Raw genomic sequence first — 144,179 nt, forward strand, 5'->3', positions numbered from 1 at the left:
TGTTTTCACTTATTTGAATTTATTATACTGTATGCCATGCTAACACCCCATTATATGCTATGTGATGAATAGATATAGATATAGATAGATGATAGATAAATAGATAGAGATATAGATAGATAGATAGATAGATAGATAGATAGATAGATAGATAGATAGATAGATAGATAGATATTCCAGTATCCTGTTTCCTATGGTGGCCAGCTGGATGTCTCTTAAGAAGCCCAGAACAAAGGGCCTTTTTCTGTACTTCTTTGCATCAGCTGTGGATCCCAGTGTATTATATATCCATTGTGTTTTTAAACTAGGCTTTTAATTTGAATCTGCCTTTAATCTTGATTTTGCTATCTGCTTTAATTTTATTTTTCTTCTGTTTCATGTCACTATGAATTGCCTTGAGTTCTATCTTTGGGAGAAATGTGAGAAAGGAATAAATACAAATAAGTATCTCCTATAATTAGTAGCCACTGGTAGTCTTATCCCTATTTTGTCTTGTTAAACCATCTAAATTGGTGACCACCATCACAATGCATGCCAATGGCAACAACAACAACAACAATACTTTATTTGTAGCCCATGCAGTCATGCTGGCCACATGACCTTGGAGGCATCTACAGACAACGGCAGTTCTTTGGCTTAGAAATGGAGATGAGTACTACTCCACAGAGTCAGACATGATTAAACTTAATGTCAAGGGGAAACCTTAGCCTGCCCTATCTCTCCAAGAGGACTCAAAGTGGCTTCCAACATAAGAAAGGCAATCATTCCATGCCTGTATAAAATAGAAGTAAAATATAAACAACAAACAATAAAATACATTACACAAGTTAATACAAGTAATTCAAATAATAACAATTAAATAATCAACATTTAAACCATTAAAAGCCAGGTAAAACAGCATTAAAAGCCAGGTAAAATAGCATTCCACCGTTATGGCATGCAGTTATTCTATATTCTCACTAGCCAGAAGAAAAACAATATTTTTGCCATTTAGAATGTCTCTTCAGCAGGTGGATGAGCATGAGTTTGTGCTAGTCGTATAGACTCACATAAACGAGCCATTTCTCTATGTCTGTTGAAAAACACCAAGAGTAGGAGAGCTCTCTCTCTCTCTCCCTGAATGCCATGCACACACACTGTGTACGGCAAGTATTAATGGCATTAGGTAGACCTCACTTAGCCTGCTGAGGGTTGTCCTCTGATGTCATTACAAGAGGGAATGAATTTTCCCCAGTGCTGACTGTCAGCAAGGCAGCTGTGGATTTCCTTAAAGTAATAGAAGACTGAAAATAGAAAGAGTATTGATCGAGGGTCTCTTGCCTATAACTGAAAAGCAAAAAAACATCAGCAGGTAGAATACGAGAGTAGTTTGCAAAAGAAAGGAGGAGGACGAGTACTGAAGAAACCCCTATTTAGGGTTTCAGATAAAAGTCAGTGATAGTAGACTCCATTGGAGCATAGCTTTCACATAGAAGTGCATACTTGGGGAAAAATGATGATTACATTTTTTAAAGCACACAGCCAAATCCATAATGCTCTTTTTTTACCCTCCGGTCTTTCCTCTGGGAATTTTTCACTTCAAAAAACTCCTTGTTTGAAATTTTCTCTAGGTAGAAATCTCTCCGCAGGTGGAAAGCTACCTGGAGGAGAAGTCTATAACAGAAATCTTCGCCATGAAAAATACGTTTTTCGCATGGAGAGCAAGGGGGAGATGGTAATGTGGGGGTTCCCTTCTCCAACAACATTTGTCCCTATTAGCATTCTGAAATCACCTGTAGTTGGTTCATATTTGTTCTTTGTCTCTGTCTCTCCCCCCCCCCCCCAATCAAGCTTGTCCATGCTAATGGTGTGTGCGTGAGACGTGTGCACGGGGGGGGGGGTGCATAGAACCTCATAATAACTATGATCCAAACACATAACATTCTTGATGATTCACTTGAAATGCAGGTTTTTTTTATGACTGAGGGCTTCAATTCAATGCAAAACAAAAACCCCAAACCAACCTTTACTTTTTTACTGCACAGATTCCTGGAAAATTTGGGAGGTTGGGCCTCCACAGTGACACTACTGTGGAGCTGAGCAGGGGGAAGTTAGTAGTGGGTAAAACAGGCTGGTAGCCAGTGTACAAACCATTCTGTCCTATGGGAAATCAGGTGCATGAAGGTGATTGGTTCCTTACACTTAAAGCAAAAATATTCATATGCATGATGGTATTTATTTACCAGTATTTATCGTGTCAGAAGCAAAACCGAGGGTAGAGTTGTAATGTATTTAGCAACACAAACAAAGTTAAAAACTTGCCATTATACTAAATGTCCTTTTACTGGAATCTGGCCACTTGGAGTGCCTCTGGTGTCACTGCAAGAAGGTCCTCCATTGTGCATGTGGCAAGGTTCAGATCGCATTGTAGTTAGTGTTCTGTGGTTTGGTCTTCCCCACACTTGCATGTCGTGAACTCCACTTTGCAACTCCATTTCTGAAGACTGGCTCTGCATCTTGTGTCAGAATGCAGTCTGTTCAGCGCCTTCCATGTCACCTAGTCTTCTGTGTGCCTAGGGAGGAGACTCTCATCCGGTTTCAGCCATGGATTGAGGTTCTGGGTTTTAGTCTGCCACTTTTGGACTCTCGCTTGTTGAGGTGTTCCTGTGAGTATCTCTGCAGATCTCAGAAAGCTATTTCTAAATTTAAGGTGTTGGCATACTGGCTGGTATTCAAACAGGGGATCAACTGGAGACATCACTGCCTTGGTCCTTTTATTGTTGGCTGCTACTTCCCAGCCGATGTCAGGTGGTGCAATACCAGCTAAACAGTATAATTTCTCCAGTGGAGTAGGGTGTAGACATCCTGTGATAATGCAGCATGTCTCATTAAGAGCCACATCAACTGTTTGAATGTAGTGAGATGTGTTCCACACTGGGCATACGTATTCAGTAGCAGAATATCAAAACACAAGGGCAGATGTCTTCACTGTATCTGGTTGTGATCCCCAGGTTGTGCCAGTCAGCTTTCGTATGATATTGATAGTGAAAAATAATGTGAAGTGGCCATGGTTATGTAACTGAAAATAACGCAAAGAATTGGTTATGGGAACACTCCCATAAACTGAACTATGAGTGCCAGTGAAAATATATGGCCGGTTATGCCAATGTCACAACGATGTGTGTGGCATCACTGTGAAGTCACTGCAGATTGGAAAAATGGGGTGTAAATCAGAATGTTTTTCATCATTGTAGACAAGTCCCTGTTCTTTACCCCCTCTCTGCATGTGTATGTAGTAACTCATCATGGGGATGATTGCTTTTAGTAACTCTAAGTATATCAACTTGGGCTAGAAGAGGGAGGATGCTTCTCTTTATCAAACTTTGACTTTTTGTCATATAATCATTATGTTCTGTTGTACCAGGTATTTTCAGTATCTCTTCTCAGAAGTACTAGGCTGCCACTGCCAAATATGAAACAAGTTAATATCATCTGTGTACTTACTGGTCTTATCATTGGGAGTGTCAGCCTGATGCTGTGTACAAATCATCTACCTGTGTTTTGTATGAATTGGAAGTATGCCTGTGAGTAACATTACAAACAGTAGTATGGGTGCCAGAAGGGGAAAGGGGGTTACTCGGGAGAAGGAATCCGATGATGAGCAGCAGAGAAAGAGGATCCGGGACATATTTACAGCATGAAGAGTCGTTTGAGGGATTCTCTGGGGATGATAATGTTGCAGACAGTAGTATGGGTGTCAGAAGGGGGAAAAGGGTTACTCGGGAGCAGGGATCTGATGATGAGCAGCAGAGAAAGAGGATTCGGGACATACTTACAGCACCTACAGATGAAGAGTCGTTTGAGGGATTCTCTGGGGATGATGGGTCAATGAGTGAAGGAGAAGAAGGAGACACCATGGATTGGACTAAGATAAGAGAAGTGCAAGCTATTTGTGAGGCACCAACAACTAGTGATACCTTTATGGGGTTCTCTGGGAGTGAAGACTGGCAATCAGGGGATCCAATTGAGTCTTGGGGGATCTAAGTCTTGACAGGAGATGGAGGAATTGGAGGGAGAGTCAAGGGAATTCATGTGAAGAGCTGGGAGCAGCTGTGGGGGATGGTGATGGGGCGGTAGTCAGTTCATCTTCTGATGATGGTTTGTAGATAAAAGTGGGTTCAGGGGTGAGGAGTCTTTGCAGAAGGCAAGGTGTTGATGTGCGTTCATGTGCTGTGTATTGGGAAAGTTTCTTGTAGTCTTGCTGCTGCCTGTTTCATGTTCAGCGTGGGACTCAGATCTGCAGTTTGGACCTGAACCGGTTTGGCTGGAGACGCTGCTTCTGCAGACACTGGAGCAACGCTGCTTTGGATTCCTCCTGTTTTGACCTTGGACTTCAGCTGACAATGCTTCTCTTCTTGCACTGTTAACCATTTGTGTACTATGCCTTTTTTGTTTTGCCTTAGAGCACTTTGTTTGACTTGTTGCTTTTTGCATCCAGTTAATCTGGATTACATTTCTGTTTACCTTTTGGACCAGGTCAGGTTTGGGTTTTTGGGTTTTTGACCAGTGGAACTGCATTTAAGTATCCCTGCATCCTTTTCCTTTTGTTTCAATAAGCTCTGTTTTGAAGACACTTAAGTCTGGACCTTTAAAGCGTCTGTGATTCCAACACTGATTATCTAATTGTTTCCAAAATACACAAGGGAAACAAATGAAGCTTGGAATGTTAATTTTAGGCAAAATGAATATAATGACAAGCTGATGCCATCCATAGCTGAGTAGTTAGAGGATGAAGCTCTGAGACCTGGAGAAAGATCCTGTGGGGAGTAGTCCAGAAGTGGGTACAACAGATGGGAAATCTGGGTTGTTGCTGAATGCTCTTAGATACTTAAAAAAAAGGATGAGACATGAAAAAGGGGTAGGGGAAATATTTAATCACAGAAGTAGATAAAACATATTTTTTCAAGAAACATTTTAAAATATTTTAAAAGAAGTATTTCTTAATATAGAATAAAAAATAAAAGATTGCAGATGAAAATAAAGGGTTTTATGTCTTTGCTGTAGATGTCGAGTGGAATTTTTAAAAAAACTAAATAAAAGATAGGATGCAAAAGGGGTCATGTGTATCATTTGAATATAGCTTTCTTAACCTTAATGTATTGATGTATTCAATGTATTGCTGTTGTGGTGGACTTCATGTTATTACCCCTATGATGCCTTTCTTCTTTAGGGCTCTAAACAACTACTTAATAGGTAAACCACACCTTTTAGCTGCATTAGGACCTGAGTAGGACATGGGAAGGGCAGGATGTACACAAAACACTCATAGTTACTAGAGATGTGGGCTATTTTTTTTTCTGTCATTTCCTTTGTGCTATCATGTTGTTTCAACCATTCATCTACGCAAAACAAATGATGACAATTTCGTAGGAAAAGAGAGGTGAGACGAAAATGAAAGCTGCACAGTCATTGTGCTTGCTTTCATTTTTCTTTAGTTTTGGCCCCGTAACAATAAGCAGGTACTGACAGAGGGCTGCTTTCCCATTACAACTGATGTGTACCAATGGGTGTAATAATACTATTAACATAAATAATGATAGTTATTCTGGGACTCTAAGCTGAGTCTGGGAGAGGAGTGCCTCCCCATGACACCTGATGTGAGCCAATGGGTCTTACTAATTATTATTATTATTATTATTATTATTATTATTATTATATATACACACACACACACACACATACACACACATATATACATACATACACACACTAGCTGTGCCCGGCCACGTGTTGCTGTGGCAAAGTGGTGGTGGTATTGGTTAAAAATTGTTGTGGAATTTTTATTTGACGTTATTTGTATTTTTTAATTAATTTTATTGTAACTTATCTTTTTTATTATATTTTATTATTTTCTTGTATTATTTTAAATTAATTTCTTTTATTATAGTATTTTATTGTATTAATTTGTTAGTGTTTTAATTATTTTTAGTGTTTTTTATTATTTTTATTGCATTATTTGTATTTATTTTATTTTTTATTCTTTTATTATTATTTGTGTTTTTATTATTTTATTTTATTTTATTTGTATGTATTATATTTTATTATTTTATTATATTATTTTTATTAGTTTTTTTAATTGTATTATTTTATTTTGTTTTTTATTTGTTTTTTGTATTTATTTTATTATTTTTGTTTCTCTTTGTATTGGGTTGCTCTGAGTTCTGTGGTCTGCCTGGTCATGTTCCAAATGTATTCTTTCCTGATGTTTTGCCTGCGTGTATGGCAGGCATTCTCAGAGGTTGTGAAATGTGTTGTAACGAAAGGAAGTGGGGTTTATATATCTGTGGAATGACCAGGGTGGAAGAAAGAACTGTTGTCTGCTTTAGGCAAGTGTGAATGTTGGAATTGGCACTGAATAGACTTATAGCTTCAAAGCCTGGATGGTTCCTGCCTGCCTGGAATGAAGAAAATGTGGCTCCCAGTATTAAAAAAAAATCTGTGAAATCAGGACAGTTAACTAAAGAACAGCACTGAGCAATCAAGGAATTCCAGACATGATGTACTGAGGGCCAGCTAACATCTCCCAACAAAGGATTCCTCTCCGAAGCAGGAAGTAGGCAGGCCTTGAAGGTGCAAGGACATTCAATGGCAATCAAGGTGGGGAAGTGGAACATTCACAGTCGCCTCAGACAGATAAGAGTTGTCCCATCCTGGATATAATTGGTGAGATAGAAATAAACATCCCACTTATCTGTTTTCAAACAGATCTCATAATCTCTGAGGATGCCTGGCATAGACATGGATGGCAGTTCGGCAGGAGATAGGGTTGTGAGGGAATGGGATGTTTAATAGGCTTTTCCTGAATCCCTTCTTATTATCCAACATATTCAGTTATCCAATGTTCTACCGGGGTGTTTATGTTGGATAAGTGAGACTCTACTGTATAGTTATAATCTTATATTATCTGCTTAGAAGTGGATTATATGAGGCCCCTTCTACACAGCTGAATAAAATGCACACTGAAGTGGATTATATGGCAGTGTGGACTCAAGATAATCCAGTTCAAAGCAGATAATATAAGATTATAAATGGGTTATATAGCTGTGTGGAAGGTCCTTGAGTCTACACTGCCATCTAATCCAGTTAAAATTAGATAATCTCTATTTTATAGGCAGTGTGGAAGAGACCTAAGTGAGGCCTAACTCTGCCTGTCCCCTGGGCTGAGTGGGTTGCTAGGAGACCAAGTGGGCGGAGCTTAAACTTCTAACTGGCAGCAACTGACTAAAAACAATTATTCCTTTCCCTCTAATTAGGACTTTATTTTTCTTTTGTTGTTGGAACCTAGGGGCAAGGATGGTGGATTGTGCTGCCAAATTTCTAGGTTCTGGGGCTTGTACTTTTGTTGTTTAGTGGGAGAGGAGGACACAATTACTAATTTATATATATAGATATATATATATAATGATAGCTGCTCTGGGATTCTAAGATGACTGCCTCCCCATGACAACTGATGTGTACAAATGGGTGTTAACAACAACAACAACAGTACTCTGGGAAAGACCAAAATATTTTAAAAGATGGTGGGCTAAAAGGGGTCGAAATGTCCTCCATGTTGGCAATTTTTACCCCTCTAGCCCAAAAACCAGGGAGGGGTGAGCCTTGGAAGCTCTCCCATTGCCGCCAAAGGCATGAAAATTTTGTGTTTTTCGTTAACCAGACAAAAATTCATGTTGTATAGGCGGTCAGTTTTTGTTAGCGGGAACCAAATTCCAAAATGAAACAACACAAATGAAACTACACAAAACGAACAGCAATTTCATACAAAAGCACAACACTAATAGTTATTAATGGGAGTGAGACAACAGGAAGTGAGAGGTATCTACCCCTCAGAAGGGCAATTCATTCCTGAAAACAGTTATCATGAGGAAGTTTTCATTGAAACTTTCTCACCAATCCTTGTTTAAACAAGCCATTTTTTCAAAATCCAATTATCACAGGGACAGAAAATGAGGTGAAATCTTCTGAACAGGGGCAAAGGCAGCAAAACAAATACTACAGGGGCATTACCCCTTCCCTATGTGATCCAAAGCTGAAATGTATATATATTTGACTAGAGTTACACTTTTAAAATGTAGCTGTTCTGACTTACATGCAAATTCAGCTTAAGAACAAAGCTACAGAACCTATCTTGTCCATAACTTAGGAAAGACAGCTACGGGGGTTGGAAGGGTGGACAAGACTTTATCTCTCTCCATTGTCCTGAAGCAAAATATCTTTTCATATTCCTACACTCTAGTTACCTTAACTTTCTGAGTGCTTACTGCACGAGTGACCTTTGCAAGATTATTGTTTATTCTTTCTTGGTGTGTGGCAGAGTAAGAGAAAAGAATATTCCAATTTATTTCAAAGGTTACCTATCAAAACTGAATATTCAATACCAGTGCATTATCATATTGCATAGATTTTACATAAAAGATTAGACCCTCTGCACTGGATGTCCTTGATTTTCTATTCTCAGATCAGATGTAGCTGAATTATTTCTTTATTTTTATGTTCCTTCATATAAATTCTGACTTATGGTGACCCCATCCCTGGGTTTTCTTGACAAGTTTTATTCAGAAGAGGTTTGCCATTGTCTTCCTCTATGGCTCAGAGAGTATGACTTGTCCATGTTCAGAAAAAAAAACATGTAACATGAAATTTTCAGTCATTGCACATTAAGCTTGTCTCTAAGACCACATGCAGTCTTATTAAACTGGAGTGAAATGCTCATGTATCAAAGCCCTACCACTTCTTGTAAAAATAAAAAAGATTGATCAAATAATTTAGATTACTACACTGCATTATAGGTAGAGTCTGATGTCCAAAACACATGGAAAACGAGTTTGAGAAACACTGGACTAAACAATACATGGTATAGTACTTGATAATTCCCAAAATATCACCTCAAATATTAATTTGCAAAGTGATCTTGAAACACTTTTAGAACTAACTGAAATAAGCCAGTAACAAAAGTCTATGAAAGCCTATGCTACTATATTTTTTCCTCAGTTAATCTCACGGGTGCTATAAAAGCTCTTTACATAATGATCCAGACTAATAGAACTATGCATTTGAATTCTAGTTTAATATTAATAATCACTGATAGATTATTATTATTATTATTTTAATGTTTATTTATATCCCCCTTTTCTTTCCACAAGGAGATTCAAAGCGGCTTACACTAAAAACATTTGAATTTATGGTAGTGCACCTGTGTTTATAGTTATGTAATGTTTTGCATGATTTTTTTTGGTGTATATGATACTGGATGGAAAGTCTGATTCCTAAGTAGATGGATAGCTAGCTATGCTTTTCCCCATGGCACTCAATGGCATTTATCTATGCTCAGAGTTGGTTTGCCTTCTTCCAACTAAATTTTGATGACATCAAGTTGTGCCCTTCTGAAATTGTAGCTCTCTAGATGGACTACAATAGTTCCTTCAAGCCCTGAAAGATATATGATATACTATTATCCTGTTGCTAAGCTACATATATCTTACAGTAGTGTTTTTTTCCCATGGCTGGGTGTCTTCTGAGTCAAATCAAGGGATTCTTACTGCAAAGTGTTCTAGGCGAGGAAAGCTGTGTGTGTGTGTGTGTGAGAGAGAGAGAGAACACATAGTAGAATGCATCCAGAGTAAAATGGTAGCTTCACTCAGAAGTGCATTGTTCTGAAATGTGCAAGAAGAATGAAAATAAAACCACAGTTCTACAACCAGACAGACCCACTCCCTGTTTCAGAGAAACACAAATATTTTGTCAGTGGATGTAGAGAAAATCATTGGTGGGAAACCCAAAAGTTGGACACCTTTATCTCCACTGGTAAGGAGCCCCCGGTGGCACAGCGGGTTAAACTTCTGAGCTGCTGAACTTGCTGACTAAAAGGTCGGTGGTTCAAATCTGGGGAGCGGGATAAGCTCCCGCTGTTAGCCCCAGCTTCTGTCAACCTAGCAGTTCAAAAACATGCAAATGTGAGTAGAACAGGAGGTACCGTTCTGGTGGGAAGGTAACGGCACTCTATGCAGTCATGCCGGCCACATGACCTTGGAGTTGTCTACGGACAACGCTGACTCTTTGGCTTAGAAATGGAGATGAGCACCAACCCATAGAGTTGGACACAACTAGACTAAACATCAGGAGAAAACCTTTACCTTTATTCTATAATATATTTTTGGTATGAGCTATTTATACCTAGAGTGACTTCTGGAGAACCTTAGAGATTAATACAAATAAAGACCAGCCTTGCCCTGAGGTTAAAGTTGTGATAGAAACTGCTTGGAGAGAGAGAGGGGGGGAGGGATGGAGAGAGAAAGCGGGAGAGAGAGCAAAAGCACCAAAAATAGCTGATTTCTCAAGTGAGCTGAAGTGAGCTGCTCTTTATCTCTTCTGCTTGTAGAGTTTGATGGAATAGCTGCTGGACCACAGTTGGAAGGCAAACAATGAATGTGCTTCTCTGGGGACTGGAATGTGCCTGTTTTCTTTCTTTAGCTCTATTGCAACTTTATCAGGAGCACTGCAGGAATGGCCAATAGTAGAACTCCTCTGAGATATTTTGTCCTACAACTCCCATTAGATCTAGCCTGCATAGTCATGAGGGATTGTGGGAGTTGAAGTCCAAAAGAATCTGGAGGGACAATGTGTTCAAGCCCTGCTTTAACTCTTAAGGAGGGATTTAAGAAGCAGGAGATTATTTCCCATTCAAAGGATCCTCAACTTCACTGTAGCATAGTGTTGATAATCACAAGCTGTAATCTTTTGTACATTTATCTGGGTGTGAAATAAATGGATCATAATGGGTTTAACTTCACAGGAATGCTGTGTAAACTCTGCATCTCAACTATCATAGTTGCTACCTCTTTACCAGATGCTTGTAGGGGCTTGACAGCTGACCCTGTATATATGATGTTGTCTTCTTTCATTTCTTTCTGAAAACTTTACACACATCTCATCTTCCCCCACTTTCATTTACAACTTTTTCTATCTATTTCAGTGTATAGCTACTCCTGTTGTTTTGTACACGCTTTGTCCCCTTCTTCCTCTGTCGCTTTGTTTAAAACCTATTGTTTCTTCTTTCTAGATTATAGTGGATAAACAGAGTGCATTTGTCTCTTTCCCCAATACTCTGAATTTGCACAATGGAATGTATGGTTGTCAGATGCCAGTCACACAACTATACATTTAAGCAGGGAGGACTATATTGCTAAACTTAACTGTAAGGTTATACAGGTTTTATTGCAGTTGCCTTCGTGCATTTCCGAATTTGTGGCAATGTTTAGAAATGGAAGAATAGAACAGAAAGGGAAGTGAGCCCCTATTTAGGCTGCACAGTCCATACTTCACCTCTTGCTCAAAAAGGCAGATGTTCCTCCGTGATTCTCATTCCAAATTTTGCTCAAGAAAGAGAAAGAAGAAACATCCAGCTCCATTGTGTCCTGTTGCCTTGTTCTCCACCTTTCAGATCTTTAGCTTTCAGCCTCTTTCCTCTTTCTTCTTGCTGCTGTCCTAGAGGAGAGAGGATCTTTTTTGTTTCTCTGCCTCATGGTGGACAATAATCTTGCCACAAGCAGAGAGATTCATGTTGCTTTTAAGGGACCATCATCAATTCACTGTCAGCGGCATTTCACATCAGCTTCATGAGGCAGGCAACAGAGGGATTATCTATTTAGTTAGCCCTTTCTATGATGCATTTGTGAAATAAACCACTTTTGCAATCTACACACACACACACACACAACACAAACACAGAAATGCTTTTTTGTAATTATTAAATATATTGCTTTATTGGAGCTTGCCTGAGACATTTGTTTTTGAAATTTCTACATAGAGGAAAAGACAGGGCAAATCTTCTGTGAAGGCATCTTGGGGAGAAGCATGCAATATGTTTGTTTTGCTTTGGATTCAGACAACTTAGAACCCCTCAACTGGATTTTCTATTCGGAATATTTTTAAACAAAAATTGATGATGTTAAACACTACTTGGAGGGCTGTGCTGTCTGTATAGGGCAATGGAAAGAAAGCTGATGTTTGTCTCTCAAACAGATTGCTTCCGCTATTGATGCTGAGAGTGTATGCAGATCTAATTTCAGAATGAGTGGCATAATGAGAGAAGAAGGGGAGACGGGTTGTTGATATTAGATTTAGTCCAGCTGGGAAGGTTTTCTGTCCAAACCACACTGAAATAAACAAGATTTGCAAAGGAGAAAATCAGAGCAGGCTCCTTTCTCCAAAAACAGACCCCTGCTCATTTCTATGGGGCTGATGTTGGATTTCTCCCTCCTCTGTGTTCCATTCCAAGACTCTGCACAACAGAGAAGCTCTCCATAACACAATCATTTAGGCTATTCCCACTGGAAAGAATGTCAGTTCTAAGCTTGTAATATAGTCTAGTCTACCATTTTAATGCTTTGGGGTTTTTTTAGAAGAACTTTTAATAAAACAAACAGAAAAAAAAGATAAAAATGTGTGAGAGTAAGTACATATCACTATATCCCCCCCCTCCCCCAATAACTGGTAGCATAACTTTACCCAATTAAAGTGATTTTCAGCTTATCAGATATAGCCAATTAGGAATGTTAAACTTATTTTAAAAGAAAGACACTGACAGTGTCTAATTATACACATATATGTTTGGGAGCAAATTAGTTGCTGTGAGAGCCAGTCGGTGCAATGGGTTTACCGTCCTTATACAACACTTCCATCTAGTGGATATGACTGGAATGATGGGCTGTTCCTGGAAGGCAAAGCAGAAGACTGGAATTACACTAGGTAGTATAAATGATAAATATGGGGTTTTTAAGGGATAGCAGGGGAGCCCATTCCACAAAACAAAATATTTTTAAGATAATGATTTGGAATGCTGTGCACCATTATACCTTTTAGCAAGACTTTGAAATCGGTTCCTTCTGAAACTGATGGGATGTTTCAGGAACAAGGCGGCTTGGGGAGGAACATCCAGGCATTGTGCCAAGCAGCTTGTAAGCCCTTGATTCCAAATAAATGAGGGCTCAGCTTCAATCATTCCCTCCCACCCCTTCCCTGTGGATTTTTTTCCTTGTGGAAATTGCATTATTTAGAGACTGACAATGGCATCCATTTTCTGCACTCCTGCTGTTAGTTTGGGCTGTTGGCTCTGCCACTAATTTGAAATGGATGATGGCTGGGAAAGCTTGGCAGGAAAGGAGAACTGGGTTCCTGGAGAATGTCAGCCAGCTTCTTTGTGTTGTTTAAACACATCCCATAGCTAGTCTTCTCTCTCTCATTCTTTCCCATCCCACCATTGTGTTTAAGAATGATTCTGTTACACAGCACATGTGTGCATGGTCAATCTTTGGGTGACAACTCAAGAGGAACTGACATGGCTCTTTGACCTGTGGCTAACATATATCCCACAAGGCAGTATATGTCATGGTTTGCATGGTGTTAACTGGAAAATGAAGTGCATGAAGCCGATTGGCTGAGCCTGCAAAGACATGGGGATTGATTTGATACTGTTTATGTTCTGTTGCTGCAGAACCAGTTTGGACAAGTTTCAGTGCTGACTGAGAACTGCTGGTGATGAGAGCAGTGTACTCAGAGAGACCTTGCTATCTTGAGGTCTGTTTGCTGCTCAGAAAAGAGGGAGAAGAACCAGGACTGTATTCTTATCTGAGACAGATTTGTGAACTGAGAAAGGACTATTTATGACTGTGGAATTCTGTAAGTGATCAGAGGGATTATTGTAAATAATACTGTTTTTTGATTTCTTGGAATCAGTAAAGTTCCTGTATTTTTTGTTCCGCAAACCTGAGTGGCATGCTATTGTTCTGCGGATGACTCTGGATCATGGGTACACGTAAGAGCTTCCATTTATCATCATCAATCCGCTACAGTATATACCCTGATTGGGATACTACTTTTAACATTAACTGACAATGGCGTAGTGGGTTAAAGCCTTGTGACTTGAAGGTTGGTTTGCTGACCTGAAGGCTGCCAGGTTCAAATCAAACCCGGGGAGAGCGCGGATGAGCTCCCTCTATCAGCTCCAGCTTCATGCGGGGACATGAGAAAAGCCTCCCACAAGGATGGTAAAAACATCAAAACATTTGGGCATCCCCTGGGCAACATCCTTGCAGACAGCCAATTGTCCCACTCCAGAAGTGACTTGCAGTTTCTCAAGTCGCTCCTGACATGAAAAAAAGTGATTCTAATCTGTTACTTTGCCTTTGAGTGATCATGTCTCAAGAATAGGAATGGCCCAAGACTTTTTTTAAAAAAAGAAGAGAATGGCACACATGCACTTGCTCTCACATATACACTTCGTGTATAAATATAAACTAATAAGTGGAATTCGACAATACAATCAGTAAAGTCTTCAACAATACAACCAGTGGAATCTCACTGCACTAGCAGTGGGTTAGCATCCTTCACAACCTCAAGGAGCACAGGCCAGTTTAAGGGGCATAGGAAATACCATGTAGCATATACAAACTCTCTCTTTCAGGAGAGAGAAATTGTCACAGGACATTATAAGTATTTTTGTTGCACCGCTACTACTGCCATCTATAATCTGTTCCCTTAGATCAATGTTTCTCAAACTGTGCTCCTCCAGATGTTTTGGGCCCCTTCTACACTGCCATATAATCCAGATAATCCACATTATCCGCTTTGAACTGGATTATATGAGTCAATGCTGCTATGTAATCCAGTTGAAAGCAGATAATCTGGATTTTATATAGCAGTGTAGTAGGAGCCTTGGATTTCAGCTCCCAGAAATCCCAGCCATTTTAACAGCTGTTAGGAATTGTGGAAGTCTGAAACATCTGGAGGAGCAGTTTGAGAAACTCTGTTTTCAGCCCCTTCTACACTGCAAGATAAAATCCAGATTATCTGCTTTGTACTGGATTATATGGCAGTGTAGACTCAAATAATCCCATTGAAAGCAGATAATATGGATTATCTGGTTTGATAATATGGATTATATGGCAATGTAGAAGGAACCTCAGATGGTTGACTGACCAATGGCGGGGCTGACCCTTGTTAGAAAGCCTGGTTCCTTGTAAACTTAAGGTGCTGGGAACTGAAGCTGAAGCCAAATGCATGTGAAGATTGTCCTCATCCCACAAGCTTTCAACTCTCCCTGCTTTCCTAGCCAAATGTGGTCATATCTGAAGTCTGTGGAGGCAGCTGCAGTCAAGAATCTCTGCCTTTGGAGAGTCTGATATTACCGTATTGCTATGACTCCACACTCCATATACACGGAGTGGTTAATGAGGAGTTCTGTTACTGATTCATTTCAGACATGCAAAGAAAAATGAATAAGGCACTACTGGTAATTTTGAGTTTTAGAACTGTCAGAGCTATTATTCAGGAAAAGAGACAGAAGAACCTTTTATTGCATAGCCACTTCATTTTCATGAGATATACATTAATCCTTACGCTTCTACTGCACCAGCACCATTTATATTATGCCAAACCTGCATGGAAAATGATCATTTCTTCTACAAACATCACTAATCTTTTCTGTCTTCAAATGGCTTCCAGTTGTAGATCGAATTTTCCTGTCTGTTTTTTGCTATTCACATACAGTTCCCCCACTATATAGCAGTGTTAAGTTTTTTTCAGTATAATCTACTAAAAGGTTTTTCCAGCTTAAACTATAATGTTTGAAGCATTTCCATGAGGACATAAGAATTTAGATTATAGGATATGACTATCTGCCTTTCAGAGTGTGTACAGGAAGAAAACTGTGACAACTTGAATGTAGTGGCTGTCCTTACAGGATGTAGCCCAGTGTTTCTCAACCTGTGGGTCCCCAGATATTTTGGCCTTCAACTCTCAGAAATCTTAACAGCTGGTAAACTGGCTGGGGTTTCTGCGAGTTGTAGGCCAAAACATCTGGGGACCCACAGGTTGAGAACTACTGATGTAGCCCAACTTTGTTATTCCAAAAAAAAATAGCTTTTTTATTTTAAAAAATTCTAACCAGAGATGTTCCCTCTTTGAGAGGAAACATCCCTGAGCCCTTTCTCAGCAATATAGTAGATTGAGAAGGTCTCAAGGATTGAGAAGGTCTTGAAGCTTTCATTGCATGTGGATGCTTTTTATACCTTAATGAGTGCAGCATTTATGATCCACTATCCCAGATCAAGCTTCACATGAAGTTGCTAACATGTTTGTATTTCACCAGTAGACCCATATCGAGACATACATTGTCACATATTGGCAACCATAACCCAGGTCTGATCCAGTACCTAATTAATTCAGTACAAAGCAGGGTTTTCCTGCTTTGTCCTGAATTAATTTATTTTTTACCTGAGGCATCATTTGGATGTCTCTGGTAAAAGTCCAAGAGGGCCCACATTTTTGCGAGCTATTTGGATGCACCCTCAGTTAATCTCTCCTCCATTCCCAGTGAAGATCAATCATATTCAGTGCAGACAATAGCAAGAAAGCTATTAGAAGCACCAGGTACCAAGCAACATGTAACAACAGATAAAAAAGCAGATTTCATAATAGTGGAAAGATAGTCCCCATTCCACTGCATTCTTCAAATGTAAGAAACACTTTCCTCTTTTGGTTTATGTGCCTCTCATAATCTTCACTTTACAACAGAATGTCAGGGCAAAGCACAAGGGGAAAAAACCCCGAAAAACCCAAAATAAAATTGTAACAATTGCACTTGCTATGGCAACTCTTCAGCTTTGTCATAAAAGTTTGATCCTGTACAAATAGTACAATTTGTACTTGTTTTCCAAGTAGATGCAATGCTCACTCTGAAGAACACTTTAGCCTATCCCGCTAAGAATTTAGGAAAGATGTAATTTGTCACACAGATACTCAACAACTATATAAATAGAAATTGATAGTTTCACAGAGAGTTCTTTTTCAGAAAATTAGGTTCCCGGTGGTTGTAACAATAGTTTAGAATAGAAAGAGGCATCAAAAAGGTTCTGAGTTATATCCTCTCTCTACAAACTACACCCCAGATGTAGTTAGATCTAACATCAACTGGTTCTACCAGATCTTAATCAAAATGTCACATGCTTCTTTAAGTTGCTGGATTTGTCTTAAGTGAGAATTCACTCTTTATCCAAATACTTATTTTACATATACGTAGCATTTGGATTGACCAAAATGCTATAAGGGACATGTGACTATGATATTGTAGTTAGATTTTGGGAGCATCTATGTGGATAATTAATGCAATTTGATGCCACTGTAACTACCACATCACAATGCTATGGAATCATGGGAGCTGTAGTTACAAGGTATTTAGTTTCTTGGACAAGTAATACTGGTACATCACCAAACTACAAATTGTATGTTCCCAGACTGGAGCAAACCAATGGCATCATCCACTGAGTTCTTTGGAGGATACCAATGAATCTCAGCAAAATATGCTTTAGGTCTGGTTATGGGGGTATAGCCAGACTATTCTCTGATCTTTAACGGGGAATATCACACTGCCATGATGAACCTTGGAGGTTGTGATGGGAAGCCATAGTAGAGCCCTTTATGTGGAACTCTTACACTACACTTGACCATGAAGGATCTTGGTTATGGCTTGCACTTAGATCAGTGGTTCTCAACCTGGGGTCCCCAGATGTTTTTGGCCTACAACTCACAGAAATCCTAGCCAGTGAGAACCACTGACTTAGATCTTGCTGGACTCAAACTCCTACTCTCTTGGGCATTGGCTGGAGAGAGACGTTGTAATGCATCTTTATAAAATTACACATTCACACCCCTACAGCCTTATCACAGGAGCCAGGCCTTTGCCCACTTCACCTGGGTTTGTCACCAAACAGAGGGAAAGCAGGGTGAATCTGTCACCCTGCACACCACTTCCTTGCAGCAATGCTTCCCTTATCATATGTTAGAAGTGTCTCCCGAGTGGCGAGGATGCATTTTGGCTCCAACACAGGCAGGCTCCCATGTTGATAGAGAAGCATTGTACAATGCTTCCACTCCAGATGTGGGCAAGGGCTCTACTGGAGGTCCAGGGATGTTGTGGGATGGGCAGCATGCCCTCCTGTCACTGGACTGGCAGTGTCTTTGAATGTTCCCAAGCCCCATCTGATGAGGTCCTTTATCATTTTCCCAGTGTCTATGGTGCTACGCAATCCATGTGCATAATAACATTGAGATGGTTATATTTTGTCCACCTGAAATTGAAATGACTAATTTGATCCCAAGTATGCATGTTTATAGTCCTAAAGCTTGAAAAAATGAAAGGGAAATACAGAATGGGGAAGTAAACAACTGGCTGGGTAACAGCCTTTTCTTTCCCTCAGTTGGCACCTTTAGGGCAATTGTTTGGTTTCTTGTAAGCAGAATTCCTCTCAGCATTAGACAACCTTGGCTGCACTTCCCTGCAGGTACCCAGGCATAACTCTGTGCTGGATTGAATTCTATTTTCTTTAGAATCCATGGCTTCCTCGAGTGGCACAGCTGTGATTTTATTATTGCTTTCTGGTGTTTTAATATTCATTTGAATATTATTGCACATTAGAATCTCTATTATAACTGTTACTAAGGACATGGGCTCCTAGAAGTATCATTTATTTTATCAGATCACAGCTGCAACATAGCAAAAAAGCCTTGGGCGGCATCAGTGGGAAAGCTGAGGGAATCGGCATCTTATGTTTTTCTGAAGAGAGAAAAAAATTGAAGAGAAAACTAATCTTTAAAAAGAATGAAAAAAATGTATTTGCAAGCATTTCAACACAGCTATAAACACCCTTGGGTTTGTTTCGCTGCATCTGGCTTGCTCTCTCTTGTTTATTTTTAATTGCTGAAGGGTTTTCCACATTTGTTAGTGGAAACAAAGAATGCGGGTACAATTTTCAACAATGCTTCAAGACTGTCTTCAGTTTTATAGATTATGAAAAATCTGCCCAAACAAAGAGAACTTTTAAAAAGATGTTGAAATTTTGATTTTCTTTGTTCAGATCTGGAGCAGACAGTTGTTCAGAGCTGTATATAATTCTGGCAAATCTCTTATCCTAAAAAGAATAATGTAGAGTTTGAAAAATCATGAATAAAAGGCTATTCAAAATTACTGTGGAATTGGAATGAAAGTTTTAACTAGAAAAAAGCAAAGATCTAACAGGCTAATACCCAATTTTGCACACATACCTGCTTTTTGAGTATGTCGAAAAAAACATCCCTGCTTCAAAGTAAAGCTAAGCGTGCTTCTGTTGTGAAGATCAGGATCTTTGGGAAGAAGAGAAGGTCTTTGACATCTTTCCATGTAACAATATCAATCAACTGCAGAATCCAGAAGAGGAAAACTGCACTAGCTATTTTGTCAGTCAGATAATACTATGTTTAAAATTCATAGTATGTAACTCCATAGTTAAAGCAATGGTATTCCCCGTAGTAACCTATGGGTGTGAGAGCTGGACCATAAAGAAGGCTGAGTGAATGAAGATAGACGCTTTTGAAATGTGGTGTTGAAGGAAAATTCTGAGAGTGCCTTGGACTGCAAGAAGATCCAACCAGTCCATCCTCCAGGAAATAAAGTTTGACTGCTCACTGGAGAGAAGGATATTAGAGGCAAAGTTGAAGTACTTTGACACATAATGAGAAGACAGGAAAGCTTGGAGAAGATCATGATGCTGGGGAAAATGGAAGGAAAAAGGAAGAGGGGCCGACCAAGGGCAAGATGGATGGATGGTATCCTTGAAGTGACTGGCTTGGCCTTGAAGGAGCTGGGGGTGGTGACAGCCAACAGGGAGCTCTGGCGTGGGCTGGTCCATGAGATCACAAGGAGTCGGAAGCAACAGAACGAATAAATAACAAAATGTAACTCCATGTTTTTTCCTGTGTTTGTGAAAAAATTCCTCTTCTGAACATGTGGTCACTGAATTCCATTGAAGGGTTAAGTAACTGGTGTTGTGGAACAGTGGAACAAATGGGACTGGCTAAAGAAGCTAAGTCATGGCCATGTGACAGGAATGACAAGTTTTGCATCATTTCCTTTTGTCCCTGGGCATGATGGGAAGCCAGTGTGTATAATATATAGAGATTAGACAATATGCGCTCGACCCTCCTTTTCTTCTCCTTCTCTCTCGCCATGATGATTCCATGAAGGAGAACCTGCCGCTATGTTGACCTCTAAAGAGGACAAACTCATGCCATCTTGAGCTATGTGATATGATGATCTTTCACTGTGTTTGTGAGTATCCTGATGAAGCCTGTAAATAGCTGTAAAATGCAACAAGCCAAAATAAAGCCTTCAAGGTGTTTTTTTTTTTTTGGTGAAACCAAAATTTCCAGTGTTTCTTTAAGAGATAAGGTTCAGGAGCTTCATCATAATTTTTTCTCTACTAATTCCTAAGTTACTGATAAGACACTGCTGATGTTTAGCTGTGTTAATCTGCTTGACTTGGAATATTCTGTCCATGTGGAGCATTGAGGAGGCAGTAATGAGCAGAAGTTATCAATTATGTGCCTACCTGACGGGATGGGAGCCCCCCATGGTGTTCCATGCAGTCATGCCGGCCACGTGACCTTGGAGGTGTCTATAGACAATGCAGGCTCTTTGGCTTAGAAACGGAGATGAGCACCAACTCATAGATTCAGACACAACTAGATTTAATGTCTGGGGAAAACCTTTACCTTTATCTTACCTGACAAGGTTGTTGTGATTGTTGATTCTAACCCACACTGACATATTTGTGTTGAAATAAAATCTTCTAATCATGCTAAGTTTTAATTCTAATATGGGGCTAGCTTTTAAGAAAACTCAGTTCAGGTATTCACTCTGACATGAAACTAGTCTGTAACCTACCACTTCTAATCTCCAATTTCTTTTTGATAGGGTTACAAATTTGGTGGATGAAGGGAGTGTATTGGACATAGCATAGTATCATATTCTTGCAAACATACTAGTAAAATTGTTGACTAAACCATGCAACTATTTGATGGATTATTGGTTAACTGACCAAATCCAAAAGGTGCTTGCCAACAGCTCCTCCTCATCCTGAAAAGAAGTGATCAGTGGAGTGCCACAGGGTTCTATCCTGGGCCCATTGCTATTCAACATCTTCATCATTGATTTGGATGATGACATAGAGGGCATGCTTAACAAATGTGCAGATGACACCAAATTGGGAAGGATGATGAATACCCCAGAGGACAGGATCCGAATCCAAAATGATCTTAACAGATTGGAGAGATGGGCCAAAACGAACAGAATTGATTTCAACAGGGAAAAAAATGTAATGTACGACACTCAAGCAGAAAAATGAAATGCATAGATATAGGATGAGTAGCACCTGGCTTTGTAACAGTTCGTGCAAAATGGATTAGCCTGGATTTTCAGGTTTACTTGGGGTTAAAAAATATGTCGGAATGTGTGGATCTTCCAGGTATGGAGTGTATGGGGCCTGATTCTCAGGATCACCATCCATGATCTGGAGGGTCAATACTCACAGTCACCCCCCCCCCCCCTCTTCAGGCTTTGGTCCCCAGGCGGGAGGGAGATGGCAGTGCCACCCAGTCTCAAACTGGCAAAGCTTCAGCCCCCAAATACCAGCAGAGCATACATTAACTGTCCAAGGTCAAGCTGATAGTCCAACATAGATGCAAACATAAACAGAAAAACACAAGAGAGAATCCAAATGTCCGTTCCAAGGTTGTGAGCCGATTACCAGAGTACAAGGTTGAAACAGAGTCCATAAGCCGAGATCCAAGATAAGTCCAGAGTTCAAGAAACAGGAGATATCAAGAGTCCAGTGTCATAGCTTCTAGATCTGATGTTGCACCCAGCAACTAGATACCAGTCTTCAGTTCTTTAAATTCTAAATTTACAGGTGTTATCTGTTGCTGGCTCACTTCTCAGCTAATCTCAATAACCTGTGCAGATGAGATTTTTCTTTTTGGAAGTCCATGAAATCTATAATAGGTAACTCTTACTCAGCCTGCTCAGAAGACCTCATTTGCACTTGTTTGGCAGGCTGAGTTCCTTCCATGGATGTTGCTTCAGAGTTTGGCTGATGGACCTGCTGGGTACTGCTGGGCACCAGTTCAACTGCTGAGCCATCCACAAATATCTTGTTGTCCATGCTTTCCAAGCTGTCTATGACAAAAACCTACTTTTGAGGCCCACAAACAGAAGCAGGCCTCTGTTAGAAAGTTCCTGTCACTTCAAAATGAAGTGTCAAAAGCTTTGGAGAGGGAAAGGGGGATTTCTAACAGAGGCCTGCTTCAATTTGCAGACCTCAAAGGTAGGTTTTAGACAGAAACGTATCTGTCTATCACCCTGCCAAAATGGTGAAGTTTTAGGTGGCTTTGGCCTCTGATCTGAGAGAAACTGGTAGGACTTTGGCCAATTTCTTGGCTTAGACCTGGGTACATGTGATCTTAGTACACCACAAGCTGAACATGAGTCAACAATGTGATGTGGCAGCTAAAAAAACCAATGCGATTCTAGACTGCATCAATAAGAATGTAATGTCTAGATCAGTGGTTCCCAACCTTTGGGCCTCCAGGTGTTTTGGACTTCCAGAAATCCCAGCTAGCTTACCAACTGTTAGAAAATGTGGAAACTGAAGTCCAAAACATCTGGAGGCCCAAAGGCTGGGGACCACTGGTCTAGATCAAGGGAAGTGGTAGCAGCACTTTATTTTGCTTTGGGCAGACCCCACATGAAATACCTTGACCAGTTCTGGGAACCATAGTTCTCCAGGTCCAAACTCACAGTTCTCAGTGACTCTGTGAGATATTTCTCCTTTACCAGTAAGTGAGGTCCTTACCTCTCCAGCATCTATAAACAATTGCTAAATAAGTTACAAACTTGAAATTATTAACTGCATTCTTCTGGGATTACCAAGTCATGCCTTCCTGAGGAACTCTTTGACTTTTTTAAAGGATGTTTTTATTCTATAGAAATCCTTTCAGGTAAAATTAAAGAAAAATGTATAGTAGCACTGTAGGCAGAGAACACATTTCAGAGCTACCTTGACCTGCATTGTTTGGTGCTATGCTACAACAGCTCTTAAATGTCCCTGTTTTTCCTTGATTTTTGGGTATCTTCTTTTTCATTTTTATTTCATTTAATTACATGTTCTCTACTGTGAAATTAAGAAGTGGGAAGAAATGTACATATCCAAATGTAAGCTTTGCTTCCTTGGAACCCCAACATAAAGTTTCAGTATCTGCATCTTAATTTTGGGGTTGTTGCAAAGTGTGGAAGTTATATTACAAAACAACTGCAATTAGTTTTGCGATTTTGGCACAGGTTTAAAGGTGAGTCTAAATGGTGGGTTTCATAGTAAACTAAGCTCCAGGTCTCCAATTCTGCATCAAAAGCTAAGCAGAGGCCCATTTTTAGAATGATAAGTTGTCTGAGAACATCTCCACAAGTGGCAGAATGAAAAAAATGGCAAGGAGAGTGACAGAATATGTCTTGGGGTAAAGAAGCTCTGCAGGAGTTGATGAAAGCCTGTGGAAGGAAACAGCTGGAACTGTGGATAATAGGACATTGCAGTTGGAGGTGGTAGTGTTATCTAGATGACACATTGATGAAAAGAGACTAGGAAACAATGTTGATTTAACACTACTCATTTGAAACTCAGACGGCACAGCTGTTTCAGGAAAAACTACGGAGATAAATTCTGAAGCAAGCTTTGTGTTGTGGTAGATTTCTAATAACACACATACAACCAGAAATCTTCTGCACAAAATGATTACTGAGGTGCCCTTGGAATGAATCAAACATGATGTATAAAGAAAAAAACAACTGTCGTAGCTTAACTTGAAGAAATAAAGAATGGTCTGCTAATAATAACTGCTAAATAAAACACTAAGGAATTAAATTAAGCACGGTGTGATCAAATGGTTACAGCAGGGTAGGAAAAATGTAGCCTTCCAGATCTTGTTAGTGTCTTCTTAGTTATATGTGTGTGCTTTATACATCCAAGTGCTTAGTCTTTTGAGCCCTATCCCAAATCACTACACCCATTGAGAATGATACAACAGGGAAGGGAGTCAACTGGACCATGGAGATGGCCAATTGTTTCTGCTGTTTGTGTGTGAATAAAAGGCAGAGACGAACAATGTTGTCACTCCCCCCCCCTTTCTCGCAGACATGTTTAACTTTGTTCTGCCAAGACTCTGGCAGAAGTATCCCTTTGGAGCTCTAAACACCCACCACTATTTTCAGCTGTAGCCACTGGGGTTACCAGGAGAAAGTGCAACAAAACATGGAAAAGGGATGCACGATGCACCATTCCATTTTTAAACCTCTGTGATTATCAGCCATGCTTTTCTTCAACTACCTCTCCTGCTGTTTCTATATGTATATGTCTTTATATAATCTAGTCAGAACTGTCTTGCTGTAATACCTTCTGCTTCACTCCGCTGAACAGCAGAGAGGAGTGTCCCTAACATAACTGACTCTAATTCTCCAATAATATGTGTATGAGTGTGTATGGCAGTAACAAGAACAAGTTTTTGTATGTTCTGAGGCCACTGCATGCAACAGGCTCCCATTGTGGGCAAAGTGCTCTTTTTCAAAAGTTTTCCCCCAGGTATGAGCACCAAGTGTGTACAAGAGGTGATTTATGCTGTTTGCATTCCTATCTCAAGATCTAGGATTTCTATAATGGTAGTGGTGGTATATTGTGGATGATGGACAACAAGGTGCTTGTGGAGGACTCAACAGTTGAGCTACAATAACTTACAATGGTAACTAATGGCTTATACATTAGTAGGGCAACAGAGTCATTCACAGCTTTGTGGAGTACACTTTTCCCCTTCTATTCTTGGGGGTTTAAGAATAGAAGCATGAATGAACTGAAAATGTCCAAAATACAAATGTCCAATGTTCAAATTAAACAATGTGGTACTGAAATAAGTATACACACAGGAACAGCATGCAATATATAGGAAACCATGGGACAAAAATATATTTTAACCAATCAGTAAAGAGCTGTCCTTAAACTATAATTGGAAAATTATTAAGCAAGCACCAAGTGAAGATTATTCATGTTGAACCTTTCCCTTACATTTCACATTTTTACTCGTATAGTTTTTTAAAAATACCTTTTAGTCAAAGGTAGGGTCAAAATGTTCTTGAGATGCTTAATCTATTTTTCCTTGAGATTTCAAAGAGCTTTATATCTCTGCAAATTACTCTTTGGTTGAAGATACTTTTTTCTTCAGCATCGCTTTAACTTACTCTAGCTTTATGGTCCCCCTCTGACCTTTTCGAATCAGCTTTAACCTGAACTATAAAGGAGCTATCCAAGGTGCTAAATCTATTTTAAGGGTAAGTTTCAGTACTAACTGAAGAGCTGAACCCTATTCTCAAAATAGCTACAATATGTGAATAGCTTAGGTATTGTCTTTAAAGTTCAGACTAATAACCTGAGTGAATTCACCACCCATTCACATGGAAGCCCCCGACTCTCAGCACCCACATTCTGTTGACGTGGGTTGGGTAACTCACTAAAGGACAGCTACTTTATAATTCATTCCTTTTCAACAAAGTAAAAAAAGAGGAACATTTTTGCACCAGCTCTAAGGTAACTTCTAAACTGCTATAAAATCCAGATTATCAAAGCAGATAATCCACATTATTTGCTTTTAACTTGATTATATGAGTCTACACTGTTCAAAGCAGATAATCTGGATTTTATATGGCAGTGTAGAAGGGGCCTAAGACTGATGTAAGATGTCACTATCAACAGGTTGATGATCATAGAATAAAGGGTTTGGGTCTCAGGTAAAAGTGGGCTCCATTGCCTATAGCCCATAGCCAGCCTTGTCCTTAACCTATTAGGCCTACACTAACCTACATTCCCCTCAAACACAACTAAGAGGTTGGAAGTTACTAGTTAAAATAGTTTCTTACAAGTTTTTACTGTAGTCATATAACAAGTTGAAATCAAAACAAGACCTAAACAAGAGAGAGCAAGAAGGAATAAAATTAAATTGCCATATATTCAACTCAGCCTACACAGTAGAGTTCTACCTAAACATAGCAGTAGAAAACAGTGGGGGGGAAATTCTACATAATTATTTGCTTAAGTAACTACAGAAAACTTTTGTGATAAAATGTGTTATCACTCTCTTATCTGAGTGCCCTGGCAACTGACCACAAAAAGGATAAATACAATGTAATCGCAAAGTAAGATACAATATCTGTATGTGTGGATTCATCCACACTGTTGAATGAATGCCGTTTGGCATCACTTCAAGTCTTCAAGTCATAACATTGAGCCATGGTAGCCATTGTATTAATTCTTCAGTGTGGATTCACTCTGTCAGTCAGAGTTTCAAAGAATCATATCTTATATGAATAAAATCCATGCTGGGATTAAATTCTTAAAATCTACCTTGAAATACTATGGTGAGCAAAACACTGAGTCTTACTAACATAAAGGCTCCACACACTTGAATATTCTTAGGAATGTTCAAATTCAGGAAAATGATAAAATAATATTTCTTTAGTACAGTGTTCCCTCACTACTTCACAGTTCACTTTTCGCGGATTCACTGTTTTGCGGTTTTTCAATATACTCTAAAAGACTATTATAAATCATAAAAAAATTACAATTTACAGTCTAAGGAAGGGAGGGAGGAGAAGCCAAAGGGAGAGAAAAGGAGCCCAAGTGGCAACGGGAGGAGAAGGAGGTGATTTATCAACACACGATTGGTTGATAAAGACTTAAAATAGCGTATAACTACTAAAATAATGTATTAATATTAGAATAAATATAGTGTCCCTACTTTGCGGATTTTCACTTATTGTGGGTGATCCTGGAACCTAACCCCCACGATAAGTAAGGGAACACTGTATTGCAAAATCCTGAATGCAAAAGCATGGACTAATGTGAATCTTCACAATTCAGGACTTATTCTATGTAAGACGAGTATGTGGTTGTTTTGTGCAAAAGTATTATTTCCTGTGCAGAAAATATTGTTTTCTATGCAAAAAGATGTGAATTTGGCACAAAATTCCCAACTACAGTGTTTTATATTCAGCACATAACATTTTCTGTGCCAAAATGTTGTTTTCTGCACAAACATGGCATATACACATTTTTCATAGAATAAGTCACAGACTGATAATGTTTAGTGAACACTGAACTTTTCAGAGACTTTCTCAGAGTAGGGAGACAATTGCTTGCTCATATTATTTGTTGCTTCATTTGAGAAGAAAATTAATGGTGTGTGTGTGTGGGGGGGGATATCCTAACCATAACCATGCAGATCGCCATAACCCATGGCCACAACCAACTTATAGGTAGTTAACGTGTTTATTCTATTTTGGAGAGTATAGTGCAACATTTTAGAGCAGTGTTTCTCAAACTGTGCTCCTCCGGGTGTTTGGGCCTTCAGCTCCCAGAAACCCCAGACAGTTTACCAGTTGTTAGGAATTGTGGGAGCTGATGCCCAAAACATCTGGAGGAGCACAGTTTGAAAGTTCATAGTAAAACCCAGAACAGAATCACCATGTTGTAAATAAAATTTGTGGAAAAGTCACAATTTTGAAAGTGAACTAGTGTCCAAACTAAGGGAATTATATGGCCATTTGGAGTGGAGCAAAAGCAAACATGTGCCATTGCAATCAGGTTTGCGAACAAAGTATAAATGTATTTGGTTCCATTTTTTGAAAGTGACTAAAGTTACTTTTGGAACCCCCAGTGACACAGTGGGTTAAACCACTGAGCTACTGAACTTGCTGACCAAAAGGTTGGTGTCTTGAATCCAGGGAGTGAGGTGAGTTCTTGCTATTAGCCCCAGCTTCTGCCAACCTAGCAGTTAGAAAACATGCTAATATGAGTAGATCAATGGGTATCGCTCCAGTGGGAATGTAACGGCACTCAATGCAGTCATGCTAGCTACATGATCTTGGAGGTGACTACGGACAAAACTAACTCTTTGGCTTAGAAATGGAGATGAATACCAACCTGCAGAGTCAGATATGACTGGACTTATTGTCAGGGGAATACCTTTACCTTTACCTAACTAAAGTTACTAGTTTAGTTACTCTGAAGAAACAGGAAAGTAGGGCTACATGTTAAATTTAACTTCCAAATTAATGAGCTATTATGAGCTCAGAACGATGATTTTACTTTGAAAGTATCTGTAAGGGATACATTGCCAAACATTTTGTGTATATGTGAAACTGAATAATAGTGAACTCTACTGAAGCAACTATCTTCTGGCCCAAGAATATCAAATAATCATACAGAAGGGACTAGAAAATGCCTAGAAATGACATATTTCGTCAGAAGGGGATAAATGAAACCGTGGATACTGGCCTCAAAAATATGGATTCATACTATGGCATTCTAAGGCCCCATCTACACTGCTGTATAATCTAGTTTCTAAAACCAGATCATCTGTTCTTAACTGGATTGTATGGCAGTGTAGACTCATATAACCCAGTTCAAAGCAAATAATCTGGATTCAGAAACTGGATTATATGGCAGTCGAGATCCAGCCTTAGTTTTGTGTGTGTGTGTGTGTGTCAGGACCGACTTGAGAAACTGCAAGTCGCTTCTGCTGTGAGAGAATTGGCCATCTGCAAGGACATTGCCCAGGCGGCACCCGGATGTTTGATGTTTTTACCATCCTTCTGCAAGGCTTCTCTAGTGTCCCCGCATGGAGCTGGAGCTGATGAAGGGAACTATCAGACATATGATATTATATCTGCCATTCTGCAGGCAGATCAGGGCTTACAACACATCCTAAAACCCATCACCCAACTTAGTGGCTGAATATAAAGCATCAGTAGGATTGCACCTCAGTTTAGCCTCCCCACCCAACCATGTATACCAACTAAATGAACATTTTAAAAATCCATGAAGCCTCAAGCCTCCTCAACTGTGCCAGCCTTTAAGGCAAACTGAATTACAAACTATTAAACTGGGGAAGTTTTTTTTAAAGTTTATATAGATTTTGGATGTAGAAATATGAGGTTTGTTTTCACTGCATAAACAAAACTAAGACTAACCAGTGTTTTAGAATTCTATTTTCTTCCATTTAGGGTGTAAAAAGGTACTTCTGACTTCCTAGATTTCACCTTCTCTCTCATATACATTGTTAACTTCACATAAAGAAGGATTCCTGCAGAGTTAAAAATCAAATATGGTTAATGCAGAGGCCTACAGTATCAGAAGAGGCGAGGGGAGTGTGATGCAGAAGATATCTATTTGCTGTCAAGTGATATGCTGTAGAAGAAATGCATTAGTCTAGAATACAGGAGATCAGTAGAGCAGAAAAATGCACAGTCTTCAGAGATAAGAATGGCAGAACAGCACAGTTAAAAATGGAATAAATTCATTTCAGTATTTCTCAAACTTTTTCAAAAGATGGTCTCTATATAAATGTAGATATTGGATCCTGTTCGGGATGTGGTGTCATCTAGTGGCTGTTGGTGGCTCTTATTTTTGTCAAGCAATTAAATCTCCCTAAATTTTCGTCTGGGCTTTAAAGCGTATCTTAGATACTGAACTTTTTAGGGGGATAAAATTCAGCACTTTTCATACTTTAAAACTGAGTCTAAATTCCTGGAGAATTAACTGCCATATAATCCAGATTATCAAACAGATAATCCACATTATCTGACTTTAACTGGATTATATAAATCTACACTGCCATATCAAAACAGATAATATGGATTTTATATGGCAGTTCAGAAGGGCCCTAAGGAACCTACTGGTGTCATCTCCAGATATCTTTCCATGAACAACTCACCACAATGAATCTTCATGTTGCCGTTCCTCAAAATTCAAAGCTGCCTTGGAGTATGGGGTGTGCATGAAGGATGGCGCTGCTCAACTCGGATCTATTCAGAGGCTTGTTAGTAGAATAAAACCAGATAATCCTATAAATACAGCCTTTAGCTCCCAGAGGATGAATAGGGTATGTCCAATTGCCCACACTACCCTGTTCAAGTACTTTGGTAACCTGTGTAATCTTGTGGTCTATAGGTTTCTAAAGTGCTACTTATTCTTTCATAGAGACTTTAATGCTGTACTTCAGAGGAGAGGTCCAGAGAGGTCTATTATAAAATAAAATCCAAGAATTTCATAAAAGAGAGCTATGGCAATTAAAGTGCCAGCAAGCAATTATAATTATGAAGAGCAGATATTCCCTGATACATCAATTTATTGTTTGATACTAGAATCCTATGCATGCTTACTTAGGAATATGCTCCAATGAATACAATGTGACGTTGGCTGAAGCTGAACAGAACAGAACTGTAGAGGTGATAGCTTTCATACTAGGCTTGTGCAATTCAGCCAAAAGGCATGCTATTTCAGGGTCCATTTTTGTCTAACCCCTCATTCTGTTTATCAGGAAGTCACTCGAATTGGAAGGAGTGTTGCCGTGTTCATACAGAAAAGATTTGGCTCATTGGCTACAATGGGAAACTTTAAAGGCTCAATCCTCAGTCATTTTAAGACCTACCTACATGAAACCTACCTCAGTTTTAGACTTCATTTATGACTGCAGGCCTGCCAAGTTTCAGAAAAATCAAGCAATCTACTAATTTTTTAGAATAATTTAAATTTTTACCATAACATTTTTTAAAATAAATCAAATTTCAAGAGAGAGTTCTGGGAATTGTAGTCACCAGTTGTGTCCATTCTCAGCCAATCAGAGCATGGACACAACCAGGCCTTTTATTGGATGAGAAACAGAGAGAGATAAAAACTTCAACTCCCATCATGCTCTGAGAGTAACTCAGAGACTTTTCAATGCCCTCCCCATGCAAGTACTGCTGGGAAAGCGAGTTCCCAGCAGGGCCCTCTCTGGAAGAGGAGCCTAGGGAACTTTCCAAAAGAAATTGACACTTTGTTGCCGGGGAGGGAGAAAAGACTCTGCAGGTAATCTCATCTTCTCCAGGAGCCCCACGGCAGACCCCTGCTTCAGGTATATTGCAGACTTAATTCTATCTTCTCCAGTAGCTGATAAATCTGACTCTCTTGACCTGTTTTGCCCAGCTTTTCGGTTTCCTCCTCCTTGTTCTGTTCTTGTGGGATTACACAAAACGGACCACCCAATATTACAAATCACTTTCGGTCAAAGTGATCCAGGCCCAAACTTATTTAATACTTAATGTCTTCAAATGGATTTTGGTCTGCTTCAATTGTATATTCCTTACAGCTTTTTCCTACACAGATTTTTCTCAGAAACAAACTCAGGGACTTCATTCCTGGGAAATGAATATAGTCTGTTCGCAACGTGGACTCAAAAATGAGTAGTGCTTAAGATCTTTACAAGATTCTATTAAGTCTTGACAGCAAAACTACTGGGACCGGTTTTGGAGGTAGTTTAATTTCCAGAATTAATTACATCACAACTACAGAATCCAACATCTTCCCTCTGACCTACATATTTTTCAGTTAAAAGACTCAATGGCTTGCTACAACTTGTCTTATTTCATGGGCTGCATTTCAATAGGAAGCATTAAAAGAAATATATATGGGAACCTTGCCTCAACCAACTTTTGATGATGCTTTGTTAGTGGTAAAATTGCTAAAATGATCTCAAATTTTACAGATCAGGGGTAGGGAAAATGTATAGTATTCCTCACTATTGGATATCCTAGTTTGCAGATTATAGGTGTTGCAGAGCAACAACATCTCTGCTCTAGAGATTGACCAACTGAAGTTAGTTTTGAGGACTAATTTTTGAAGAAGTTGCCTTTTGGCCTGCTTATTGTTTTAAATCAAAACAATTCTGCAATATTGGTTAACTACTTATTGATATTTTTTGGTTGATCCAGCTATCTGTTGTATTATTGAAATAGCTGTCCAACTGTTTCCCACTTCAAACAGCCAGTGACTCCAGCAGCATTAATTCACATCAAATCTATTCATCCACAACATCAGTAATTTAGCACCATTTCATTCATGCCTCCCAACAAGAAAGGTTTTCTTGTGGAGCATCTCTGACATTTGGAACTATTAAAATAATAGTCAGGTAGGGCACTTTTGGTTTCTTCTTGGTCAACATGCTTTTTCCCCTTATTTGTTGAAGCTAGCAACGATATATGAGTGTGGTGGGTGAATCTGGAAGAATGGCTAGAACTGGACAAAACGTTCTCACTTGCAAAGAAATGTCATGAGCGTTGCTTCCATTTATGAGCCTCCTGCTGTATTTTCATAGCCAATAATTTATTGGGAACCAAAAAGGTACAGTGATAGTGTGTAGCAGATCTGGGAGTCATCTCTAAAACTGTTTGGATCCTCTCCCTGCCATTCCACCCTTTCTTTGAAAGCAGATGGTACATTACTTTTACTTTCCTTCAGTTGTTTCTGTGAACAGCTAAACTCATCAAACAAGAGGTTATAAGTGTGTGATCAAAGGAATTGGTTTCAAAAAATGAAAATGCAGTTTGGTTGGGAAACCATGAATGAGCCTCTATTGCTCAGAAAAAAATCAAATTGACTGGAGGAATTGTTGATTCTAAGGCACAGCCACTTCTTACAAGGAAAGCCTTCTTTCCTTTCTTTTTATCTCCATGGTGCTGCTATGTGCTTGCTCATCCTCCAGTAAAGTCCAACTCCTTACAGTGACAGAGACATGAATGTATCTCTGTAACTTCCATGCTCATCTCTATTGTTGGAAATGTCTGTAAAACTGTTAGGCCCCTTCTACACAGCCGTATAAAATCCATACTATCTGCTTTGGACTGAATGATATGGCAGTGTAGACTTGGGTTCTCTCTCCTCCTACCACCTTTCCAGGATGCTCAGGCAAAAGCCAGCTGCTGCAGCCTCTTCTCATTTATATGTTCTTCATCATTAATAACATTTTTCATCTTGACCAATGACAACACTCTGATATTCCTGGTGCTTATGGTTTTTCATTTGGAACAAAATGTTAAAGGGCATGAAATGACAAGAATTTCTGTTTCCGGAGTTGCTTTGATTCAGAGATTACATCAGATATTACACATTTGTGGATTTTCCTTTTGTGGGTTTGATTGTTCATGAATTCGATGAAATTATCCTTTCTAAGGACTTCATCAGATGGGCGAGGGGAAAGCAGGGGAACATGGAAGGAACCATTTTATCCCACTCTCCACCATCTTTCCCCATCTTCTGGGATGACCAGTCATCCCACATCCTTTACCCATCCCCATCCCATCCACCCATCTCCCCATCCTCTCACCCCCACGTTCTCAGGTTTGGAGTTGGGTAGCACTGGAAGTGCCCATGCATCATTTGATGGCCTCTGTGGTACTCCCATGGGGCTCAGTTTCCAAAGAGCATAGAGCCAGAGCTAGAAATTTATGTGATGAAGTCCTAGAAGTCTCCATGTCCTTCACTGTGACTCTATGGTGAGCCTTATTCCTGGAAGCTGATCATAGAGTCATTCTGGAATACTTAACAGATTCTTACAGATGTTCTCTCCTGAAACTTCTAGATATAGTTCTATGGTCAACGTCCAGCAGAAGTTGATTATAAGGTCCTAATGGAGAATCTGGATATTCCTAAAGAGATATTGTCTCAGGTCAAAAAACAGCAATGCTTTTACTTGTGGTTTTTCACTTTTATAGTGAAATGAACAAGGCTGACTTGACTGTACTGTGCAAAAAAAAACTGTGGAAACAAGAAAAACATAGGCGGAGAGCTGGTGTAGACTATGTGGGCCTAACCATAGTTTGTTTCTCCATGAATCTCCTATATATGTTTTGTTCCAGTGTTCTGAAAAGACTTGCAGACTGGATTGTGCTCGATTTGCTGAGTGAGAGAAAGTGCAGTGCAGTTAGAAAAACAGCTGACACCATTAAAGCGTGAAGCTGGGTTAGTGGGTTAAAAGTGAATGAAATGAGAACTGGCAGGTTAAATGTCCACTGATATTTTCTAGTTAGTATAAATTGCCAGAAATGGGAAGATGTGAAATTGTTGAGAAAAGTGTTTTGCTTTTGCTTCAGTAAAGGACAGAGTTTAACCTGAAGATCTCCGACTTTTAGTCTTTGATCTGTTTCCTTCCTTCCTTCTTTTTTTTAAGAAGAAACTTTCTGAGGCATTTTATGCAAGTACAGCAAAATCATCCGAGCAAGTAACCATTCAAATTATGGAGGATAGAGATTATTTTCTCACACTGCATAACTGAAGCAATTTGCATCGAGCTGAATAAAACATATTGCAGGCCTCAAGATAGTCTGTAACATTAGGGTTTTTATTTTTTAATGCAAAATGAATGTAATATAATCATATTTATGGCTAGTTAGTCAATTGCTCAAAACTCTACAGTATGATGGTTTGCTGAGAATTTTCCAGGCTGTATGGCCATGTTCCAAAAGCATTATTTCCTGACATTTCGCCTGCATCTATGGCAGATATCCACAGAGGTTGTTGAGGTCTGTTGGAAACTAGTCAAGTGAGGTTTATATATTCCTGGATTTATTTACTTATTTATTTATTTATTTATTTACAGTATTTATATTCCGCCCTTCCCACCCTGAAGGGGACTCAGGGCGGATTACAATGAACACATATATGGCAAACATTCAATGCCAACAGACAAACAACATATATAGACAGACACAGAGGCGTTTAACTTTTTTTCCCAGCTTCACGATTCCGGCCACAGGGGGAGCTGTTACTTCACTGTCCAGTAGTGGCTGTAATTCCTCATTCCATTCCTCGTGTTTTGCTGGCAGTTTTATGATGTTGTAAATTAGTTAAATTAGCCTCCCGCATAAAGCGTACCTAAATTTCCCTAATTGACAGATGCAACTGTCTTTCGGGGCTGCATAGGTCAACAGCAAGCCGGGCTATTTAATGGTCAGGGGCTTAACCCAACCCGGGCTTCGAACTCATGACCTCTTGGTCAGTAGTGATTTATTGCAGCTGGTTACTAGCCAGCTGCGCCACAGCCCGGCCCAAGAGTAAATCAGAGATAGTTTTGCCAATTCCTTTCTCTGAAATATAGCCTACAGCACCTGGTATTGATTGGCAGTCTCCCATAGGAACAGGCATCTCAGGCTCTGACAAGCTAGGTGCAGGGACGATCACAGGCTGAACAGGCCCAACCTCAGGCTCGCCTGACAGCTCAGATGGAGGCTGGCCTACAACAACCTCAATCACAATCGGGATGACATGCAGCCACCCTGAAGTCCCACGAATTTCCCTTAAAAATAAATAAAACTTACCTGGCTGCCATAACTTTGCTCCAGATGCAAGGAAATAAGGAGATGGGGAGGGGGGGGAGGAGGAAAATCGCTTCTCCCTCATCTCCTGGTGAGTAATTTCCTTATTCCAGGTGGGCATGAGAAGGAACATTATGGCAGCCAGGTAAATTTTATTTTGGGGGGAAATGGGGGGCTGGGGGGAGAGGGTGGGTGCCATCCTGGACCTTTGGGCTCCAGGAGCCCAAAAGTTTCAGGTTGGCAAATGGAAAATGACTCACCCCACCCCACCCCGGTAGTCTCATGACCACCCAGGCCTGTCAGGAAAGACTGGTTCTAATGGGGAGTGTAATTAATTCAGAATAACTTAGATTATTCCAAATTAATTTGTATTTACTGGAGGCATCATTTGGACGCCTCTGGTAAAAACCCAGATAGGTCCAGGGATATGGGCCTGTCTGGATGGGTGAACTAGAACTTCCAGAATTCAAGTTCAGCCCCCCATCCTGAAACACTCTCTGCTTCATTTAAAAAATGCTGCACTCGCAGAGTTCAGGCGGTGTTGTATTTCAGTGTCAATATTGACTTTTGTGGAGAGATGGCTGCCAAGAGAGCGGAAATGGTCAACGTTTTCTAGCATTGCACCATTAAGCTGTATTTCTGGCATTGTAGAAGGATTGGCCAGTGCCTGCTGGAAGAGCACTTTGGTTTTCCCAGTGTTCAATGAGACGCCAAGCTTCTCGTATGCTTCTACAAAGATGTTTAGAGTGGCTTGTAGATCTTCTTCTGAATACCCACAGGCTATGTTATCATCAACATATTGAATTCAATAACATCTTCATTGCTATGATACTTCATCTTGTTGATAGGAAGCTTCCTACCAGAGTGGAAACCAACTATCGGACAGATGGCAAGCTATTTATTTAACCTCAGTAGACTGAAAGACAAAACCAAGGTCACAATAGTAGTAGTAGTAGTAGTAGTAGCAATAATAATATTCAGACAGCTCATGCAGCTGTGGGAGCCCTTCTGGAAGGCCATTCCACATTTTCCCTGTAGCTGATGAAAAGATCCGCTGGGTGACAGCTGCCAATGGAGTTCAGTTAAGTCTCTCTGAAGACTTCTGTGTACATGCTGGATGATACTATGTAACAAATTTGGGGGAAGAGTTCCTGGTTTGAAAGTATTACTTCCTGTTTAAGTGTGAGGTGTTTACTTTGAATCTAGAGCCCTTCCAGACAGCCCCTGTATCCTAGGATCTGATCCCAGGCTTTCTGCTTTAAACTGGATTATAGAGGTACACACTGCCAAATAATATGGGATAAACAGAAAACCTGGAATCAGATCCTGAGATATAGGGCCTGTCTGGAAGGGCCCGTAGTTGTTCTACTCCAAAAACTTCACTTTTGTGTCTATTAAAAACTATGTTGAACTGTGTTGTCAAAGGCTTTCATGGCCGGAATCACATGGCTGTATGGCCATGTTCCAGAAGCATTCTCTCCTGACATTTCACCCACATCTATGGCAGGCATCCTCTAGGCAAGTGAGGTTTATTTATCTGTGGAAAGTCTCAGACAAGAGTTCTTTCTCCCACCCTGGACTTTCCGCAGATATATAACCCCACTTGCCTTATTTCCAACAGACTTCACCTCTGATAATGCCTGCCATAAATGTGGGCGAAACGTCAGGAGAGAATGCTTCTGGAACATAGCCATACAGCCCAGAAAACTCACTGCAACCTTATGTTGAATTGGTTGAGACACAATCAGATCTTCATTGAAAAACAATAGCAAAATGTGCTGCAGGATGTCAGGCCAAAACAAAGTTTCTGCGGTTTAATATACTTTTTCCATGTTCGCATGATAGAACCAATTAGGAAACGACATTTCTAACCCTAGGAATAAAAACCGTGTTACATAGTGTTATAGAGGAATGACTTCTACTTTCAGTTCAGGCCGAAGGAAGCCAATAAGGCGACTGGGAAGGAGAAGAAAGAGGGGCGTTTCAAAGGAAGCGAGGAAAGTGGGGCTGCAAAGGATTAAGTAGGGCTGTTTCTCCTAAAGCAGAGGAGAATAGACTGGGGCCAACTCGGATCCCTGCAAGGCGACCTTCCAGAGTGGGAATCGGGGGCGGTGTCGTGGACTCCGGCGCCTCTTTCTTCGCCCGCCATTCCTGGCTCTTTCTCCCCCTTTCCCCGCCGCGCCCTCGGTTCTTTCCTTCCCAGCCGCGCGCAGGAAAGGGAAGGCGAAGCGAGGAGGCGACCAATAGCCACGGCCAGAGGAGGGGCTCCAACCGGGGATCGCCCTCCTCCTCCTCCTCCTCCCGGCCGAGCCGTGGGGCCGCCCCTCCGAAGAGGGAGATCCAGCGAGGGGAAGGCGATGGAGCCCGAAGGCGGCGACGTGGCGGGGGACTCAACCGGCCTGCTGCTCCTGGACTTATATGACGACGAGGACCTGGAAGTGTTCAGCAAGGTACCAGCGAGGGCCATCCTGGGGAATAGGAAAGGGGATCGTGGGCTTGCCACTCGGGTTTAGGGCGAAACAGGCTCAACGAGGAAGAAGGACAGTCTCTCCACCTAGCGATGGGGGCGAACTGGGTCTCTCCGCTTTCCCGGGATCGTCCCGGAGCTCATCCTTGAAGATCCCGGACCCTAGTGCATTGAGCTTTCTCTGGACAAGAAACAAACAAACAAACCTAGAGTTCCCCCCTCCGTTTGCGGGTCAGAAGTTTACTAACCCGCCTGCCTCGGCAAGGAAAGGTTGCCATGCCCTCCTCGATGCTTGTCTCGGTAGGTGGCTTTCTTGGAATCCTCAAGTTGGAACAGATAGCAAGAGAAAGGCCATTGCAACCTCATTCTGCCCGGCAGGAAGACACAACCAAAGCACTCCCCGCAACCTCTTCTTCAAAACAGCCCAAGGCAGATTCAAAGGCAGCACATTCCACTGTCAAACAGCTCTATCCGGAAGTTCTTCCCAATGTTTAGGGCAGTGGTTCCCAACTATTTTTTGACCAGGGACCATTTGATCGGAGCCCAATTGATGAGGGACCACTTTGACCAGGGCCCACCTGACCAGGGACCACTTTATCCAGGGACTACTTTGACCAGAGACCACTTGACCCGGGCCCACTAGACCAGGGTCCACTTTGACCGGGGTCCACTTTGACCGGGGTCCAATTGACCAGGGTCCACTTTGACCAGAGACCACTTTCATCATCACCATCATCATCATTTAATTACTTATTAATCGCCCTCCATCCACGATGCTCTAGGCGATTTACAAGATAAAATTGTAAAGGATAAAAATACATACATAAAAATATTAATAAAATTAACATAGATTAAAAGCTCTAGTAAAGAGCCAGGTCTTGAGTGCGAGGGTAAAAGGCCCTAACTCACGCATAGCTCTCATATAGGGCGGCAAGGCATTGCATAAGGCAGGGGCAGAAATAGAAAAAGCTCTGCGTCTGGTCCTTTCCAAGTGCACTTCTCTAGGACCCGGTACAGAAAGTAAGTCTCGTTGGGATGGTCGTTGCGACCTCTGATGATGGGAGAAGGAGAGACGGTCCCTAAGGTACGATGGGCCTTGGCCGTAAAGGTTTTGAAGGTCAAAACTAGCATCTTATATAGACCACGGAAATCAGTTGACCAGAGACCACTTTGACCAGATACCACTCTCCAACATTAGTACCAAAAGGGTTATGAATAAGTTTTTGGTCAACTTTAGATTCGGTTTGGTTATCTGGGGTGTTAACTAAGAAAATTGCATTGGATAGACCACATCCGCTCTAGTTTCTGATACATAACACATGCCATCCAGTAGTCGCCATCTGCTCGCCCACAGAAAACCATATTTAATAATCTAGAGCTGATGTGGTCTATCCAGTGCAATTTTCTGACTCAGCACCCCCAATAACCCTAGGAACAGGCCTAAAAATAATAATTACTTTGGGGGACTAAACAGGGTCTTACAAAACACTTCTTCCCCATTACAACTGATGTGTGGCAATGGGAGCTAATTATTATTATTATTATTATTATTATTATTATTATTACTTTGGGGGACTAAACAGGGTCTTACAAAGAGCTGCTTTTCCATTATAACTGATGTCTGGCAATAATAATAAAAATAAACAACTTTATTTATACCCTACCACCATCTCCCATAGAACTCAGGGTGATTTACAAAATAGCACAGAAAGATGCCATACATAAAATACATAATGCATAAAATAAGATACAGCAACATGAACATAATAATCACATTACATAAACTAGGTGTATAAATTGGATAAAACAACCTCTATTAAAATAATCAATTAAAGATCCATGTTATCAATACAGCCGCCCAGTTCAAAGTAGATAATGTAAATGTGCTTTGATAATCAGGATTATATAGCAGTGTAGAAGGAGCCCCAGTCATGCCCAATTTGTGGGCTGTCCATTTGGACATTGTATGAACACAATGCTGGATTAGTTAGGCTTTTGGTGTGAACTAGCCATCAACAAACCACTTAGATAGTAGCCGTTTGTTGATGGCTGTTTTATGATGTTTGAGATCTGCTTAAGCATTTGGAACTTACCTCTTCCTGTTCCAAGACCATAATTCCTAGTCACTACTTGTGCAGCTGAACTTGCTGACCAAAAAGTTGGTAGTTCAAATCTGGGGAGCGGGGTGAGCTCCCGCTGTTAGCCCCAGCTTCTGCCAACCTAGCAATTTGAAAACCTGCAAATGTGAGTAGATCAATAGGTACTGCTTCAGTGGGAAGGTAATGACACTCCATGCAGTCAGGCCGGCCACATGACCTTGGAGGCGTCTACAGACAATGCCGGCTCTTTGGCTTAGAAATGGAGATGAGCACACCAACCCACAGAGTTGGACACAACTAGACTTAATGTCAGAGGAAAACCTTTACCTTTACTAGTGCAGCTGTGGCTTCTACACCCATTATGCAACTCCAGGCTTTAGCCCACACTTTAAGGTCACCATTCAAGATGATAAACCTTACCCATACATTATGTTAGCCCTTTGAAAAATGTCTTTAAAATCTGAAGTAAAATCCTGAGCGGATTCACCACTTGACTGACAAGAAAGTCTTCAACTGCAGGCTGCTTTGTAGATGTAGTTGTGGAGAAGGCCAGAATCCCAATTTTGGAAATTAATACAGTCAAAGTCAAAATATTTGAAGGCAGGACCCCACCCATTTTGGCTGGATTCAAAGTATATCATCATTTGTGATTAGAATTTGCAACCATCTTCCATTGCAAGACTGCTTTGCAGGGGCAGGGACAGGATGGCTCATATTGTGCTTGGATCTGGAGCAAGAGAAAATCACTGTATGCGCTCACTTACTTCACAACTAAAGATGACACCATGCAACATCTGATTCAAGGAAGAGCTTTTATCTTGGTGCTGTCCTCTAGAAAAAGTATAAATGTCTCAAATGTAATATACAGAAACCTTCATGACCTTTGTCAGGAGGCTTAAAAATGTGCTCTCAGTCATATTCCACTTTGGCATTGCTGGCAAGTGGCTTTCGGAAATGCCAGATCTCACTTTGTTTGAATCTAGATAGTGGAATCACTATTTCTTTGTATAAACGTTTGAAGAATTCTCTAATCCATAGTAGACATGTTGGTTCAGAAATCCTGGGGATTTTAATACAAAAAAGGCAATGATCCCAATATCTGCTTTGACCATCATTCATTTGTTTTCAGGCCTACCACCTTAACTTCTTTACTATTTCAGAGCATTATACCATTGGTTAGTAACCACATTGTTGAGTGAGTCAAGGACAAGGGGGCATTTTTTACACTTCTCATTATTTTTAGTGTGCTCATGGCTGACGCTGAAGGCACCAGCTTGGTGTATAGTCTTTTCTGGCTGGGATACAACACTAGAGAAAAGAAGTTCGTAGCACAATCTGTGAGCACTGTTAGATATATCCACCTCTATCCACAAGCTCATTATGAGGAGGTTGGCCAAAAGCCATGGCTTTAAAAGATCATTAATGGATTATTATTGGGGGCATTGGCCCAGCTGGGAGCCATACACAAGATGGATTTTACTGAGTCATCCTCCCTATCTTTATCAGTAATGTACATACATACCAAAATCAGGTACCAGTGCACAAGTAGCTTCCACACCCTGTTGTTCACATACATCCACTCTTAAGTTCCGTTGATAGAAGAGGCTCCCTTGGGTTTGAATTGGTGCATTGATGCAAGCAAAGGGAATAGTTTGTGTTTGACTGCATAAACTGAAAACATATATTTTTAACTATAGCTCCCAGAATCCCCTAGCCAGCAGGAACTCTAGCTGCTATAGGACTAGTTAGGTTTTTATACCTCCCCAAAAGAATTAATACCATGAGTAGAAAGTCCCAATGATTTCATAGAATCATAGAATCATAGAATAGTAGAGTTGGAAGAGACCTCATGGGCCATCCAGTCCAACCCCCTGCCAAGAAGCAGGAAATCGCATTCAAAGCACCCCCGACAGATGGCCATCCAGCCTCTGCTTAAAAGCCTCCAAGGAAGGAGCCTCCACCACAGCCCGGGGGAGAGAGTTCCACTGTCGAACAGCTCTCACAGTGAGGAAGTTCTTCCTGATGTTCAGGTGGAATCTCCTTTCCTGTAGTTTGAAGCCATTGTTCCGTGTCCTAGTCTGCAGGGCAGCAGAAAACAAGCTTGCTCCCTCCTCCCTATGACTTCCCTTCACGTATTTGTACATGTCTATCATGTCTCCTCTCAGCCTTCTCTTCTGCAGGCTAAACATGCCAAGCTCTTTAAGCCGCTCCTCATAGGGCTTGTTCTCCAGACCCTTAATCATTTTAGTCGCCCTCCTCTGGACGCTTTCCAGCTTGTCAACATCTCCCTTCAACTGTGATGCCCAGAATTGGATGCAGTATTCCAGGTGTGGTCTGACCAAGGCAGAATAGAGGGGGAGCATGACTTCCCTGACTTATTTATTTTGTGTCAAAAGCATTGCATAAATAAATAAGTTTAAAACTGATGAAAAGGGATCACAAGCAGCTAAATAGTTTTAGATCAAAAACAGACGACAGCGACTGCATTGTCTGTAGTTTTCAACAGTTCTTCCTCTGTGCGTGAGGCAGGGCACTGTGGCCAAGCATACAGATGCTAAGTTGTTTATTCCACTCCACAGTTACACAAGGTGGAGGATTCTTCTAGGCTGTGCTATTTTGCCAGTTGTTTTTTGATCTGCCTACTCCACTCATGAGTTTGTTCAGGGACTTCCAAGTTGCCCATTCTTGATTTGCTGTGCTGGAGGAACATTAAGAGAAGTGGTGGTGCTCATGAAACTTTTCCTTGCTTTAAGTCTGCTGGGAGGAGGCTGTTAACCATACAGTAGGTGGCTTTCACAGTGTTCAATCTTATTTCTCTCACAATTGGCAGCAACTTCCCGTCGCACATCAGGGGGCAGGGCAATGCTAGCTAGCTTGTAGAGTCTATCAACAGGTGTAGGTTTAAGACATCCTGTGATTATTCCACATGTCTCATTCAGTGCTATATTCACCTGCGTCGTGTGGGCAGATTTATGCCAGTTGGGGCATGAATACTCAGCAGTTGAGTAAGACAAGGCCAAGGCTGATGTTCTAATTAATTTTGGGTCTTCACCCCACTCACTATTAGTAAGTTTCCACATGATGTTATTGCTACTTTATGCTTAGTGTTCACACAGTGTTTCCTAAATGTTAGTGTTCGATCTAATGATATGAAAATAAGACATAGATTGTACTAATATAACAAAGGTCCTACTTCTATATCATTGGACCATTGACACTGGCTACTAAGATATGTCATCTTTGCACACAGCAGTCTTTTGGACTGTGACAACTAAATGCCCTGAGGCAGGAATACATAATGTATCACCTTCCAGCCATTGTTAGTAATGCCAGTTGTATGGGATGAGGACAGGTGAAACCCAACATCTAGAGGACCAAACTTGCCCCCTTCCCTACTTGAAAACTTTATCTGTATTTCAGGTAGAATAGTGTTAAATATCAAAATAGTTAACTATTGTGAACTTGCAGAAGACCCACTATTGTTATGGGTCTGATACCTTTTTGTGAAAAGAATCTATCTTGGAAAATAACTTCAGACCTTTTGTTTGATGCAAACGCAAAGCCTGCAGGCCAAATCCAGCCCACCACATCACTTTATATGGCCCACAAGGCTTTCAGTTCCAGGGCAACATCATTATATTTATACAGTCTTACAGTTACCTTTGAAGGCAACCATAAGGTTGAAGTGGCCCTCGGTGAAAATAAGTTTGACATCGCTGACTTCAGCCATTTTTTAAATTGAGATTCCAACTCATGAAGATTCCAGGGACCCCTTTTCACTGCCCAGTTATAGCATTGTGATTCTACTTTAACTGGGGCTTGCAATTTAGGATGGAACTCCAGTTGGATGGAATCATGATTTTGGTTCTGTAAAGTAAGGGTAGGATGTCTTGGAGGTCTCTTAATCATAGTGTCACCATTAGAAAAACATTGATCGGAAGGTAGCTAAAAACAACAATTTAGAGTTCTTAGTCATAAATCTAAGTCATTGCTATTTGGGTTTGCTGTTAGAAAGCAGAGAGCTCATAGAAAAGGTCATAAAATTGGGAGCACAATGCACCAGGGCAGGGGCACATAGAATCATATAGTTGAAAGACACCAAAGAGGCCAGTCGATCCAACCCCTGTCATGCAGAAATACACAATTAAAGCACTCCCCATTGATTACCATCCAGACTCTTTTTAAAAACCTTAAGAGAAGGAGACTTCACCACACCCCAGGGTGGCATATTCCATCTCTTACAATCAAGAGATCTACCTAATGTTTTGGTGGAATGTCTTTTCCTGTAGTTTGAATCTGTTTCTCTATGCCTTAAGAGTGCATTTGGTCTGTCGAATGAATGAAGTTTGACACCACTTTAACTGCCAGCACTCAATGCTATGAAATCCCAGGATATGTGGTTTGGGGAGACACCAATTGCAAAGAAAATAAAAGACATGGTAAAACTACAGCTCCCAGGATTCTTTAGCATTGAGCCAGGGCAGCTAAAGTGATACCAAACTATATTCTTTCTGCAGTATAGCTGTACCCTTTATTTTTTAGAATAGCAGAAATGAGCTTGCTCCATCTTTTATATGATATCAAGGAGCCCTCAGTGGTGCAGCAGATTAAACCGCTGAGCTGCTGAACTTGCTGACCAAAAGGTCAGCAGCTTGAAACTGGGAAGTGGGGTGAGCTCCCACTGTTAACACCAGCTTCTGCCAACCTAGCAGTTCGAAAACATCCAAATGTGAGTAGATCAATAGGTACCACTCTGGTGGGAAGGTAACAGCGCTCCATGCAGTCATGCTGGCCACATGACCTTGGATGTGTCTATGGACAAGGCCAGCTCTTCCACTTAGAAATGGAGATGAGCACCAACCCCCAGAGTCTGATGCAACTAGATTTAATATCAGGGGGAAACCTTTACATTTACGCTATCATGTTGCCACTTAACCTTCTCATACCCAGCTCTCTAAACCATTGCTCATAGGGCATGGTTTCTAGACCGTTTACCATTTTGTTGCATTTCTCTGGGCACATCCCAGTTCATCAATTTTTTTTGTATTGTGGTATCCAGAACTAGACACAATATTCCAGATGAGGTCTGACCAAATCAGAATAGAAGGGCACTTCCCTTGATTTATACTCTCATTGCTGCAACCTAGAATTGCATTTGCCTTTTAAGCTGCTGTATCACATGTTCAGCTTTTGGTCTTCTAAGACTCCTAATATAACACTCTCTGAACGAGATTCAGCAGTGGGATGTTCTGCAGATTTACACTGAAATGGGGAAGAATTGATCAATCAGTATATCTCCTTCCTACCTATAATGTCCTGAACCAATTTGAAACCAGGACCGTATAAAAGATTTAGTCCCAGAGATCAGACATCCTACTTGTAAGATCCACATTTTAAAACTAGACACCAGAGATCCATCAATAAAAGAAAAGTGTGAAATCAAAGCTGAAAGAGGATGAACTATGAAAATGATCACTAAGGGAGGCAAAGTCAATAATTTTCTGTGATTAGGCATGATGGCTAGGAGGTACTGGCAGTTATACCCCAAAAAGTAACTTTTGCATTCTTTGGCTCAAATATTTATGGGTCCTTGCATCATTTAATTGCTCCTGAGTTGAAAAACTCCTCTTAGAATTTCATTCCCTCTCTTTATCTTCTTCCTTCACTGATACCCAATAAAGGCCAATGAGACTGACTTTTCTGGAGAGAAAAAATAATCAGAAAAAAGCATGGAGTTACATGTGACATGCAGATAGGGCCTCAGGTCATGTACATTTGCTGTATAATGATAAGTAACTCCATGGTTCAGTAATATCTTTATGTGGACCAACCCATAGTGCCACAATATGTGCAAGTGCTTGTGTTCAAGGTGCGTGGTATTGAAAACTAGGGATGGAGGAAGAAACCAAAATGTCCATAATTTTCCAGGTCTTGTTCAGGTATGCTTGGTTCAAACACTGAGACTGAAAATGGAGTGACTTGCTGATATGTCTACAGACATTAGTTTAAACCTAGCCCTACCCAACTGGCATGAAGAATCAGTGTCTGGAAACATAGTCTACTGGCAGTTAAATCAAAGCTCTGACCGATGCCTTGGGCTAAGCACTCAGGTTTCTGAAATGAGATGTCACATGAGAACTTTTCATAGAATCACAGAGTTGGAAGAGACCTCGCGGTCCATCCAATCCAACTCCCTACCAAGAAGCAGGAAAATTGCATTCAAAGCACCCCCAACAGATGGCCATCCAGCCTTTGCTTTTATATTATATTGTCAAAGGATTTCACGGCTGAAATCACTGGGGTATTGTGTGGTTTCCTGTCTGTATGGCCGTGTTCTAGCAGCATTTTCTCTTGATGTTTCATCTGCATCTGTGGCTGGCGTTTTGCCTGCATCTATGGCTGTCATCTTCAGACGATGTCTGAAGATGACAGCCATAGATGCAGGCAAAACGTCAGGAGAAAATGCTGCTAGAACACAGCCATACAGCCCAGAAACCACACAACACCCCAACTTTTATATTACCAAAGCTGGTGATTGGTTTTAGCAGATAACGAGGCCAGGGGGCACCCGATGTTTTGATGTTTTTATCATCCTTGTGGGAGGCTTCTCTCATGTCCCCACATGGAGCTGGAGCTGATAGAGGGAACTCATCTGCGCTCTCCCTGGGTTGGATTTGAACCGGCAACTTTCAGGTCAGCAACTCAACCTTCAACTCATCAGTCCTGCCAGCACAAGGGCTTAACCCACTGTGCCACTGGGGGCTCCTGGAGAGTCAGATGAGCTGTAGACATTTCTTCCTTTGATGCATACATCCGTGTTTTTTCCTCACTGTACAGGCAGTCCCTGTTACAAACATCCGACAAACAACACATTGTTAAGAACGGGGGTAAGACAATAGGACGAAATCTACCTCTTGGAAGGAAAATTGGCTCCTGACAGGATTATCATGGTGAAAAGATGTCTGAACAGAAGCTTTCTCACCAATTCTTGTTTCCACAACAAGCCATTCCCCCCCCCCCCACCACCACCAAAATCCAATTATCATAGGGACAGAAAGTGAAGTGAAAACTTCTGATCAGGGGCACAGACACCACAGGGATGTTAACCCTTTCCTATGCCATCCAAAGCATTTGTGTATGTTTGTATATGGAATTACATTTTAATATAGTTTGATCTACCCCGTGCCCCCTTTTGGAACCTCAAGGGCCCATTTCTGCTTTGCTTGTTATTTTCCATGTCTAAACAAAAGGCACTCCAGGGGCCTAATACTGGGAGAGAGGGAGTTTGGAATTAAATGACAAATTGCCAAAAAATTCTAGGGCACAATGTACTTTGAGGAGAAATCATCTTGGGGTATTTTTCTCAGCCCAGTGCAAATGTTGGTGCAATACTGTGCATGTTTACTCAAAAGTAAATTGCACTGAATACCACAAAAATTAATTTTGGATAACTGGTTTGAAGCCAGACAGAGCAATCCTGCAGTTCCTGTTCCATTTCAGAACATTGCTTCTGCTTTCTATGCTCTGCAGGCTTGCTACAATCAAAATGGGAGGTGACAGTCAATGTTTTTGTTGTCCACTAAATGCAATGGAGAGAGAATATCCTGACCCTTGAAAGCATTGATCCAGCATGATGCCATGATTGGAGCATTAGTACAACTCTGGAGACCGGGTTTCAGATCCCTGTTTGGCCATGGGTGATCATGGGCAAGTCACACTCTCTCTTAATCTTTGATTTATTATTATCATTATTATGTTTATTATTACTATTATTATTATGTTTATTTATATCGTGCTTTTTCTCTCCACAAGATAACCCAAAGTAGCCCCTGCCGTCCTGGTTCCTTAAGGTTATAGGATACCTTATATCTCTTCCCCCAACATTAGAAATTCACTTCCATAGAGAATTCAGCTGCTTCTTATAACTCATCTCCAACTAAATCCCAGATAAAAAATTGTACTTTTAATTATTACGTTTAATTATTATTTTTATAGGCAGAAATGTTTTTGATATGAATGGTTAAGAGTTCAATTTGAACAAAAAGTGTGGATGGGGGCTCACCATCTTTAGGCGTTTCTGAGGTTTCTTAAACAGGGTCTTCTATGTTTGAACCCGTTTCTCTGATCAGAATGTCAGAATTCTTGCTGCTTAGTTGGATTGCCTAGGGCACAGATCTGTGTCAGATCAGGACAGCCTATCAATTGTGATAATCTTTACTTATGTTTTAATAGGGCATTATTTGCTTCCTTGAAATATGTACTTGAAAAGTGTCAGGACATTAAAAGAAAATACCCAAACACCATAAAAGCAATGAAAATATAGATTGAGTATCCCTTATCCCGAAATCTGAAATACTCTGAAGTCTGAAGTGACCCACATAGGTTGCTGGTATAGTGACACCATTGTTTTCAGTGAAAGATAAAATCCATTAGGTTTATGAAAGAATCACTATTATTAGTGGGAATAAAAATTTCTAGAGTAGTTCTCATACTATGGATCAACGTTTCTTCCAGCAATTTTTGGATTTACGTTAGGGTTGTGGTAATGGAAAACAGTCTCAATGAATGTCTGGAAGCCCGAACTCAACAATTACTACCACATTATCTTTTGGAAATGCTCTTCTTCATATCTCTCCAAAGTGTGAATTACATTTTGTTGGGACATGTGTAATCATGGTTAAATTATTGAAGAGTAGACATTCATCATGGCAATTCCTATAAGCACACCCAGAAGTAAAGTCCAAATATGAGAACAGGTTTGTATTGTTCCATGTAGATATATGTGTGTATATTATATGAGTTTGTGTTTGCGTCTGTGTGTATTGCACACCATTGCATCACCAAACTGTTTGTTGTGATAGTCATATAGCAGGGTGTTGCTTATCATGTTGGGCTTGACCTGAGATACATGAAACTGTATGGGAAAGTGAAAGAGAGAAACTCAGATTAACCTCAGACTGTGTAAGACAACAAGCTCTTGATTTGCAAGTCTCCCCCCCCCCCCCCAGCTCCAAATAGAAACATGTAATCTGAAGCTCAACCAACCAGTTCTGGCAGTTTCCCTATTCACCAGGAGTAGGTCTTCTGTAAAGGGCTTGTCTACACTTGCAAAATAACCCAAACCCAACCTTATGTGAGAGAAGTTCACACATACTGTATACAGTGATTTCTGCCAAGTCTCCCATTTGGGCAGGGGGCTTCCTTTAAATTGACTTTCTCCTACTTTAGATAAAGTTCAGAGATACCCCAAAATTTGTTGGAAACTCCAGAGTATTCTGGGACTTCCTGGCAGTCTGGACAGCAGGATCGGGTCCAATTCAGACTGATCAATTGTCCAGTCTCGATACTAGTGGCATCACCCTTTCCCTCCACTCATCAGTGTAGGGAAAGGGGATGGATTGTTTTCATGTTACAACCTCTGTACCCCTAGCTGACCACAGAGCTTTATTCTAGCTCCTGGCTGTTGTGGGTATCTCTGCAATCTCCCCTTCTTCTTTTGGGTCATGTGGATACTCTGTTCTGACATTGTCAGAGGTGCACAGATGGAGCTCCATGGCTGGCTAGAAGTGGCAGTAGTGACAACGAGAAGGAGGTGAAATACGGGCTGCCACAAGGGAGCAGATGTGCTCCTGGGCCATTGAAACAGTAGACCCAAATTTGGCATGAACATGCCAGATCTAGGGCTGTTCCGGGAATATTTACACCATGCCATTAATGATCTATTTCTAACCAAACTACACCTCCAAATTCCTTGTATTAGAGCAGAAATAACACATAACAAGAACATCTCCCCAGCTACCATGTGAAATTTGGCTAAGTTCTAAGGGAACAATAATTATGATTATGATTATTATCTTTATACCCCGCCTTTCTCTCCATGGGTAGATTCAAGGCAGCTAACACTCCACACTATACTAGTTTAAAAAGTGCAATGCAAAAGTTAAGAAAACAATTAAATAGCAGTGTGGTAAAAACAGAATTAAAATACAGTAAATACACTAAAAGGACCTTTAAAACTCACGTTCCCTCCAATCCCACCCAACGTCCCCAAAACCTGCCCCTTATCATTCTCCACCTTTAGAGTACAAAACCAAGGAATCCAAAATCACAGAATTAATCCAAAGGTATATCCATGAACATGAAAACAGGAGCTTCTCCAAGGTAAATTCTCCAACGATACATAGGCATAAACAGGAGCATGAAACAGGAATCTTGACAATACAAAAACCATGAACTCAGAATCATAAACAGGAGACCAATCTCCTTTAGCAACATTTTCTCCTCTGAAAGGCCTGAAAGCAAACCACTTAATTTAAGCCCTCCAAGCCACCCATGACATCATGCCTCACACATCGGGATCTCTGGTTCTTATCTCAAACCCTCTGAGAAAATCTGGTTTGCCGGCTGTTCACACTCTTCATTCTCAGGTTTAATTTAGTCTCCTGCTAAAAACTCCTTGTGTTCTCAAGGCTATTTCTCAAGGGAACTGATACTTTGATTTTCCCTTGTTGCCTGGGAATGAGCTGAAGAATCCAAAACATCAGCCTTGTCTGCCTGCAACTCCCTCCAATCACTCACAGACTCCTCACTTTGAAACCCATCATTCTCCTCATCCTCTGGATGTCCATCTGTTGGTGGTGCTTTGAATGTGATTTTCCTGCTTCTTGGCAGGGGGTTGGACTGGATTGCCTGTGAGGTCTCTTCCAACTCTATGATTCTATGATTTAGAAAAACCATCTGATGCTTGCCAGACTACAGCATCTGCTGCCATACAGAAATATACTACTGAAGTATTTTCAGAAAATAACCATCCAACTTCTGTCAAAAGTTGTGCAAAAAAGAATTCACCATATCCAAGGTGGTCTATTCCATTATTAGACAGTTCTTGTTATCAAGAAGTTTTAATGTTTAAGTGAAATCAGCTTTCCTTTAATTTAAATCCATTGGTCCATGCTCTGGTCTCTGGAGCAGCAGAAAACATCTTGCCCGATTTTCTGCATGACATCCATTCAGATAGATAAAGATGGCTGTCATTTTAGTCATCTTCTTTTCAAGCTGAAAATACCCAATTCTCTAAGGCATTCCTCATAGGGCTTGACTTCCAGAGTTTTTGCCATTTTAGTCACTCTTCTCTGGACACATTCCAACTTGTTAATATCCATCTTGAACTGTGGTGCCCACACTGGGTGCAGTATTTCATGTGAGAGCCAACTAAAGCTTAGAACATCTTAGGGTTTAGTGATTCTATTGTGGCAACTGGAAGTGAAGTGAAATGGGTTATGTCCATGGTTAACCAGTAATAGAAAACTTTACTACAAGTATAATTGGTACCTTATAGTAATTATTGGTTCAAAGCCAGCAGTTCAGCATAACAAACAATCAACCATGCTGATTTCTTTTTTAAAAAATAGCAAAAGAATGTTCACAAAACAGCAATGGAAGCAATGCACATTTTTCATTCTTGGAAATCTATGTTCACAGATCTGTTTATGACAGAAATTTATGGAGCGAAAAATCCAAATGTCAGCATCTTAGAATTGACTGCTAGATTTGCTACCAAATATAAGCCTAAGAGGCATTAATGAATCATTTATGAATTGTATACTTCCTAATGTTTAAAAATAAATCTAGCAAATGTAGAAATAATATTTCAGGTTTTGCTCTGTGCACAGGATGATCTTCTCTCTTTAGGAGTGTGAGTAAAACATTTTAATATTTTAATACACTTTTTCTAGGTTGCTTGTGAACTAAGAAACTTCTGTTAGCCAGGGAACATGGGTGGATTAAAATGTGTATGTGCCTGGAAAAGGTGGATTGGTGTGTAGGGAGAAATTCATTCTTATTGTCTATCCCCCTTCTCTTGATTGATTGATTGATTGATTGATTGATTTACAATGTTTATATCTTTCTCTTCAGGCACAAAGGTTCTCAGAGCAGTTTAAAGGTAAAGGTTTTCCCCTGGCATTAAGCCTAGTTGTGTCTGACTCTGGGGGTTGGTGCTCATCTCCATTTCCGAGCCGAAGAGCCGGCGTTGTCCATAGACACCTTCAAGGTTATGTGGCCGGCATGACTGCATGGAGCACCATTATAGATTGTTAATTTGACAGTTCCCTGACCTCAAGCTTGCAATTTAAATAAGGCAGGACACAAAAAAAGGGAATGGCAGTGGGGAAAGGTATTAATTCAGTAGATACTGCCTCTTCTCTGCTCAGAGGCCAGGGCAGTGACAGTTGGGATGGATGCAGGACTTTTCTTTCATTTCTTGATCTAAGCATGCCACCTCCCCAATTCTGTCACCATCACTCTTGACCCTATACCAGAAATGAGAATGTTATTGAGCTGCCGCTCCCAGCATCTTTCAGCTATGCTAGCAATGCTAATGGGCATTGCAATCAATTAACATCTGGAGTACAGTACAATTCCCATTATAACCCATTCTGTCTGCCATTCACTCCATTCATACACTTACTAGATTCTTCTCTTACTTTCCATCCCTTTCCCCCATTCAATGGTCTCTTCTTGGTCATTTCAATGTCAGTGGGACAGTAAATCTACTCTGGTTTTTACTCTGAACTTTAAAAGAGTTATTCAAGTTGCTAATCCTTCATAATCCTGTTCAGCACCTTGAAACTTAAACTGATCTGAAAAGAAAGAAGGTGCTTACTTTCTCTCTCCCCTCCCCACTCCTGATCCGTATTACTGAAAAACCAGTTTTTGGAGACATTAATAGAAGTGTTCCTACAAAATCAATATTAATATGAGGGAAATTCCCTTGTTTCCGTGTTCCCTCCATGTATTCATCTGCAAAGTTTGCTACCTAACCAAAACATTATTTTTCTATTGCATGAGTACCTGAGAGTAAATTGACTTCATATATCATTCCTTACAGTGTGCACAATGGAAATAAAACAGCTCCCTAAGTGGTGAAAAATGAGAATCTTAAAACTGTCAACTTTAATAATCCAGATTATTACTCAAAGCATAAACATGAAGTACATACATTTTAGAAAATAGCTGGCTGTGTAGCCTAATGGTGCCCCTGGAGCACAGAATCATTGCATGGCGCCTTGGAAGATAATAATGTAGACCATCACCTCCTCCTAACTGGGATGAGAAATGCAGGGCCCTTATATGCTCTATCAAAAGCAGTGGCCTAAAGTTTTAACAGACTTGAAAAACCATTCTGGAGGGAAGCATTCTTATAGATTGCTTGTGTTAATGGTATAGTTTGAAATCAGATTGGCATCTGGGAACAATTTGTCCCAAAGTTATTCCTTTATCTACAGAGCTAGTGTAATGCATTGGTTAAGGGAATCAACTTCAAGTGAGAGGTCCCAGTTCAAATGTTATTGTTGTGTGCCTTCGTTTCATTTTCATCTTATGACAACCCTAAGGCAAGCATATCATGGAGTATTTTTTGCAAGGTTTGTTCAGTGGAGTTTGTTGTTGCCTTCCTCTGGGGTTGAAAGAGTATAATCTATGCAAAGTCACCCAGGGGGTTTCCGTGTCTGAGCGGGGATTTGAACGCTGATCTCCAAAATCATAGGTTGATATTCAGACCAGTACAGTATGTTGGCTATGTTAAATAAATGTACATAGTATAACAATTTAGGACACTGAAGTAAAGATTCAGTTAACAAATGCTGACACCATACACCATACAGTGAAACTCCCACATTTGTTGTGGTTTGGGGCTTAGGACCTCTGGGAGAGGACACCTATTTAGAAATCTCCAGGTCCTCCAATGTGCAATTGGCTTTCTGGGAGTAGTGTAATATGGAATTCGACCTGAATGTTGTAGTTTGAATAACGACTGTGGGACTCCGCACCATGTTTTAATCTGGTTTATTGTATTTATATGTTTTAACTGTTTTAACTGGTGGTGCAGTGGGTTAAACCCTTGTACCAGCAGGACTGCTGACCAACAGGTTGGTGATTTGAATCCGGGGAGAGTAAGTGAGCTCTCTCTGTCAGCTCCAACTCCCCATGCAGGGACATGAGAGAAGCCTCCCACAAGGTTGGTAAAACATCAAACATCCGGGCATCCCCTGGGCAGTGTCCTTGCAGATGGCAAATTCTCTTACACCAGAAGTGGCTTGCAGTTTCTCAAGTCACTTGTGACATAGAAAAAAACTGTTTTATAATTTTAGATGTTTATGTTGGTTATTTGTATGTATAATGCAGCACTGAATTTTGTCATAATCTGTAAACCGCTCTAAGTCCCCATCGGAGTGAGAAGAGCAGGCTATAACTATAGTAAATAATAAATAAATAAATGTATGGCCAACTTCTGCAGAAAGCTAAACATTAGAGTTATGCTTGAAGACCTCGGCATTCCTAGAGAGAACATCTTACTCAAACTCGTGAATAATCAAATCCGCAAAAGTTAAACTAACAAATGTGAAGGGCCAATTATATTTGCATCCAATGATCTTAAAAGACGTTATACATCCCAGCCTGTATAACACAATGAACAATATCCAGCCGGTTCAGTCAGTATGGTTCACTCAGATAAGCAGCATGACACATATGGTTGCATACATTCGGAAATTCTTCTGTTTTTGTTAGCCATGTAGAATGTTGCTACATGAACCTGTCTTGCTGGATCAGGGCAAGGTGGTTCAGTGTAATGTTTGAGGATACAAATTTCAGAATATTCATCCACTGTATAAGTTTTTATCCATTTCCCACAACTTTTTTTAAAAAATGAGCCTTTTTGTGAAAATTTTATTTACACAGTAAACAATTCCTTCTATAAGATTTTATGCAGCAAACATTAGTTCATCTACAACATGCAAGAAAAAAAAACAATGTTTGCATAAAAGAACTCAAAAACATTTAAAACCATGTGTTGTCACTCTTGCTGAAAGATAGGACACCCTAACTGAAGGAAAGCCAATCTCTAATATATTAACATTAAAATGAAATTAGTAGCAAATGAGAGGTGAGTTGGAAGAATACAACACAAAGAAAAGCTTAAAATGTAAACTCCTGACCAGGCAAGAGAGCAAAGTTAGGGATGCACTGCATCAGTCTGCATGAGGATGGGGTTGTGTCTGGTTTGATCTTTATTGCCAAGCAGATTGTAAATGAGATTGCCAATGGTGATTTTCATAAGAACATATCATAGATTCGTGGCAAAGATAAAAACTGAAACAGAGACAACCTATTTGTAGCTTGTGCTGTGCTGTTAGCCAAAGTGCTACTCTGCATCTTGTCCCAGAAACATGTGTGTGCGCGCATGTGCATGTACATGTGAGCACACAAACGCACAGACTTTTTGTGGATGGTAATGTTGATTATAACTTAGGGTTCCTGTATGAAGCAAAATAACCTGTTTCTATACATCTTAACAAATTTATACAATGATCTTCCAGGAAAAGATAGGTACATTATTGGCAATCTATTGCAAGAAATGTGCTTTCTCATGCACCGTCTGACTCCTTATCTACAAAGGGACTCCATGTGCTTGAAAAAAGGCAGTATCAGAGCTGTGTGACCTTCCGGGGTCAAGGCAAAGCAAGGCAGTAGGCCTAGACACCAAAGCTATTGTGGCTCCTTGGGTGATTGATATGTCCTTTTCTTCCCTTCTTTGCTGCTTCAGTGATAACGGAGTGGCCAGTTTTCAAAGAGATAGCTATTGTGGAGGTAGCTATTGCCTGACAAGAAAAGAACAGCTGGTTGGAACTAGTGTGCCAGTGGGGAAGCGGGAAAGGAAAGCTAGGGAAGTATTTTTAAAAGGTCTAGGAGTATACATTCCTGCTACATATCAAACAGTTGGTGCTAGACAAGTGAGTCAATAATCTAATCCTGTCCTTCTTGCATTACAAGAAGCTGTATATAACTAGATTTTTTCTGTTAAAAAATCAACTTGAAAAACCTGAGTCAACTTATCCAAAGGTCAATGTGACTACTGTAGCTTTGGTGTTATCATGTTAGGTATGGCCATATTCTAGAAGTATTCTCTCCTGATGTTTTCCCCACATCTATGGCAGGCATCCTCAGAGGCTGTGAGGTCTGTTGGAATCCAGGCAAGTGGGGTTTATATATCTTTGGAATGTTCAGGATGGGAAAAAGAGCTCTTGTCTGTTTGAGGCAAGTATATATGTTGCAATTGGCCTTAAAGGCCATTCATTGCTAATCAAGGTGGCCATTTACAACATTCACACTTGCCTCAAACAGACAAGAGTTCTTTCTCCCACCCTGGTCCTTCACAGATATATAAACCTCCCTTGCCTAGTTTCCAACAGACCTCACAACCTCTAAGAATACCTGCCATAGATGTGGAGAAATGTCAGGAGAGAATGCTTCTGGAACATGGCCATACAGCCTGGAAAACTCACAGCAACACACTAACCTTTGATGGTAAATGTTGACGCCTTCTTTTCACTTTCAATCTAGAGGCCTAGGAACATGATTTTATTTTGTTGAAAACTTCAGAGATCTAATATGTACTCATGAGTACTAAAAAGATTTGGTTGTATGCTATGATTGTTGGGTTGTATGTTGTCATAAGGCAGTAAGCTGTTTATCTTGGTGCATGAGATAAATCTTTCAAATGTCTTGTTTATCCGCAGGACGCATCCCTGACAGAAATAAATTCATTCAGTCCTTTGATGCCAACATCTCCATCTTCTATGATAAACCAGTATAAGTTTGAAGATGAACCAGAATCAAAGGACCTTTTCATTACAGTTGATGATCCAGAAAGCCACGTCACTGCCATTGAGACATTTATCACCTACAGGGTGGTGACAAAGGTTAGCATTTGGTTACTACATAGTGCTGTTTCAGATATGCAAACTTTGGAAGTGGTCCAGTTCTTGCAGGTGTCAAGCCATGATTTACACAGACATACAGATCATAATAATGATTGTTTTGTGTTTTTTTTACATAAGGAGATATTGAACAAAATAAGAAAATAACTGTTGTCAAAGGCTGTCATGGCCAAAATCACTGGATTGCAGTGAGTTTTCCAGGCTGTCTGGCCATGTTCGAGAAGCATACTCTCCTGATGTTTCACCCACATCTATGACAGGAATCCTCAGAGGTTGTGAGGTCTGTTGGAAACTAGACAAGTTGGGTTTCTTTCTCCCACCCTGGACATTACACACATATATAAACTCCACTTGCCTAGTTTCCAACAGACCTCACACCTCTGAGGATGCCTGCCGTAGATGTGGGCGAAACGTCAGAAGACAATGCTTCTGGAATATGGCCAGACAGTCCAGAAAGCTCCCTGCAACCCAAGAAAATAACTGACTAAATCAATTGCAGTGATTAATTCAAAAAGAAAGTAGAATATTGTTATATGATGGTAAAGTCAGAAATCCAAAGAATGCTGATTACCCTAGAGACCTTATGTTCCTCTAACAGCAACCCCTATGCTGTGGGATAAACTATTTTTGAAACTAAATAAAATTGTGATATGTGTGTGTGTGTGTGTCCGTGTAGCTTAAGGAAAAAATATCAAAATTTGCACAGTGCTTGAAACCTCAGATCCTGCCCTATTGATAGAAATCCATAGTGGAGTGCCTCTCCTCTGTGTTCCACATGGTGTCATTATAGCATCAAATCTAAATACTAGGCTTGCTCAAATAATTCGTTTTCCCCGTTAACCGTTATTAATTCGTTATTTTCGTTTGTTTTGAAGCAATTTTGAAGCATTGGTTGTCCACACGTCTGATATCGCGGTTTCGAATCGCGAGAGGCCGTTTTTCGTTATGTCGTCGTTTTCTTCGTTAGGAAAAAAAAGCTTTTGCAAATCACCCAAACCATTCAGGCCCTTTCCTTTTGCCCCTCAGCAAAAGGGGCGTCACGGGCTCAGCCAATGGGAGGGGGCGAGGGGGAAGGAGGCCGAGGAGGAGGAGGAGGAAGACGGAGGGGGAAATGGCCGCCGCCGCCGCCTCGCCTCAGCTCAGGCCTGGTGTCTCTCTGAGGCGGGAAGGCGGCGGATGGAGCCGAGACAGAGAGAGACAGAGAGGGGCCCGGCGGTGAGGTTTTGACGTCTGTGCGAAGCTAGGCAAGTGGGGTTTATATATCTGTGGAAGGTCCAGGGTGGGAGAAAGAACTCTTGTCTGTGGGAGGCAAGTGTGAATGTTGCAATTGGTCACCTTGATTAGCATTGAATAGCCTTGCAGCTTCAAAGCCTGGCTGCTTCCTACCTGGGGGAATCCTTTGTTGGGAGGTATTAGCTGGCCCTGATTGTTTCCTGTCTGGAATTCCCATTTTCTGGGTGTTGTTCTTTTACTGTCCTGATTTTAGCTTTTCTGTAGCTAAAAATGCATATAAAATTGATTCTATAGGGAGGATAAATGATTGGATTTCAACTCCTACAGCTTGGCTTTCTCTGCCAATAATGGTACCCATCTTGGATATTGTAAGGGATTTTTTATTATTATTATTATTATTATTATTATTATTATTATTATTATTATTATTATTATTAGACCTTGCTCCCAGGAAGGTGCCTTCGCTGTGGCTCCCAACTTATCTATCTATCTACCTTTCCACATATTCTCCACATTGTGTGTATGTGTATGTATATTATATATACATGAGCCCCGATGGCGAAGTGTGTTAAAGCACTGAGCTGCTGAACTTGCAGACCGAAAGGTCCCAGGTTCAAATCCCGGGAGCAGAGTGGGTGCCCGCTGTTAGCTCCAGCTTCTGCCAACCTAGCAGCTTGAAAACATGCCAATGTGAGTAGATCAATAGGTACCGCTCTGGCGGGAAGGTAATGGCACTCCATGTAGTCATGCCGGCCACATGACCTTGGAGGTGTCTATGGACAACACTGGCTCTTGGGCTTAGAAATGGAGATGAGCACCAACCCCCAGAGTCAGACATGACTGAACTTAACGTCAAGGGATACCTTTACCTTTACCTATACACACACACACACACACACATTATGCAGGGACTATATACACAGTATATATCACACACACACCAATTTAACAAAGTTTCAGCCACAAAAACAAAGTTTCTGAAGTATAACAATGACTTTCACAGTAAAGACAACCCAATTTAACAGGAAATAAGACTTTCAAAGCAGGAACAGATTTCTGCAATTATTAAAAAATGGTTTATTATAAAAGCTATGAAAATTCGCCAAAAATCAGAGGATAAGGGAAACGTTCCAAATTTTGGTGAGCTATCAGTGTTAAATGTGTTCTACCACTGTACCAAGTTTGAAGAAGATCACTCAAAAAATGAGGGTGGGAGAGTCCTGTAAAGTCCTCTCCCTCTGTGCTGTTTTTGGGAATTGCGCATGCGCGTCCGCCATTAACAAATTAATTTAGAAAATAACGAATTTTCGTTAATTTCGAAATTTTTGGGGGGCCAAATTCGGAAATACCATCAGAAACGAAAAGCTGCCCCCCTCTAGTTTTGAAACGAGTTTAGAATCAAATTTTTCGTGGATCGATCAAGCCTACTAAATACCATTTTGTTTCTTATTTTAGTACAGTACCTGTGTTTGGTTGCTCCTTTTATTTTTAATTTTTTGTGAAAATTTAATACAATTTTTTTTAAAAAAATCAAGCCTTTTAATATTGTCTTACAGACCCAATTGATTTTAATCTAATTTATACATGTGCTAATGTTGTTATGTGCCCTCGTTTCTAACTTATAGTATCATAAGGTGAACCCATCACTGTGTTGCTTAACAAAATTTGTTCAGAGGGGTTTGTCCTTGCCTTTCTCTGAGGCTGATGGAGTGTGACTTGCCCAGGGTCACCCAGTAAGTTTCCATGGCTGAAAGGGGATTCAAATTTCCTAAGTGCCCTGGTCTACCATGCTAACTCACACATATACTGTAGTTGGCATTGTTTTAAATAGCATAAACTGGTTTAAATTGTCTGGCTTTAAATGAAATAGTATTTAATTTATATTAGTCTTCTAAATTGTTGTGATTTTTATGTATTGACTGAAGATATTATAGTCAGATAATTTTTAAATTTCTGTGTCATCTTCCTTTGTCATCTTTATGATTTTCAGACAACCCGTGGCGAATTTGACTCCAGTGAGTATGAAGTTAGGCGACGATATCAAGATTTCCTTTGGTTAAAGGGAAGACTTGAAGAAGCACACCCAACACTCATCATTCCTGTAGGTCACTTTAGCTTTATATTAGTTTTGTTCTGTTTAAATATATTTTAAAAGTTGAAATTAAAACAAAAAGCACTAAAGCGTATCAATTTAGAGAGGTGTGTGTCCACCAAAATGCACTATTCCTTTTCTTTTCTTTCTTTAAATACTGCTGTTGAAGATACAGTAGGATGGAAATAGTTACACTTTGAGTGTACACTTTGTAAACTTGACAGAACCATACCTCTTTATTTGTGTTATTGTTAAGGCTTGGTTCAAATATTAACCATCAAAAAGTGATTTTCAATTACAAATACCGATATGTCTTTTCTCTTGTACGTCCTCTCAGTTTTATTTGTTCTAATAATAAAAAAGCTTCTAGCCATATTATTTTGAAGCATTGTTTTGTCTAAGGACTGTATTTTTAGAACCAGTGTGTTTTAAGTATCTTACAATTGTTTCTTCTTCCTTGAATTATTTTCTCTGTAGCCATTGCCTGAAAAATTCATAATGAAAGGAGTTGTGGAACGATTTAATGACAAATTCATCGAGACGAGAAAGAAAGCTCTGCACAAATTTCTAAACCGGATTGCCGATCATCCCACTTTAACATTTAATGAGGACTTTAAAATATTTCTTACTGCACAAGCCTGGGTAAAGAATCTTTGATATTGTTACCATAAAGTAAGATTGGCCATGTTGGTCTGAGAATGGGCATCCAACTAGGTCTGAATTAATTCTTTAACTATAGTACTATACAAGGAAACTGAAAACTAGTTTACTGCTTTCCTCCTTTTATTTTCACGTGTTCTGCCTTTTTCCCACTGAGTTCAAGGGTGCAGCAATGGTTCTCTTCCTCCCCAGTTCATTCTCACAGTAACCATGTCAGGATGTGTGACTGACCCAATGTCAATTGGAGGTTTTCATGGCTCCTTGAGAATATATAGCTGGATCTCCCAAGCTCCAAACCAACACTAGCCAGTCTCTCAAATGGATTTCCAAACTAAGAAAATGTTCTTAGGGAGATCATGTGTTCAATATCTAACCTGTAGTTTGTTGTTGTTTATTCGTTCAGTCACTTTGTGACCTCATGGACCAGCCCTTGCCAGAACTTGCTGTCAGCCATCACCACCCCCATCCCCTTCAAGGTCAAGCCAGTCACTTCAAGGACACTATCCATCCATTTTGCCCTTGGTCGGCCCCTCTTCCTTTTTCCTTCCGTTATTTTGTGAATTTAATTAACAAGAACTGCATCTACACTGCCATGTAATTCTGTTTGAACTACATTCAACCTGTAGTTTAGCTGAGATATAATGCTAACCATCCCATTAAAGGAAAAAGAAGCAGAACTTCACATCTCTTTTTTGCAGTGCAACAAAAGAAAATCATGCAGCTCATTAGGGCTCAGTCTCATTGTCCAAAACATGATTTAGTATTACATTCAAACCAAACTGGTATATTAACCATCTTCCTTTTTTGTAATCTTCAAAAAGTAGATACAACACCATAGAGAAGGTAAATAAAATACATTCGGTCCTTTGGCGGATTTAACTTGTGCTGATTTGATTATTTTGTGGATTTAATTACCAAGGGCCCCATCTACACTGCCATATAATGCAGATTGAACTGCACTCAAATGAATTATATGATTCTACACTGCCATATAATCTATGCAGTTAATCTGCATTCTGAAAATTCATTTTATGGCAGTGTAGATGAGGCCCAGGAAACTACAGGTTTTCCAGTGTAATTTTGTGGTCACCTTCTGCTAGAAGTTAACCACAGAGTTGTGCTGGAGGATTTACTGATTCCTAGAGAACTTACCCTATTTTTTTTAAAAAAAAACCCAACAATTTACAAGTTTTCCCACTTTTTGTCGAGGTTCTGCACCCTAAACCCAGCTAAAATGCAGGGATAGCTGTAATTTCAATTTCCAAAAAGTGCAGGTAGGATATGATATGACACAATTAAAAGTTCTGAATTTGCATGTGTCTTTGAACCTGAAAGAATACATACTTACATGGATTCTGAATTAAATGCAATATCTGCTCCAACTTGAATAAATGGGTCCTGTTCGTTTCAGTGGATTTCTTGTTGGGACTGATACTAGATTTAACCCTCTGGGTGAAAACATGGCATATTTTCAAAGTTTCTAAGTGAAATGCAAATAACTGTGATGATATATGTGACAAGTACAACATATCGGCCATATTTTTGCCTGTATGAAATCCTGCTAGAAATTATAACTTGTGCATTCCCATGTCAGTGTTAGGAATGCCTCCCTTAATTTTTCAGGAACTTTCATCACACAAGAAGCAGGGCCCTGGTTTGTTCAGCAGAATGGGACAAACTGTTAAAGCAGTCGCATCATCCATGAGGGGAGGAGCTGTAAAAAACCGTCCGGAGGTATTTTCGGAAATGATTGAATACGTGGACATTTTTAGTCAGAAAATCAGTCTCTTGGACAAAATCTCCCACCGGGTTCACAAGGAAGAGAAAGGTTGGTGGAACAGAAGAGATAGGCCTGTCTATCATGCTATAACCTACATTTAATTATGTATAGATTATATGCAATTATATTTCTAATTGATAAAATTATACATTTATATTTATATAAAGAGCTTTCAGTAAATTTCTGGAATTGATTGAAGCATAGTGTCTTGTTCTATTTGATTATAATTTTTATAATAATAACAATAGTAATAATAACAACAATGATGAGGATGTAAAGGAGGGGAATCCAATATCCATTCCTGTCTTGTCCAGTGTTTAATTTCTTGAGCCATATGCAATCATGCCAAAGCTAGATACTAGTCCCAAACAAAGTAAACCCGTTGAATCAATAGGAATTTGATAAGTTACTACTTATGTACCATATATACTCAATATAAGCCAAAATTTTCAGCCCTTTTTAGGGCAGAAAAAGTCCTCCTCGGCTTATACTCGAATGAGGGTCCTGGCCGGCTTACATTCAGGTCTGAGTATATATGGTACATGTATTATTTTTCTTTATTATTGTTATTATCACATTTATTATTTTACTCTATTTATTATTTTATTATGACACAGCAAACAAGATGGATATGCTGGATTTATTATTATTATTATTACATTTATTATTTTACTCAGATATTATTACATTAATTTTTTCCTCTTTATTATTATTACATTTATTATTTTACTCTATTATTATTGTTATTATTAAATTTATTATTTTACTCCATTTATTATTATTGGAAAGGATAACTAAGCACATTTACATTGAAGGCAGTTAGAATAACGATTTAAGCAGAGCTGGACAGTCTTATCTTAAATTAGTTTTATGTAATATTCAGAAACATTTGACCCCTCAATTAATGTAATTTTATTGGGTTTTTTTATTTCTGAAATTTACCCATAGCTGCTGCATTTCCCACCCTTAACTTATACTCGAATCAATAAGTTTTTCCCAGTTTTTTGTGGTAAAATTAGGTGCCTCGGCTTATATTCAGGTTGGCTCATACTTGAGTATATATGGTAAGTTCCATTGACCCAATGGATATGCTATCCAGAATGATCCCCATATCCAAATTTGACAAAATATGTTCTCTCTAGGAATTTTCTATGTACTCCAAGCTGTCGTTCATTTTAATAGGGTTCACTGTTATCCATGGTTTATTGTTTCCATGGGAAATTCAGCAAGACATCCCCCATGGATATGGGGATTATACTGTAGTTAGAATTTTAATTGGATTTAGTTTTGAATGCTTTGGAAACTGATCTGAATGTTTATTCCTAAAATCTTTTCTTTACCTCCACTTTTTCAAGACTATTTGTATGAAATGAAGGAATTTGGCCCAATCCACACACTTTGGTCAGCTTCAGAAGAAGACCTGGTCGACACCCTAAAAGGGTTGGCTGGCTGCATTGACCAATGTTGCAAGGCTACAGAGAAGCGGATGACTGCACTTTCCGAAAGCCTCTTTCCTGCTATACAGGAGTATTTGCTTTACAGTGAAATATTAATGGTAAGATGGCTGGGGTGTTGCCTAACTTCAGCTATGCAGCAAAACTCTTAAAAGCACAGTCTGATGCATTATTGCAGAGGCTCATTTCATAATGTGCAACCAGTGCATTTTCTTAGTTGGTGTTCATAATGCAGTACCTAAGGAGGGGGCAGAATTTGCTTTAGTGTAAGGTTACTGTGAAGTTTGCCTTGCAGTGTTTTCTTTGTGTGTGATACCTTCATCAGTGGAAGTAGTGGAACTTAATGTTCATGTGGTCTGCCCTTGTTTTCATTGTCTCCTTGTTTTATTTTGTAATGGATATTATTTACTGTATTGCTTATTGTATTGTGCTGTGCTGTTTTTTATATGCTGTTTACATTGTATTGTTTTGGGCATGGCCCCATGTAAGCCGCCCCGAGTCCCCGTTGGGGAGATGGTGGCGGGATATAAATAAAGTTTTATTATTACTATTATTATTATTATTATTATTATTATTATATTATTATTATTAGTGTGCACTACAGTACTTTCTCGCAGGACCCTTCTACACTGCCATATAATCCAGATTATCAAAGTAGATATTCAATATAATCTGCTTGGAGCTGGATTATATGAGTCTACATGGAGCCCCTGGTGGCGCAATGGGTTAAACAGCTGAGCTGCTGAACTTGCTGAATGAAAGATTGGAGGTTCAAATTTGGGGAGTGGGGTGAGCTCCTGCTGTTAGCCCCAGCTTCTGCCAACCTAGCAGTTCGAAAACATGCAAATGTGAGTAGACCAATAGGTACTGCTTTGGTGAGAAGTTAACAGCACTCCATGCAGTCATGCTGGCCACATGACCTTGGAGATGTCTACTGATAACACTGGCACTTCGGCTTAGAAATGGAGATGAGCACCAACCCCCAGAGTCAGACACGACTAGACTTGATGTCAAGGGAAAACCTTTACCTTTACACAGATTATATGAGTCTACACTGGATTTTATATGGCAGTGTAGAAGGAATCTCATTCACAGCAGCACACCAGCTTTAATTATTGCTGTTTTCTGAGGTGAAAGATTGCAAAATGGCAACAAAGAATCATAGGTAGGATGTTACTTAGGGTGGAAATAACATTGTATAAACTACAGTTTGGAGAAATTAGAACTCAATATTGTTGTTGGATACATTTATTAGTTTCATGAATATTCCAACTCAGTTGAGTTAAAGATGGTGCTGACATCAACTTTATGTGGGAGGCCAGGCTATGAGTGACTCAGTCATCTAGCTCGCTGCTTGCCTTCAACTCTGATGCAACCAGGCCTGTAGCAAGGGGGTGGTTTTAGGGGTTCAACCCCCCCCCCCCCCGAAATTTTTTAGGTTATATAAAAAAAATCTGGTTTACTCATGAATTTTAACTGGTTAACCAAATCCCCATGCTAAGTCTATGAGATGCAAAACATTAAGAGTCCCTCCAGGCACTATCTCAAGCAGATATTGACAGGTTTGTAGCGGGGAGGGGTATGTGCTAGGGGTTCAACCCCCCCCCCCCCTGAAATTTTCAAAACCCCTCCCGAAATTTTTTTCTGGCTACGGCCCTGGATGCAACTGTATATATTTTCCACCTTGCACACATATGATGGGTTTGTTTGTACACACAAACAATAACATTTTATGTGATCAGCCTAAGGCTAAAGGCAGCATACCTTCTGTTGCTTCAAATGTGGCAGTGGACATAGAGCTTATTCATAATGTGAGTAGGTAGATGTGGTTTCTAACAGGAGAAACCAACAACTGAAACTTCAAAAATAAGTAGGTTACCACAGAATGTTAATGTTAATGAACTTTTCCCAGTTATTCTGGGTTAAACTGCTCTAGACTACAAGAGTGTCTCTGGAGCCCTTTTGGCATCCAAACAGATTGACCAAGGCTACATTGGGCTATTGCTGTGTCACTAGCCAGATGAAGCTTCTTTACAGAGGTAAAGAAGCTGGTATCATCATTTTTCCTAAACTAATGGCTGGATAACACTTCCAGCAAGGCACTGTGGGGGAACTACTTGTGATTGGCAACACAGTGGTTGGCATGTTGGTCATATGGACACTAGATTAGACAGGATCCCGTTTCAAAACACTGGTCTCACTCAAATCTTTTTGGAAACTCTGGAGCACATCCTGTTTCCACTTTGCAGGTGGATAAACAGCTTGTGCTGCAAACCCAGCTGTCCATTGTGTGGATTCCCTGTAACAGCTGAAAGATGAGTCCATGTTATTTGGCCTGTACACATATAGCAGATAGTATGCATAACCAATAACCAATATACCCTATGCCAGTGGTTCTTAACCTTTGGTCCCCAGGTGCTTTGGCCTACAACTCCCAGAAATCCCAGCCAGTTTACCAGCTGTTAGGATTTCTGGGAGTTGGCCAAAACATCTGGGGACCCATAGGTTGAGTATTATATGTGTTATATGTGTCTATATTGATCATATAATGCAGTTTCAAACTGCATTATATGGCAGTGTGGATAGGACCAAGGTTTCTATTACATAGGGAATGTAATATGGACATGACTTTTAACCTTTGTTTTATTGATATTTGAAGAGAGCCCAATTTGTGGTACTCAACTCAGGCAGGGGGAAATCTTGTCTAAATCCCACCACTGCCTCCAATTGAGGAGATGTGCACGCGTGTGAGAGGGAGGGATGGGGGATGTGTGAATGTATGACAGGGATGATTTAGTGGATAAGGAAGGATAACGGAACTGATTGGGTTTAAATGAGTAAAGATGGTAACTTATATAGAAAAGTACGGTAACTTATATAGATAGGTACGGTAACTGCCACCAACGTGAGGTAACAGGCTTACAGAGAGGCAAGGAAATTGATCTTTGTGAACAATAACAAAATTCAATCTTTATTTGTACATAAGCGTATGGTTCCAATACATAAACAGGATCTTAAGTTACAATGTAGTCTTTCCTGAATGGATATTTCTTAAATAACTTCTCTTCAAAACAGTATCCTTAGCTGATTTCCACAGCTCCTAATCTTTCCAAAACCTAACAGCCACTCTTCTTCTCAAACCCCTAACAGCCACTCCTTTTTAAACCCACACAGCAACTGAACTTTTAAAAGGGAATATGCTCCAACTGTCATCTTAGCCACGCCCCCTTTTTCTCCCAAGGGAAGCTGTGTTACCATGGCAACCTACCAAATGCTGCTTCCAGCTAGTTTCCATGTTAGGCTTTTCCTTGCTAATATATAACTTTTTTTTTAACAAACAAATAAATAAAATTATATCAATAATCTCTGTTTAACACATAACTTCTCTACAATATTCTTTTAACTTGTTATTATTGCTTCTCATGTGATTTGTATGATTGTTGAATGTGTTGTATTGTCTATTTGAATTTGTTTAATTTATTGTTGTATTTTTTTCATGGCATTGAATGTTTGCTTTTTATGTTGTGAGCCTCCCTGAGTCCCCTTGGGGAGATATTAAAGTTTTACTTGCTTACTTCTATCAGGAAAAGCCTTCCTTTTACTGGAAGGATAATAATTTTTGTTGTCACAGTTGACACCTTGGGAGAAAAGTATCCCTGTTCCTCCATATCGTTATCTTTTGAAAGTTGAGCATTTAGGCAGTGGGTGTAACTCAGAGTAAACATGACACACCTAAATTCCATTCACAGCAAGAGAGCTTTGATATACCAGTTCACTCTGAATCTCACCCAGCATGTGTTTGTATTTCATACTAACCTCTTTTCCTTTGAGTGCACTTCCTTAGAATGAGAAAGCATTTTCAGATTGGAGGAAACAATGTGATAGCACCATTGTGGTAATACATGAGGTCACCCCATACTACATTGGGAATGGTAGCCACCATTCTAGGAAATTGCTCCAATGATATTATCTATCTTTCCATCTGTTTGTGATATTTCTGTATTAGCTCTCAGCCCACAGGTGCTCCCAAGGCAATGAACAAACAAAAACAAACAAAAACTACACATATAAAAAAATTAAAACACTGGAAGACCCATTTGAAAAATTTAAAACATTAGACAATTTTGTGGAATGGGGAATGGGAATGGGAATTGCTATGGAATAGGGAAAGTGTTCATTGATTTTCCCTGTACTATCTGCCACTGCAGATAGTACAATGCCATTGCAGATAGTACACTGGAGCCCCTGGTGGCGCGAGCTGCTGAACTTGCTGATCAAAAGGTCACTAGTTCGAATCTTGGGAGTGGGGTGAGCTCCCGCTGTTAACCCCAGCAATCTGAAAACATGCAAATGTGAGTGAATCAATAGGTACCGCTCCGACAGGAAGTTAATGGTGCTCCATGCAGTCATGCCAGCCACATGACCTTGGAAGTGTCTACGGACAACACCACCTCTTCAGCTTAGAAATAGAGATGGGCACCAATGCCCAGCGTCAGACATGACTAGACTTACTGTCAGGGGAAAACCTTTACCTATTTGCCACTGTACAGTATTCTTCACAACACCTGCAGTATTTAAGAGGATGCTTGATCTTCCAGGTTAGCCTCTGAAAAGACTACTGGACAAACAATGAGCAGAATTCTTAATGAATATTCATGGTGCTTATTTTAAAGCAAGACACTCATTCATCCACGTTTGTGGGTTAAACATTCACTGATTTGATTATTTGCATAGCAACTTCCAACAGAAATTGACCATAGTAGGATTTAGAAATGCATAGAGAAGAGTTATCTTGAGTAAAAAAAACGCAAAAAAAAACGCACAGTGGGCCTATATTGGTGGTTTTCCACTTTTGTGGGGATCCTGTGCCCCAACCCTTGTAAAAATTAAGGTATTCAAAACAATTCAAGGAGGCAAAGCGATCTCAGTTTCTAAGCCCATTCTCAACTGTACTCATTGGGAAGGTATTTATAGCTCAGTATGCCTAGGCTCAGGCTTTCATTATTGTTGTCCTTAGGGGTATTGTAGGCCTCCAGACCTTTACTTCTCCATTAGAATAAATACGTGTATGCCAGGCAAGGCAGGGTACATATATCAGCAGGATACTGAAATCTCCATTTCTCACTCTTGTTTCCATTTTAGAACACCCACACAGGGCTTTAAGAGCAAAGAAAACTTTTTCTTCAGTATCAGTGGTAGTTACGTTAGTAGTAAATGGATTGTGACAAAAACATTAATATATTTCATAGCAAAGTTGCTACCCAGATTATTTCACTGTAGTGCTTTTTTGAGAATACTTGCAGATTCTCCCTCTAGTGGTGAAAGTTGGTATTTACTGAGTTTGGAAGTAATCTAAGCCTGATATAGAAATACAGTAGTCTCACTTATCCAACATTCGCTTATTCAATGTTCTGGATTATCCAGTGCAGTCTGCCTTTTAGTAGTCAATGTTTTCAATACATTGCGATGCTTTGGTGTTAAATTCAGAAAAACAGTAATTACTACATAGCATTACAGCGTATTGAATTGGTTTTTCTGTCAAAACTTTTGTAAAACATGATGTTTTGGTGCTTAATTTGTAAAATCATAACCTAATTTGATGTTTACTAGGCTTTTCCTTAATCCCTCCTTATTATCCAACATATTCACTTATCCAATGTTCTGCTGGCCCATTTATGTTGGATAAGTGAGTACTGTAGCTGAAATGATGAAGATACCATTCGCTGTTGCTGTATCCCACACTACCCTTGGGAGAATGAAGAAGCACAATGGGAAAACAAGTAGGGGTGTATCGACACCAGAATTAATGCAGTGTGACGCAACTTTAACTGCCATTAGTCAATGCTTTTTTTTTTATGAGGCAGAGAAAGCTAAAAACTTTTTAAAATTACAGCTCTCATGATTCCATGGTATTAATCCATGGTGGTTAACGTGGTGTCAAACTGCATTCATTCTAGAGAGTAGAATGAACTTTGATGCACCCTAGATAGGTTTTAATGCACCCTAGGTCATGTAGAAAGAGCCATGTGAGTATCAGAAGTTAGGCTGGGTCTATCTTCTGAGTATTCTACCTGGAGCAGCATGAGATAAAACCATTGGAGAGCAGAAAGGGCATTGGTACAATAAATAACATACTGGTGCTCATTTTCCAAGATTGCATTGATAAGTATCAGCATATCTAAGTACAGTAGAGTCTCACTTATCCAACATTTGCTTATCCAATGTTCTGGATTATCCAATGCAATCTGCCTCCCGCCCAGATTCCCAGCCGTTTCTCTAGGCAGAAAGTACTGAACTTTTTATGGATTTAATACCTGACAATGTTGTTACTGTACATTCATTTTATGCAATTCTATCTTTTTGTAGACAATTTGTTAGTAGCCAATATTTTTGTAATCAATGTTTTCAATACATTGCGATGTTTTGGTGCTAAATTCGTAAATACAGTAAATTACTACATAACATTACCATGTATTGAAATGCTTTTTCTGTCGATTTGTTGTAAAATCATAACGTAATTTGACATTTAATAAGCTTTTCCTTACCCCCTCCTTATTATCCAACATTTTCACTTATTCAACGTTCTGCCAGCCCGTTTATGTTGGATAAGTGAGACTCTACTGTATCACCAAAAACAAAAAACACTTTGTGAAGTGGGCAAGTTAAAATAAACTAAAGATGAATGGAATTTATCCACAAATGGTCCAGATATTTTTATTTATGTTGATATGGGTACAAATCTTGCCAAGAAAACCCTGTGATCGGTTCGCCTTATGATCATCATAGTTTGGAAATGACTTACTGGCATAGAACAACAACAAACGGGGAGAGTGTCTTATGTGATGAATTAGGTGAAAATGAAGAGAGGGGCTATAGCAGGGGTCCCCAAACTAAGGCCCGGGGGCCACATGCGGCCCATCGAAGCCATTTATCCGGGGCCATTTATCTGGCCACGGAAACCTCACAACAACCCAAACATATGACCTCCTCTAGACTCAAACTCTCATTAACCTCACCCAAAGACAATGGGATTTTTAATCTAATATCTTCTGGAAGGCCACAGGTTTCCCATCTCATGACTTGATAATACAATTGCATTTCTTAGTTCTCTAAATTCCTCCTCAATACTGTAATAATATAAACTTCATTTATCCTTATATTCATCCTTACCTTATGCTATCGTCTCAGACTCCATGACTTTTCTATTCTGCTCCTCTGACAGCTGCCAGAACTTCACCTGACTGTGTGCTGTCATTATAGGGCATGGGAGGTAGTGTTCATTCAATAAATAATCTTTTCCGAAACTCTAAAAATAGCATAACTGTTTAAGCACGTACACTTTTACCAGCATAGCATTATAGATTTTTAGCTCTACCTGTTAAGATGAAAATGACGTATTGGAAAATGGCAGGTACAAACCCTACATGCATCAAATATTAGTATTATATGAACAGTTCTGGGAGAGGGGGTTCTCTATTCATTTCCTCCCCAAGGGAACTTGCTTATTCAGAACTATATATCTGCAGATTATTTCTGTGCTGTAATTTATCTGTACTGCTTTGCATTTCAGGGTGTCTTGAAAAGAAGAGACCAAATCCAAGCTGAGTTGGATGCCAAAATTGATGCTGTATACAATAAAAAGATAGAAAATGATCTGGTAAGTAGGCAGATTTGCAAAATGCAAGGGGAAATGTCTTTCTGTAATCAAAAATTGGATTACATCATATTGCTAACTTACTGCTACTCAAGATTGCTCATGAAGATAGATGACAAAATACATCTATTGGGATTTCAGCATCTGCTTTGGCTTCCTAGGAAACCACTAGCTCAGTATATTTGTCTGTCTAGCTATGTATTGCTTACAGCTCTCCTGTGTCCCGAACAAAGGTATTTCCTGCTACCTAATTGTCAAAGGTTTTCATGGCCGGAACTCCTTTTGTATAAAACGTGTGTTCTATGTATCATTAAGCTGTAGACCCTCTGTCCAAGGGGTCTGCTGATGTTAAATTAAAGCTCAGATTACCTACTACCATTTTTTCTCCAATATTTCATCAAAATCTATTGCCTCTTCTACTTGTTAGTCATGTGGGTGCCCCTTTCTGACATAGAGGTCAGGTGCTCAAATGGAGCTCCATTAATAGATAGGAGCTGTGGTGGCAGCAACACAGAGGAGGAAACAGAGGAGTAGACCAGCTCCTAGATTCAACATAATGAGTTCAACTCCTTACACAGCCACGATAAGCCACTAGATGTCGCACCCTAGGCCTGAAGCATTTATGACCATAGCATCACACAAGAGTCCAGAGTAGAAGTAAACAATTTATTGCAAAAACCACACAAAAGATATATAGTAAAAAGCAGGCATAAGGAAATAAGTTGTAGAATTCAAAAAGTCAGCAATCAATTGTCTCTTGTAAATCCAAAAGCAAGACAGTCCAACGATAGTTCCAAAATACAATGGCAGCTTAAAGCAATAAGCAAAACTTGAACAAGAATACAAAACAACAATAAGAAGAACTTCCAGAATGCTTGAATCCCAAAACCAAGACTTGAAACAGGAACTAGAGAACCCAGGCCTAGCTGTAATTGAAAGTCATGTTGCCTGAACTGAAATCAGAGTGTCTGTTAGATCCTAATAAACAGACATGAAAGCATTACATGTGCCCTGAATTCCAGGAAAGCCCACAATCCAATCTGACTCTAAGTCATCAGGGAACCCATCAGCCCTTGGCCGTTGTGACTGCTGCTGAGCTACAACACTAGAGGATTTGGGACAAATCACATTCTCTCAATCTTAGAAGAAAAAAAGTATACACCTTTTCTGAATACATTTTCTGAAGAAAATCAAAGCATAACTGACCATAAGTTGGAGGTGGCTTCAAGGCATGTAACAACAAGTCCTCGCTCCCAGCCAGCATTCGAACACAAAGGTGCAAATCACTCAGCCCCACAGACATTATTCAACTACAGTTTCTAGCATTCCTTACCACTGTGTATGCTGGCTCGAACTGTTGGCAGTTTCAGCCTAAAAATTTTTGGAAGACCACATATTGGCCTCTCCTCTCCTAACTACTATGTTATATCACTGATGGCTGCCTTGTTTGGTCTCTTTTGTAGGAAATAGAACCTTTAACTTTTGCCCCACTTGTGCCCCCCTTTAATTTTTTTTCTAACTGTCAGCTTGCTTTTTGCTATGGCCATAGTTGCAGAGGTAAAAACATCTGGACAAGACAGTTCCAGAGGGGGCAGAATGTAACCAAATAATTGAAAGCATCTTTCAATTATTTCTGTAGCAGACATTACTGCCTTCAAGAATGGAAAGCATTCCCCCATCAGAATTTCACTGCCACATCTGTACTATAGCATATTCTTGAGAGAAAGAATTGAGGTCCTGAGTTAGTTTGTTCTGACACATAATTTATATTTCTCAACACTTTGTTGTAATTTACAACAATAAGTAGTATGGATCCACCCAGCACTTAAATTACAAAAAAGTATGGATTCCATCCCATTTTGTTGCATGTATCAGACCTATAGAAGCCACAGGTGGTGCAGCGGATTAAACCGCTTAGCTGCTGAACTTGCTGACCAAAAGGTCAGCAGTTCGAATCCGGGGAGCAGAGTGAGCTCCCACTTCTGCCAACCTAGCAGTTTGAAAACATGCAATGATGTGTAAATAAATAGGTACCGCTTCTGCGGAAAGGTAATGATGCTCCATGCAGTCATGCTGGCCACATAACCTTGGAGGTGTCTATGGACAATGTTGGCTCTTTGGCTTAGAAATGGAGATTAGCACCAACCTCCAGGGTCGGACACAACTAGACTTAATGTCAGGGGAAACCTTTACCTTTACCTATGCACAGAAGGTAAATATTCTCACCTTCTTCTCAATACAAGCACACAAGACTCCAATCCACTGATACATTTACATACATTCAATCCATTCTTTGTGTGGTGCAGGTTTACTTTTCTTAATGTAGGGAAGGTGAAGACCTTGTTGATATTTATGGGCCTCCTTTTCATATACTTGTTGCACGCATAGTGGGATTGACTCACCTCTGTCATGTAGTGCCACATTGGATTGCTAAGATCTTGAATTAATTTTCCCAAGTTTGCCATGAGGTTATGAAATGGAACAGTTAGTTTCCCCATCATACACATTATTGTAACAAATTGCATATAAAAAGTACTTTGGAAATTTTAGTTTCTACATCTACTTGTGTGTGATTGTAATCAGGAGGCAGAATTAGTTTGTGCTAAATCTAGGTGATTACATTCTTAGAGAGTACAAGGCTAAATCTGGGATGGGGTTTGGAGCAAGCACAGCTCCCTTGTTTCTGGCATAAAGTGAGGTATTATCAAATGGCCTCTTCTAGCCCATGGCTATTCAAGAATTTAATTTCAGGTATTGTTAAATGCCAAGAAAGTTTCTTCTTACAATAGAGCATGAAAATCAGTGAGCAGTGTGAATACCTGTCAGATCACAAGAAAGGTTCTGCTTTGGGTTTGAATTCTGGCACTAGTCAAGGAATCACCCCATACCAATTTATATTTGGTTCCTCTTACTAGGAAAGTCAGAAAACTACATGAAACTTCTGTTCCATTTTATTTTTAAAAATGCAATTGAATGCAAATTGAAAGTACAGCTTTTATGTATTATGTAAATTGCCATACTACAATTTCCGTGGACCTTGATATGTAATTTGTTTGAAATTTGAGTGCAGCTGTTCACTTACTGATCTAAAAATTGTGATCTGCTTAATTTCAGGTTTTGAAATTTTTATACATAAGTGCTCCACTGACTCTACAGTCAGAAATTGCTGCTCTAAAAATTAAGTAGTTTTGTACATAACTGAATTTAAGATGCAGTCCTGTGTCATGCACCTGGGAGCTAGGTCAGGTGCACTTGTTTTTCTATTTGGCATGTTGTTTATTTAAATGTTCTTACATCAGCAGCATAACAGAAACAAATGGTTTCAAAAGCAATAACATGTTCCCTTTAGTTATAACCATAACAACTGAAAAACTCCCTAACCTAAGAGTATCCCAAGATAACCCAACTCACTCGCTGAATCTCTGCCCCATTCAGAATGGAGAAGGAGCTTGAGAACAGTTGTGACAGTCTCAAGGACTCTGCCATTTTCCTCCTCTTTCATCTTTTCCTTGAATTGAAGATGAAAGAGGGGTGAAGCCTAGTATGTACTTGGACAGCTCCACAATGCAGCTAAAGCTTTTGTTAAATTCAACTAAAGCATGAAGCCCTGATTCATGTGCCAGCATTGAGCTTCCTTAGATACAAAACAGCTTAGCTCTTATGCAACACCCGAATTCAAGATCCACAAGTTGAAACCACACAACTACAAGATAGTTGACAACCCTTCCAGAAAACTTCATAATTACTGCCTAGTTACAAAGTGAGATTCATGGCTTGGTGGTTTTTTGAATCTGAGTTTCCCCATTCAAACTTGTCACTATGTCACTAAACTGCACTGTAACAGCCACAAAGAAGATGATTTGACTACTGTAGTGCACTAGTTCATATTCAAAAGAAAGATGTCTCACAACAACAACAACAACAACAACAACTTTATTTATATTTTGCCCTATCTCCCCAGAGGGACTCAGGGTGGATTCCAAACATAAAGGCAGACATTCAATGCCTGAACAAAATAACAATAGTAATAAATAACATAAATTGACAACCCTACATATATAAAAAATTATGACTTAACAACTAAAATTAAATTAAAAATGCAATATGTTATATCAGACATGAAACAAAACATCAAACAGAAACATCAATTTCCCAGTTTCTTGGGGACAAATAGATTGATCATTGCTCAAGATGTCTAGTTCCTTTGTATCTTGAATATACCAATATTACATATCTTTTCCTACTGAGTTGCCACCAGTGAATTTGGAGGCTTCTTCTGGGATGAAACATTGACAATTTATGAGGGAAAACAAAATAATTTAACAAAGACAAATATTTTGCTTTTGTTGCTTTCTATATCTTTAGGCCCTGTGGGTTTTACTCCCAAGTAAAATTATGGGGTGCTAATGTCCAAATAACTTGGCAAGGAAGAGAATATTATTTACAGGATGCAAGTGTTGGGGCAGTATGAAAAAACAGATTTGCAATAGACTTATATATACAGCATTTCCATAAACCCACGTGTTTTGGTGCAAATCCATGACTGACATAAAACTATGATAGCTATGATCTTTCTCCAAATACATCCCTCTAAAGCCTACCTTAAAAGCCATGTAGCCATGCCAACTGAATGGCATGGGTCATATCAAAATCCATAATTTTGACCCCTCAAACCAATCCTCCACTTACACATCAGGTTGACTTACATACCCAAATATAAAAGATAACTTTTGTAAGGCCACATAATGAGTTTAGTTCTGTATGAAAGGAAAAAAATTCAAAACTTTTCTACCCATGGGACAGGAATACATTTTTAATATCAGTCTACATTTGCAGGATTTTATTTTTTTCAAAAACTTTATGCAAAGACATTGTTTAATGAACAAAAGTAATGCACTTTGTTATAAAAAGTCCTATAATGTAATATCTCAAGATGAATGTGCATGTTTTCAACAGGTTTTCTCGGCACAAGTTTTTCTTGTTAAGGGTGAGAAGTTTGTGAGTATTACTTATAGCAAGTTAATACTTACTGTATATACTCAAGCATAAGCCAACCCGAATATAAGCCAAGGAACCTAATTTTACCATAAAAAACTGGGAAAATCTATTGACTCGAGTATAAGATGAGGGTGGGAAATGCAGCAGCTACTGGTAAATTTCAAAAATAAAAATAGATCCCAATAAATTTATATTAATTGAGGCATCAGTAAATAAATGTTTTTGAATATTTACATAATACTGTAATTTAAGATAATAAGACTGTAATAAGATAAGATTGTCCAACTCTGATTACCTATATACTTGAGTACAGGCCGACCCGAATATAAACTGGCCAGGACTCGAGTATAAGTCGGAAGGACTTTTTCAGCACTAAAAAAGGACTGAAAAACTTTTCTTATCCTCAAATGTATACGGTATATCCCTAGCAAGTAACGGCAGGGCTACAACTGTGATTACAACAATCATGAAAGACTTAGGCCCCTTCTACACTTTCCTATATCCCAGGATCTGATCCCAGATTACCTGCTTTGACCTGGAAATATAATATATATATAATATAATATATGCTATATTATATAATATATATAATATATGCTATATTATATTATATAATATATAATATAATATATGCTATATAATCTGGGATAAACAAATTATCTGGGATCAGATCCTGGGGTGTAGAGCAGTGTAGAAGGGGCCTCAGTGAAATCAGGAGTAAAAGATTCAGGGAGGGTCCATTCTTTGGGCAAGGCAGTTCTTGGCAGCTGTTTAATCTTGTTAACTCCCAAGTTCAAAACATTCTCTTTTCCAGTTGGAGCAAAAGAGGGTGTATTCTAGTTTGCTTTCTTTGAGCATACTTGAGAACTGCTAAGAGACATATTTTGTATCCCAAAGATCCTAAGACCGATCTAGAGAATCTCCATTTAAGACTAGGAAAGATTTCTCTGTGAAACTCTCTAGAACTACTGGCAACACCTTACTTTATTGCCACAGAGAATAGAATCGAACTCTATTATGCCACTTGTCTTTTCCTCCCTAAGGCAGCTCTCTCATAGGTCTTAATGAGCTCCACACAACTGTCCATTTGAGCTCCTCTTTGAAAACTGATATCTAAAAATTATGTTGACAGTGAGTGGCATGAACGTGAATGTAAGGTGAAGAGGATTGGTACTGGAGAAATGGAATCACAAACATGTCATTAGTGCTGAGAAAAGGCTATGGTGTATAATCTTTAAATGGACATATGTTCTTTCCTGTAGAAAGTTCAGCAGTGACACCTAAGGAATGGGTAAAGAGGATATTTTTGCAGCTGATATATCTGCTTTAAACTGAAAATCAATTTCATTAGAGATGTCATAGAATAAATTCAACAGCTTTCAAGCTACAGATCATGAGTATTGCAATCCTCTGCTGATTTATCAACCTTTTTCTGTTATAACAAGCCTGCCAGCAGGGCCGTAGCCAGAAAAAAATTTCGGGAGGGGTTTTGAAAATTTCGGGGGGGGGGGGGTTTGAACCCCTAGCACATACCCCTCCCCGCTACAAACCTGTCAATATCTGCTTGAGATAGTGCCTGGAGGGACTCTTAATGTTTTGCATCTCATAGACTTAGCATGGGGATTTGGTTAACCAGTTAAAATTCATGAGTAAACGAGATTTTTTTTATAACTTGAAAAATTTCGGGGGGGGGGGTTGAACCCCTAAAAAAACCCCCTCGCTACAGGCCTGCCTGCCAGTTAATAAAGTTTGTAGAATGTCATCCTTGGATGAAGAAGGTCCAAGCTCAATTTTTACAGTAATCACAAAAGGGAAGAGATAATCCTGGCTTAATCTGCCTTATAAGAATATAATAATGGTAAATTTTAAAATGATTGGCAAGAACCTAGTAAGTTGCCTTATGTTAGGCCTCAACATTGGTCTGTGCAGTGGCTGGGAACTGTGTTATTGTTGTGTACCTTTGAGCCATTTCTGAATTATGTAGACCCCTACTGCAGGGTTTTTTAGGGATATGTGACTCACCCAAAGTCTCCCAGTACGTTTCCATGACCAAGTAGGGAACTGAACCCGGTCTGTAGAGTCATAGTCCAACATTCAAACCATTGCACAATGCTGGCTCCTTGGGAGCTGTGCAGCCCTTCAAATGTAGTTGGACCTCCGACTTCCTGAAGCCACAACCAGCAGAGCCATTGGTGAGGAATGATGGCAGTTGCATCGTCTGGAGAAGTATTGCTGTCTGTAGTTTTGGGGCTTAACAGAATAATCTCTTCTTATCTTAAGTAAAGATCCTCTGGATTTAAAAGTTTGGAATAACAAAATTCAGGTTCCCCCATTCAGCTACAGACCTTCTCGTTCTGAAGTCTCAACAGGTCAGGCAAGCTAAAAAAAAGTAATAAAAAAGGAAAAAAGTTGTGGCTGTCCAAATTGCATAGTAGGCTGTTGATGTGTTTATTTATTCATTTATTTGATATAGAGCCCACCTGCCTCCCGACACTGAGTTACAAGGCAGCGCACAGCAAGGTGAAAGAAGAGACATACATAAAGACACACTAAGCTATAACATTAAAATAGAGTTAAATAAATTATACTATTAAAATGCAATTGTGTTAAAACAGCTTCTAAAACACAGTTGAATTAAAAACAGCTTCTAAAGCATATTGTAACACCCATCCCATTAAAAGCCCAATTTTCAGCAGCCATTCAATTGCAATAATCATTCTTTGGAATGAAAAGGTCTTTTTCTGTTAGCTGAAGAACAACAGCTAGGAGGCCAACCTGACCTTTCTTGGAAAAGAGATCCATAGTTTGGGAGCAGCTGCAGAAAAGATAATTCTGGATTGGGGGGGGGGTCTGGCTGTGGGAGGACATACGTGGAGCAGCTCAGTTCTAATGCTTGCATAATGAAATGGTAGGGAGGGGAAAATTCACAAATATTCAAACAGCAGCTGAAAAATATGTTGCTCACCAAGACTGCACATAACTTTCACCATTTTATTTGGAATGTATTCTGTGAAAATTTTCTCTGTGGTATTTTTGATGCAGAAAATAATATTTCTATGCATAAATATTTTTCTCTGCATATAAGTAAATGTTTCCCACATAGCCCCAAATCACATGTATATTTTGCACCTGTGGGGTCTTCTGCAGTTAATAATAATAATAATAATAATAATAATAATAATAATAATAATAATAACAACAACTTTATTTTTATACCCCGCCCCATCTCCCCGAAGGGACTCGGGGCGGCTTACATGGGGCCTTGCCCGATAAAACAATCAATTATCAAAACACAGCAATAAAACAGTTATCCAATAAAAACAACAATTACAGTAAAAACAATTGTTAAAATCAACATAATACATACAATATTAACACTGGAGACTAATTCATAGTTCCCAGCTGCAGAAGACCCCACAGAAAATGTTGCTTCCTGGGCATTAAATGCTATTTTCTGTGCAAAAATTATCACATGTGAATTTTGCTCAGAATTAGTTCTGAACTCTAAATATTATTCAAACACTGCATTGTTTTTTGAAGACTTTATTACAGTGGGAAATTTACTAATATTACTTATTGCTTCCTGTAAGAATGAAATTATCAAACTTAAATATCTACAAAATATTCAGTTGAAATAGAAACCAGTACTTCCATATTATTTATAATTCTTTAGAAAAGAGAATTTTGATGGATACTATTTTCCCCATGCCATTAGCTCTAATTTTTTAATCATGTCAGAAGCAAATTGAGGCAAGTTGCTTCTGGTTTTCAAAGACGTTGCCCAGGGGATGCTCGGATGTGTTACCATCCTGCGGGGGGATTCTCTTGTCCCCACATGAAGCTAGTGCTTACAGATGGGAGCTCACCCCATCTCGCGGATTTGAACCACCAATCTTCAAGTCAAGTCAATGGTTTAACCCATTGTGCCACTTCCGTCCCTATTAGCTCTGTGAATTGATAGATATTTTTCTTGGTTTTTTTGTTTTTAGAAGTGTATGCAAAATAACTTGTAAAAAGATCTATATATATATATATATATAGCCCGTTTATGTTGGATAAGTGAGACTCTACTGTATCACCAAAAACAAAAAACACTTTGTGAAGTGGGCAAGTTAAAATAAACTAAAGATGAATGGAATTTATCCACAAATGGTCCAGATATTTTTATTTATGTTGATATGGGTACAAATCTTGCCAAGAAAACCCTGTGATCGGTTCGCCTTATGATCATCATAGTTTGGAAATGACTTACTGGCATAGAACAACAACAAACGGGGAGAGTGTCTTATGTGATGAATTAGGTGAAAATGAAGAGAGGGGCTATAGCAGGGGTCCCCAAACTAAGGCCCGGGGGCCACATGCGGCCCATCGAAGCCATTTATCCGGGGCCATTTATCTGGCCACGGAAACCTCACAACAACCCAAACATATGACCTCCTCTAGACTCAAACTCTCATTAACCTCACCCAAAGACAATGGGATTTTTAATCTAATATCTTCTGGAAGGCCACAGGTTTCCCATCTCATGACTTGATAATACAATTGCATTTCTTAGTTCTCTAAATTCCTCCTCAATACTGTAATAATATAAACTTCATTTATCCTTATATTCATCCTTACCTTATGCTATCGTCTCAGACTCCATGACTTTTCTATTCTGCTCCTCTGACAGCTGCCAGAACTTCACCTGACTGTGTGCTGTCATTATAGGGCATGGGAGGTAGTGTTCATTCAATAAATAATCTTTTCCGAAACTCTAAAAATAGCATAACTGTTTAAGCACGTACACTTTTACCAGCATAGCATTATAGATTTTTAGCTCTACCTGTTAAGATGAAAATGACGTATTGGAAAATGGCAGGTACAAACCCTACATGCATCAAATATTAGTATTATATGAACAGTTCTGGGAGAGGGGGTTCTCTATTCATTTCCTCCCCAAGGGAACTTGCTTATTCAGAACTATATATCTGCAGATTATTTCTGTGCTGTAATTTATCTGTACTGCTTTGCATTTCAGGGTGTCTTGAAAAGAAGAGACCAAATCCAAGCTGAGTTGGATGCCAAAATTGATGCTGTATACAATAAAAAGATAGAAAATGATCTGGTAAGTAGGCAGATTTGCAAAATGCAAGGGGAAATGTCTTTCTGTAATCAAAAATTGGATTACATCATATTGCTAACTTACTGCTACTCAAGATTGCTCATGAAGATAGATGACAAAATACATCTATTGGGATTTCAGCATCTGCTTTGGCTTCCTAGGAAACCACTAGCTCAGTATATTTGTCTGTCTAGCTATGTATTGCTTACAGCTCTCCTGTGTCCCGAACAAAGGTATTTCCTGCTACCTAATTGTCAAAGGTTTTCATGGCCGGAACTCCTTTTGTATAAAACGTGTGTTCTATGTATCATTAAGCTGTAGACCCTCTGTCCAAGGGGTCTGCTGATGTTAAATTAAAGCTCAGATTACCTACTACCATTTTTTCTCCAATATTTCATCAAAATCTATTGCCTCTTCTACTTGTTAGTCATGTGGGTGCCCCTTTCTGACATAGAGGTCAGGTGCTCAAATGGAGCTCCATTAATAGATAGGAGCTGTGGTGGCAGCAACACAGAGGAGGAAACAGAGGAGTAGACCAGCTCCTAGATTCAACATAATGAGTTCAACTCCTTACACAGCCACGATAAGCCACTAGATGTCGCACCCTAGGCCTGAAGCATTTATGACCATAGCATCACACAAGAGTCCAGAGTAGAAGTAAACAATTTATTGCAAAAACCACACAAAAGATATATAGTAAAAAGCAGGCATAAGGAAATAAGTTGTAGAATTCAAAAAGTCAGCAATCAATTGTCTCTTGTAAATCCAAAAGCAAGACAGTCCAACGATAGTTCCAAAATACAATGGCAGCTTAAAGCAATAAGCAAAACTTGAACAAGAATACAAAACAACAATAAGAAGAACTTCCAGAATGCTTGAATCCCAAAACCAAGACTTGAAACAGGAACTAGAGAACCCAGGCCTAGCTGTAATTGAAAGTCATGTTGCCTGAACTGAAATCAGAGTGTCTGTTAGATCCTAATAAACAGACATGAAAGCATTACATGTGCCCTGAATTCCAGGAAAGCCCACAATCCAATCTGACTCTAAGTCATCAGGGAACCCATCAGCCCTTGGCCGTTGTGACTGCTGCTGAGCTACAACACTAGAGGATTTGGGACAAATCACATTCTCTCAATCTTAGAAGAAAAAAAGTATACACCTTTTCTGAATACATTTTCTGAAGAAAATCAAAGCATAACTGACCATAAGTTGGAGGTGGCTTCAAGGCATGTAACAACAAGTCCTCGCTCCCAGCCAGCATTCGAACACAAAGGTGCAAATCACTCAGCCCCACAGACATTATTCAACTACAGTTTCTAGCATTCCTTACCACTGTGTATGCTGGCTCGAACTGTTGGCAGTTTCAGCCTAAAAATTTTTGGAAGACCACATATTGGCCTCTCCTCTCCTAACTACTATGTTATATCACTGATGGCTGCCTTGTTTGGTCTCTTTTGTAGGAAATAGAACCTTTAACTTTTGCCCCACTTGTGCCCCCCTTTAATTTTTTTTCTAACTGTCAGCTTGCTTTTTGCTATGGCCATAGTTGCAGAGGTAAAAACATCTGGACAAGACAGTTCCAGAGGGGGCAGAATGTAACCAAATAATTGAAAGCATCTTTCAATTATTTCTGTAGCAGACATTACTGCCTTCAAGAATGGAAAGCATTCCCCCATCAGAATTTCACTGCCACATCTGTACTATAGCATATTCTTGAGAGAAAGAATTGAGGTCCTGAGTTAGTTTGTTCTGACACATAATTTATATTTCTCAACACTTTGTTGTAATTTACAACAATAAGTAGTATGGATCCACCCAGCACTTAAATTACAAAAAAGTATGGATTCCATCCCATTTTGTTGCATGTATCAGACCTATAGAAGCCACAGGTGGTGCAGCGGATTAAACCGCTTAGCTGCTGAACTTGCTGACCAAAAGGTCAGCAGTTCGAATCCGGGGAGCAGAGTGAGCTCCCACTTCTGCCAACCTAGCAGTTTGAAAACATGCAATGATGTGTAAATAAATAGGTACCGCTTCTGCGGAAAGGTAATGATGCTCCATGCAGTCATGCTGGCCACATAACCTTGGAGGTGTCTATGGACAATGTTGGCTCTTTGGCTTAGAAATGGAGATTAGCACCAACCTCCAGGGTCGGACACAACTAGACTTAATGTCAGGGGAAACCTTTACCTTTACCTATGCACAGAAGGTAAATATTCTCACCTTCTTCTCAATACAAGCACACAAGACTCCAATCCACTGATACATTTACATACATTCAATCCATTCTTTGTGTGGTGCAGGTTTACTTTTCTTAATGTAGGGAAGGTGAAGACCTTGTTGATATTTATGGGCCTCCTTTTCATATACTTGTTGCACGCATAGTGGGATTGACTCACCTCTGTCATGTAGTGCCACATTGGATTGCTAAGATCTTGAATTAATTTTCCCAAGTTTGCCATGAGGTTATGAAATGGAACAGTTAGTTTCCCCATCATACACATTATTGTAACAAATTGCATATAAAAAGTACTTTGGAAATTTTAGTTTCTACATCTACTTGTGTGTGATTGTAATCAGGAGGCAGAATTAGTTTGTGCTAAATCTAGGTGATTACATTCTTAGAGAGTACAAGGCTAAATCTGGGATGGGGTTTGGAGCAAGCACAGCTCCCTTGTTTCTGGCATAAAGTGAGGTATTATCAAATGGCCTCTTCTAGCCCATGGCTATTCAAGAATTTAATTTCAGGTATTGTTAAATGCCAAGAAAGTTTCTTCTTACAATAGAGCATGAAAATCAGTGAGCAGTGTGAATACCTGTCAGATCACAAGAAAGGTTCTGCTTTGGGTTTGAATTCTGGCACTAGTCAAGGAATCACCCCATACCAATTTATATTTGGTTCCTCTTACTAGGAAAGTCAGAAAACTACATGAAACTTCTGTTCCATTTTATTTTTAAAAATGCAATTGAATGCAAATTGAAAGTACAGCTTTTATGTATTATGTAAATTGCCATACTACAATTTCCGTGGACCTTGATATGTAATTTGTTTGAAATTTGAGTGCAGCTGTTCACTTACTGATCTAAAAATTGTGATCTGCTTAATTTCAGGTTTTGAAATTTTTATACATAAGTGCTCCACTGACTCTACAGTCAGAAATTGCTGCTCTAAAAATTAAGTAGTTTTGTACATAACTGAATTTAAGATGCAGTCCTGTGTCATGCACCTGGGAGCTAGGTCAGGTGCACTTGTTTTTCTATTTGGCATGTTGTTTATTTAAATGTTCTTACATCAGCAGCATAACAGAAACAAATGGTTTCAAAAGCAATAACATGTTCCCTTTAGTTATAACCATAACAACTGAAAAACTCCCTAACCTAAGAGTATCCCAAGATAACCCAACTCACTCGCTGAATCTCTGCCCCATTCAGAATGGAGAAGGAGCTTGAGAACAGTTGTGACAGTCTCAAGGACTCTGCCATTTTCCTCCTCTTTCATCTTTTCCTTGAATTGAAGATGAAAGAGGGGTGAAGCCTAGTATGTACTTGGACAGCTCCACAATGCAGCTAAAGCTTTTGTTAAATTCAACTAAAGCATGAAGCCCTGATTCATGTGCCAGCATTGAGCTTCCTTAGATACAAAACAGCTTAGCTCTTATGCAACACCCGAATTCAAGATCCACAAGTTGAAACCACACAACTACAAGATAGTTGACAACCCTTCCAGAAAACTTCATAATTACTGCCTAGTTACAAAGTGAGATTCATGGCTTGGTGGTTTTTTGAATCTGAGTTTCCCCATTCAAACTTGTCACTATGTCACTAAACTGCACTGTAACAGCCACAAAGAAGATGATTTGACTACTGTAGTGCACTAGTTCATATTCAAAAGAAAGATGTCTCACAACAACAACAACAACAACAACAACTTTATTTATATTTTGCCCTATCTCCCCAGAGGGACTCAGGGTGGATTCCAAACATAAAGGCAGACATTCAATGCCTGAACAAAATAACAATAGTAATAAATAACATAAATTGACAACCCTACATATATAAAAAATTATGACTTAACAACTAAAATTAAATTAAAAATGCAATATGTTATATCAGACATGAAACAAAACATCAAACAGAAACATCAATTTCCCAGTTTCTTGGGGACAAATAGATTGATCATTGCTCAAGATGTCTAGTTCCTTTGTATCTTGAATATACCAATATTACATATCTTTTCCTACTGAGTTGCCACCAGTGAATTTGGAGGCTTCTTCTGGGATGAAACATTGACAATTTATGAGGGAAAACAAAATAATTTAACAAAGACAAATATTTTGCTTTTGTTGCTTTCTATATCTTTAGGCCCTGTGGGTTTTACTCCCAAGTAAAATTATGGGGTGCTAATGTCCAAATAACTTGGCAAGGAAGAGAATATTATTTACAGGATGCAAGTGTTGGGGCAGTATGAAAAAACAGATTTGCAATAGACTTATATATACAGCATTTCCATAAACCCACGTGTTTTGGTGCAAATCCATGACTGACATAAAACTATGATAGCTATGATCTTTCTCCAAATACATCCCTCTAAAGCCTACCTTAAAAGCCATGTAGCCATGCCAACTGAATGGCATGGGTCATATCAAAATCCATAATTTTGACCCCTCAAACCAATCCTCCACTTACACATCAGGTTGACTTACATACCCAAATATAAAAGATAACTTTTGTAAGGCCACATAATGAGTTTAGTTCTGTATGAAAGGAAAAAAATTCAAAACTTTTCTACCCATGGGACAGGAATACATTTTTAATATCAGTCTACATTTGCAGGATTTTATTTTTTTCAAAAACTTTATGCAAAGACATTGTTTAATGAACAAAAGTAATGCACTTTGTTATAAAAAGTCCTATAATGTAATATCTCAAGATGAATGTGCATGTTTTCAACAGGTTTTCTCGGCACAAGTTTTTCTTGTTAAGGGTGAGAAGTTTGTGAGTATTACTTATAGCAAGTTAATACTTACTGTATATACTCAAGCATAAGCCAACCCGAATATAAGCCAAGGAACCTAATTTTACCATAAAAAACTGGGAAAATCTATTGACTCGAGTATAAGATGAGGGTGGGAAATGCAGCAGCTACTGGTAAATTTCAAAAATAAAAATAGATCCCAATAAATTTATATTAATTGAGGCATCAGTAAATAAATGTTTTTGAATATTTACATAATACTGTAATTTAAGATAATAAGACTGTAATAAGATAAGATTGTCCAACTCTGATTACCTATATACTTGAGTACAGGCCGACCCGAATATAAACTGGCCAGGACTCGAGTATAAGTCGGAAGGACTTTTTCAGCACTAAAAAAGGACTGAAAAACTTTTCTTATCCTCAAATGTATACGGTATATCCCTAGCAAGTAACGGCAGGGCTACAACTGTGATTACAACAATCATGAAAGACTTAGGCCCCTTCTACACTTTCCTATATCCCAGGATCTGATCCCAGATTACCTGCTTTGACCTGGAAATATAATATATATATAATATAATATATGCTATATTATATAATATATATAATATATGCTATATTATATTATATAATATATAATATAATATATGCTATATAATCTGGGATAAACAAATTATCTGGGATCAGATCCTGGGGTGTAGAGCAGTGTAGAAGGGGCCTCAGTGAAATCAGGATTAAAAGATTCAGGGAGGGTCCATTCTTTGGGCAAGGCAGTTCTTGGCAGCTGTTTAATCTTGTTAACTCCCAAGTTCAAAACATTCTCTTTTCCAGTTGGAGCAAAAGAGGGTGTATTCTAGTTTGCTTTCTTTGAGCATACTTGAGAACTGCTAAGAGACATATTTTGTATCCCAAAGATCCTAAGACCGATCTAGAGAATCTCCATTTAAGACTAGGAAAGATTTCTCTGTGAAACTCTCTAGAACTACTGGCAACACCTTACTTTATTGCCACAGAGAATAGAATCGAACTCTATTATGCCACTTGTCTTTTCCTCCCTAAGGCAGCTCTCTCATAGGTCTTAATGAGCTCCACACAACTGTCCATTTGAGCTCCTCTTTGAAAACTGATATCTAAAAATTATGTTGACAGTGAGTGGCATGAACGTGAATGTAAGGTGAAGAGGATTGGTACTGGAGAAATGGAATCACAAACATGTCATTAGTGCTGAGAAAAGGCTATGGTGTATAATCTTTAAATGGACATATGTTCTTTCCTGTAGAAAGTTCAGCAGTGACACCTAAGGAATGGGTAAAGAGGATATTTTTGCAGCTGATATATCTGCTTTAAACTGAAAATCAATTTCATTAGAGATGTCATAGAATAAATTCAACAGCTTTCAAGCTACAGATCATGAGTATTGCAATCCTCTGCTGATTTATCAACCTTTTTCTGTTATAACAAGCCTGCCAGCAGGGCCGTAGCCAGAAAAAAATTTCGGGAGGGGTTTTGAAAATTTCGGGGGGGGGGGGGTTTGAACCCCTAGCACATACCCCTCCCCGCTACAAACCTGTCAATATCTGCTTGAGATAGTGCCTGGAGGGACTCTTAATGTTTTGCATCTCATAGACTTAGCATGGGGATTTGGTTAACCAGTTAAAATTCATGAGTAAACGAGATTTTTTTTATAACTTGAAAAATTTCGGGGGGGGGGGTTGAACCCCTAAAAAAACCCCCTCGCTACAGGCCTGCCTGCCAGTTAATAAAGTTTGTAGAATGTCATCCTTGGATGAAGAAGGTCCAAGCTCAATTTTTACAGTAATCACAAAAGGGAAGAGATAATCCTGGCTTAATCTGCCTTATAAGAATATAATAATGGTAAATTTTAAAATGATTGGCAAGAACCTAGTAAGTTGCCTTATGTTAGGCCTCAACATTGGTCTGTGCAGTGGCTGGGAACTGTGTTATTGTTGTGTACCTTTGAGCCATTTCTGAATTATGTAGACCCCTACTGCAGGGTTTTTTAGGGATATGTGACTCACCCAAAGTCTCCCAGTACGTTTCCATGACCAAGTAGGGAACTGAACCCGGTCTGTAGAGTCATAGTCCAACATTCAAACCATTGCACAATGCTGGCTCCTTGGGAGCTGTGCAGCCCTTCAAATGTAGTTGGACCTCCGACTTCCTGAAGCCACAACCAGCAGAGCCATTGGTGAGGAATGATGGCAGTTGCATCGTCTGGAGAAGTATTGCTGTCTGTAGTTTTGGGGCTTAACAGAATAATCTCTTCTTATCTTAAGTAAAGATCCTCTGGATTTAAAAGTTTGGAATAACAAAATTCAGGTTCCCCCATTCAGCTACAGACCTTCTCGTTCTGAAGTCTCAACAGGTCAGGCAAGCTAAAAAAAAGTAATAAAAAAGGAAAAAAGTTGTGGCTGTCCAAATTGCATAGTAGGCTGTTGATGTGTTTATTTATTCATTTATTTGATATAGAGCCCACCTGCCTCCCGACACTGAGTTACAAGGCAGCGCACAGCAAGGTGAAAGAAGAGACATACATAAAGACACACTAAGCTATAACATTAAAATAGAGTTAAATAAATTATACTATTAAAATGCAATTGTGTTAAAACAGCTTCTAAAACACAGTTGAATTAAAAACAGCTTCTAAAGCATATTGTAACACCCATCCCATTAAAAGCCCAATTTTCAGCAGCCATTCAATTGCAATAATCATTCTTTGGAATGAAAAGGTCTTTTTCTGTTAGCTGAAGAACAACAGCTAGGAGGCCAACCTGACCTTTCTTGGAAAAGAGATCCATAGTTTGGGAGCAGCTGCAGAAAAGATAATTCTGGATTGGGGGGGGGGTCTGGCTGTGGGAGGACATACGTGGAGCAGCTCAGTTCTAATGCTTGCATAATGAAATGGTAGGGAGGGGAAAATTCACAAATATTCAAACAGCAGCTGAAAAATATGTTGCTCACCAAGACTGCACATAACTTTCACCATTTTATTTGGAATGTATTCTGTGAAAATTTTCTCTGTGGTATTTTTGATGCAGAAAATAATATTTCTATGCATAAATATTTTTCTCTGCATATAAGTAAATGTTTCCCACATAGCCCCAAATCACATGTATATTTTGCACCTGTGGGGTCTTCTGCAGTTAATAATAATAATAATAATAATAATAATAATAATAATAATAATAATAATAATAACAACTTTATTTTTATACCCCGCCCCATCTCCCCGAAGGGACTCGGGGCGGCTTACATGGGGCCTTGCCCGATAAAACAATCAATTATCAAAACACAGCAATAAAACAGTTATCCAATAAAAACAACAATTACAGTAAAAACAATTGTTAAAATCAACATAATACATACAATATTAACACTGGAGACTAATTCATAGTTCCCAGCTGCAGAAGACCCCACAGAAAATGTTGCTTCCTGGGCATTAAATGCTATTTTCTGTGCAAAAATTATCACATGTGAATTTTGCTCAGAATTAGTTCTGAACTCTAAATATTATTCAAACACTGCATTGTTTTTTGAAGACTTTATTACAGTGGGAAATTTACTAATATTACTTATTGCTTCCTGTAAGAATGAAATTATCAAACTTAAATATCTACAAAATATTCAGTTGAAATAGAAACCAGTACTTCCATATTATTTATAATTCTTTAGAAAAGAGAATTTTGATGGATACTATTTTCCCCATGCCATTAGCTCTAATTTTTTAATCATGTCAGAAGCAAATTGAGGCAAGTTGCTTCTGGTTTTCAAAGACGTTGCCCAGGGGATGCTCGGATGTGTTACCATCCTGCGGGGGGATTCTCTTGTCCCCACATGAAGCTAGTGCTTACAGATGGGAGCTCACCCCATCTCGCGGATTTGAACCACCAATCTTCAAGTCAAGTCAATGGTTTAACCCATTGTGCCACTTCCGTCCCTATTAGCTCTGTGAATTGATAGATATTTTTCTTGGTTTTTTTGTTTTTAGAAGTGTATGCAAAATAACTTGTAAAAAGATCTATATATGCTGTATGGAAACAACATATAAATTATATAAAAGAAGTGATCAAATCATTCTCAGAGCTTTTGTATGTTTAAAAAGCTTGGATGTGAAGCCAGGGTCATTCCACCATTTTAGTAGTGATTTAGGTAGCCATCTTTTTTTTTCTTTTTCTAAGAAGTTTTTCTGGTACTGTTCTATTATCTGGGCAGACTTCAAAAGGGGGCCTAGTCAGAGTAGGATATTCCATTTTATGGGGGGGGGGGTGAAGTTAAAGGAAGAAAACCATTTTCTCCATTTTTGCTGGTTATTCCCCCCTCCCCCTTCACATATCATAAATAAGGATTGTCCCATGACGAGGACATGGGTGCGGGGAATAACAGGAAAAGAGGGGGAAATGGTTTATCTCTTTCAACTCCATTCCCCCCATAAAATGGACTATCCTTCACTGTCTAGCGCCCCCTTGTGACCTCCTCTCAGGTAATGGAACAGTATAGTTTTTCTTTATACATGGCCAGAGGTGGAAGCCAGGGAGACACAATTCTACTGTGTCTCCTGCGCCATCAGTTGGGAGCTGCTCTCTGTCGGAACCAAATGTTGCTCTGGGGCCAGAGCAAAGCGGGGAAGCCAGGAAGACACAGTTTCACCATGTCTCCGGTGCCATCAGTTTTTTTCTTTCTTGGACGTATTATACTTTACAATATGACCCCTGGGGAAGGTAATAGCAACCCACCCCCAGTATTCTTGACATGAAAACTAAATGGGTCAGTACCACCAGAGATATGTCGATATACCATCAGAAGATGGAACTCCCAACTGACATGGAGCTCTGGTGTGGGCTGGTCCATGATTCAAACACCAAAGAATCAGAAACGACTGAAAAGTCGGAAACAGCTGAACGAGTAAACAACATACATGGCCAACAGAGAAAGAACACGATTGCTCCCGAACGTCCCCTCTCGCTTCGTAGAGTCACGTCGACTCCTTGGTTCACTGAGGAGCTGGCTGTGATGAAGCGTGCGAGGAGGGGACTAGAGTGCATCTGGAGGAAATCTCAGGATGTGTCTGACCAAGCACGGGCTAAAGCCGCTATTAAGGCTTACTCCGTGGCTCTGCGAGCAGCCAGGAAAGCTTTCACGACTGCCCGCATAGTGTCTGCAGCCAACAGGCCATCAGAGTTGTTCCGAGTTGTTGGGGAGCTCCTGCGGCCTCCCAAGACCCAGGGGCTTCCCGATGACTTGGCAACTCGGTGCAGCGATTTCGCGCACCATTTTGCAGGCAAAGTTGCTCAGATACGCCGTGAGTTGGACTCCAGCTTAACTGTAGTTCCAGCGGAGGTAACCGAGGTACCTGTCTGTCCGATCTTGTGGGATTCTTCCTGGCTTGTTCTTCCTGATGACGTGGAGGGGATTCTTGGGTCTGTGAGGGCGACCACTTGCGCTCTGGATCCTTGTCCTTCTTGGCTGGTTAAGCTGGCCAAAGATGGGTTGTTGGATTGGTTTGTGGCTATTATAAATGCCTCCTTGGGTCAGGGGTCAGTTCCATCCTGCTTTAAGCAGGCAGTAGTAAAACCATTACTAAAAAAGACCTCTTTAGCCCCATCTGTATTTAACAACTACAGACCAATTTCCAACCTCCCATTTTTGGGCAAGGTTCTGGAGCGGGTGGTTGCCATGCAGCTCCAGGAGTTCCTCGATGACACTGATTTTCTGGACCGCTCGCAGTCTGGCTTCAGGCCTGGGCACAGTACCGAGACGGCTTTTGTCGCCTTGGTGGATGACCTCCGCAGGGAACTGGACAGGGGGAGTGTGACCCTGCTGGTTCTCTTGGACATCTCAGCGGCTTTCGATACCATCGACCATGGTATCCTTCTGGGGAGGCTCTCTGGGATGGGGCTCGGTGGCACGGTTCTGCTGTGGCTCCAGTCCTTCCTGGAGGGTCGTTCCCAGATGGTGAAGCTGGGGGACACCTGCTCGGACCCCTGGCCATTGACCTGTGGGGTCCCGCAAGGGTCTATTCTATCCCCCATGCTATTTAACATCTACATGAAACTGCTGGGAGAGGTCATCCGGAGTTTTGGAGGGTGTTGCCATCTCTACGCAGATGACACGCAAATCCACTACTTGTTCCCATCTGACTCCAAGGAAGCCCCTCGGACGATGAACCAGTGCCTGGCCGCTATGGTGGACTGGATGAGGAGGAACAAGCTGAGGATCAATCCTGACAAGACAGAGGCCCTCCTGGTCAGCCGTGCGTCGGATCGGGGTATTGGGTGGCAACCTGTGCTGGACGGGGTCGCACTCCCCCTGAAATCACAGGTCTGCAGTTTGGGGGTCCTCCTGGATTCGGGGCTGACGCTTGAGGCGCAGGTGTCAAGCTTGTGCGCCAACTGCGACCATACCTCGTGAAGTCTGACTTGACCACGGTGGTGCATGCCTTAGTTACCTCTAGACTGGACTACTGTAATGCGCTCTACGTGGGGCTTCCCTTGAAGACGGCCTGGAAACTACAATTGGTCCAGCGCTCGGCTGCCAGGTTAATTACGGGGGCGAGTTACAGGGAGAGATCTACTCCCCTGTTCAAGGAGCTCCACTGGCTGCCTTTTATTTTCCGGTCCCAATTCAAGGTGTATACCATCACATATAAAGCCCTAAACGGTTTGGGACCCACCTACCTTCGTGACCGTATCTCCTACCACAAGCCTACACGATCCCTTCACTCATCAGGGGAAGCTCTCCTGTCCCCACTCCCGATATCCCAGACCCGCCTTGTGGGAACAAGGGAGAGGGCCTTTTCTGCTGTGGCCCCCCGATTGTGGAATTCTCTGCCCGCGGAGATTAGGCAAGCCCCCACACTAGCAGCCTTCAAGAAAGACTTGAAAACATGGCTCTTTCGCTGCGCTTTTGGAGAGTAACCATTTTATATTTCTTTTCCGTTGCTCCCCCTAATATCTATCCTCCAGAATACCCCACTCCCTTATGACCCTGTTCGCTGTGGTTTTTATTTTTATGTCTTTCTCACCCCGAGTTTTAACTTAATATTCATGTGGTCTGCCCTTGTTTTTATTGTCTCCTTGTTTTATTTTGTAATGGATATTATTTACTGTATTGTTTATTGTATTGTGTTGTGCTGTTCTTTTATATACTGTTTACATTGTATTGTTTTGGGCGTGGCCCCATGTAAGCCGCCCCGAGTCCCCATTGGGGAGATGGTGGCGGGGTATAAATAAAGTTTTATTTTATTATTATTATTATTCTGTGCTAGGTATAAGTTGTACCTATTGAAGCAATGAAAACTTGGGAGAAATTTCAGGTCATTTAAAAAGAATTCATGAAAATGCACAAATTCCCTTATATTTCGGAAGTGGAAGAACTTGAGGTACTAAATCTATGGATTCTCTCGCCCCTGGAATGATCAATTTCATCTGCCAATTTTTCCATTTCTACACAGCTATTAAAAACATGCTTCAGTCTTGTCTTTTTTATGCGTCTGATCAAATTAAATGGCATTAAACAAGAATGTGCCAGGATGTAACTGTGGCCTATCTGCAATAAGTGCCCAGAGGTGGTTACTATGGAAACTGTTATGAAGTAAGGACTGCAAAAATGTGATGGCTGTGAATCCTAGTTGAGTAATGATTAGCTTGCAGGATCTGTCATGAAAAAGATGATGCCAAAATGAATTGTTGTTTTCCCCCCTTTTGTAGCACAATTTCTATACCTTTGCATAGTCTGAAATCTTGGGGTGAGCCAGTTTCCTCAGTGTAATCTCCAGTTGTATTCCAAAATCGTCCAAATTTCAAAGTCGAGATGAGGTTACTTCCACATACACAGCATTCCCAGCTTTCATAAGCCTTTGTGCATCACGTCCATGTGCATTTGTTTCTGCAATACATTTTCTCATTTTTTTCTCTAGAGAAATTACAAAATAAATTGAAAGTATTGAAGAAAGTAACCAACTTTTGCCCCTCTTCAGCAACATCTTCAATTCCGAAAATATTACTAAATATTAATAAATTCTGGAAATTTGAATTTTGTTATATTATTTGTTAGTAACATGTATATCTTATGGCACGGTGGCTCATTTTCCTTCTTTATCATTGCACCAACTTGTGAGTTAGAACAGGTTGCAAGAAGGTGATTTGGCCTAAGGTTACCTGGGAGGATTCTTTGGTCAGCATTGATTTCCTAAATCCCAGTAGTAAAAACTTGACAAATTCATATCTGTCACGTAGTTGTTAAAGGCACAGAAAATATTTTGGATCTTTATGGACTCTCTGTTGCTCATAATGAACTAAGAGGAGAAGATTGCACAAAATCAACACTTCCATCCGGCAGATTCAGGGAAGTTTGTTTATCATTAATAGATTTTGGAAAGGTTACATTTTTGGATTACAATTCTCAACATGGGCATGCTATCTACATGAAGGGACTTTTAGCTTGCAAAGTTGGAGGGCCTCATGTATTTCCTCGCATAATAATTGCCATCCCATAATAGCTGTATCCCCATTTTTATTGTGACAAAATTGACGTTTTGCTGTTCTTCACGTAATACTTGCACCCTTTATTCACTTTCCCAGACACTTACTCAGGCAAGTGAATGAAGGATGCAACTTGCCCATACACCTGCCCCCTTGAAGCTATGGGGCTTCACTCAGTTGGCTGCCGAATAAAGCCCCATAGCTGCATAGCCTTTCACCATGTAAGAGTCATCACAGTGTAATAGTCACACACCACTTTTGGGGCCAAAAGAGGGAAAAAGTGTCGCTATTACACTGTGAAATGCAGTATTTTACTCAGTTCCTAATAGCCATCTTTTCTATAAGGTAAGTTTCCCTAAGCTAACTTATTAAGAGAAATTTCTCAACTTAGTCTAATTATATATTTGTTTGCTTGATTGTTTTCCCTAGTTATCTGAAGAGATTGGAAAACTTGAAGACAAAGTCGAATGTGCCAATAATGCTCTACAGGCTGACTGGGATAGATGGAAACAGAGTATGCGTGTTGATCTGAAAATGGCATTTAGTGATGTAGCAGAAAATAATATCCACTATTATGAACAGGTAAGATTTACTACTACAAACACTAATTAAAACATTCTCTCTCCCCCCCCCCCCCCCCGATGCAGTTGTTTGTTCTTGTTGTTATTTATAAGGGGCTATTATAAATTGAATACTATCTTTAGGGACTAATGTTGTGTTGAAAAGTACAAATACTACTTGTGTTCCAGTACAGGATTTAAAATACGTTAAATTCAAAGAGCTTCTGAGTTCACTGTCAACAGAGGGCAGTCTTGTTTTACATAGCACAAAGTGCAAGCATATATTTTTTTAATTCCACAATCAGTGAAATTTGTAAATAGTCAGAGATAGGGCAGCTTTGCCTTCAAGGGCTGTGTAGAAAAAAACTTCCATATTTGATCAAGAGCGTAACTACCTGAAGCTTTGTTTTATTAATCAGTGGTATAAACATTAATGGATAAAAAACACTCTAAGTAGATATGTCATCTTTTTATTGATCTTGCTGCTATTATGTCTTGAACTGCAAACTGATTTGCTAAAAACCAAATCCATAAAAGTTCCTCCCTTCATGGGCAAGAAAGTTCTTATGTTAAAATATTTAAATGCCAATTCAGTTGCTACAGGCAAAGGGCATAGCAAAGAAGAAAATGAATTGAAGAACACATTCAGAGTCTTTTAAAGCTGTTGTGATTGTGATGGCTTGAAAGCTGTGTTTGCAAAGAATTCTGTGAAAAAGATTGCAGACCACATGTCCTGTTCATTCCCACCTTGGTTCTCCCTGCTAGCATGGCCATAAAAGTAACCAGAAACTAAAAGGACGACATACCATTTGACATGCTCCTGTTTCATCACTCCCTCTGCAATAGGGGTAGATAGCACGCAACCCATGAGTTGCATCCCCTTACAGAAGTTCTAGCTTCCCTCCAAGGATCTCCTCCCCCACCACTGCAACCAAACCTCTGCAGCATAAATAGAAAATTCCTGTTCCTGATGGGCTTCAATAACTAATGTAATGACATCTATTCTTGATCAGCTTTGACAGCTAGTGTAATGTCTCTTGTGCCTTGTGGCTACCTTAATAAGGTATCACCACAATATGTACAGTACTTTGGATTTTAGTTTACTATCAACACTGCTTGCTGCTAAACAGGGGAATCCTAGAAAAGATGGACTATCCTAATTTGGAGAAGTCATTCCTCCATGTTTGTGGACTAAACATTCACTGAATATATATATTCAATTCATGGATTGAAAAGAGATGCTCTCTGTAGACACTGCTAGGTCCTACCTACACTGTGATTTTATGATAGACTTCCACCTAAGGTTGACCATAGAATTACTCTAGAGCAGTGGCTCTCAACCTGTGGGTCCCCAGATGTTTTTGCCTTCAACTCCCAGAAATCCTAAACTGTCTGGGATTTCTGTGTGTTGTAGGCCAAAACACTTGGGGACCCACAGATTGAGAACCACTGTTCTAGATGACCTAGAAATGCTAGAGAGAACACTTCAGCAGTGTGGTTTTATAATCAGCTTCCACCAGCAATTGACCAAATATTTGGGCTACAGAACCTAGACATGCCTACAATAATGCTCTTTCAAAGGATAAAAAAAATAGTGGGCCTATTTCTGCTTTTGCAGAGGTCCTTTATCACAACCCCTGCAAAAGTGGAGGGCCTTCTGCTTGTCATCTTTCACTAAAACTAGATTTTCTGATGTTTAATCTCCTCTAGCAAATGAAATCTATTGATGTGTTTTTTTTCCGTTACAGTGTCTAAATTTAACTTTAGACATAAGAGTAAGGGTGCTTCGTGAAATGGTCACAGAAATCTGCTGACAAAATAGCCTGAAAGACAATACAGAGACAGTCAGGAATCCAAAATGAAGCACTAAATGGCTGCAACTGGAGAAAGGAAATGCTAATGTTCTCTTTCACTGCCTTTGTTCCTGGTGACATCATGGCCAAGGCAGAAGAAGAGGCAGCTTAAAACTTCTGTCCCTTTCACTGTTATGTCTCAAGCAAGAAAGATGCAGACCTGTGACTCAAACAATGCCGATTTTGGAGAAATATTTGCATGACAGAAAAGAGAGTAGACTTCAAGAACTAGTGTAACAAATATTGCGGCTTTTTGTTGACCAAAAAAATGTATCACCACAAGTGGATTTTGGATATTGTAATTGTATGTGCATGTGTGAAACAGCACTTCCAGAAGTTCTGTCAGTTTTAAGGCACATGAGAGGTATTATTTTTGGCATTGTTGTGGAAGGTAGATATGGGATGGAGTCTCTTGCAAATGTCAGTGGTGAATCTGTTGCCATGATACAGTAAGTCCACTATTCTGCCCCCTCACTAATTATTTATTTGGAAGGTGTCCGTAAAGCAGGGAACAGATTGAATGCTACACATTTGAAGTAAAAGCAACAATTTATTAAATAACAGCTCTCAAACTTCCTCTCCTCAAGAGTTTTACTCCCAGTCCTTATGAGGAGCGTTAAAGTCCTTGAAGCACGACTACAGTTCTGACTGGATATTACTTTAATATAGCTTCAAATTAGATCTCAATCTGTTATACCTCCAACACGGTTTTACTTTGTATCTTTACTTTTATATAGCTTTGATGTAACTTGTGTTGCTTGTGTAACTTCGACATAACTGACTTGCGTAGCTTTGACGTGACTTGTGTAACTTCAACGTGATGTTCTATTTTGTGGTTCTTCCACCTTCCTTACTCTTCAACTTCTAATACCACACTGTCTGACCCTGGGAGGAGTCTTAAAGAGACAGGGCGAGGGAGGTTTCAAACACAAGGAGGAAGAGGCTATCTAGACTAACCCCACAAACTATACATAAAATGCTAATATCCTCTAACTGAGGCCTTAACAAGAGTAAACAGTGAAAAATCTTGTGGAGGCACGACATCATCTCTTGATTTTAAACTCGGATACTCCAACTTGTATAGGCATTCTCCTAGTACCAAATGGGATAAGATACAACACTGGGGAGCTCCCATGCAACTCTGTGCTATGGAGGGAGGAGCAACTATAAAAGTGAAAAGTAGATTCACTGTCCCCAAGGCAATATATCCACTACCTGCCCCTGAATTTCCTTAGAATTCCCATGGACCCACATCAATGGCCTGCTCCTGCTTTACAAGATGGAATAGGTTTGTTCTTAGTTTATAAATCCTGGTTTGTTTTGGAGTGACAAGCCAAGATCCATTGTTTGGATGACATGATAAGTTTTCAATTTCAGATTAGTCTAGAGTTTGTACTAGTTAGGAGAATAGAAGCAAGAGAATGGACTGTGTGCATTTCTTTAGAATCCAGTTTTTACAGAATCTGAGCTTACAATTGCTATACCATTATGATTGAGAAAGAAAATATTAATATATTTTTACTGAATGTCTTTTTACATTTGACAGCTACTTGATGGAAAACTCTAAATATGTATGGCACTTATATGCGTTGCCAGATTCACTTGCTGGGCCCACCCTCTACCGGTACACCCCACTGGACGCAGAGGCTGTTGATAGGCTCATAGCTGCAGCTAGACCGACCACTTGCTCCCCCAATCCGTGTCCCTCTTGGTTGGTTAAATCCTGCTTGGAGGGATTACATGACCCTCTGTTGAAGATAATAAACAGCTCCCTGAGCAAGGAGTCTTTCCAGAGGTTTTAAAAGCGGCAGTGGTCTCTCCCCTGCTGAAGAAACCAGATTTAGATCGTTCGGTTCCCTCCAGCTATCGCCCAGTTTCGAACCTCTCGTTCCTGGGCAAGGTGATTGAGAGGGCAGTAGCGAAGCAGTTGCAACAGTTCCTAGACAACACAGCCAGATTAGATCCCTTCCAGTCCGGCTTTCGTGCGGGGCATGGGACAGAGACTGTGCTGGTCTCCATCACGGATCATCTTCGATGCCAGCTTGATCAGGGCGGGTCAGTGCTGCTTGTGTTATTGGACCTCACTGCAGCATTTGACATAGTCAATTATAATCTTTTGACCCACCGCCTTGCCATTGTTGGAGTCAGGGGGACAGCTTTAAATTGGCTGGCCTCCTTTCTTCACAACCGTGGACAGCGAGTGGAGAGGGGAGGCCTGGTCTCTGACAGGTCCCCTCTACTTTGTGGGGTTCCCCAAGAGGCCATTCTCTCCCCTCTGTTGTTTAACATCTATATGCGACCACTTGCTCAGCTGGTTCGAGGTTTCGGGCTTGAGTGCTACCAGTACGCTGATGACACTCAGCTTATGTTGAAGATGGAAGGCCAACCGGACTCTGTACCCGATAACTTTCATCAATGCCTCAAGGCCGTTACTGGATGGCTGCGTGCCCGCAGGTTGAGGGTGAATTCAGCAAAGACGGAGATCCTATGGTTGGGTCGACCGGGCAGTGGGGATATCCAGTTGCCTACCCTGGATGGTGCGGTGCTATGCCCGTCATCATTGGTAAAGAGTCTGGGAGTCCTTTTGGACCCTCTGCTGACGATGGAAGCCCAGGTCTCTGCCATTAGTAGAACCGCCTTCTTTCACCTGCGGCCGGCTAGACGGCTGGCCCCCTATTTGTCAAGGGATGACCTAGCTACGGTGATCCAGGCCACGGTCATCTCAAGGCTGGACTACTGTAACGCCCTCTACATTGGCCTTCCTTTGTCGGTGATCCGGAAGCTCACGTTGGTACAAAATGCAGCTATATCAGTGGGGCAATAAATCTGCCATGATTTTTAAACAAAAAGGAGGAGCTATCTAAGGTTCTGAACCTATATTTAGGGTAGGGTTCAGCACTTTGGATATATTTAGAGTCTGGGCTGAAACATGGAGCAGTTTCACAAATTCACTTACATGGGAATCACCAACTGTCACAGTTTCCCTTGATAATATGGGTTGTTTATATCTAACATCTTCTTGCTGAATTTACTGATCATTTCAGTATATTGTAACTTGATAAGTAGGGCTACTTAATTAGCCTGAGACGGGCATGGGAGCATTCAGTCAATGGTTGTAGATCAAGATCAAAATGTTGCCTGACATCAAAAGCCTTGCTCTTACTTGACATTTTCTGCAGCTTTTTTCTATCCTCATGAGCTTCTGAGTTATGCATCACGTAAATGCCCCAAAGCTAGTCAGACAAATGTTGTGCTCTAAAAATATTAGGCTGTTGCCAGAAAGGGCTTGGGGCATTTTATTTTCCTTATAAGATAAAAGGATGGATTTGTAACCCAAGACTTGAGCATGAGTCTCCTTCCTGCATTGTCACATTCCCCAAATTCTCAGCCATTTTCATGTTTTCTGATGCTGGGCTATTGCACTGTTAAGCACTTCTAGCTCACTTCCATTATTCAAATGCTGGAACAACCACACAGAAATCCTCTATTTCAAACACTGCAGCAACTCACCAGCCACTGCTTCTGTGGGTACTTTTGGGGTACCTTACACTTCTCATTCTCCTGAGTGCAATTATTTTACTTCTTCTCCAGCTTTTGGATTATTTTACTGAAAATAAAGCAAAATTAACTTTGACAGTCCTGCTTTAGTGTTATGCAGCACTGTCCTTAAGTCTTGCAAGCCACATTGGAATTGCCTATCAAAGTTCACCAAGTACAGTCCTGAAAACATATTGTAGGGCAACCATTTAGCCATCCTAATCTAAAGGAAAAGCAAGCCCTGGAGTTCTTCTCCAGTAGTGAGCAACAACCATGCCAAGTAGAGATTCTTACTATTCTTTTCACCACCTGCCCTCATTGAGGTTTCCCTAGAAGATTTTTCATACTTTGATATGGGGCCAGCCAATATAAGAGGAGGAAAGACATGAGAGTAGAAAATATTTATTTCCTGTCATATTTGCCAAAGGAAAACTGTGATGGATCAAGGTAAAGGTAAAGGTTTTCCTTGACATTAAGTCTAGTTGTGTCGGACTCTGGGGGTTAATGCTCATCTCCATTTCTAAGCCGAAGAGCCGGCATTGTCCGTAGACACCTCCAAGGTGATGTGGCCAAGGTCATGACTGCATGGAGCACTGTTACCTTCTCGCCAAAGCAGTACCTATTGGTCTACTCACATTTGCATGTTTTTGAACTGCTAGGTTGGCAGAAGCTGGGGCTAACAGCAGGAGCTCACCCTGCTCCCCTGAGTTGAACCGCAGACCTTTCGGTCAGTAAGTTCAGTAGCGCAGCTGTTTAACCAAACCAAACCAAAGCTCTAATCTGGCTTAATGTTCTGGTCCAACTAGTTTCTTCTGGAAAGCCTATGAGCAGGCATGAGTGCACTAGCAACCACCAGCCCCAGTTTACGTTTCTCAAAAGCTGCTGTACATGTAGTGCAGGTAGAGCATAGTTATTGAATTATGGCTACCTTGTTCTCTGTACATTTGCTCTGTGTTATTGTTTATTTGTGTAAATGTGTCTTCAAGTCATGTGTCAGCTTGAGGTGACCCCATGAATTTCACAGGGTTTTCTTAAGTAAGGAATATTCACAATTGATGTTGCAAGTTCCTTTTTCTGGAATAAAGTCTGTAGAATGTGGAATTTGTTGACAGTCCCCCATGCAGGTACTAACTAGTGCTGACCTGCTTAGCTTTCAAGATCAGGTGAGATTTGGTGTCTTTAGGTTAGCAGTCCAAGTTGGTGATCATCACTGCATCAAAGTAAGGAAGAAGTATGTGTGTGTGGGTGAGAGCTAGCAAGCAAATAGGATAAGTTTTTCCAACTTATCAATAGACTCAAGAACTGTGTTTAATGAATTTTCTTTTATTCTCAGTGTTCCTAAGGAGATTTGTTGGCCTCTAATTTACATATACAATACCACAATACCACAATATCCTATAACAGCTTCATAGTGTAGGTCAGTGCTATTAATCTACATATCATAGATAGGAAGCCCCATAAGTCACTGGCAAATCTTATGCCATAGCCTTCGCTGTCTCATATGTTTGTTGTTTGTCTGATCTGTTGATCGTAATACATTTCATTCATTCATATGGTTGTTGTGATGATAAGAAGGAGAGGCAAGAAAGTAATACATACCAATTTAATCTCATTGGGGAAAAGTCAGCATGCAAAGGCAATAATGAAATGAATAAAAATTATGACATCATCATTTCCTTGAGGTTTGAAGCAATGGTTTTATAGCTTGCAAATCATTTTTCTAACCACTACACTACATTACCAATAATGTATTGGAACTGAATGTGTGCAAAATACTTGAACTTGTTCTGGTTGGTAATATTGTGCACTTAATACAAATCTAGCCTGTAGGTGCACTGAGGGGCAAGGTGATTCTGCTGTGTCTTCTTCAGTTACTTTTATTGCCTTGGGTCCTTTTGTATCACAAGCTCCTTATCAAGACACACAAGTACTTCTAAAATGTCATTTCTCCTTTGTTAGGACTGAGGTAAAGATGTGACCTTAGAGTTGTTCACCTCCTTTCTTAGGTACCATTGCCTGCAGATTTTTGCTGTCAATCTGTCGAGCCTCATTTAGCTGGTATGTAAGAACGGGTTTTATCCTCCTTAAGCCAGATTAATGCTGTCACTATGTGAAGTCTTTCTTCAGAGTGCACCTATGAAATGATGTACCCTGAGCAGAATGATTGAAAATGAGCCACAGAATTTTCTGTGGCTTGTCAGTTTTTCTGTTGCTTATGGGAGCTGTGATTTCTTTCTGCTTTAAACCTGCAAGATGCTATGCCGGGTACAATTTGAATTGTTCTCAAGGGCCCTGTGAAATAGGTTTCAAGGGCCCTGGTGAAAAAGAGGTCTGCCTTCCTCTGTGTGGCTTTAAAGCAGAGCCATGAACTAGTTAAGAAATTTATTTTATTTTACACTGTATTTCTTTGGAAGGTGTTTTCTGATTTCATTCCAGACCTAGGCAAGCATGCAGAGAATTACAATTCTAAGCCTCTTGATTTCAGCTCTGGGCCACTCACTTTGGCTGCAGTGCTGTAAAGATCTTTTGAAAGTATGAATAGGAAGAATATTCGAAGAATTAGTGGTGCAGAACAGTTGAAGAAGGGTATTCCTTCAGTTGTCATGACCAACTCTCTTCCTGAATCTCCATTTTCATTTACTGTATTCCCCCAAATCTTCAATTAGACTTGGAGAACTGTATCTTCTGCTCCTAGCCACCTCCATATCACCTTTTTCCTCCCTTCTCTAAGACCAAAATATAGTGGCCAGGTAACCTCCGATAGGGGTATTACTTGAAATCATGTAGATGTATCTGGTACAATGAACTCTTCCTGAGATGGGAGAATTTATACTGTTTGTTCACTGATAGGTCTATGGACTGTAATAAATATTGCTGTTGCTGTAGTGGCCAGGTAAAAGAAGAGGGTAGCTATTTATTTATCATGTCAGAAGCAAACCGAGGGTACAAGTTGTAATGTACTTGAATACATGAAATTAAAAAAACTTGACATTATACGAAATATCCTTTGACCAGTAGCTGGCCACTTCGAGTGCCTCTGGCGTTGCTATAAGATGTGTATGTGGCAGGGCTCAGACTGCATTGTAATAGGTGGTCTGTGGTTTGATCTTCTCCACACTTGCATGTCATGGACTCCACTTTGTAACCCCATTTCTTAAGGTTGGCTCTGCATCTTGTGGTGCCAGAGCACAGTCTATTCAGCGCCTTCCAAGTTGCCCAGTCTTCTGTGTGCCCAGGAGGGAGTCTCTCATTTGGCGTCAGCCACTGATTGAGGTTCTGGGTTTTAGTCTGCCACTTTTAGATTCTCACTTGCTGGGGTGTTCTTGCAAGTATCTCTAGATCTTAGAAAACTATTTCTTGATTTAAGGCCTTGATGTGCTGGCTGATATCTGAACAGGGGATGGACTGGAGATGTCAATAACTTGGTCCTTTCATTGCTGGCTGCTAGTTCCCGGTGGATGTCAGGTGGTGCATTACTGGCTAAACAGTATATTTTCTCCAGTGGTGTGGGGCGTAGACATCCTGTGATAATGTGACATGTCTCATTAAGAGCCACATCCACTGTTTGAACATGGTGAAATGTATTCCACATGGAGCAGTTGAGGACCACTCATTTATGTTCTGATTATTGATACATAAAGATGTTGATATCAAAATGCATTTCATTATATATTTCCAAAAATATGCATTCTGGGCCATTCTTCAGAGTCTGTGTGTCAACTGCCTGTTTCCTTCCACCAACCTGTGCAAAAAAAAAATTAAAGCTAAAGGAAAATAAATCTGTAGTGGGAATTACAACATGGACACACAAATACGGCATGCTTGACAATCAAAAGAAGAGCCTGCTGTTCCCAAAACAGCAGGTGGCCAGCACTATTGTGTTTGTATCACATTATCAGCAAGGCCTCCCCTGCGAGGAGAACAGATGAGCTTTATGCGGTTCTCCATAGCTCTCCTCCTCTATAATGTTTAATTCATCATTTCCCTGAATGACTTCATTAGCTATCACATCATCTTGCTGTAAGGGGTGTACATCCAGATAGAGTCAAGCAATTTAAGACAAGGTGGAGTCAGTAGCACTCATAAACACTTATCTTTGTGCTCATTTCATTGGGAGATGGTGCCACTGGGGCAATGTCCTATGGGAGTTGGCACAGCAGGGAATCCCAAGCCACTTGAAATGAAGGTTAAAAAAAAAAAGATTACCATATATATTCACATATAAATCAACCTTATGTATAAGTTGATAGCATTTTGAGGAGGAAAATTATGGATTTTGACACAATTCACGGATTAGTTGAAGATCATTCTGTGGAGAGGGGAAAGTGCCAGCGTTGCCTAAGGAAGCCTGCTGTCCTGGCCACTGACATCATTCCCTTCTTTTTTGAGCATTCAAAAAGAACTTTCACCACTCTGCTAAGAGAGGCAGATAGTTCTTTTTTCAAATAAAAGTACAGTATTAATTCTCATCTCTAAAGGATAATGCCTTCTCTGAGTAGAGTGGTGAAGGGCGAGAGTTTAGGCCATCCCAGGAGAATCTAAAAGAAGCACCACCTCTTTTCTCTCCATGCTCTTTTCAGAGGAAGTGCAAAAAGCTATCATCATTTTACCAACCAGGCATTAAAAAAGGCCAGAACCCGCCCCATGATAGAAAGAGTAGGGGGATCTGTGCTTCTTTTAGGTTCTCCCAGGATTGACTAAGCTCTTGCCTTTCACCACTCTATTCTGAAAATGTGATGGTTCCATTTTTATTAGGAGTTAAAACACAGTACTTATATTGACCCATGGATAATTTGATTCTGTTTTTTTGGGTCAGTTTTTTTACTAAAATTTGTAGACTTATGCATCAGTATATACAATACATCTCAAAATGTGTTAGTGGGGGAAGCACTTCCTTTACTAAGACACAACACCCAGTGTTTGCCATTCTTATTTATCTCCTGTGGTCCTGTCTCACACATCTCATTAGTTGCAGTCTATGTCTCTTCCCACCATTCGGTGAATTGGCTGTAGTTGATGGGAACTGGGAATCAAATTTTATCTGACACTAGTAACTTCACCAGCACTATCCTAACCCATGATGTAAATTGTTGTGCAAACGTGCTTTCTGCTGCTCCTGAAATTAGGGTGTATTTACGTTGTAGAATTAATGCAGTTTGACACCACTTTAACTGCCAAGGCTCAATGTTATGGAATCATGTTTTACAAGGTTTTGCAAGGCACTATCCTAACCCATGCAGAAGATTGTGCAAACTTGTTTTCTGCTGCTCCAAAAATTAGGGTGCATTTATGCACGGCCCAATGTTATGGAAACATGTTTTGCAAGGTTTTTTAGCTATCTCTGTGAAAGAGTGCTGGTGCCTCACTAAACTACAACTCCAGGGATTCCATAGCATTGAACCAGGTCAATTAAAGTTATGTCAAACTGCATTAATTTTACAGTGCAGATGCACCCTCGGACATGAATCAGCAGGTTTCAAATTATGAAAACAGAGAGTCCACCTAAGCATTAGAAATCTTTTTTCACTATAAGAGTCCTGGAAAAGTGGTGGTCTCTCCATCTTTTAGAGTTCTTTAAACAGAAGTTGGATTGGCTTCTTTTGGGGGTGCTTTCGTTCTATATTCCCACATAGCAGGGGTATGTGCTGGATAACATTTGTGGTCCCTTTCAACTCCTAAGGTTTGTCATTCAATTAGCCAAATCTACTGATATCCTGAGCTCAAACTGGCAGCTTAATCAGCAAGAAAGGCCTGTGATGTACCACTGAGCTATTGAACATCACGAACATAATTGTTGCACGGCAATCCAAATTGAACAGTCAGTGATGGTATCCCAGTTGTCCTTGATAGCTATCTGGACATAAATGTTTTTGAAACTGCCAGTCATATGGGGAACAGTTGCAATTATCCAACATCACCACTTCTGTTGGATTACCAACATGAACATTGTATAAGACATGAGCAAAATAGGAAATGGCATTGCATAAAACAACAACATTAAATGATTCATTTATCACTGACAAAACAAAAGTTTTTGAGTTTAAAAATATAATAAGTGGCTTATATTTGAAGCCACTATATATTGCATCCTTTTGCAATGAACATTTAAAGCTTCTTTTTCCTTACATAAGTTATTCAATTTTTAAAGCTTATCCTCATTTATATAATCAAATGTGTGTTCCCAAATTCAGATGCTTCAGTAGCTTATTTTGTTGTCTGTGATCAGAGTACAGCTCCAGCTGACAAGATATATAATTAACCACACCAATACAAAAGTAGGTCTCTGTGCCTCGGGCTCCAGGCCTTTCTTTTACAGAACATCAGCTGCAGAAGTGACATTACTTTTGAGGCATGCGTTTCAGTTGCCCTGAAATTGTTTTATTCCAGTCCCTTAGCATGGAAAAGGGAGATGTTTGTTGCAACTAAAAAGCTTCATTAAAGCAAACTAACTGGAGAGATAAAAATGCAAAGAGGAGTTTTGGAAAAAAAATTTGCACATATGGGACTGGATATGTAATTTTGAATCTAATTATACTTTTATGTTGTTATGGGTCACACACACACAAAAAAGATAACTGCACAAAATGAGAAGGCCTGAAAAAGTATATGGTCTCATTAGCAACATCATTGCAAGGTACAATGTATGAACTACATAATTCATTTGGGTTGTGGGAGTAGCCTGGGCAATGTTTCAGCACTGCAGACAGCTACACATTTAGTTCATTAGCTGTTGCATGTATGCACATGGAACATAAAGTTTTTAAAAATATGAAGTAATTTCTGATACAGTATACAAATAGACATGCTAAGGCAAGCTGAGATCAATAAAGAATTATCTTGGCCTGTTATATGTTAAGGGGAACATTGCAGCTGCATCTTTCACTGCAGTTGTGGCTACTACAGAAACCTCCAGTTTAGTGGTCCTTCTTTATGACTCAATAAATTGGGGGCAATAATCAAGCTGGGGCCTGTGCTGAATACACAAGGCTACATTCCGTATCCCTGTACATTAATATTGAGTGAATGTCACCCCAAATTCTATATTTAAAATAATTAGCACCCCCAATATGGTGGATATTTATGTTTATGCAACATCCTTTTTCTTTTTTCAAGAACCAAACAGAATTGAAAATATGATAAAAGATGCACTCAGAATTAAAGAATTCTGAATCTAGACCTTTTCTGAGAACCAGAACTGGACGGAGCTCTCAGCCTTTCCACTCAAAAATTGACTCCTGGGTTTTCCTCTGATCATATAAATATTCCACCCATGGTGATAATTTACTGAATTATTTGCAATTACTTTAGGATTATTTAATTAGTGACCTAGTAATTTGCATACTGGACAATTATGTGCATCAGGAATTGGGAACCAAGCCCCCCCCCCCCCCCCAATATTGATTGGATTGCATCTCCCAGCTCCCATCATCCCTGACTATGCTAGGCTGATTAGACTTATCATTCAATTGTATTGGAAGGGCCACACAAACCCCAAACCTGATATATATTATGTTTTACAAAGAATAGCTCTAAAATGTGCATTCAAGTTACCTATCAATTTACAGTAACCCCCATGCATTATGCAGGGTTTTCTTAGCAAGGAATACTCAGAGATGGTTTTGTCAGTTCCTTCCTCTGAAGTATATCCTTCAACATGTGGCAAATTGTTACATTACGAATGCTTTGTAAGCCGCCCCAAGTCCCTTTTAGGAGATGGTGGTGGGGTAGAAATAAAGTCGTCGTTGTTCTTGTTGTTGTTGTTGTTAATATTTCTTGGTGATCTTCCATCCTTTCATATGGATAAATAGATAGATAGATAGATAGATAGATAGATAGATAGATAGATGATAGAGATAGTGGAAGCAATGTGAGAAGAAATGGAAAAAAAACCTAAACATGGACTATTGATATTATTTCAAACAGAAGTAAAAAGAAAATAAGTCGTAAAGAATTATGCTTGCTTCTTGAATGATTTTGCTTTCTTTTTGAGCCTTTATGTCCACAACTATCAGAAATGCTGGTAACCATCCAGTCTTGCATATATCTATTCATAAATAACTTCTACTACATAGGTTCACAGGGTTTTTATTGTTAACTACTGTCAATTTAGCTCCCACTTTCTAGTGATCTTCCAAATGAGAGCTCTCCAAGTCTCCCTATCACCTTCTTTGAGTCAATCCATCAGGAATGTGCCTTCTATCTTACCAAGCATTATTGTTTTTCATAGTGAGTCAGGTCTTCTCAAGATATGTCTGAGGTAAGATAGTATCAATGTCATCATCTTGGGGTCTAGAAATAGTTCAGGCTTGATTTGCTCTAAGACCCATTGGCTTTTTGCAATTCATGGTATCCATTGAACTCTCCTCCAGCACTACACTTAGTTCACTGTCCAGCTTTTACAATTTAGTCTAAGACTGTGGGCCTATGATTCAGTCTTCTCCACTATGACACTCTCCAAAAGTGCTGGATTACAACTCCCATCATTTCTAGCTTGGAGATTATAGGAGGTCCAGCACATCTAATGGATACCACTTTTGGGGACACTGCTACACATACATAGAGATAAGACCTACTAAATTCCATTGGATTCGTATTACACTATCCACAGCAGTTTTGAGTAGATTTATTAAAAGTCAGCTCCCCGTGAGCTCTTATAGGATTTGCTTCCAAATAAGTATAGGGAATGGGTTTTTGTTGCACAGGAGAAAGGCAAGTCTAGCAGTACATAGATATTGTGGCACTTATAGGAGTAGTACTGTTCTTAAAATGAGGGGGTGTCAAAGTTGGTTACTATTTCATTTTTACATTCCTCTTCCTGAAGCTTTTTTTAACAGTATAGTTTTGTAAAAGTCTACTCAAAAATGAGTCTTGTGGACTTAGAATCATAGAATTGAAAGAGAGCACAAAAGCCATCCAGTGCAAGCTCCTGTTGTGCAAAAATACACAATCAAAGCACCAATAACATATGGTCATTCAGCATCTGTTAAAAAACCTCCTAACAAAGAGATGCCACTACGCTACAAGGCTTGAGAGGGGCTCACTTCTAGGTGCATATAGGCTGGAATATTTTTATAGCATCAGTGTAGGTGTTGCTGGCAGAAGAACAAAGAACCCATGAATACAGGGGCCATGTAGGAAGAAAGATGTGTGAGAAATAGGATGCTTAGAGCCTACAGATTTTGTTCACTGTTCCTCACCACCACTGAACAGTCCTTGAAAAGGGCCAAGGCTAGCATAGTGCACCAAAGGTATTCCTGCTGTATTTGGATTTTGCTGCATTCTGTGATTACTTGTTTTGTTTAGTACCCTTTTCTGGAAAAAACTGCCAGGAGATGGAATCAATCAAACTGATCATGGCTGTGGGAAAAACTGCTTCCTTCTCCTCTTTCCCAAAGGAATTTAATATTGCCATATTTCATTACCAGAAAGTCCAACCTTAGCATGAAAGAACTGACAGAATATAGAGCTCTCCCTGGGGAAAAAAATTCACATATTATGTGTCAGTAAATTTTGGTTTGTTTTATCCTTGCCAGTGGTTGAGCCAATATCTGGAATTTCCTTCTCAAAGAAATCATCTCATTCTCCAGAAGCTGATGAATATGTTTTAGGATAGCATTTAGAGTTGGATACAAAGCTAAACATACACAAAGGAGATCTACTGGGCTGCATTTAGTATTGGACTTCCACTAGAAGAAGGCAGAACCCAGAAAAAAATGGAAGGGACAGTCCATCTTCCCACTACAGTTCCCAAACTCCTAAAATTGGTTTTGGGGTAGCATAGAGATCATAGAATCATAGAGTTGGAAGAGACTTCACAGGCCATCCAGTCCAACCCCCTGCAAGAAGCAGGAAAATCTCATTCAAAACACCCCCTGTGCTTTGTGGGACAGCTTATGGAGCTGGGTATGTTTAGCTTGGAGAAGAGTAGATGGAGAGGAAGATAAATACCTGAAGGGATAGCATGTAGAAAATGGAATAAGTTTGTTTTCTGTTGCTTCGGAGACTAGAAATTGAACCAATGGAATATGAGGGGATGGACTCTCCTTTTTTGAAAGTGTTTCAACAGAGCTTAGACAGGCATGCTTCAGTAGTGCTTGGGCTGTACATCCTTGCACGGCACGAGATTTGTCTAGATGACTCTTGCAAGTCTTCCCAACTCAATATTCTATAATTCTTTTATTCTATTCAGAGGTAGTGGAGATTGCTCTGACCTGGAGCCCTGTAGTAAAGTGAAGAGTTTAATACACAATGAAGTTTGATCAATAAGCACAACAGATGTGTTTGGTGTAAGAGGAAGTGCATGTACAGAGATGGGAACACAGTGGCTTTTAAATATTCTTTCATGAAGTAGTTTCCATTCCAAGAAGCTCTATTACCTGACCTTTTTTTTTTGCACTGTTTTAATACCAGTTATTATAGTAGCCATCAATACAGGATTTGCAGCTAAAAGATAATTGAAATAAGAAGACTGTTTAAAAGGTTTTCTGAAGACAGGGTTTTCAAATATTTTTATTGGATTTTTAAAGCTTGTATGCAAATAAAAAGGTTAGATTTCCATTATTGTGTCTGCAAAATGCACCTTGATGTGTGACCAAATTTGCAAGAGTTTCCGATCAATGAACAGTGGATGGAGAATATTTATCTTTACAACCTTGGTTAGCTACATCTTCCTTAATTAGATTTACATCTATAATCCAGTTTATAGGATCTTACAAACACAAGATGTGATGGTCAACACAACTACTTGCCAGCATAGAACTGTAGATTTGTGCTATAGATGTTAAATGAACATACCTTTATGCCATTTTAGAAATATCAATGAGTTATAAAAATTTCTTTCTGTTACTAATTTTTTCCCATTTTCTGCTAAGTGCCTAGCTACCTGGGAGTCCTTCTTGACATCTCAAGCAACATCAGACATTTCCTTGGAAGAACAATCCGAAGATCAGACTTGACTTCTTCTTACAAGGATCCATCATCCCTACTTGATATTGACACTAGCCAAAGAAATTATCTAATTATCAAATCCAATTATCCCATATAACTAAGATGCAATAGTGTGTTGAAAAGAAATGTATTAAAATCTCAGGCATTTTGTTGTCCTGGGTTGTATTTGAATTGCTGAAAAAAGGAAGACACTAAGTCCAAATATAACACAGATTGAGAAAGCTTGCCTTATTACTTCGAGGTCTCCAAAAAGTGAAATGTCTGAGATATCCAGATACTTTTTGATGTGAACCCAGTGTGTGAAAGAAAACAAGAAATGTGAAGGGCTGGCATGTTTTTATTCTTCAGGGCTAGTTTAAATTTCCCCCAGTGTTGGTGGGTGCACTGGATCCAAAACTTGGTTCTAGTTCCAAAGCCTTTCCTATACACCAACTGCTGCCAGCTTTTTATCCTCTATTAAATAAATGATACAGATCTATGTGTAGGAACTAGGGGAGAGTTTTCCAGGCCATTTTATAAAGATGGCTCTCTCTTTCCACTCTCAGAAAAGGAAACCTGGCACCACAACCTTTGGTTTAGCATGACAGGAATGAATTTGTGGGTTGTACACACTCCATCCCTTTTCTCCAACTTTCCTCTTCTCTGTGAAATTTAAGTTACAAACCTTAGAATCTTAACTTCAATAGAGTTTAAAATTATATCCAAATTCTATATTAATTACAGTTTCTTAAATTATGTCTGAACCTGGTTTCCTAGCATAGTCAAAATTAACCAGTTTTTCATGGATTCAAATAGCAGGAAAAGGCATAAAGGAGAAAATCCTGACAGTAAGTGCTATTTGACAGTGTAATCAACTGATGAGAGGGTAGAGAAATCTCTTTCATTGGAGGTTTTTAAACAGAGGTTGATGTACACCTTTCAGGGATACCTTAGCTGTGTATTGGTGCAAGACAAGGAGTAGGATAGCTTACCTTTTGTGATCCCTTACAACTTTTAAGATTTTACAAAGCTATATTTGAGCAAAATAACATGACATTTATGAGAAACACAAACAAAGACTTCTAAACTTCTTGTCACACCAGAAGATGAAGGTAGTGTGTGAGAGAGAGACTGATGTATGTTCTTCCTTGTAATGCTAGACTATAATAGTTCAGTGTTCAAACTGGACAATGAGTAAGAGAAAGAAAGAAAAAAACCTTAATGATTTTCTGCATATATTTGAAATATGTTTTTCAAATGCCCTGTAATTTGGATATCAAATCCCAGTATTTTAAATATGTAAAAAAATGTCAATTTTAATAATAAAAATAATAGGATTTTTTTCATTTTTATTTTTTTGTATTCATAGTTTAATTTTGGTATTTATAAAAATGATAATGTGGACCAAATCTCTGCATCCCTCAAGAGACACTGGTGACAAGGTTTTTGGGAGTCTATGTGAGTAAGGAAACCTAGACTCACCTCAAATCAACTGCTTGCTATTCATACAAGGTTTGCCAACTTCCTGTGAGTATCACAGGTTTTTTACAGTTAAACTGACATTGCTCCACTTGAGGCAAAATCGGGATACTTCAGAGCATGCTGGAAACTCTATCCCATGGCTTCAAGACAGTCTTGACAGTGACGTCTGGTCCATTTCAGACCTGTCTGCTGTCCAGGCTGGACATCAATACTATCACCTATGCCCATGTTGGAACTGCTGCGACTTCCAGTGAGCCAGAGATCTCCATCTGAGCTCCTAGCCATCATGGGCACCCTGTTATGACATCGGCAAAGGGATCCACAGGATCAGTAAGGAGAAGGGGAGATCACCTCACCTTGGCTGGAGGTGATGGTTGGCTGGAAGCAGTGGCATCTGTTTAGGCTCAACACAGCTGAAACATGTGAATGCCAACATGACACTGAAGTGGGTTGAGATAGTTGCATTTGCCCCCACATTTAGCAGCTAATGGCAACTTGTCTTGTGCCAGATAGTTCTCCTTGTGTATCCTGGCTACTTTCATCTTCCCTCCCCAGGAGCTTAGACCAAGGTAAGTAAACATCTTTATACATCTTTACACAATTGTAGCTTAAATCCATGGTGGATTTAAAGCCGAAAAAATAAGCAACCTCCATAAAATGCATAATGTGTGTAACATTCTCTTCTTTCAAGTTCAAGGTTTGCTGTAGAAAGAAAAAAACATTTCCAACACTGTTGTTTCTTTGAAAAATATGTGTCTTTTTATCTTTTTCCAATTCACTTTTCGTTTTTCATTATTCAACAAAGCTGTAAATTAGGGAAGGGAGAATCTCATTAGCAACCTACAAACATGAAGTTCTTGCATATCACAGCATTGACTGTTCTACATCCTTCCTTCTTTTTAACACTTGTGCATAAATTATACTAGTCAGTTCTTGTTCTCATGATTCATTTATAGTGATTATTATATGGCACAGAGAAGGGCTTTTATCATCAAACTGCCACTAACATTTTTAAATATGCTGTGTTTATATTTATGGCTTTTCTAGAGTTGTTTTTTTATGTCAATTTATTACTCATCCAGCCATGTTTCTGGAGATTCATTTTCTTTAAGTATTTATTCTTGGGTGTCAACATTTGTTTTTTCTTACTCCACTGCTCACACATTTCAAGTGGCCTTTTTAACACCCTAGCTGCCAACTTGTTTTCATGAAAATGGTCTGATGTTCTACCTTTTTTATTTTAATAATAGCAGGCTGGTGGTTTGGTTTTAAAGAAAACTGAAGTTAACTAAAATTAGAGAGCTGACATTTTGTAGAGTTTTGGTTCCTGGAGTCTAAGAGACCAAGTTTCAAATCCTCACACAGCACAGAAGCCCAGTGTGTGGCTTTGAGCAAGTCACACAATTTCAGGTCAAAAGGAAGCAATGGCAACAAAATCTCATGATACAATTGTCTTAGGGGTGCCAAAGGAAACAATCTGAAGGCACACAGCTATAAACTAAACCCCACAAAATTCAAAATCACCCTGGAAGGATCTTCTATGTTCTTCTTGGACTACACCTGGGGTCAATTTATAAGGGGAGACTTTGATTGGATACTAAGGGGGGAAAGGTTGTCTATAGAACTAGTTAGCTAAAAGCATGATAATAATAAAAATAAATAAAACTTTATTTATACCCCGCCACCATCTCCCCACCGGGACTCGGGGCGGCTTACATGGGGCAGTGGCCCAAAACAACGTAAGAACAAAATATAAGCAACACAACACAATCACAATATAAAAAAAGATAAAACAGTAATACAATATATCAATGTAAACAACAATACAGGATAAAAAATTACATTTAAAACACATAAATGGTAAGACTGTAATAAATACAGGATAGATTATTAAAAACCCTCTGGGGCTGATTAATTAATGACTGTTTCTCTGAAGGCCTGCCGAATTGTTTGCATCAAGGCTTTAAAAAAAAAGCTGGGATGTCATTGAGGTTGTTCCAGCTCTGGTCCCACATTTTCTGTCCCAAGCAAAAGGTTCCAAATTTGGCAACAATCAGGCTTCCAGGAGGAAGGAATTTCACAATCGGGGTGCCACTGCAGAAAGGGCCCTCTCCGATATCCTTCCACACTGCATTTCTCCTTATGATGGGACACAGAAGAAGGCCCCTCTAATGAATCTCTATTCTCAGGCAGGCATAAAGAGAAAGAGAGCTCCATCAAATATCAAGATCCTAAGCCATTTAGAGCTTCAAATGTCATTACCATCAGTTTGAATTCCAAATAGACATTTATTGGCAGGTAGAAATGTATTGGCAACTCTTCAAAGCTCATCCTTTGCTTGGAGTAGCAACAGTTCTCAGGATGGCCCTTGAAATCGATGTTTACACAATGCAACCTGTATTTACTTATATGCCTAAGTTAGGAAGAAGTAAATTTAGCCATTCTTTCTATTTGTAATAGTGCAAATCTGAGAAGCTTCCATAGGAATATTCCATTAAAATGCAGAATAAACAGCAATACTCCGAAAGCTTCAAAACGGAAGATTGCTCAAGCAATGAGCTTTTTATGGTGCAGTTTGAGCAACCACTCAGTGGAAACATTGGAAGAACACTTCTCATCTTTGGCCTTCCTGGTTCTGACACCTACATCACAGGCCCACTTCCTTCCTTTTATTTATCACTCCCTGGGCTTGGGACCAGAATTAGTTGCCACAGCTACCATCTGTCCATATTTGTTAGTTACACTTTTGGAGAGGATAAAAAAGGTGACGGGTAAGAAATAAAGGCCAGAAATTACCAGTTTGAAACAACCACCTCAGATTTTGAAGCACTGCTTCAGGCAAGATATAATTAAACAGAAGAAGGAAAAAAAAAGAAAGAAAGAAAGAAAGAAAGAAAGAAAGAAAGGAAGAAAGAAAGAAAGAAAGAAAGAAAGAAAGAAAGAAAGAAAGAAAGAAAGAGGAAAGCCAATATTTGTATATATTATCCAATCACTTTTCATTTTAGAACTATTATTTGCTTTTGAGTATATATATATGCATAGCTCAATTTTCTCAACCATTAGGAAGCTGATCCTCATTTTGTCTGAATTGTTTCATGGAGATAAATTGGACTGTTATTTTTTTTGAGAAGAGTAAAGGTTGCTTTGGGGAATTCTCTAGTTTTGTTCCTTGGAGAGCCAATGCTTTTAGTTGGCAGAGATGATAAAAATGATTGGTTTGTACATCCAGCTTAGTATTGTGACCTTTTGGTGTGCAGTAAAGTCAAGAGAAGCTCATTTCCCCTTATTTTACAACTCAAGCCCTTTCAGCTACGTCCTTCGCAATAACATTCTAACAATATCAGCAACAGTAAATTTGCTCTTTATATTTATGTACATTTTGAGTGCATGAGTAATTGGCTCAAAGCCATGCCTATAGCATCATGGGTTGTGTTGCACACACAATTAATTCTGGACAGGGGTCACCTAATGAGAGAAAGTCCCACCAAGACAAGAGTAAAAAAAAAGATGACCTCTAAGGAAAACTGTGTAGAGTGATACAATACATTGACTTCTCTGTGCTTCATAGATGGAGGAAATTGATTGATGGCAGAATTTAAAATAGAAACGGTTTATTCATCTCATAACAATACCCAAACTAATTCTTTCAATCTACAGATCTTAAATATACATCCCTTACAATGGTAAGCAGAAATGTTGCACCATTAATGGTTCCCACCAGTCAATCATACCCTCCTGCCTGATACTCCATTCAGTTCATTCCAATTCAGTTTTCCACCCTATTTCCCATTGGTCAACATTCTGTTGCCACACTTAGTCCCCACTGGCTAGATGAGATTGTATGTGTGTGTGTGTGTGTGTGTGTGTGTGTGTGTTTTTAAAGTAAAACTTTATTTATAGACTGGCCTCTCTTCCTGAGGGGACTAAATAATTTCATGCACCTCAAAAATGTTTTTCAGTCTCTCCTGCCATGCATGGGTTGGGCTCCTTTAGAAGGACCAAGGCTTCTTTGAGTTTCACACTAGAGATTATAGAGCAGAAGTGGGCAAAATGCAGTCCTTAGTGTTTGCAGGACTACAACTTGCAGAAACTCTCACTAGCAAAGCCAATGCTGGGAGTCTAACAACTTCAGGAGGACTGCACTTTAGCCGCTCCTGCCATGGGATTTCCACATCCATGAAAACAAATGCATTAGATAAGTAATGGCTTACTACCAATGAGTGGAAAGTTTATTTATCATGTCAGAAGTGAAGTGAAGATACAGTTAGCATGTGTCAGAAGTGAAATGAGGATACAGTTAAAAACAAACAAAGTTAAATGCTTGGTATGATACTATATGTCCTTTGACCAGAAGCTGGCCACTTGGAGTGCTTCTGGTGTCACTATAAGAAGGCCCTCCATTGTACTGGCTGCACTGTAAGAAGTGGTCTGTGGTTTGCTCTTCTCCAGACTCGTATGTCGTGGATTCCACTTTGTAACCTCATTTCTGAAGATTGTCTCTGCACCTTGTGGTGCCAGAGTGCAGTCTGTTCAGCGCCTTCCAAGTTGCTCAGTCCTCTGTGTGCCCAGGAGGACGTTTCTCATCTGGTATTAGCCATGGATTGAGGTTCCAGGTTTTAGCCTGCTAGGTTTAGACTCTCTCTTGCTGAGGTGTTCCTGCAAGTAGCTCTATAGATCTTAGAAACTATTTCTTGATTTAAGCAGCATGCTGGCTGCTATTTGAACAGAGGATGGGCTGGAGATGTCACTGCCTTAGTCCTTTCATTATTGGTTGCTACTTCCCAATGGATGTCAGGTGGTGCAATACTAGCTAAACTGTATAAATTCTCCAGTGGTGTAGGGTGCAGGATCGTAACACATCCAGGCGTCTTCTGGGCAACGTCTTTGTAAACGGCTGATTCTCTCATACCAGAAGCAACTTGCAGCATGGGTGGAAGGTTACCATTAATGAAAACATAGTTGTATTGCTTCTCATGAAGCTAGTTTACATATTTAGCTGTAACTCATCAGATGTATTGTCAAGGACAGAACGCCACAAGATTCAAAGTAACAGAGTTTATTAGATTACAGAACTCAAAAATGCCCGTAAAAACACAAGGGCCAGGCAATTTTTGCCTTTAGGAGCAAAAAGGGACAAAAGTAAATGTTCAAAAGATAAACCGGATTAAACCGGAGTTTAATCCGGGTAAAAACAAACTGCTTTCTTCAGCCTGGGTATAAACAAAACGAAAGGCAAGGAACAAAAGATACAAGGAATGCAACTAATTGGCAGCAGATTCCTCTCTGCTGCCAACACTGAGTTTAGAGTAACTTGCGTCGCTCCCACACACACACACAGCAGACAGGATCTCCAACACGAGCAGACGCAGCCAGGGATTTTAGCAGTAGAGTAGACCAGTTCCGTTCCGTAGATCAAAGCCAGAAGCAGACATTTGTAGTTTTTCCAAGTCCAAGAAGGGGGGGGAAGACAAGCCGTGGTCAGTTCAGTCCGAGTTCTCAAAGCAGGAGATGGCGTCCGTCAGGAAGACGACGGAAGGTCAAGCTAATAAGAGTAAGCACAGGTTTGCACAAACAAATGCCCACACAATCCCTCCCGCCGTCTGACCCTGGATTCCAATCAACTTACGTCTCAGCACAGGAAAGTACACAAGTCTTCAGGGAAGCGTCCCACACACACACACGAATCCCAAGCGTTTGCCCAGATTACCTTGCCCGACGCAATTTGCAATTGCTCCCAAGCCCCATTTTATGCCAGTTACAAATCTTCATCACTGTCAGCTGCCCTCCTTAACCCGGGCGTTTCCTCATCACTTTCCTCGTCAGAGCTGGAACACCTCTGACTACGCCCAACAGCATCTCCAGCTGTGGATCCCGTCCCATCCCTCCAGCTACGCCATGGGTCTAATCCTGAAGGTCCCCATTCATCTTCTGCCCCATCATGGCCAATGGCCCCCAATTCCTCCCTTACCCGAGTCCAATCCATCTCATCCTCCTCTGAGCTAACCAGCCCTTCCTCCATTCTCTCCGTGAACCCTTCGAAAGACTCTTCGTCAGAGGGTGCTGCAAATATGTCTCGCAGTCTTTTTCTCTCTCGCTCCTCGAGAGTATCCGACTCTCGAGGAGTCTTACGCCCACGCCTGTCAGAAACAGAGCCACGAGGCTCAATCATAACACTATCCCCTCTCACAAAGGCCTCCTCCCCCGATGGCGGAGAAGTGGCAGTGATACCCTCCGCTATAGCACCACGACGACTAGAGGTATCAAGCTTCAACAGCGAACGATGAAAGACTGGATGGACCTTTAAACTAGACGGTAAACGCAAACGAAACGCAACAGAAGAAATCTTTTTAACGATAGGAAAGGGACCCAAATACCGAGGCGCAAACTTTCCCCCAGCCTGTTTAATATGTTTGGAAGATAACCACACCAAATCCCCTTCTTCCAACTCCTCCCCTGCCTGCCTGTGGCGGTCAGCCTGAGTCTTCTGCGTTGCCTTAGCTTCCAACAGTAAGCGACGGGCAACATCATGCAATGCAGCCATTTCCGTAGAGCGGTACACAGGGTCCGAAGAGACCACATTGGTCGACGGCGCCACACCTCCCCGTGGGTGAAAACCATAAGTTAGCTCAAACGGCGTATGCTGACTAGACGTGTGCACCGCATTGTTGTAAGCAAATTCCGCCACCGGTAGCCACTTCACCCAAGCCGTGGGTTGATCTAAACAAAAACAACGCAGATATTGCTCTAAAAGCCCATTAACCCGTTCCGACTGTCCATCCGTTTGCGGATGAAAGGCTGAAGAAACGTTTAACTTAGTCCCCAAGCACTCATGGAAATGTTTCCAAAAGCGTGACACAAATTGCGGAGCCCTATCGGAAATAATCACCTCGGGTGCTCCGTGCAAGCGATAGATGTGCTTTGTAAATAGTAAGGCCAACGTAGGGGCCGCCGGAATGGTTGAACAAGGAATAAAATGAGCCAGTTTACTAAATAAATCCACCACCACCCAAATACAAGTATAACCCCCAGACTTAGGCAAATCTGAAATGAAATCCATGGAAATGATTTGCCATGGCCTCTCCGGAACAGGTAAAGACGACAACAACCCTCTAGGGCGCCCAACAGGCGTCTTACTCTGCTGGCAAACGGCGCAGCTGTCACAAAAGCGCAGAATGTCTTGCCGCATCTTTGGCCACCAGTAGCTCCTGGTGATAAGCTGTACGGTCTTGAACCTGCCAAAGTGCCCAGCCATGGGTTCGTCATGGTGGGCTCTAATCACCTCCAACCTGAGGGCCCCCACTGGTACGTAAACCTGCCCCCTACGCACCAATACCCCGTCTTGATCTTGGAGATGCGGCAGTATGGTACGGTTACCTGCTGAGAGCAACATCAGTTGCTCCTGAGTCCACACATCATCTTTCTGAGCCTCAAGGATCTGGTCATGTAACCCGAGCTCATTATCTACAACACACAGCGAGGCAGTAGGCAAGATGGTCTGACATACTACCTGCTCATTGGTCTTAAATTCTGGCTTGCGGGATAAAGCATCGGCCCGCAAGTTTGCCTTCCCCTCCACGAACTGCACCTTGAAGTTAAACCTGGAGAAAAACAAAGCCCAGCGAATTTGACGCTGGTTTAACTTCTTTGCTGTTTGCAAGTGCTCTAAGTTCTTATGATCAGACCTGACCACGATCTGGTGCCGTGCCCCTTCAAGCCAGTGCCGCCACACCTCAAACGCCACCTTAATCGCCAACAACTCCTTCTCCCATATGGTATAGTTCTGCTCGAAGGGTGTTAGTTGCCGCGAGTAAAATCCACAGGGACGCAAGGTCCCTGAGGAATCCTTCTGAGACAATACAGCCCCCAACGCGTAGCTAGAAGCGTCCGCTTCTACCACGAACGGTTTGTCAACATCAGGATGGGTTAGTATGTTGTCCGATTGAAAACTAGACTTAAGTTGTAGAAATGCCTCGTGAGCTTCCCGCCCCCACACAAATGGCTGTTTCTTGCGCAGAAGCTGCGTCAAAGGTACCGTGAGCTTTGCAAAATTCGGAATAAACTCCCGGTAGTAATTAGCGAAACCTAAGAACCTTTGTACATCCTTCTTAGTCTTCAGCTCCTGCCATGAGTTGACGGCGTCAACCTTATGTGGGTCCATTTTAAGTTCCCTACCTGACACTACATGACCTAGGAACTCCACTTCAGGCACATGAAAGACGCACTTGGAAGCCTTGGCGAAAAGCCCATTAGCCCGCAGTCGGTGCAGAACCTGCTTGACATGTTGACGATGTTCTTTCTCGTCCTTAGAAAAAATCAAGATATCATCCAAATAAATCACTAAAAATTGGTCAATTAGGTCCCTGAACACATCGTTCATGAACCTCTGGAAGACCGCAGGAGCATTACAAAGCCCAAAAGGCATGACTCGGAACTCGTGGCATCCGAAACACGTGTTAAATGCCGTCTTCCATTCATCCCCTTCCCGTATACGGATTAAGTTATAGGCCCCCCGCAGGTCAAGCTTGGTAAAGACCTTAGCCCCTTGCACCCTTGATAACAGTTCCGAGATTAAAGGGAGCGGGTACCTATCCCGAATGGTGTATTTGTTTAGGATCCGATAGTCGCAGACCAGCCTAAGTTCCCCAGTCTTTTTGGCTACAAAGAATACTGGTGCCGCAGTTGGAGAACTAGATGGGCGAATAAACCCCTTGGCTAAATTTTCATCTAGAAACTCCCGCAAAGCTTGCCTTTCCGGTACAGTCAAGGCATACAGCCTTCCTGCTGGCAGTTTCGCACCTTCTGCCAACTTGATGGCGCAATCATATGGCCTGTGCGGTGGTAATTTGTCCGCTTCTTTTTTACAAAATACATCAGAGAACTCCCCATACTCAGCAGGCACTCCCTCCATATCAGCATGAGTAACATTTAGAGTGCAACAGTCCTGCCTCTTTAAAATCACTTTACGTGTTGCCCAATCTACTTGTGGGTTTACTACAGCTAGCCAATCCATCCCCAGGATCACATCATATCTAGGCAAGCTCGTAATATCCCACACAAACGTTCCCGTTACTCCCTGCACCTCCCACGTTACTGCTGAGGTTTCATGGTTAACCACCCCAGTCTCCAGCAGTCTCCCATCTGCTCCTTCCACCCACACGTCGCATGCCTTGCGCACTCTAGGAATGCCATGCTTCTTAGCAAACTCAGTATCAACATAAGAGACCGTAGCCCCTGAGTCCAATAGTGCCAAAGTAGAAACAAGTTCCCTTCCCCCAACAGATAATGTAATGGGTACGAAAACATGCTTCCTCCCCTCAGTTGATTGCTTGAGGAGCCCTAGTGCATTGGTCTCACGTCGCACTAGGGCTGGCCTTTTCCCGAAAGTTTTGGAAGGTTTCACATTACAATTTTTGGCAAAATGCCCAGCATTCCCACAGTACAAACACAAGCCCAGCTGCCTCCTACGGCTCTTTTCCTCGGTAGACAGCTTTTTAAAGACCCCAAGCTCCATAGGCTCTTCCCCCATTACCACAGGTGCCCTGGTTACATGCATGGGTGGCGCACACATTGCTTTTGAGTGCTTACGAGCCTCGAACCTTGCGTCTAAGCGCAGCACCTTAGCAACTAAGATATCCCAACTTTCAGCCGGCTCCAAACGTGCTAATTCATCCTGGAGCATATCACTTAACCCAGCAGTAAATAAAAGCATGAATGCATTTTCCCCCCAATCCAGCTGGTGGCGATACAGGTTAAACTTATTTAAGTAATCCAAAACAGTCCCCTTTCCCTGTTTCAACCGATACAGAGCCCACCCAGCGTTCTCCGTGCGGAGAGGATCCCCAAAAGTATCAATTAACAACTTTCTGAAATCATTTAAATTGTCCTTGACTGGGTCATTGCCCAAAATTAAATTAGTGGCCCATTGTCCTGCGGGACCGGTCAACAAACTCAAAATAAAGGCCACTTTGCTAGTGTCTGTAGGATAAGCATGAGCACTGAGCTGAGAAAAATAAAGCTCCACTTGTGCCAAAAAGGTTGGCAACTTGCACCTGGTTCCGTCAAAGCGTTCAGGAGTCAAAACATGTCCTTTCACGGCATGAGCGGTTTGGCTAACGGTAAAGGCCGTTTGCAATTGATCTAATTTGACCCTTAACTCATCCATCGTCTTCCTGACGGGTTTATTGCTGCAATAAACCTTTTATGGGCGTCGGGCAATCTGTCAAGGACAGAACGCCACAAGATTCAAAGTAACAGAGTTTATTAGATTACAGAACTCAAAAATGCCCGTAAAAACACAAGGGCCAGGCAATTTTTGCCTTTAGGAGCAAAAAGGGACAAAAGTAAATGTTCAAAAGATAAACCGGATTAAACCGGAGTTTAATCCGGGTAAAAACAAACTGCTTTCTTCAGCCTGGGTATAAACAAAACGAAAGGCAAGGAACAAAAGATACAAGGAATGCAACTAATTGGCAGCAGATTCCTCTCTGCTGCCAACACTGAGTTTAGAGTAACTTGCGTCGCTCCCACACACACACACAGCAGACAGGATCTCCAACACGAGCAGACGCAGCCAGGGATTTTAGCAGTAGAGTAGACCAGTTCCGTTCCGTAGATCAAAGCCAGAAGCAGACATTTGTAGTTTTTCCAAGTCCAAGAAGGGGGGGAAGACAAGCCGTGGTCAGTTCAGTCCGAGTTCTCAAAGCAGGAGATGGCGTCCGTCAGGAAGACGACGGAAGGTCAAGCTAATAAGAGTAAGCACAGGTTTGCACAAACAAATGCCCACACAATCCCTCCCGCCGTCTGACCCTGGATTCCAATCAACTTACGTCTCAGCACAGGAAAGTACACAAGTCTTCAGGGAAGCGTCCCACACACACACACGAATCCCAAGCGTTTGCCCAGATTACCTTGCCCGACGCAATTTGCAATTGCTCCCAAGCCCCATTTTATGCCAGTTACAAATCTTCATCACTGTCAGCTGCCCTCCTTAACCCGGGCGTTTCCTCATCACTTTCCTCGTCAGAGCTGGAACACCTCTGACTACGCCCAACAGCATCTCCAGCTGTGGATCCCGTCCCATCCCTCCAGCTACGCCATGGGTCTAATCCTGAAGGTCCCCATTCATCTTCTGCCCCATCATGGCCAATGGCCCCCAATTCCTCCCTTACCCGAGTCCAATCCATCTCATCCTCCTCTGAGCTAACCAGCCCTTCCTCCATTCTCTCCGTGAACCCTTCGAAAGACTCTTCGTCAGAGGGTGCTGCAAATATGTCTCGCAGTCTTTTTCTCTCTCGCTCCTCGAGAGTATCCGACTCTCGAGGAGTCTTACGCCCACGCCTGTCAGAAACAGAGCCACGAGGCTCAATCATAACATGTATAATATGGATGGCATTAGTTCCTATACCCAACAAAAGAGTACACCATTGCTACATCTAGGAATGCAGAAACATGGAATGATAGGGGAAAGACAAGACATGTTTTGTGAGTGAAGTAATAAACAATGGTCCAGCACTAAAATTGTGAAGTCCATGTAGAATCCCCAAGCTGTACTAATGACTATAACCATGAGCGTGGCTCTTCCAGTCTAGGTTTTTTTTTTCCAGCTCAGTCACTGTCTTTGATTGTAGTTGCAGTGGGAATGTACTGTATTTGCATTTTTAAATTTAATGAGCAAGTGTCTCAACACCTCAAGAAGCACACATTTTCTCACCCCCTCCCCAAATGTTTGACTGCTGCAAGATTTCTGGTCTTTGAAGATTTTTTTGGTGAAAATATTGTTTTCACAAGAAAATATATTGTACAAAAAGAAATGCTTATTTTGCATGTGAACACACACAGACAACATGGATCAGATTTTACATTAGGATACACAACAATGAAGACTACAAGAAGATAGCTGGACACATCATCACTCACTCCCCACTTTCTGGCAACTTCGAAATCTGGGGAAGGATGCACAATTAAAAAGGAAGGTTGAAAGATGTTTGGTCAATGTGATCTTTTTTTCATGTCAGGAGCAACTTAAGAAACTGCAAGTCGCTTCTGATGTGAGAGAATTGGCCATCTGCAAGGACATTGCCCAGGGGAAGCCCAGATGTTTTGATGTTTTACCATCCTTGTGGGGGGCTTCTCTCATGTCCTTGCATGGGGAACTGGAGCTGACAGAGGAAGCTCACCCTGCTCTCCCCAGATTTGAACTGCCAACCTTTCATTCAGCAGTCTTGCTGGCACAAGGGTTTAACCCATTGTGCCACTAGGGCCGGTCAGTGTGATGATATAAGTGAAATATAATATGAAATAAAGTCATACAGGAAGGTGTTACAAGTCACACTTTCAACATCTGAGTGACTGAACAGGATGCTAGCATCTTCATAAAATTATCAAAAACATTTGCAAGCAATCCCATAATCCCAATCAGCAAAACTTTTGAAATCCTTCGTTTTTGTGCCATGAAAATAAGTGATTATTTCCATCCCCACTTATGGCATCCTAAACACTCAACCACCCAGACAAAGAACTTCTAAAATTTCCCAGCATTCCAGTGCTGCAAGGGCCTTTCTGGCATTGCTCAGAAAGTTACTTTTTAAAAGTAATCTGTTCCCATTACTTATCCGATTTTCTCCAAAGCAAGCATACGTTAGTTATTACTAATGCTATTTTGTCAAAAATAATGAGCTGTGTAGCTTATTTTATTGCCTTTCACTATTTTTTGATACATCTGTGGAGGAAATACCCCAAGGTGGACAAAGGAATGGCATGCATTAAAAACATCTACCAAAATGTGTAAAATAATCTTGAAGCAATACCTTAAGTAGTTTCTTTAAAGATGAGAGTAAACACCACCATATATTTATGACCCCACTACATGAAAGCCATGAGCTGCCACTACTGAAAGTAACTAGACATTGTTAGTTGTTACACCAGTTGCTTTTGAGGTTGCTCGTGCCTGGGGGTGCAGGGAGACCCAGGAACAGACTTGTAACTTACTACCTCACAGTATTGTGCTCACTTTGCATTTTCCTCATTTTCGAATCAACTGATAAAGATCAGCTTTTATATAATGATCACACTACCTCTGTGAAATTTTTCTCTCTTTGCATTTCCTGATCCAGACTTCAGTGGATTCTAGAACATCTAATAGCACCAGAGGTCAACAAATATCAGCTTGGTTATCAACTCGGCCTCTGCAATATGTGTCCTCTTTTTACTTGTCACCAATTGTTACCACTACTCCTCCCCTAAGCTCATGAGCAAGGGCATCTGGATGACATAGGAATGTTTCTTAATTTTGTACTGCAGTATGGAGAGAGTAGCAGAAAACCAGAAAGTGTCTTAGCTCTTGCAGGATTTTCTCTCTCTCTTTCTCAGCCTCCTGGCAAGTATGTGGCACTTAGCACACAGGCTGTCTTCTCCTTACTGAGATGTGGACGTGATAAGAAACAGAGGGCAAAATGCCTGTTGTTTCTTTTTTTATGCAAAGAAATAACCTTGTAAGGAACAACCCAATTTCTCTTTCAAGCTCTTCTGTGATCACTAAAGGATGGGGGGGGGGGGGGGGGGAGAGAGAGAGGAAAGAGGTAGAGACTGCTATAACTGGAAGAAGACAATTCTGGAGAAGGGGAGACATTCTTTGAAGTACACAAAATGGTAGCTTTTCCAAGCTAAAGAACTTCACAGGTGAGAACTTCCTTACAGTGCTTAGAGAGGACAAGGGATACTCACCTCTGGAGTATGTCCAATGCATTTGTTGATGCCTTGGTAATGCAGAGAAGATTCAATTCCAGCAGGCATGGATGTGCCATCAGAGCTTTTCATGCACTCTTTTAGTCCCTCCGGAGGGCTTAGCAACTATACTTCTCTTGGCTCTTCCATGGCTGAAAGTTGTCCATGCTGTCTTGAGGATCCACTTCTTCTATCCAGTTTATTGTTGGATATAATTAAAAGAGATTCACAGTCGTGTTGTGATCTTCCAACCTTTTTTCTTCCATATGGCTGTTGTTGCCATTGCTGCTGTAGATAGTTTCCTCCATTGCTCCCTGTGGGGGGTTAGGAATCACTTCCAAAACCAGTAATTGCCATAAATAATTATTTATCAAAAGAACCTTACCATCCAATATTTCATGAAATGTTTCAATTAGGATTTTGTGACCTTTCTTGATAAAGGGGCTGAATTGTAATGTGAAGCAACAGCTGCATAACCAAGTCCTTGCCAGGGCAGACCACCAAATTGGTCAGTGTGAATGTCTCTCTTTCACATGCCCACACATATTTATCTAACTTCCACGCTGTGGAACACCCTCCCTAAGAAGATCAGGCAGGCTCCCTTGCTCCTGTCCTTTCGTAAACATCTTAAAACCTGGCTATGGGACCAGGCCTTTGAGCAATAGAAGCAGCACTAACTGTAAAATGAAATTAGGATGGACAGACTTGGATTATGATTTGGAATGCACCCTTGAATGTGTATTCATGTATATTTATTTATTATTTGTTGCGTCACTTCTACCCCAACCTTCTCACCCATCAGGGGACTCAGGGCGGCTTACAATATAAACATAAACATCAAAAAACAGTTTTCATCAAATTTAAAAATCCATCAAGATTAAAAATTACAATAAAATTAAGAATATACATTAAAAATATACATAATTATACATTTAAATATACATTTAAGGCACTTTCCATGTCCAGGTGGGGTCTGTCACTAGGTCATATATTCATATCTCATTTTTGCTGCTACTCATGCTCAAATGCCTGGTTCCATAACCACGTTTTTGTTCTCTTTCAGAAAGACAGGAGGGAGGGAGCCTGCCTGACTTCAATGGGGAGGGCGTTCCATGGGCGGGGAGCCACCACTGAAAAGGCCCTGTCTCTCATCCCCGCCAGCCGCACCTGTGAGGCTGACGGGACTGTGAGCAGGGCCTCACCTGATGATCTTAAGCTTCGAGATGGGTCGTAGCGGGAGACACATTCGGACAGATATGCTGGGTCGGAACTGTTTAGAGCTTTATAGGCTAAAGCCAGCACCTTGAATTGTGCTCGGTAGCTAATTGGCAGCCAGTGGAGCTGGTGTAACAGAGGAGTGGTACGCTCCCTGTACGCTACTCCAGTTATTAACCTGGCAGCCTCCCATTGGACTAATTGAAGCTTCCAAACAGTCTTCAAAGGCAGCCCCACGTAGAGTGCGTTGCAGTAGTCTAAACGGGATGTAACAAGAGCATGGACCACCGTGGCCAAGTCCGGTTTAATTCTGCAAAGGCTCCCCTAGCCACCGTTGAAACCTGGGGTTCCAGGCTCAATGATGAGTCTAGGATCACCCCCAGACTGCGCACCTGTGCCTTCAGGGGAAGTGTGACCCCATCCAGCACAGGCTGTAATCCTATACCCTGTTCAGCCTTCCGACTGACCAGGAGGACATCTGTCTTGTCTGGATTCAATTTCAATTTGTTGGCCCTCATCCAGTCTGACACAACGGCCAAGCACCAGTTCAGGACCTGAACAGCCTCCTTAGTGACAGGTGGGAAGGAGTGACAGAGATGGACATCATCTACATACAGATGACACCGGACCCCGAAACTCCAGATGATCTCTCCCAGTAGCTTCATGTAGATGTTAAACAACATGGGAGACAATACAGAGCCCTGCGGGGTGGGGTTGTGGGGCCGAACAGGCGTCCCCCAATGACACCAACTGGGACCAACCCTCCTAAATTCATGAAAGGTAGGTAAAGAAAATCATGTGTAATGTCAAACCAATATCATTTACCATTTTAGGAAAAAACCTCTGCCAAAAAATATCTAGAGTTATCCCATGAAAAGGGGGACAGGGAGAGGGAGAGGCATTACAGGACACATCCACCTTGAACCTTGCATACCAGATGGGGAAGCCTCAACAAGTCTGGATCTATACTGCCATATAATACAGTTTGAACTACATTATACAGTCAGTGTAGACACATAAAATGCAGTTCCATTTCCATGCAGTAAATGCATTATATGCCAGTGTATATCCAGCCTAAATCTATCCCATTGTAAAGGTAAAGGTAAAGGTTTTCCCCTGACATTAAGTCTTATCGTGTCCAACTCGGGGGGTTGGTGCTCATCTCTATTTCTAAGCCGAAGAGTCCGTAGAAGTTGTCCATAGACACCTCCAAGGTCATGTGGCCAGCATGACTGCATGGGGTGCTGTTATCTTCCTGCAGAAGTGGTACCAATTGATCTACTTACATTTGCATGTTTTTGAACTGCTAGGTTGGCAGAAGCTGGGGCTAATCTGCTCCCCGGAATTGAATGGCCAACCTTTCGTTCAGCAAGTTCAGCAGCTCAGTAGTTTTTCTATTATTATTATTAATATTATTATTTTAATGGAATTTTTATTTTAAAATTATAAAATACCCACAATACACATTACAAATATATATACAAACACATACATAGACAATCCACCACCCACAAGACACTTACCCCTCAACCCACCCCCAGTGCACCCCACCACCTTGACTCTCGTCACTGAACAACATAGGGTTTATGCACAATTTTGTTTACCCTCTGTGCTTCTGGATCAATAAATTCCCCTTGTTTTTATTTCTTAGATTTCCCCATCAGATATGCTAAGGCCAGCATCCAATTACTTTCAAAAACTTCATGGCTTTCATGTTTCAGATTGCTAGAAATCTTGGCCATCTGTGCATAATCCCTCAATTTATCCTTCCAATTTTAAACGCTTAATGTTTTTTCATCTTTCCAATCACTGGCAATCATTATGCATGCAGCACTAGTTCATCACTGAATAATCTTAATAGGCACATACCTGGAATTTTTTTTTACTTTGTTGTGGATCATTTTATTTGTTTCTTTTATAATTTTTTTCCTGAATAGTCCTGTACCATTTCAGAAGACCACCATACATGGAAGAAGGTCCCTTTCTGTATTTTACACCTCCAACAGCATCTTGATTGTGATTTGTCTATTTTGGCTAGGAGAGCTGGGGTTGTGTACCATCGGTCAAACATTTTATATAAATTATCTCTTATTGAAACTGCTATTGTAAATTTAAAGCCTTTTTTCCACAGGTTCTCCCAGTTATCAAAGTCTATGTTTCTCCCTAGATCTTTTCCCCCATGAAATCATAGAGGTTTTTACTTGATTGTCTTCCAGGTTGTAACCTAGAATATATTTATAAAGTCTGGCTATTAAAACTTTTTTTCCCTTTGTCTAGTATAGTTTCCAGTTCTGATTTTTTGAAGCAAACCCCTTCTTTTCGTCCTTTTTAAATATTTAATATAATTGGTTAACCCACTGCACCACCGGGGGCTCCCATGAGCTGGACATTATTCAGCACTGTTCGGGTTGTCAAAGGCTAAAGGGGCAACAGTTGTCAGTAAAAAGAATTTCAGGTGAAGACAGAGGTTACCACCTTGTATCTCAGCTTTTACTGAATAGTTAAAGTTGCTTATTAAAAATCAATGACATATCAATATGGATTCTGTTGATGCTAGTTTCAGTTTTCTAACTGGTGATTCCTGTTCTAAAGACTTTGTTGTTATTGTTGTAGTTAAAATGAATATTCCGGCTCTTCCACATCCCATAGTAACATGCACGGAAAGTAAGCAACAACGGTTTAATTACAGAGTGGCTTAACAGCTACAAAGGCATGTTCTATGTCTAGATGTTTCCCCGGAAGAAGTAAGGAATTCATACTGGGTTTTTTAAAGTGATGCTTTAGATTGTGATTGTGTAAAAAGAACTTCCATTTTGCAAAGAAAGACCAATTGCTATAATTAAGGAGATTGGCTCATCCGACGTTGTCCTCCCCTTATTCACTGTCAAACCAACAGGGAAAACAAGGAGGTATGCCAACTTCAGTTTAGCCCTCCTACTGGAAAAAGAAAATGTTAGCAATTTTAAAGTATGTCAGAAAAGAGCAGAGCTATTAAACTTTAACACCCAAATGCTGGCAATCAGAGATGGTATGGAAATGACATTTGTGAATGAATGCTGAATTTCAACATATTCAGTGGATTTGCACTTCTAATGTAAATTACTTGAGTTTTTCACTTAGTGGAGTTTTCCCCAGCTGTTGTATGGCTGTTCCAGATACTACAGCTAGTAGAGTTCCCATGGGAAATCATTTGACATGTTGTGCAGCTGTTAGCTTGATGGAGCATAGTGAAGACATGGCTGCAAAATGACTGCAATGTCCCATCTCTTCCTAAGCTGGTGTCTCGTTTGTGCTTGTTGTTACTCAACTGCTCTGTTGAATGTGGCATTGTGTAACAAAAATGTCATTCAGTTGTCATTGCCTACCCAGGTCTATTTTCAGACACATTCTTCAGTGCAGAGGATCATTAGAAAAGCTTGAAGCAACAGGGTGGCAAAGATGGATATGGATTATTCCAGTGAGGGCTCACCTTATTTTATGCAAACAAATAAATGTGTGCAATAAATTAATAAAATAAATGCATTTAGAAAATTCATGTGACACACATAGCACTGTTGTGTAAAATGAAGCCAGAAGACAAAGGCTGGACACTTACACATCAGAAAAAAGACAAAAGAGAGGCCAAAAAGCACAAACATTTATGTAAAATGTGTGTGCAAATACATATACAGATATCTGTTCAGAGGTTATGATTAAAATTCAATTGTTAGGCCCAACTATAATAGGGCTTTTTATGGGATTTATATAAGTATTAACTTAACAAGTCCCATGAATTCAACAGATCTACTGTAGTTGGACTTTATTATTAGATTTACCCCAATTATGTTATATCCTAAAATATCATTAAAAATACAGTTGCATGACAAATAATTCTGTCAAACATTACATGCAATGTTATAAGCCTATCAAATGTTCCTAACTGCAGGGGAAAGCACACAAGGTTTTTTCAAAGTCCCCTGTGAAAAGAGTTTTAACTTGCACTGTAATCTTTCTGTATATGAGGTCCTGGGTGGTGCCAAATTGGAAGGCATGGCAGAATCAGATTCCAAAATGACCTTAAGAGATAAGACAGCTGGCCAGTTCTCTGCTGTCATGAATTTACTTTGGTTTAAATTTCTACCCACTTTAATGTCTTCTAGGGAGTTTACATTTGTGATGCCTTTCTTAAAAGAAAGCATGCAAACATGAATTTGATCCATATCAAGCAAAAAGTAAATATCCGTGGGAGGCCCGACCAGCCCCATCTCTGCTCTTTTCACCAGCAGACAAAATCCTTTTCATTTCATCATACCTTTGACTTAATCGTTTGTGCTAAATCGTTTTAATGGAGGATGTTTGTTTGGATTTTAAGTTATTATATAATTTTGTTTGACTACATGTAGTTTAATTTATTGATAGGTTTAATTTACTGATGTTAAACTTTAATTAGATATTAGGTTTTAATGAAATTTGTATATGTGGGGTTTCACTGAGATTTTATGTCAGTATTTGTTTGTTTATGGAGGCATTGAATGTTTGCCATTTATGTTGGAATCCACCCTGACACACACACACTTGTATAATGCCCTGTCCTGGCAGCTCCCTCTAATCAGTTGCCTTTGAGCTCTTCCCACCTTCCCACTCGCAGTTATGTTATTGTTGTTTTTCAGCTGTATTCTTCCTTGTCACAACTTTGTGGCAGTCAGCAAGGTTCCTACATCTGGTTCTGGATAGTTGTCCCTCCTGTGAGGGATAAATCTATTGTGTATTTTGGAGGGGGGGTCGGGGCTGGTAGCCAGGAGAAACACAGAACAGGAGCCTGTGATATGCCCCCTCCCCTCCCCTTCACCTTGCAGCATCTTGGCTTGGTCGTATCATCCAGATATAGTCTGGTGGCTACTACCTGGTGTCGTCAAACCAGCAGGCGGGCTTGTCCAATGCTTCAATCCAGGATCCAAGTGTGGCTGCCAACCCTAGTTTCAGCTGTAAATAATAAACAAATTGTGGCCATTCGTGTGTCTGTTTGTTCTGTTATGGATAGGGAATTTGATTACCTTGCACACACGAATGTTGTTTCAGTTGTATTGTCCTTATACTGTAAGCAATTGGTTCCCACTGACAGGAGAAAGTTAGGATATAAATTAATAAAAATAATAAAGAAAATAGAGCAATCCTCCTACACATGCACAATGTAGGGGAAACTTCTACAGAAGAATAGCAGCTTTATAATGATAGAGAACTGATTTCACTGATCCTTTCCTTTCCTTTCCTTTTGGGAAGTGCCTTATAGAGAGTCAAATTCATCAGTCTGAACCACACACAAAAAAAGACATGGAATTATTATTTTAAAAATTAGATTGAATTAGAGATCAGCTTTGCACAAATGAGTCATCCCAATGTTAAGATTTTCAAGATTTCATTTTCATGGCATGCTCTCTGCCTGCACCCAAGGAACCTCGTTACAGCGTGTTAATTAATACTTATCTGTTCTCTGTTTCCAATTTTGACCAGTGGAAATGATCTTGGGTTGGTATTAACTGTCTCCTGTCAGAATCAGAATGTTTCACAGCATAGACGGCAATGAGATGGATTGAAAAAAATTCACTCCAACAAATACAGATCATAAAATGAAATGTCAGATTTTATTAGACACTTCTACCCCATCTGTCTAAGTGATTTTAAAGGCCAGTTTGTAAAAAAAAGAAAAGAAAGAAGGAAGGAAGTGCTGGCTGATCACATCCTTCAAAGGTGCTTGATCATTGTTATTCTGTCTTTTAACATTTCCATTAATGGGATAATTTGTCAACACTCTGAACTAGTAGGGTGTGCAATGCTAGAACTATATCATAGCAAAGAACCATTTACAGCTGAGTTTTTCCTTATAAGGATAGATATGTTGACTTCCTGTAAGATTCCATCTTGGCTGCTCAGAAGGTGACCCTTATTAATTGAGTATGGCATGACCCCTATATCCTTAGGAAATATGTTCCAAGACTCTCCAAGGATACCTGAAACCACAGATAATAGCAAACCCTACATTTTTACTATACTTGGCCTGAAAGCATATAATAGAATAGGACTAGAAAACCTAGAGTGGGTTTACATGACTGAGCAGGGACTCAAACCCTGGTCTTTATAGTCTTAGGTCAATGTTCAAGCAATTATATACCATACTGACTCAAATTACTTGTGTTAATTAATATTCCTGTAAACAGTTTTAGAGTCAACAGAACCCCAGAAATTTACAACCATGTTTTTTTTTATGACTGTAAGCTGCTCCGAGTCCCTTGTTGGGCAATGAGGTGGGGTATAAATAAAAATTATTATTATTATTATTAGTATTATTTCCTTTCCCTCATATCTCATCTTCTTTTGTAAGAGCAAAACTGATTTTTAGCATCCTAGTTATTTTAAGAAGGTATGCTTCACCCTTTCTGGCCAAACGTAATGGCTTTTTTCCATCAAGGACTTTTGGACAAATCCTTTCAGTTATTTACAGAAAAAAAAACATTGCAAAAATGTTTTCAAAGGTTGTCCTCAGGCAACTCTGGAACCAAACTAACCCAGAATAATACAAATGTAAATTTATCCTAATAAAAATGAGATTAACAAATAGGGTCATTCTCCGAAGACATTCCCTAATAATGTCACTTTTGTTAAGCATTATAATTATGTTATGGGTAATTTATTGATCTATATATATAAATGAGTGATGGCATCAAGGCAACCCACAAAACAACAAAACTACAGGCCGCCCAACCTCAAAATTTGACAACACAACCCATCATCCACGGCTCCAGTAAGATACAACAAAAAGAAAAGAAAAATAAAGTCCTAATTAGAGGGAGAGCAATAATTGTTTTTATCCAATTGCTGCCAGTTTAGAGGGCTAATCTCTGCCCACTTGGTCTCCTAGCAACCAAGGGACAGCCAGGGTTCAGTTAGGGGACAGGCAGATTTAGGCCTCAGGCCTTTCCACAGATTATCTAATTTGCACTGGATTATATGGCAGTGTAGACTCAAGGCCCTTCCACACAGCTATATAACCCATTTATAATCTTATATTATCTGCTTTCCACTGGATTATCTTGAGTCCACACTACCATATAATCCACTTCAGTGTGCATTTTATAAAGCTGTGAAGAAGGGGCCTCATATAATCCAGTTCTAAGCAGATAATATAAGATTATCAATATGCAGTAGAGTCTTACTTATCCAACATAAACAGGCCGGCAGGATAAGTGAATATGTTGGATAATAAGAAGGGATTTAGGAAAAGCCAATTAAACATCAAATTAGGTAATCGTTATACAAATTATTCATCAAAACATCATATTATACAACAAATTTGACAGAAAAAGTAGTTCAATGCTCAGTAATGCTATGTTGTAATTACAGTAGAGTCTCACTTATCCAACACTCGCTTATCCAATGTTCTGGATTATCCAACGCATTTTTGTAGTCAATATTTTCAATATATCGTGATATTTTGGTGCTAAATTCATAAATACAGTAATTACTACATAGCATTACTGCGTATTAAACTACTTTTTCTACCAAATTTGTTGTCTAACATGATGTTTTGGTGCTTCATTTGTAAAATCATAACCTAATTTAATGTTTAATAGGTTTTTCCTTAATGCCTCCTTATTATCTAACATATTCGCTTATCCAACATTCTGCCGGCCCATTTATGTTGGATGAGACTCTACTGTACTGTATTTACAAATTTACCACTAAAATATCACAATGAATTTAAAACACTGACTACAAAAACATTGCTTATGAAAAGGCAGGCTGTGTTGGATAATCCAGAAAATTGTATAAGTGAATGTTGGATAAGTGAGATTCTACTTTAATATGAAATAATTACTGGGATAGAATAATGCAGAACAATATAATCTCTAAAACCAGAACAGTAAATAAAGACCAACAGTCTGAAAGCAGGAAAATTGGAAATTCCACAAAGGAAACAATTAGGGCCAGCTAACACCTCCCAAGAAAGGATTATTCCAGAAAGGAAGCTGAGAAGGGAGTGAAGCACTGTGTATTACCAAAGTCATTATTATTACTATCATTACTATTATTATTATTATTATTGTTGTTGTTGTTGTTGTGCTGCGGTCAACCGTGAAAATGAATACAATCTGGTTCCAAGTATTCAAAAACACTAAAATCAGAATATATAAAAATTAATGTGGTATAATAAAACAGAACAATACAATCTCTAAAATCAGAACACTAAATAAAGAACAACACTCTGAAAACAGGAGAATTCCACACAGGAAACAATCAGGGCCAGCTAACACCTCCCAACAAAATATTCCCATCATCAAAGTCTGGCAAATCCTGTTTTCTCAGGGCCACAGACAGTAGAAGCACATAAAATATCGCAAAGAACACCCCTCTGAAAACAAGGGAATTCCAGACAGGAAACAATCAGGGCCAGCTAACACCTCCCAACAAAAAATTTACTCGAGGAGGAAACAGCCAGGCTTTAAAGCTGCAAAGCCATTACATCCTAATCATTTTTCCTAATTGCAGCATTCATACTTGCCTTCAACAGACAAAAAAAAACAATCAGAAATATTGTATATTCACAACCTTTAGGAAATAATATCCCCTGATGGCGCAGCGTGTTAAAGTGCTGAGCTGCTGAACTTCTGGACCGAAAGGCCGCAAGTTTGAATTGGGGGAGCGGAGAGAGCCCCCACTGTTAGCCCCAGCTTCTGCCAACCCAGAAGTTCAAAAACATGCAAATGTGAGTGTATCAATAGGTACTGCTCCGGCGGGAAGGTAACGCCGCTCCATGCAGTCATCCCACATGACCTTGGAGGAGTCTACGGACAACGCCGGCTCTTCAGCTTAGAAATGGAGATGAGCACCAACCCCCAGAGTCAGACACAACTGGACTTAACATCAGGGGAAAACCTTTACCCTTTACCTTAACTACCACCAATTCCTCAATACTTTATTTCCCATACCACCAGACTTTGCCACAGCAACGCGTGGCCGGGCACAGCTAGTTTTTAATAAATTAATATCAAGTAATGTAATAAATGTTTCACTACCCATATTAAAAAATCACTCTGGGTGGCACAATGAGGAGGAGGGGGAGGAGGAGGGGGAGGAGGAGGAGGAGGAGGAGGAGGAGGAGGAGGAGGAGGAGGAGGAGGAGGAGGAGGAGGAGGAGGAGGGGGAGCAGGCAGTAACAACAACAACAACAGCAATAGGTCTATCAATGCACATGGCACTTTACAGAATAAAACAATAAGAGATAGGCAGTCCTGCCAAAGCCATATAATCCAATTTAAGAAAAAGAAACAAGAATATAGGAGCAGAGGAAAGAATATACAGAGGGAAGGGAATAATAAAAATATAAAAGCAATGCAGTATAATTATAGAAACAAGCTCACATACAGATGTAATCAGAATATGCCCCCTCCCCAATTCCTTGCTCACAAATCAAAATATATGAACTGCAGCATTAGGTTTTTGTAGCTGATTTGATGTGCAATAGTTGTTGTTTTTTTCTTAGTGTGTAAAGATGTGGCCATCTCAGACGACAAATCCAATCTTGAGATCATTCTTTAATATGTTAAAAATAAAGACAGCTTGTCTCCATTTGAACTGTCAACTACATCAACAATACAGTAAGGGACAGTCCTCCTCCTCTTCCTAATGTATTAGAAGCTGCCTCTTAAATTGTTATATGGTTTCAAAGTTAGATAAGCCATGAAGACATTTCTTCACAGCAGACATGGACATACAGTATCTTTAAATATTTTACTCTGGGCATTGAATCATATAAAGAAATATGTAGATGGGAGAAAGTTAATTGTCACTTTGGAAAAAAAATTGGTGATAAAAATTAATGTTTTGCCAAGAATGTTGTTCTTATTTCAGACAGAACCAGTTTTGATCAATGGAGTGCCATTGAAGCAATGGCAGAGAGATTTATTGAAATGTATGTGGCATGGCCAGAAATATATGTGTGTATTACAAAATGCAAAACAAGTACATAGACCGAGACTATTTTATTTGAAATTGTACCATCAAATGAAGAATTATTGAAAGAGGGTTACAGTTTTCAATAGTATTCTTGTAGACAAATATTTGAAGTATTTAAAATTGATCAAAATGTATGATTTTGGGAAAATCTGAATTTGAGATACAGCTAGTGTTGTAGCTCAGCCTGAGCTGGAGCCAGACTTTGGCCCCATTTGACTCTTTGATTCTAGGCCTGAAATGTTTGAAATCCAGATATCTTTGCCTGAATTGGTTTCAGCAGAGGATTCTGAAACCAGAGATAAGCATTCCTGTTCTCAGTCAAGGCCAGGTCAGCAATGGCCATATGGGCATAGAGGCCCGGAGGAGGAGGATGGATTTGACAGAAGGAAGATATTTACCCAGGAACAGAGCCAGAGGGAATTTGTGCGAAGGAGTCCGCGTCTGGTTCAGAGACGTGCTAATGACCAGCTTTCCCATGAGAAGGATAGCTCTCTTTAGGAGCAATAGCCTTGACATCTCCTTAAATACTTCTTGCTTTCTCTGCACTGCAGAGGTGTCAACTTTGCAATTCAAGTGAAAAAGATCTCTGTCTTCATGTTCCTGCATCCGTGACTTTCAAGCCAAGATTCTGCCTTGTGGATTATAATTATCCCCTGCCTTGCTGTACCTTGATTCCAGTTGAGTCTTTCTGATTCCTTGCCGTGTGGATTACAGTTTTCTTGGATTACCTTAAGTTTGGTTCTTGTTTCTTGTGGCTTCCTGTTGTTTCCTGTCTAGGAAGTGAACTCTTTGTGGACTACTCCTGATACTTCTTGTGGAACTAAGCACAGATCCAGTTTTGATTATAATCATGAGAGACTTTATTGGACTTCTGTTTAAGGACAGATAAGTACATTTCTTGGTGGTTCATCCACCCTATTGACTCTGAACTTTATTTGCTTGAGCTTACTTATATTCTCCAATAAACAGCTTGATTCCTTGTATTCTGGGCTCCAGTGTGGTTTTCAAGGTGTCCATGCAGCCTTGGGGTGCGACAGCTATGTACATATGATGAACACTTGATCGGTTAAAAAAATCATTTAAAATTAAGTTGGATAGAATAATGGAAAAAATGTGGTCACATGGAGTGAAATTTATATTATGTTATGATCTTAAAAAAAAATCTGTGAAATGATCTCTTGCTGGTATTTATCACCAGAAAAATAGAGGTTCCTAATACATGCTGGAAATCTGAGCATTGGCTGGGATATTTTATCTTATATGGTGGGCTTGCGCAAAGGGTGAGAAATTCTGGAATCAAATCCACTGTTTGATACATAAAATTTTAAAGTTTCATATTCAGTTGAAACCAGAATTGTTTTTACTAGGCCTGATGAATGACCAAATAAAGAAGAAACATAGAAAACTAAAGAACTAACCGTAAAAGTAAAAAGTATTACAAAACTTTTAGAACTAGCAGAAACAGACAAGTTATCTTGTTTGATAAGTTAATTGATTTCTTTTGAAGAATGAGAACCATTTGTATCATTCATAAAGAATGGTAAATTTTGAAGACTAAATAAAAAATTAAGATAGTGAGATAGAATGAAGAAACCGTCTAAACTGATAGATTTGTGGGATTATAGCAATATTTTTGCTTTGTGACTTTGAGGTGGTCAGTTCATTTTAATCATTTATTATCATTTTGATTATTGTTTTCAATGAGGCATGTGAGGAAAAGTAGCTTACATTGATGTATATAATAATAATAGTCATATGGCGGAAATTATTGTCTTGTATAATAATACTTAAATAGCTGAAAAATTAATATATAGATTTTAAAAAGAAGAGAAACATGGAAAAACTATTGTGATATATGACCACAGCAGCAAGATTAGCATACACACAGAAATAGAAAAACGCCAATAAACAGGGACTGCCTCTTAAAAATAACAGGTTTACTATTGTTGGTTCAGTAAAATGTGTTGATGTGTTTCAGCTGACTTAAATTCCTGATTATGATTCTGTTTGATTTATATATGTTACTTATTTATTATGCTATAGGAACATTATGAAATAATGTATTTGGTTAAATTTTACAAATTGTGGGATTAGTTAGATCAGCAATACTTCATTTATGTTTTGTGATATTATTAGATTTGATAACATCTTTCCAACAATAGCATTTTAGAGAAAAAAGAAAGTTTTGGTTGTCCTGTTTCATACCATCCCTTGAGTATTCATTGGCATGGTTTCTTGGGATACATTTGACCTCAATCTGAATTAATGTTTTAATTTAAATCAAGGAAAGGTAAATTAAGCTTCCCAGAACTTTGGCATTAACTATTTATAGACTCTTGCCAATAAAACATATTTTGACTGTTGCTACACGGAACAGAATGAGATGATTGAAAATGCACTGGAAATCAATGTGGTGTTTATCTATGAGCGTGCGGGAATATTTTGATCTGACATTTTGCTACAACAGATTGAAAGTTTACATATCAAAAGAAAATCCTGATGTGTAATTTTAACAAAACCTTTAAAAATGCATGATTCCACAACCCAACAACATTTAGAACCGAAATGCACTTAATTAAGACATGCAACAAAACAGACAAGATGAAACCTTCGAGAAAACTGCACGCATAATTGTAGCAAGCTGCCTAACATCAATAAGAAAATAGCTGTCACAGTCCATGTAGTAAAGACAGCTGGAATCAAAGTCAAGCACAGAAGTTGGGTTTAAGAAGCACAAGATAATTAGGAAAAATCATTTGTATAGAAATCACATATGCTTCTAACCATTTCAGGCAGGAAATGACTGCAGTACCCAAATTCATTTTTCCAGAATTAATCATGGATGGTCTAGGCTGTAATTAACTTGATAGAAAACATTATCCGCCAAAATCTGTCAGCTCAGACATAAAGTACAGTTTGATGTACTATAAGTTAAAGTGGTGTTACTGTAAGAACTGCAAATTGCAAGCACACATGTTTAATTAGTTGCACTATATACAGGCCTCTTCAAAGATACAGTGATTTCCAATAAACACGCAAAACTGTAAGTCACAAAATGGATGACTACACATACTGCACTGATGCATAAATACGTATCATATTTCATTGATTGTAAGATGCCATTGATTGTAAGTTGCAGCCTGATTTTTAAGGTCCAGTTTTGGGAGGAAAGGTATCTAGGACACAGCATTTTTATTTGATCCTTGATTTTTGGGGGGGGGGGGGATTAGTCCTCACACCAACTTGTTTGTCTCATTGCCTTGTTGTCCTGGCCAGCCCCTGGAAAGACTCCCTGACCCAATGCCCAATGTTGTTGCCGCTTCCCCAGCCTCCACACCTTTTGTGCCACTACCATTTCAGTATGGCCAATGTTCTCTGCTGCTGGCCTAGTCACTGATGTCACCCCAATGTTGCTGGTTTTGTCTTGAAGGGATAGAATTGGAGGTGGGCACGGGGGGGAAGGAGCCTCCAAGAGCCTCTATCTTTCTCTCTCTGGAGGTGGTAGAAGCAAGAGTAAGCCCTATGTGCCAGAAGCACGAGGCAATGGCTCTCCATTGCTCCTGGCACACAAGGTTTCTTCATCCCATGTCTTCAATTCTAGGATGCCATCCTTTTTTGAACCTCAATTTTGGAAAGTGTGTCTTGGAATCAATAGATTTCCTTGCACTCAACCATGCAGCTGGGATGAGATGTTACAAAATTGCAAGGCAGTCACAAAGGAAAATACTGTCATCATGATAAACTTAGTGGGATTACAGCCAACTCAGAGGTTACATTTCTTTCTTTTGAATAGCACGGTCAATCTAAAGAACCTCTGAAGTTCATCCATTATGTGAAGGTTCTTTATGTGCCTGGTAACACAAAGGCCAAGCTCTCATGAGGATATTATGCCACTGTAATGCTAGATTAGGTTGGTAATTGGAATTTTTCATGCTTGCATAAAAAGGTATACATTACCTCTATGCGAGAAACTGGTCTCTGTTTACACAATCAGTTCATTTCACTTTTACAATGCATCTAGAAACTTAAAGATCAGAAAGTGTATGGGCATAGATCCAGCATGACTTGGAGGATCAACCAACATGAGGAATAACTACCAGAACATTGCTGCTGTCTTTATCATTCTAGGCCATTCAAGTAAGTATAGCAGTTCAACATTACACTCTGCCAGAATTAAACAGGATCTTTACCGCTGTGTTTAGATTTATTCCATACTTGGTCCAAAACATTTAGGGCAATGAATGTGATTCTGTCTCCTTTTTATTCTCACAGAAAACCAGTGAGATAGATGGAAGCTGAGACTGAAGCCCTGTACAAAATATGAACACCAGATCACCCAGATATGATAGTATATTTTGTATCTGGATAAGTAAAGGTATTGAGACTGCTTATGAGCCAATGTGGTGTGGTGGTTTTAGAATTGGTCTAGGACTCTGAAAGGGCAGGGTTCAAATCTGTACTTAACCATGGAAATCCACTGGGGAACATTGTACCACAAAGTTTTCCACAGATTGGAGTCAAAGGCACAAAACAGCAACAATAGCAACACAGCATAATTTAATGCTTTTGCACAAGAAAATACCTTGGATGTTTTGTAAGCCAGAGAAATATTGCAGAGAATGGAAGTTGTTTTTTTAAAACTCATTATTGAAAATACCTACTTCTAAACAATTCAATTTATCAAGTATGTTTTGACAACAAAGGTAAACAACTAAGTGATTGATTCCAGTTGGGCTCAAAGACAGCTCCAAAAACAAAATGGAATGTTGAAATTAAAACTAAAGAAGGAGTTGGTATATACCTGGGGATTATGAGAACTATAATGCCTTGCTAAATTTGTAAAGAACCTAAACTGTGCCAGAAACTAAACTAAGTGAAATACCATTTCTGATAGAGAATTTTAAAAATGCAGGTGGAAGAATATTCATCGGTACCTACTGCTTTTCAATAATTGTCCATACTGGGCCCTTGTATTATAAGCTCCAGGATGGTTGCCCTGTATCACAAGTAACATTAGCTTCACTGAAAGGCTGGATGTAAGAAAATAAGCTAGTAATATATATGTCTTGTCGATATAGGCCATGTCTAAAATGGCCTTACATCTGGGGCCAATCCAAAGAAGAAAGGCACCCACGCACATACTCCCAAACCTGCTGCAGCAGTGGGTTGGAGGGAACAGATTTCTCCATCTTTTTACATGGAGCTCTGAAGCCATTCCAGAAGCAAGGGAATCCTGGGCTGATGGGGGCAAGAAAAGGGTGATGACAGTGCCCCATGTGGACAGTGGACAGGACCTAGCCCAGCTGTCCACACTGCCCCAAAGTCACAGGATACTCTACAGTTGCAAGGAAAATCAAAGAGTGAAACATTATGAAGACAGCCAGGAGTCAACTCAGTATGATTCTGGGCTTCAATGTCCATGTAGTTTACAGGCAGCCAACCTATTTCTTTGCATGAGAATGAGACCACTCCCCACTCCCCCTTCATTTTATGTCCAAAAATGTGATAGGCCAGTTAACCTTACTTGCTGATACTATAAGGTATGATACTCAAGGGAAACAGGCAGGCTATTTAGGGGGATACAGGTCAAGTTGAGAGGCAAATGTAGTATTGACCTTGTACTGAACATGTATTGAACATGTAACAGAGAAGAGTCAAGTGGTTGAAGATAACAAGAGGGATGATGATCCAAGTATTTTCTACATTGAGGAGCTACCTAATTCTGCTTAATGGAAACTAAAAGTAGCCCTAATTTTTAAAAAAAATCAGATTGTCATTTGTAAATGATCTTTAGACCATTACCTAACATAAAAGGGTGATTATGATCAATCTGTTAAGACCATCAAGAGACGTCTTGTGAACCACGTGTTCTTAAAAATCTAGGTCGCATATCTCCTCTCCATGGCTTGCTGAGACAAACCCACCAACCTCTTGAACAGGAAATCAAAATTGACCTCAACAA

The 144,179-nt window shown here is 40.0% G+C and overlaps 1 protein-coding gene across 3 annotated transcripts; it reads left to right on the forward strand.

The window, feature by feature from the left end:
* The first annotated feature begins 37,164 nt into the window (after positions 1-37,164).
* Positions 37,165-113,160, forward strand: snx7 (sorting nexin 7). Of its 3 annotated transcripts, XM_008109227.3 has the most exons (9): positions 37,298-37,581; positions 56,275-56,457; positions 59,699-59,809; positions 60,278-60,442; positions 62,084-62,288; positions 63,596-63,795; positions 71,265-71,351; positions 95,362-95,514; positions 111,754-113,160. In XM_008109227.3, the coding sequence occupies exons 1-9, from the start codon at positions 37,489-37,491 to the stop codon at positions 111,835-111,837; spliced, it is 1,281 nt and encodes a 426-aa protein (XP_008107434.2). In that variant the 5' UTR covers positions 37,298-37,488; the 3' UTR covers positions 111,838-113,160. The 3 variants fall into 3 exon arrangements, with proteins under 3 accessions (XP_062834056.1, XP_062834055.1, XP_008107434.2); XM_062977985.1 differs by lacking the exons at positions 95,362-95,514; positions 111,754-113,160 and adding an exon at positions 47,228-47,404 and having other exon boundaries at positions 37,286-37,581; positions 71,265-72,657; XM_062977986.1 differs by lacking the exons at positions 95,362-95,514; positions 111,754-113,160 and having other exon boundaries at positions 37,165-37,581; positions 71,265-72,660.
* Positions 113,161-144,179: the final 31,019 nt, after the last annotated feature.

The sequence above is a fragment of the Anolis carolinensis genome, chromosome 4, assembly GCF_035594765.1.
Source record: "Anolis carolinensis isolate JA03-04 chromosome 4, rAnoCar3.1.pri, whole genome shotgun sequence".
In the NCBI taxonomy this organism is placed as follows: Eukaryota; Metazoa; Chordata; class Lepidosauria; order Squamata; family Dactyloidae; genus Anolis; species Anolis carolinensis.

Excerpts from the sequence above, each read along its gene's own strand:
- snx7 (XM_062977986.1), top strand. The coding sequence starts at position 37,489 with ATGGAGCCCGAAGGCGGCGACGTGGCGGGGGACTCAACCGGCCTGCTG. Across the intron at positions 37,582-56,274 it reads ACCTGGAAGTGTTCAGCAAG|GACGCATCCCTGACAGAAAT; the intron begins GTACCAGCGAGG and ends GTTTATCCGCAG. Across the intron at positions 56,458-59,698 it reads CCTACAGGGTGGTGACAAAG|ACAACCCGTGGCGAATTTGA; the intron begins GTTAGCATTTGG and ends TATGATTTTCAG.